The sequence below is a fragment of the Myxocyprinus asiaticus genome, chromosome 13 (genome assembly GCF_019703515.2).
Source record: "Myxocyprinus asiaticus isolate MX2 ecotype Aquarium Trade chromosome 13, UBuf_Myxa_2, whole genome shotgun sequence".
Taxonomy (NCBI): Eukaryota; Metazoa; Chordata; class Actinopteri; order Cypriniformes; family Catostomidae; genus Myxocyprinus; species Myxocyprinus asiaticus.
The window spans coordinates 36,717,049-36,858,677 of NC_059356.1; the positions used below are offsets into that span (position 1 = coordinate 36,717,049).

A 141,629-nucleotide genomic window follows, 5' to 3' on the forward strand; every position below is an offset into this window, starting at 1 on the left:
GTGACAAGTAAGAGCAATGGCATGTGTGAACATGTTACTCTAAGCTAAGGCATACCATTAGATAATTTAAAATGTAATGCACATCTAAGATGGTACTGTGTGTATTAAATTTTCAGTTACTGCCCAGAGCCAATTTGTCCACTTAGACCACAGTTACCACATGTACGTTTTTCTCAAGACATTTTTCAGGTTTTTGTCTCCAAATCTTGCTTGTTCATAGAACTACTTCCTTAAATCTTGCTTTAGTATCTTGCTCAGAAACAGTCCAAGCCAAACTTTGAAACAATTTGCAGGAAAGTGCTATGTTAGCAAACTCTGAACTACTTTAGGTGTGCAACTGATCAGCTTTGGAACATGTGTCGACTAGATTCATCAATAAAACAGTGCCATGGTATAACCATGTATAATATGCACTGGAATTTCATTGAAGTCTTCTGATACTGTTGTTGCCAGGGTAGTGATTGTAAATGAGGTTCTGTTGAGCCCTTTTTTATTTTATTTTTACAGTGCTGATGGAACTATAAGAATAATACATATTGTTAAACTGTATGTGTTTATAAAAAAACAATTATTGTCTTTAATATCTTAATGATTATATAGCATATGACAATGGTGATGCGGGACTGGTGTGACTTTTTTGCTTTTAAACTATTCTGTGCATTCCTGCACTAATTTCTTTTTGCGTTGCACTCCTGGTATTCATTAGCTGGTATTCATTTATTTTATTTTATTTGAGCAATTTTTAGATATTTTTTAAACTTTCTACTTTCCCAACTTATGCAAAGAAAAGTAATTGCAAGTAATTTGTAGGTTAATTCCCCTGTAATTACCATGGCTCTGTGTCGTTATCAAAGTACTATTCTGTTTTATTGAGCTTTCTGACCAAACACAGCAACACTGGCTGAACCAATGGCATGAACTTGAATTTTTGAGATAAGTGAACATGACTATGAAAAAGTTAGGGTTAGATTGAGAGTTGAAATTTGAAACTGACTTAAGTAAAAGTTAAAGTCGCTCATGAGAAAAATACTTAAGTAAAAAGTATTAATTAATATACAGTATACTGTATGTATAAGTGTGTGTGCATAAAAAGAAAAAGAAAAGAGCAGTGTGAATTTTCTCCAAGAGCAAAAGAAAAAATCCACTATTACGTTTGAATGACTTTCCAGAAGAGGAAGAAAATATAGAGCGGTGGATTAAGACAGTAAAATGGGAGAAGATGCCAAATTTACTGTCACTCTCTCAGCAGCTGTAATAGAAACCCCCTCACAACTGTGGTCATTCGTTTTTTAAAACTAATTCCAGGTTAATATAAAAATAAGAATAATGTTATAAATTTACACTCAGTATTTAAAAAATGTATAATATAAAAACAATTGCGAGATTTACGCTGCTAAATAAGGCAGAAATGCGCCATCACAGTCTGTGAAAAAGGTCTATTGTATTTTCATTTTAGGAGTGAACTATACCATTAATATTTCAACATGGATGAAAAGAAAAATACTTCCCAGAATGTACTACCACCTTGTGTAAAAGATGGGCAGTGCATCTTGTCAGCAGGAAATGTATTTCAGATTGTGCTGATGCCTTAATATACTGTATATGTTAAAAACATGGGTAATGTGTTTTGTCACCGTGAGATACTCAAATAAAAAGCAGAAACAGATGCAGTCTCTCTCTCTCTCTCTCTCTCTCTCTCTCTCCCTCTCTTTCACAGAGGCAGGAATTGCTAAGGAGAGAGAGAAGCCAAACTCCTGCCTTGTTCAGACAGGTGGTGAGAAAAAGCATTTTAAAAATAAATCACAAATTACATATTGTGCAACTCAAACCAGCAGCTCGCAATTACAAAGAGACTACTTTATTGAGGACCCACAACTATTCCTACACTGAGCTGATTATGCAGCAGTAGTTTTGTCAGAACTGGTTACCAAAACATTTTGGTAGCTATGACTTTGTTCTTCATGCAGGTGGAGTTCAGCGTCAATTTGATGACATTTAAACACAGTGGAATTGAATTACATTAAAGTCAAGTGTTTTTCATTTCAAGTGTGTAACTTTTTCTGTGTTAAAATACTTTCTCTTATTCCAGCTTAATATAGTTAATTTTATCGAAAACTGTAAACATTGTGTCTCTGTGGCGCTATAAAAATTCCTCAGTTTTTAGCGACCCGTCCATACCAACACAACAACACTGACTCAGCCACTGGTGCGAGTTGGGGGTGGGACTATCTGTTTGTTTGATCAACTGAAAATGGGGGGTGTATTCAGAAAGCGGTTTGAAAACAGTTTATTTTCGCTATTCCGTTTATTGCCGTTAGTGGCACAGAAATTACTTAAACTTTAAAGATGCATTTAGTCATTTTTTATGCATATCATCTTGAACTTACACTGACACCTAGGGGCATGGATGCAGCATCATATAAACTCAATAGTTACCAATGCCATTGTAAAAATTCACTATTCACAGTCATTCATGATTACTTCAATCCATGAGTAAAAGTGTCCAAAAACAGGGCGGTTACTGATATTAAGCGAGTAGTATTTGACTGGTCATGCGTTCCTAACATGGCAGTCCCTGTGAGGGGACGCACTCCATGTAGAATAAAACAGCATTTATTACTGATTTGACCTGAGTCTTCATTTCATGTGAGTGCTTATGATTTTATACATATATTTGAAAATTACAATTAATTTCTTAAAGAGTACAACTTTTTGGAAGAAAATAATTAGTGAGTGCACCTTTAAAGTAAGATATATCTTTGCAGTCTTGTGGTTGAGATGCATAGAGGTCTTGATTTTTCAATTCGCTGGGTTTTGTATTACCCTATTTTTAATTCTTATTCAAAGTTCACAATATTCACAATTTTTTCATTCTTTTTAAGACAATGTATTTGTTTTATTATTATTTTTATATTGAACTCCTGCATGCAGAGACTGTAATTTATATGCTCTAAATTATTGAAATCTTTACAATAAAGTTGTTTCCAAATTTTGATTTCAAATCCCACAAATGATATTCACACAATTTATATATATATATATATATAATAATAATAATAATAATAAACTACATATTTTAAGTGTCATTAATTTAATTTGATTAAACATTACAATTGTAATATTGTACAATATAATTCAATATGATGAATTTTGTTATGAAATAGAAATGCGCAAAACTTAAAAGAAATAGGCTATAATATTTTTTTGAGTTTATTTTCAACAGTAAAGAATATACAGACATTCTCCTTCTCATATTTACACACCCCATTTTAATGCTTGTACTTTTTAGGTTATCTAACTTTAATGGAATGAGAGAAAACATTGCCAGTTAAGGAAATTCAGACATGTTTGTCTGCCACCTTCCAATATTTTATAACCAATAAAATATGAGAATCATTTCAGGGGTACAAATCCCCTGAAAATCCATTCACTTAATTGTTAAAAATCCAGGTAAGAAAAAGTGGTGGGAGTAAGGGAAGAGTGAAACAGGTTGTCAAATGTTACTCAGAGTCACTCTGCAAATAACCCCAGAGGTACTGTATGTACCTAGCTGACAGTCATTGGGAGGAACAATATGTCCAGAAGAGATTCATGACTGCCATGAATATGCCAAGTTTGAAGAGAAGATGTGGGAGTTGTCATAGTCCAGTCACGCACAGCTAATGATCACATCAACAACATTCCATGTCTCTACCCATCACGTCTGTTTTCATTAATGAATCAAAAGGAAAGATTGTTTTAATAGGAATGATGTTCAGCTTGACGTGACAAAAGACAATGACATTCCAAAATCAGAACGGGGTGTGAAGCATTACATCAAATAATATAAACGCTCCTCTGTGCTTCCAGGCTGAGTTTGACACATTTGTGCAACTATAGTTCTGTCTCTGTAATTTTAATTGCCATAGATAGATGCTCTTGTTTCTGGAATTTCACTGAACTCTTCTGGAACTGTTGTTTCCATGGCAGCAATAGCACCATACATTCTCTGGTGTTGTTTTAAATTTTATTATTAGCTATACAGAAAAATAACATATGTGTTGATTGACAAAATATACAGTAATTGTAGCTTTTAATATCATGCCATGCAGTAGTGAACAAAACCATATTCTTGGTAATGGAACAATGAATGTGTATGGATGTGAAATGTGAGGTTTTTGTTTGTTTGTTTGTTTGTTTGTTTGTTTTTGTCCCTACTCATTAAAAACAAAGCTATTGTATGGCTTAAGAAGACTCAGAAAGCAGTGCACAAGTCATATGATATTTCTTTCATTGTGGTTTTTGTCCTGTTTGGAGCTTGGCAGCCATGCCCTGCTTTAAAAATAGCTTAAACCGTCCTAAGCTGATTTGCTGGTCTTAGCAGGTCTCCAGGCCTGGTCAGGGTGGTCTGTTTTGCTGGTTTTAGAGGAATTTTGACACTTATCGGCTAGTCAGGTTTGGACACCAGCTGGCCGACCAGCTACCAACTGAAGACCAGACCAGATAGCACACATACATCTCTGAGATGTCTGTTTAAGAGCATTTCATCTGGAAAGCATTGCGTTCTAATTAAAAACTGATAAACATCTTTAAAAGAGCAGATTTACATTTATTCTTATTTATTTTACATTACTTTCATTATTAGAGGAAACGTCTTATAGATGTATTGCAGATGGGCAAACATTCTAAAACAATACGTCTTCCTGATGTAAAAACACACCGAATAGAAATCTGTCAGGCATGTGCAGAGGGGGTGGCTCTAGGCGCTCGAGCCCCTGCCCTTATGCCGAGGTACACTTCCGAGCTGTTCCAGAGTGTGCAAATGCCACCCAAATTGAAAGCTTTTACACCCTAATGATGAATTGTTTTACGCTTAATAATAGTATATAGGGGTGTAAAACTGCATCAATATTATACTGAAACTCAGATGTATACTTACAGTATAATGACTCTAATAATACCCAATGTGTTACAGAGGCCGTCTCAGATTACACGCAACGTGACTGACAAAACAAATGCGCACTTTAAATCAAGAAAGTTTAGTTTGGATTTCTGCCTCATTGTTCATAATTGTGCTCATATCTATATAATCAAAATAAGTTAACTGTTGTTCTTTTCTTCCCCAATTATGATATACTGTAAATACTACCTATTGTGGAATTTTTGGAGAATACACTTGGAAAGGTAGATGATACTGTACTGCACCTTTAACGTGTTACACGCTATTATGTTTTTAATTCTGTGAGCCTGCTTGGTTTAAAGTTCAGACTTACATGCCTGTCTAGATTACAGATATATATTTACATATATATTTTAATTATTATTGGTTCAGTAAATTTTCCCATGCAGTCTACTTACCATCTGTTTGAATTAGTTCGCATAAAGTGAGACATAATATTACCCTTGATTCATATTGGCTCAATAATTAATGTAACAACAGTATTATTTTTCTTTTTTTTACTATGAACCAAACTTCCCTGTACTCCATAAATACGGAGAATGTTCAGAAAAGATTTTCCTAAACTCCTAAACCCAGGTGTTTTGTGTGTGTGTGTGTGTGTGTGTGTGTGTTTTCCTGTAAAGTGCACATTGTGCCACCATTTCTTTTTATATTTATATTCATAATTTATTTATCACACATGCACGCACCCATCCGGTCTGATGGAGATCATACAACCCCGCCCCCCACCCCCCATTTTTGAAGCGACTGCCCCTCAAAAAGGTTTAGAGCTCCTGCCCCTCAAAATGACTGTGCAAGTCTGTATGTGTGGGTGATGTATGTGTGCTATCAGGGAGCTAAGCCAGGCTGAGAGCAGCAAGGCCAGCTTAAACCAGCTACATTTTTCCTCCAAAAAATTCTTCCTTTGTATTCCAGCATATGGGTTTAAAACGACATTAAAGTGAGTAAATAATGACAGAATTTTCATTTGTGGGTGAACTGTTCCTTTAAAAAATGTCTCACGTCGGACAGATCTCTATTAGAACAGTCGACAGGTGGCGATATTTCCTGGTAAAAAACTAAACTGAGGTGAACGGCCATGTGTATCCGGTTCGTGTGCCCATGGCTGCTACTGTTGCTGTAGCTGAGCCTTCCACCGGAGAAAATATGCCAGAAACTGTAAATGGACCCACAGAGAATTCAACTGAGGACCAGAAACGACCGCAGTTCGGCACTTGCTTCCTCACAGACCCGCAGGTGTTTTAGCACAACGCGTGGTAAGATCAGAATCAGAATCAGAATCGGCTTTATTGCCAAGTATGCTTACACATACAAGGAATTTGTCTTGGTGACAGGAGCTTCCAGTACACATCAATACAAAAACAGCAACAAGACTTTTAAAAAAGAATTAAAATTGAATAAAAAATATGAATATGTATACATACATACACATATGTAGTGCAAATCTAAATACAAATCGGTTTTGTACAGTGCAAGGGAATGTAATGGCAGAAGAGGTTGGATGTGTTGGATAATATAAAAAGACTAAGCTGTGTATTGCACATTAATTATTGCTCAAAGGGGCAGTTTTAACTGTTCATGAGAAGGATAGCCTGGGGGAAAAAACTGTTCCTGTGCCGTCGGCCAGAAGGCAACAGTTCAAAAAGGTAGTGGGCAGGGTGAGTGGGGTCCAGAGTGATTTTTCCAGCCTTTTTCCTCACTCTGGAAGTGTATAGTTCTTGAAGTGGAGGGCAGGGGGCAACCAATAATCCTCTCAGCAGTCCAAACTGTCCTTTGTAGTCTTCTGATATCCGATTTTGTAGCTGAACCAAACCAGACAGTTATTGAAGTGCAGAGGACAGACTCAATGATTGCTGAGTAAAACTGTATCAGCAGCGCCTGTGGCAGGTTGAACGTCCTCAGCTGACGAAGGAAGTACAACCTCTGCTGGGCCTTTTTCGCAATGGAGTCAATGTGGGTCTCCCACTTCAGGTCCTGTGAGATGGTAGTGCCCAGGAACCTGAATGACTCCACTGCTGCCACAGTGCTGTTTAGAATGGTTAGGGGGGACAGTGTTGGGGGGTTCCTCCTAAAGTCCACAATCATTTACACCGTTTTGAGCGTGTTCAGCTCAAGGTTGTTTTGAATGCACCATACAGCCAGCTGTTCAACCTCCCTTCTGTATGCAGACTCATTGTCATCTCGGATGAGGCCGATGACAGTGGTGTCGTCTGCAAACTTCAGGAGCTTGACAGAGGGGTCCTTGGCGATGCAGTTGTTGGTGTAGAGGGAGAAGAGTTGTGGGGAGAGCACACATCCCTGTGGGGCACCAGTGCTGATTGTACAGGTGCTGGAAGTGAGTTTCCCCTGTCTCACAAGCTGCTGCCTGTCTAGGAATAGCTGGGATGATGGTGGTGATGAAAGCCAAACTGAAGTCCACAAAAAGGATCCTTGCATATGTCCCTGGTCTGTCCAGATGTTGCAGGATATGATGCAATCCCATGTTGACTGCATCATCCACAGACCTGTTTGCTCGATAAGCAAATTGAAGGGGATCTAGAAAGGGTCCAGTGATGTCCTTCAGGTGGGCCAACACCAGTTTCTCAAATGAATTCATGACCACAGACATCAGGGCGACAGGTCTGTAGTCATTAAGTCCTGTGATTTTTGGTTTCTTTGGGATGGGGATGATAGTGGAACTTTTGAAGCAGCATGGGACTTCACACTGCTCCAGTGATCTATTGAAGATCTGTGTGAAGATGGGGGCCAGCTGGTTAGCAATAGATGTACAGTTTCTCTCATTCACACACTCCAGCCCAGACTGCAAGTACACCGCAATGAGTTTGTCATTCATTCTTACGGACTTTAAGACCAGAACATTAGAATTGATCTCAGTAGAAGACAGGTAGCTCAAAGCTAAATTCAACATGTCGGGTATTCAATTCGAGAAAGAGTTAGATCTGTGTTTGTGATGATCCAAAATAGACTCATACACCCTTGCTGGGAAATAAATAAAAATGTTAAACAATTAAAACCAGTCTAAGCAGGTCTTACCTCAGCTGGTTTGGGCACCAGCTGGCCTCACTGCTAAACCACCTGAGCACCAGTTTTGCCAGGCTGGGAGGCCAGCTTAAAGGGATAGTTCACCCAAAAATGAAAATTATCTCATCGTTTACTCACCCTCATGCCATCCCAGATGTGTGTCTATCTTTCCTCTGCAGAACACAAAGGAAGATTTTTAGAAAAATGTCTGCACTTGTTTGGCTGTTCAGTTCAAGTGAATGGTGGCCAGAACTTTGAAGCTCCAAAAATGAAATAAAGGCAGCATAAAAGTAATCCATAAGACTCAGGTGGTTAAATCCACGTCTTCTGAAGCGATATGTTAGGTGTGGGTGAGAAACCGATCAACATTTATGTCCTTTTTTACTATAAATACTTCTCCCTGGTGGTGATATGCACGAAGAATACGAATCTCCAAAAACAAAATAATAAAGTGAAAGTAAAAGTAGAGATTTATCGTATTAAAAAAAAAAAAAGGACTTAAATATTGATCTGTTTCTCACCCACACCTATCATATTTTTTCTGAAGACAAGGATTAACCACTGGAGTCGTATGGATTACTTTTATGCTGCCTTTATGTGCTCTTTGGAGCTTCAGTTTTCTGATCACTATTTACTTGCATTGTATGGACCTACGGAGCTGAGAAATTCTTCCAAAAAAATCTTAATTTGAAGAAAGAAGAATGAAAGTTATACACATCTAAGATGGCATAAGTGTGAGTAAATGATGAGAGAATTTTCATTTTTGGGTTAACTATCCCTTTAAACCCACAAAGATCAACCAACCAGTTTAGGCTGGTTTAATCTGTTTATTTGTGCAAAGATGGTTCCCACGGATATGGAAAACCTGGGAACATAACAGAAGTTTAGATTTGTGATTTTTATGCCTTGAAGAATCATGGAACCCCAGTTTGCTTGTTTTTTCACTCACTCTGAAATCTTCTGGTTTTCATCTCTTGAAGGGATAGTGTGGAGTGGTCAGCAGAGCAGGAGGCTGCCGCCAGAAAAAAAGTTCAGGAAAACAGTCAACCTCTCCCAGCAGAAAAACAAGGTATGAATACATCAGGATCATGGCTTTTTTATTTTTCAAATAAGATTTATTTTGGTACCAAATAGAATAGAGTGACCTTTATCTCAATGATTTATAGCAGTTTTAATATGCATTGGTAAAACATAAGTTGATCTTCACTGTAAAACCCAACATAGCTCTACATTTAACCTCCTTCTGGCTTGCAGGGTTTTTTTTGCTAAATCTAGTATTTGTTTGTATTTTTCCCCATCAGAAGAGTTTGACAGTAGGGCCAATGAGTACTGGAACGATTTCTACACCATTCATGAGAACCGCTTCAAGGATCGCCACTGGCTTTATACAGAGTTTCCTGAGCTGGCCCCTCAACAGAAGGCTCCACAGGACACTGGAGAGAAGGAAACCACAGATCAAGAACAGAAACATTTGTTAAATGGTGGAGATGCTCCCTTGTCTAACATAGATTCAGAATTTCCAGGAGCATCTGCATCCTGTCGTATCCTAGAGGTGTGTTGTTTAATGCAAGATGTGATTAAAAGCATTTTATAAATTAAAGCCCTGTAGACAGAAAGCCCCAACATTTGGCTTTGTGTGTGTGTGTGTGTGTTTTTTTGTTTTGTTTTTTTTGTTTTTTTAAGGTAGGCTGTGGAGTAGGCAATACAGTCTTTCCCATCTTGAAACCAACAAGTCAGTCAGGTATGTGTTTGTGTCTCTCACACAGATGAAATAGCATATTCATTTGCTGTTTTACAGTGACCCAGGTCTCTGTTTACTGTTGCGATTTCTCCAGCACAGCTGTTGAACATGTCAAAGTAAGGGAGAGAAAAAGACAAATGGCTTCTTTATTAATTAATAAATCCAGATTCCGCATTCATATTGGGTGTTGATTTATGATGGTTTCTGTTTTATATTTTGGCAGTCTAATCCAGAGTATGACCTGTCTCGTTGTCACGCCTTCGTCCACGATATGAGTGACGTGTCTGCAGAGTATCCGATGCCAGACCAGAGCCTGGATGTCATTGTCCTCATATTCGTGCTCTCTGCTCTGCATCCTCAAAAGTGAGTGTTAAGGCCAAAGTTTACTTAGGCTATCTGCATTGCTGATCAACACGCACAGTATGCGTGGTCTTCTGCTGTTGTAGCCCATCCGCCTCAAGGTTCGACATGTGCATTCTGAGAAGCTATTATGCTCACTACAGTTGTACAGAGTGGTTATCTGAGTTATGAGAAAATCCCAGGAGATCAGAAACAGGAGTACAGAAATACTCAAACCAGCCCGACTGACACCAACAATCATGCCACAGTCGAAATCACTGATCACATTTTTTCCCCTTTCTGATGGTTGATGTGAATATTAACTGAAGCTCCTGACCTGTATTTGCATGATTTTATTCTGTTACCCTGGCATTAAAAAACGAGTTAAATTTACTAGTAAATTTAAAATAACTGGTACAGTTGCTGAGGAAGTGACAGTAAATTTGGCATCTTTCTCTTATACGAAAGCCGTAATCAACCATGCTCATTTTTATCTCTTATGGAAAGTTGTGAAAGCATAATAGTCGATTTTTTCTTTTACTTTTGCCGCAAATGGGAATGCAAAAATAATATTTGCCATGGTCTCCCATTCTCTGCAATAGACGTTTACCCTGCAGTAGTTTACTTTTGCATTCCAAACCAGGAAATGTGAAGTGGGTCCATTGAATTTGTCAGTCTGTCCAAGATAGATTTATTATAAGGGTTCGTCTAAGGACTCATCAATGTACACATGCGACAGATGGACACTTTTGGAGTCTCGCATGTCACTGTGTCAAGTTAAACAGAGTTTAAGACTTAGCAAAACATGTCTCGAGATCCCTGCATTAGGAATTTTCCCTCCGTCCAGCTTTGTTTGAATGCAAGAACACGTCGTCCTCTTGTGTTGTTGCTAGTGTCAAGCAAGTAGTGTCTTTTTGAACTTATTTTTTTAAGTGAACGAATCGTTCTCGTTCACCTCCATACACTGACTCTTTCTCATTCACTGACGTCTCAACCTTTTGAAGCCAGTGAGCTCTAGTTTGAATCGCGAGACTGCTTTGGTGGCTTTTCATGCCTGTAAAGATTAACTATAGCACAACCCAATAGCATTTGAGTGCAGGCTATGAAGGAGCATTTTGTTGGTTTCACCCTCTGAACAAATATGCCCTTTTACTGAACCGGTCGTTTGAGTCTGAATGAGATAAAACGTCTTGTTCATGAACGAACTGAATGTACTGGTAAACTCGTTCGTGAATGAAATGAATGACTCTGTCATCTCGTTCAGGAATGAAGATCTACTGACCAGCTGAACGAGAGGAGGAGTTACATGTCGTTCGTTCAGTTCATCAATCTTGTTCAACAAGAAAAGGGGCCAGATGAATAAAAGTGATAGATTACCACACTCATAATAATTTTTTAGGTTGGCGCTGTCTTTTTTTTTGTATAGCTTGATAAAAATTCCTGCTCAGCAGTTTATAATATGATAGATATGCTTTGTTGTCATATATGGGGAAACATTTGTGATGCTTTAAAAATCGGAAGTGCTGAAGTCTCTAAGTAGAAATGTAGACATGCAAATTTTAATAAAGGATAATTAGACTTGTTTCAGTTGTGAAAGACTCCATGCAGTTTACTTTTTCAAAACGTAAAGGTGGACGTTTGGCGGCATCTTCTGGCGCAAATGCGTAATTTGAAGAAATGGTCAATGAACGAATCTGAACAAATCTTTTTGGTGAACGGATTCAAAAGACTCGAGTCACTGAAATGAATCAAAATCACCAACCCCTACAAGCAAGCCTGAGTTTGGTTTGTTCTCTGCACAGCAGCTGCGCATTGCCTATACAATTGGAGTTTTGCTTACTGCCCACTGCTGAAAACAGGCGTTACTTCATGCTTGAATTGCTCCAGTGGTTGGAATATTCCTTATTACAGTTTGGGTACAGACTTATTGTCCCCGAATTGCTGTTAAATTAACAGTACCATTTGTTTCATGACACTCTGGAATATTTTAGTACATATATATCCGCTAAACTGTATAATTGACCATTGTCCCAGACAAACCTGTGGTAGAGTGATGCAAGAGACATGAACTTCTTTCTCGCATAATAAAATTGCGTTTCATGTCTATTCATGTATTTGTAAAGTAGCCATGTAATAAGTGATGTAATGTATGGTTAGCCGGTCATTATCACTTAAATAAACACTCGCAGGATGATCAGAACCCTAATACAGAGCATCTGACTGTACATTATACTTTACATATTCATTGCCATTATATTATTGTCCATCGTCCAACCTGCTGTCCATACAATATATTGGATATGTTGATGTGTCTTTCGACCACCATCAATACATTAACTCATTCTCTTTCAGAATGCAGAGCTCTATTTATGGATTAGCACGATTGCTGAAACCCGGAGGACTGCTTTTATTGAGAGACTATGGCCGCTACGACATGGCAAAGCTTAGTTTCACAAAATGTAGATGTTGTGTCATTGTGGAAAGTCTATACATGATTTAAAACCTATGGATTTTTTTTTATTTTTTTTATTTATTTGTGTGTGTCTGTGTGTTTGCTCACAATTTAGAGGATCAGTAAATCATGTCTGTCATGGAGATAGTTGACTTGCTGGTTTAGCTGTGTCTGACTGCAATGTGAGTTTGCACATATAATTGCTAGCTCTTTACTCAATCAGGGAGGTGCTTGTCTGAAAATTTTTACGTTAGAGGGGATGGAACACGTGTGTACTTTTTCACTCAAGGTAAATGCACGTTCTGACTTGAATGTAGCAAAATACTCTTACATCATAAAAAAAAACCTCTCTGTTAGTGAATAAAACAAGGTTGCCCAATAAATCATGACAAAATGATTACCAAACATGGATACAATAAGATCCCACTCCTTATTTGCTGGGATTTTTGACTGATTTATTTTGTCTTTGCATTTGTCATCTTCCATTCTTCATTCCTTCCTCCAGATGAGCTGCATGATCTGTTCTCCAGTGCTGGCCTGGAGAAGGCACAGAACATAGTGGACCGGAGCATACAGGTGAACAGAGGAAAGCAGCTGACTATGTACAGAGTTTGGGTACAATGCAATATCGCAAAGCCCTTGCACCCCCTTAGAATCAAGGCTACTTGGTTGGAGAGATCGAGAACATCTGAGCTGATCCGTGAGAATGTTACGTTTTCGTAATGTGACTCCAGAATGATGAGCCATTTTAAGGATGATGGACAGGTTGCAACAGCTTAGAGGATTGCAGTGCTATATGATATGATATGGAAGGATGACCATGCTGAACGCACTGACGCTTATGCAATCTGCTGGGAAATGTCGATGGAGGACTTCAGGTCCCATGATGCAGCAGTGGACTCCAACCTGCCGTCCATCACTCTCAGTGATGTTTTTTAAGACTTTTATTTTAATCTTATTAATAAACTACACAATGGTGTTAAATGCCAAAGCGTCTCTCTGACTATCAGCCTATCAGTTTAGAGGCAACTGAGGGCACTTTACATCTCTAGTTTTTTTTCCTTTAACCATCAGTTACTGGCTGTCGATTACTACTAGGGTTTAATGAATTATTCTTGTTATTTTTGGTGTCAATAAGAACTTGAATTGATGTTTAATTGCTGTTGACTTTTCACTTGCCTTTAGCATTCAACAATTACTAGACAAATAGGACCCATCAAGAAATATTAGTGTTACTGTTAGCTATAAATTACAATGGTATTGTCATCAATATACATCCTTTTGATACAAGCACAATCATTTAAGGACAGCATTTTACTCAGCCTTCAGTATTATCTTTGCTGTTTCCAATCGTCAGTAACTTGTAGTGATGTAATGACATGTTTTAATGTCTAGGACACATACCTGAGTAATTTTAATTAAATTCTGTTCAAATGTACCATAATGCATCTACAGTGTATATCCCAAAAGCAAAAAGCTGAAAAAGATCAAGTGCATGTAAGGATCTGTTCACATATAGAGACAGTATGCTGTCATAGTATTGTATCTTATATGTGATAAAGTACTTAAGTGTCAACACTTATTAGTTGTGAAGTGGGGGTCACTTGACTATGACCTTTCTCTCACTGCCACATATTTTGCAAGTATACAGAGACTCTTGAGTGTTGCACATTTATTGTGGTAATGTCATGATTTTTTTGGACATACTGTATACCATGGTACATAAATATGGTTACTGTTAGATATCAAAGTATGGTATTACCATCTGATACCACCATAGTACTTCTTAAGGGGAATGACAGGCTAGAAGTGGACTTTTACAATAGCAGGCAATGTACAAACTTATAGTACAGTTGACATTTGCTCTTTTTAATAATGCTGCTTGCACTGCTTAAAACAGAAATTCACTGAAAATAGATAAGTCTTTTATTGATAAGTGTTTGACAGTGGAAATGGGCGTGGCCGAAAGGTAGAAAAGTCTTGCACAATCTCACGAGATAATTTGAGATTCACCGATTATTGTTTACTTTGCCAATTTTTTTTAGAACCGAACCTAATCGATTGTGATTTCGTGGATCTGATTGGAATAAGGATCCATTTCGTCTACATCAATCGAGCTCTCTATATGTTTAGGCGAAACGGAATTTAAAGAGCTGATTTATCATTCCAGGACTCGATCCCGGTTCGGTGCTGACCCGGAGCAGCGAAGACAAACGAGAAACAAAATATCTCGGAACAGCGTTAAGATACATGAGTTTCGAATCGATTTGAATCATTTTGGAGGTGGAATCGTTTGTTGTGAGTATCCTGCGTGGTGCCACATGCCTTAAATCTGGTAGAATATAGGTATTGTAGAAGGCCAGCGGAGAAAGGCGGGTTCGGGAGATCAAGCCCCACGTTAAGGCCTATGAGGTCTCGCGTACTCGGCCCACAATAGGACGTAGAACTGGCGTCCCCTAACGACACAGCAGGCACCGAGCGCAGGCGAGGGTCGGGGATTCGGCTGAGGCCTAGCGCAGAGATGTCAGGCTGAGACGGAAGGGCGAGACGGGAGACCACAGGAGGTGAACGGTCGAGGAAAAGAGATCAAATAAAACGTCAGGAGGAAGAAAAGACACCGATAGCACAGGTACAAATGCAGATGTGGAGTTAAGGAGGTTAAGAGAGGAAATTGCAGGGTTGTGAAGGAACATCAGACAATGGAAGCAAAACCCAGGGGTAAAGAGATTTAGACATTATTCCTTGTGTTTAGATAATTGATGACTCTGCTTATGTTACATTTATTTCAGTTGGCTTTCTTGAAAAGTTAGCGATTATTTTAGGCAATTTTAGTCACATCTGACGATGCAGGTAGAATGCTGGCTTACTAGCCACGCTAATTCATCATCAAATCCTTTAAAATGTGTATATATATAAACTGAGACATTATACGGTGAAATGGTAACTTATTATTGGGCTTTCTTGTGAAAGTGGTGGTTTACTACATGTTGGACGTGCAATTGATGTAATGTAACCATAAAATGACTAAAATACCATGGTGGTGTTCTAATAGTTTAGCTGGCTAGTTAAGAAGTGAACATGTTAGGTATTTGAATTGTAAGTGGTATTTTTGTTGTTTCTTTTGTCCTCATTCTGTTCCACTGATCATTATAAATTATATTGTCGATGTTGCACTGATAGCATTTGTTTTCTGGTTAAAATGAACAGGCCAAACAAGAAACAAACAGTGTTGTTTGTTTAAATGAACTGTAGATTACATGTTGTAAGTAGGTTGCACATAGACTTGAATGTGTCTGTGCCCAGAGATTTTGCCATGATCATGAGGATCAATAGGATATGGCTTTGGGTGGGAGTGAGTGAGCTAATGAGTGGTGGTGGGGAGGGACTGAGTCATGAAATCTCAGAATGGTCTCGAAAACATGCATTGGGGACACATGATTCAACATGTCACACACATTACTGTCCTATCAATTCGTCAGCATCACTATGGCTACATAATGCAATGCAAACTCCATCTCTCTCTCTCTCTTGCAGCCATGATGGAGGAATTGCACAGCTTGGATCCTCGCAGGCAGGAGCTGCTGGAGGCCCGTTTCACAGGAGTCGGAGTTGCCAAGGTCTGTCCAGTCTCGTGCTGAAATATTTCTGCCCAATCACCCCCATCTCTGTTTGTTTATGATAATCACTTATTCCTGTACATATCCCACACACATCAGAAATCCTTCATCTGTAGGTCTGCTGCTCTATAACCTTTCCTTTATTTAATCCAGCACACACTTGTGTGTTTGTCTAGGCCCTGGGCCTGTCTGATTTCATGCTTGAAGTTGTGTGCTAAATGTATTTTTTCCTCTTTTTGACCTCATTGCTCTTGGCCAACTGTCTGAATAAACCTTTTTGTTTTGTCATTTTCCGTAAAAGCTCATGTGTCATTTAAATGTACCATTAGTCAAAAAAAGGTTGGGTTTAGAGCAGTGTCCCACTAGTCAGCTCAAAACAACTCAATTTTGGTAGGGGGATGTCCCACCGATTGACCATTTTTGCTGAAATCTTTCCCTCCTCTGTCAGAGGTCTATCACACTAGCCAGTTAAGAATAGAAGAGGTGTGACTGACTTAAATAACAGCCTCTGAAATTTCTCTCAGATTTTCTGACACCTATTGACTGAATTTGCATTCAGTTCATGGGGAAACTTTGCCATGTGAATGTGTGTGCATTTGTCTCTTCAGGGCTTGCACTTGAGCATTTATCACTTTGTTGTTGGATTGTGGAGGGTTTTAGCCTGACCTGACCAGAATGACCAGCATCTTTCACTCTTTCTCTCAGTTTCCCATTGCGAGTTTAGCTCAGAACAAGAAGGCTTTATTTACGCAAGCGTATTTGAGTTCCCAAAAGTGCATTAATAACACACATGAAACCCATATAGTGGTTCAAAAGTTCAGATAATTTATTTACCTGTAGGCCAACTAACAATGAAGAACCAGAATTAGACTCAGAATTGGGAGGGAATCGGTTGTTGAAAGAAAAATCAGAGAGAAAGTTCATTTACGATACTCGGGTTGGTCATGTTAAGCCCTCATGGAATCTGTGCGTTTTTCACATTTTCTGTGCTGAGTGTGGAGGAAATCTGGAATTCTGTGGAATGTATTTAGAAATGGAAAAGTAATATAACCTTTAGGCAGCACTGTATTGAAATTTCTTTTCTTTTGAATTCAGCCCAACCTCTTAAAGAAATAGTTCACCCAAAAATGAAGATTCTCTCATTTACTCACCCTCATGCCATCCCAGATGTATATGACTTTCTTTCCTCTGCTGAACACAAATTAAGACTTTTAGGAGAATATATCAGCTCTGTAGGTCCATACAATGCAAATGAATGGTGACAAACTTTGAAGCTCCAAGAAGCACGTAAAGGCAGCTTAGAAGTAATCCATATGACTTCACTGGTTTTATTAATATCTTCTGATGCAATCCAATCTGTTTTGTGTGAGAACAGACCAAAACAACTCATTTTTCACTATAAATCTTGACATCAGCAGTCTCCTTGGCGATCATGATTTCTAGGTTGATTAAACTTCCTTGCGACATTAGCGCTTTGTGCATTCATCAAGCACTAGGAAGTGTAATCGAGCTTGAAATCATGGTCATGCCTGGAGACTGCAATGGCAAGATGGACAGTGAGAAAGTAGTTACATTTTAGTCTGTGCTTACCCCAAATCATTTCAATCACTACAGAAGGCATGGATTAAACCACTGGAATCTTTTATGTGATTTTTGTAGCTACAAAGTTCTGGTCACCATTCACTTGCATTTTATGGACCAACAGAGCTGAGATATTCTTATAAAAATCTTCATTTGTGTTCAGCTGAAGAAAGTCATACACATCTGGGATGTTATGAGGGTGAGTAAATGATGAGAGAATTTTCATTTTTGGGTGAACTATTCCTTTTAATGTTACTCCATTTAAACTTCAATTTGTAGATCATTTGAGCATTATATTTGTTACATATATATTTTTTTGTTTCCTTTTATACTTTTCAAGAAATGTAACATTTAAGTTTTGCCATCTCCCTTTTACTTGCTTTGTTAAAATTGTAGGCAATCAAAGCATAACCGACAATGATATTAGTGTCATTGCAATATTTGCATACTGAATCGTGAGTTTTGTGAATCGCAGTTTTGTCACTCTTGCACCTATTTAACCATCTACAACCACCTTTATGCTGCAAAGATCTTGTCACATAATGTGTTGGTTCTCATTTATAGCTCACAGAAAAAAAACCTGCTCAGTGTCATGACAACGGCAAAACAGCTCGGATGTGGCGTTTCATTTACACAGGACCAGAGCCTAAAACTTGAACGCTATTCTTTTGCTGCCTTGCAAGCACTGGTACTTCCTTCAGGAAATGCAAATCTAGTTATATGTTGTCTTTCTTTCGCAGGGTTCTGGACAGAACGAGTCATCTAACCAGAGCCTGTGCAGCGTGGGCTCTCTCAGTGACAAAGAGCTAGAGGTTAGTACAGAATTGCCGCTTGTGATGTGAAACAGTCAACAAGTCGATGATGGAATCTTCCTGGGCTGATTTACAAATCCAAAGTATTTCTGTGCTGTGTCGATCCTATATGATTCTAGACGAGAGTAAGTGACGTAATTGTCATCTGATATTTCATACTGACAGTCAGGGAGGTCAGACTCTTAAGTTTGATGTTCAAATGTTGTAGTTGTCACTGTATTTGCTGGAGAGAAGCTGACCTACTGATATATTTAAGAAGTGTATGGTTTAAAGGAATAGTTTCCATTAAAATTGAAAATTGTCATTTACTCGCCATCAAGTTGTTTCAAACCCACATCACTGACTGACTTCCAAGCATCACAGAAAGTTAGGTAATTTTGGTTTACAATGTTTAGTGGAAGCCTTCTGTTGGAAAACGGAGATGCATGCAGATGTTTTGTTTAATCTTGATGTTTCTGTTCAGTCTTTCACAATGTGTGAGCTAGTAGCCTGTATCATTTCAACAGAAACTTTTGGAATGAATGGGGTTGTGGCAAGAGGTGATGTCATGAATTCTTGTAATTAGCTGTTAATTTACAAAGTCTGTCTCACTTTACTCTCTCTTCCTACTCAGACCCCGGAGAAGAAATCCAATGACCAGAGAACACGTAAAAGGAAAGGAGACCCTTTTGACAACCAGGGTGAGTTGATTTGGGTATCGCTGTTTGCATGGTGACGGATGCAGAATGCACTGGTTGGACAAGTATTTCTGACCAGTTGCGGTTGATCTGTTATCAGGGTTTTATATTCCAAGCACATTTTAAGAGTAAAATAAACACGTTAAGTTTTTTTGTTTTTGTTTTTTACTGTGGCTCATTTTTTTCACAGGCAAAGGAGGAGGGAGGGGGCACAAAATTAGTGATTATTTCGAGGTAGGCTGGTGTGCATGCTCATTCATTGGTTATTAATAGCCACTTAATTCTCATTCTGGAGTTAACATTACACCAAATCTAACTTTTTTTATTTATCAGACCTCCACGCTCATTTTCTCTCTGATCTAAACTCTTAACTGGCTGTGTTTGTGTGTAGTTTGCAGGGGGTAGTGTTACTGGCACTAGTCCAGCACGTGGCATTCCTCCAGTGGTGCGTTCCTCTCCTCAGCACTCTCTCTCCAACCCTCCTGCTGCCGTGAGTCTCTTTTGTACTACCATGCCATGATATCAATCTCTTTTTTTTATTTTTTATTTTTTATTTTTTTTCTCTCCTCATTTGTTCAGTGGTAGATACAATATAGTGTTTTTATTGTCACAATATCAAATTTCAATCGTTGATACTGGAACCAGTGGAATTTGACTATTCTCCTCTAGGGTTGGGAACCGAGAACTGGTTCTTGTTCAGACCGGTTCCACTCTTTAAAAAAGAAAAATGCCGGAATTGGATGATCTTCGTGACTTTCGGTTCTGTTAACGGTTCTCCTGCGTGCAATTGTTCGCCGATGTGGCTGGAACAGTGTTCTGAAATTGTGTGACAGTGTTTCCAGCGGCGCATCTCTACAGCAGCGCTGCCCTCTACTGACTCTACAGCATAAAAACACACAGTTCTACCAGTGTATTTAATTCCCGATTGAACGAGTCTCGAGCTGACTCTTTTTACAGCGTGAAACATATGCGCGTCCAGTACAGTTCGATTCCGAAAATAATCATTCTAATGAGCCGGTTCTTTTGAATCTCCTGCATGAAACATACAGTATACAAGTAATCTTATACTGATGTGCAAGTTATGAATGTTCAACTTGAAATTAAATAAGAACTGTTGAAGTCGCACAAGCCTGAAGTATAACAATAGACTACAAAACACAGTCTAAACTGTCTCTGGAACTGTTACTGTTTATTTAATGATGACCTGTGTCTCTATTAAATCAAGAAGTGCAGTTACTGACTGGTTGTTCATATGACAATGTATAATTCAAGATGCACAAGTTTTGTTGTAATAAGGGGAATTTTATAAAATAATAAATTAATTAATGAAATATGCCATCACATTTCATGTTGGTTGAAATTTGTTTATTTGAAAATAGAGTAAGGATCTATTATTGGATTGTATTTATGTCTCAATCTGCACACACACCTTTTACAAGAACTGTATTAAATGTATTTCTGATTTGTTATATCTGCTCTGTACAAATCTGAAATAATCTCATTATTTGGTAACAGACTGCAGAATTGCATTTCTCATTTCTATATAATTCTTAAAAAAAAAAAAAAAGTACTAAGAGAATTACTGTAATTGTTACTGGAACCATTAAGGAAGAGGAACCGGAATCGTAAAATTCCTTATGATTCCCAACCCTATTCACCTCCATACCAGTATTGATACCACAAAAAAAACCTGAAATGCCATTTAAAGGAATAGTTCTTCCAAAAATGACAATTCTGTCATTTATTTGCTCATTCTCATTTCATTCCAAACTTGTATGTGGTTATTTTCTCCATTGAAGACAAAAGGAGTTTTTAAGTATAGTCACGTTGCTTGTTTTTCTATACAGTGACCACGTTTACATGCACTTAAACGTTTTTTTCCAGGGTTTTTGCAGAAAGCGGCGTTCTAAAACGTCATGTTAACTAGAACGCTGATTTCCTTACGCCGTTGAAGGGAATAAGAGAAAGCGGTTTAACGTACCTAAGTTTCTCTCGGAGAACACGGCTTAATGTGGTCATGTAAATGCATAAGCTGTGTTCTGATGGGTGTTTGAGTGCATGTGCGTGGAACAGACCGGGATAACAAACGTCATAGGATGGAGCCCAACACCATGTCAACACAGCGCAAAGAATTCAACATTTCTGGTAGTACAGTGGGAAAACCACAAACTATATCCATTTATACACACCAATGTAAAATATCGACTGTCCCCCACGTTCGCGTATATGTGCTCTGGTGTATTGGGGAAATCCCGTAAGGGGGGAAACCCCACTATTGCAGCGCAATTCTGTTGCAGGTCATGATAGAAAGTGTAGGGAGCAAATGCAGTAACTCTGGAATATCTGGAAATAAAGTGAAGTAACAGAATAAAATAGCCAAGTCTTCCTCGGATCCCATGTTTGTTATTTACACAAGTGTTGCAGGGAAATCACATTGCTGTGGAGAAAGCTGCTTACTGACCGAGAGTAAAGAGTATGCCGATATATATATTTACAGTGCATGTAAACAGGAAAGCTATTTTCTCGCAGTCACCCGCTTTCTCGCAATAAACCGCTTTCTGGTGTCTATGTAAACGTAGTCAATGACCGTTTATAGTGACCACGGCTGTCATGCACCAAAAATAACAAAATATACTTCTTGCTCTTACCTTAACCATTACAGTATCGTAAAAGTAGTGCACCAGTCATGCACTATATTCCAAGTCTTCTGAAACCATATGATAGCTTTGTGAGGGGAACAGAAATGTAAGTAATTGTTCACTATTAAATCAAATCATTGATGCATCGATATCATCCTGTATTCGTTGAATACATCAGAAGTTGTCCCTGTATAGTGGTAGGTGACTCCCTTAGACTGTTTGTGTTGATGGAAATGTGTTTTTGATGGACAGGTGCAGCAAGGAAGCCCCTCCTCCATTAACTCAGCAAACACAGACCTCTCCCACTCCTCCTGTTCCCACAAGCCAGTCTCTACACCGGCTCAGCACCGAGCCACACAGGTAACACACCAGGATCAGAAATGAAGGGGGGCTCGGGGGGAAATATGCCCCCTAAATTCAAAATGTGGGGGGCAAAAAATGCCCTCAATGAATTCTTCTGTTGGTTTTTTTATTTTTATAACATCTGTAGTTCTAAATATTCTGTCAAAGTTCTACTTACCATGGCATAAAATGTTGTTGATTGAATTCTTGGGATAAGATTAATTCTTAATCTTGAGAATTTTCATGGATGAGACACAGTTTATGTTTTAAATGGCTGGGGGGGGGTGCCCTTTTAAATTGTAAAAAAAAATGCCTCTTTATGTTGAAGTTATTTTCTGACAATGTAACACATCCTACCAAAAACACATTCACTCCTACAGACACTTTCAAATCCTCTCTCTAACCAACACCTTTATTTGGTCTTTATCAGTCTGAGTTGACAATGGAGAAGTTAGCAGCACTGGAGAGCAGCAAAAGTTCAGATCTGGAGAAGAAAGAGGGACGAATTGATGATCTGCTCAGGGTATGCATAATCACATGCACACATTCCGTAAACTGTTACTTAAACGTCTTTCAGTGTTTTATATATACACCGATCAGCCACAACATTAAAACCACCTGCCTAATATTGGTTAGGTCCCCCTCGTGCCACTAAAACAGCGCCAACCCGCATCTCAGAATAGCATTCTGAGATGATATTCTTCTCACCACACTTGTACAGAGCAGTTCTTCTCGCAAAATTGTCACGGATTTGGTGTGAACATGCCTTACAAGGTGCTGTATAATATCCTATAAGTCTTACAGCCTTTAATGATACAGAGTCTATTAAGCCTAAAACGCATATGTTGGTCAAATGTCCCAGCGTTTTGTTTTTAGGACACTTTTTTTATGGTATTTTGAGTGGTATTTTGATCTGCACTCCAGGTATTTCTCAATTAAGTCTGTCATGTGAAGTGACTTTTTACATTAAGTTGAATATTTTTTTTTAATTATGAGAATTTGCATCACTACCCCTAGAATGCATATGACGTTCCTATATGACCCATATGTGTTTACTATGGTATTCAATGCATTTAACACTGGTATTATTTTTGTAATATTGATGAATTTTTTTTTTTCAGTTTCCATTTGTGTAAATGGAAACTGATGTAATTAAATACATGTTAAATACCATGTTTCATGTTCAGAAGTTACATATGCATTCTAGGGGTTAATGAAATCATGTGTGTTTGTGCACTGTAGGTGAACTGTGACCTGCGCAGACAGATCGATGAGCAGCAGAAGATGCTGGAACGATGTAAAGAACGTCTCAACAAATGTGTGACCATGAGCAAGAAACTGCTTATCGAAAAGGTAGGTTTGTGTGGACAGTGTGTACATAATGGCTAATGTGTTCGTGGAGTGCTTGCATAGATTGGAATTGTTTAGATGTTTATTTTATATTGTTATAATGATGATGGCCATGTTTGTTTATATGGCTGGTTGCTCTAGAGGTGCACTTAAAAAAAAAAAAAAAAAAAAATTTGTTTTTTGTATTAATTATTATTATTTTCCAATTGCTAAACTTTTAATTGGTAGGAAATAATGTGCTTAAAATTATGTACATGCCTTCTCAATAATCCCCTGTAATTAATCATTGCTGGTTGCTAATAGCACATTTTAATAAAGACATTGGTAATTGAGAACTTCTGTTTTTGCATGATGCTGCATCTATGTCTCAAAGTAAAACAAACACAAATCCCACTGTGTGCACCTTTAAAAGAGGTGCATGTTTGTGTAGGCAGATATATTGGGTTTGTTGCATGTTGCATATTTTTGGTAATTCCTTAATTGTGGGCATGTTTTCAGTCCAAGCAGGAGAAAATTGCATGCAGGGAAAAGAGCATGCAGGACCGGCTGCGTCTGGGCCATTTCACCACTGTGCGACACGGAGCATCGTTTACTGAGCAGTGGACAGACGGCTACGCCTTTCAGAACCTAGTCAAGTATGTTATGTGCCCTTCAAATGGAGTCGGAAATGTAGTAATTATGAGTTCCGAGCACACGAATGACCCCGCAAATTCGTATTAACGAGTGGGAAACTCGGTATTCTAGATGATACACAAGTTTTCGAGTTGGGACGTTGGAAGGGGTGTGTAAACATGAAAGATGAGTAATGATTTTCCAAAATTATTTCAACTTCTGTCATTTATTTCAATAAAATTAATTTGTTTTATATGACAGTCAACTAATGACTCACCCTTCATGGTTTGTTTTAAGCAAATTAATAATATGTTAAATACCATGCATTAATAAATCAAATATGTCATTTATAAGTGATGCAGGTTTATTCACTAATGTTTATTCACCGGTACAACAGAAAAAAATGCTTTTGCCAGCATTCATTTCATAATCGTTTAAGTTTGGCTTCATCCATATTTTGTTTCCCACTTGAATGCGTGACGTGTCGTAGTAACGAATGACTGACTTGGAGGTACGAGCTTCCTAGGTGCACTTGAAGACAGCTTTAGACACCCATGCACAAACTTAAGAGCCTGGTGAAGTTTTACACACACACACACACACACTTACAGAATATAGGTTTCACCTCACTTAAAGAAGTAGCCATGAAAGAGCCAATCAGGATTGTGTTCAGGTATGACGGTGAATGAATGTGCTCATACGCGCATGCACGCACACACACATTCATGGACCTTTGAAAGCCTCCTGACATGGACACCATACTGTCCTCTCAAAACCAGGTTGAGTGATGTGGTGTAAACATGTTCTATTCTTTGACCAAATATCCAATCCTCTGATGGATTAAGACTATATTTTTGACTTGGTGTTAAAGGAGAGTATAAACTAGGACTTGGTAAAAATATTGATTGTCCGATGCATAACGATCTTCATTTGAACGATATCGATTATTAAATCCCAAGATCAGTCTTTTGCTCTATGCACCACACTCTACTACAATGAGAGGTAATCACTCGCATTTGCAAAGAAATTTCGCACTATATGACGCAAAATGTCTATGATTAGCCTCTGCCTGGTAAATGTTCAGATTTCACTCAATAGTGATTGTGTAGTATAGTGGTGAAGTATTCGACAGCAAGATCCTGTGACTGCGTGTTGAGAGAAAGTTTGGTTTCAATCGTTCGCAATCCATTTGTCATTGAATAATGTCTCTTTTAATACCCTTTCTGTTCTCTACAGTCAGTTGTTTAAAAATTCTAATCACGCATAGCACGGGTGAGGTAAAACCATTCGAGTATCTCATGGTGAAATGCACGCATTTACAGTTGCTCTTTACAGAAATGCCGGTTTTCTTAAAGAAACAGTACTGGTCTTTAGCACGTGTTCAAATTAAATACTTTTTAAAAAGTACAAATTATACAATTAAACAAACATGTAACAAAATATAATATATGCTATACAGTATTATATTTATCGATTTAATACATGGATTTGTTCATTTTTAAAAAGCTAAATGTGACATGATGAAAAACTAATAAAATATAATTAGTAATTTAATATTTTCATAATGTACTTTGTTAGAAGGTCATCTGTATAATTAGCCGCATTAGCTGAGAGAGAATTTCTTTCATATGTAAGCAAAGTGGACATTATAACCCATATGAATCGATATCTAAACCGGAATCGAATTGAGAGCTTGTGAATCGTAATCAGGAAATCTTTATCAATACCCAGCCCTAGTATAAACCATATGTTTTTCATGCTAAAACCTTGTAATCGGAATTTAATCCAATACTTCTGTGTGTAGACAACAGGAGAGAGTGAATGGTCAGAGAGAGGACATTGAGAGGCAGAGGAAACTGCTGTTGAAGAAGAAACCGCCCAACGCCAGTCAGACTCCTCCCCCTAACATAGAACCCAACAAACGCAAGAGCAAGAGCAACGGCGCAGAGAATGAGATGTGAGCTTGGATTCTACTGTTTTGGAATTAGCCTTATTTGGATCTGTGTTGTTTATTGTTTAATTATTGTGCTCACAGGTTATCATTAGCAGAATACCACGAACAAGAAGAAATCTTCAAACTGAGACTCGGACACCTAAAGAAGGTATTCTTGTCATCCGATTCAAGTGCATGTGTGATAATTCTTGTTGACATGGAAACGGGTCATAACGTCTTTGTGCTGTATCTGTTTGACAGGAGGAAGCTGAGATTCAGGTGGAGTTGGAACGGTTGGAGCGTGTGCGTAATCTTCACATCCGAGAGCTCAAGAGAATTCACAATGAAGATAACTCCCAGTATGTTCTCAAGACGTTCTTTTCCCACACTGCTGCTCTAGCTTCACAGTATTCTGCTACGCTGAGCTCCTAAGTTTAAGTCCTATGAGGGTTTATTTTTAAAGGGCCATTGTACAGTTTTTCAGTGACTGAACATGTCTGCAGCTGACTTAAACCATTGTGTTTTTACGACTCTCAGGTTTAAAGATCATCCCACGCTAAACGATCGTTACCTACTCTTGCATCTGCTGGGTAGAGGAGGCTTCAGTGAGGTCTACAAGGTGAAAGGAGATCTGTGATTTAGATTTTTTTTATTTTTTTTTTATGTTCGATTCCAGTGACTAGTGGAGAGTGGGATGGCCAATGACCGATTTAATGCCAATAAATGTATGATAGGCTAAAGCAATTTAATTAATTGAGATAAATACTCAAATGTACTTACGAGTTGTGTAAATATTGTGTAAAAAATCTTTTATCCATTAAAATTATCCATCCATTAAGAATTAAGAAAGCTGTTCAGCCCTTTACATATCAAGTAAATCGCTCGCATATGCGACTAAATTTCGCGCTATGCGATATGAATTTTATTAGCCACTGGTGAGTAAAAAAATCTGATTTTGCTTGCCAGAGTTTGAGTTGTGCAGTGGCGAATAAAAACTTGAGCACTACAATCCTTTTACTGAACAAGAAGGCAGTGATTAGGAAGCTGGATTCAGCCTCGTCTTTTACAGTATGTTGTGTCTCGTGTGTGTGCGCTCCGAAGGAAATTGACCTTAATTGGCTGCAGTAGGTCAGGATGTGTCGTGATCGCGCTGTCTTCATTTTAGTTGAGCCTTGGAATGTCACTGACATTGTATTTAATGATGTCAACTCGATTTTGGTTAAACTGTTCCACGGACTGTTCATTCTCAACATTCTCTTTTTTTTAAAGCAAGCCTACAGACCAATTACAAGCCTGTTGGACTTCAGTTAGAAGGTAAAAATGTTGCAAAAACTCGAGCGCTTGTAGATTTGAATTTGAGCGTATACAATAAATATTTGTACAAGAAAGTCATACCCATTATACAAGTCAAAGTTTCCTTTTGCTTCGTTCCGTGTATTTTGTATCCAAAGACGAGATCCAGGCACCCCATTTTCATTTCATGTCTCTTTTAAAATCCTTTCTGTTATTTACAGTATGTTGGTGATCAAAAAGATAAAAAGAAACATTATTTCTAATCATACATTGCATGGATGAGGGAAAAAACAACTGTGCAACTTCTCTCGTTAATGTGCGCTGCGCTCACTTAACCGTAAACACTTCTTTTAAAGAGACCGTACCAATTTAAAGCTCGTTATAGATATCAATGTAAACTCAATGTAATTCGCACAAGTGCATACAAAAACATTCAACAACATGTAGTAATGTAGTAAGTGTAATGTGTAAATACTTGAATATTTAACATTACAATCATACATTATGAAATATTTTAACTTCAGAAAACACTAAATATGAAAGAATTTCACAAATACAAATCTTTAACAAATCTATGCAAGGGTTTGGTAAAATAATTTTTTTTTACATTGTAGTTTTGATGTAGTAGCATTTAAATTTATTATTTTTATAATTAATTATTAATTCTGTTTTCATTAGATTCCAACCTTTTTTCCAACCTTTCAATTTGTATGAAATTTCAAACAGTGAAAACAGATTGTATCATTAAAAATGCAAATTCATGACATCATATGAATTGATAGAATGTGAAATTTGTACACGTGCTAAAATGTAATTAAAAGGGTCAAAAGCGAAAAATGAAAATAAAATGTACAATCTTGCATACTATATTGCGTGAAATATACATGAACTATATATATATATATTAGGGCTGTCAGAAGATTAAAATTTTTAATCACGATTAATCTCAGATTTTAAAAGTAGTAAAATTTTACTCTACTTATTTCCTGTCATAATGCATTTGTTTGTTCTTTGGAAAGAATAACACATTAGAACATAACAATACAGTATGTAACTAAAATGCTTTATTAATTTCATTTTCCAAACTCCACTGTTAAAAGACAGAAATTCACTAAAATAGCTCCAATTCGAGTAACATTAAACATTTCCCAAAGTCTAAGTGGGATGTTGACTGATTAAAAAAAAACTAGTATTCATTGCAATGTGCATTAAACCCTCATTAATCAGTCGGCAGGCTGTCTTTTCCAGCGCTGCATTGAACTCCATACAAAGTGCGTCTTGTTCTGCTTTTAGCGATGGCACTTCCAATATAAAGATAATTCATCCAGACTGTCCGGTGATCATTAGCTGACTCTACAAAAGCGGGGCGGCAATGGGTACAAAGTTGAGATTATATGAAATTTGAACGTAACTTCAACAGGGAGAAAAACTAGCTGCACAGCGGGCTTGTAAAGAATTGACATGCTTATGTAATAAAATGCTGACTTGCAAAAGTTGCATGAAGGACTTCATTGAAGTTCCTTCAGCATTAGTTTTATAAGAGGTTCTTTCTCCAGCACTTGATTATTGGCACGGCCTCGCTTTTGTGTTTGTTTTTAGTGTGTATATGAATGTAATGCCCCCACTAAACACATCGCAAAGACCCCTCTCTCTAACAGTGTTTACAACTCACACGGAGCTGTATAAAATGTCAGAATCGAATGTCAAATTGGTAAATGCCTTAATCGTGATTAAGATGAATTGACGCATTAAACATTTTAAATTAATCGCACGCGTTAACGCTGACAGCACTAATATATAAATGTATATACATTTGAAGTCAGAAGTTTACATACACTTGGGTTGAAGTCATTAAAACTAATTTAACCACAAAACTATAGTTTTGGCAAGTTGTTTAGGACATCTACTTTGTCCTTGACACAAGTAATTTTTCTAACAATTGCTTACAGACAGATTGTTTCTCTTTTAATTGACTGTCACAATTCCAGTGTGTCAGAAATTTACATACACTAAGTTAACTCTGCTTTTAAACAGCTTGGCAAATTCCAGAAAATGATGTCAAGCCTTTAGACAATTAGCTTGTGATAGGAGGTGTACTGAATTGGAGGTGTACCTGAGGATGTAGTTTAAGGCCTACCTTTTAAACTCTGTGCCTCTTTCCTTGACATCATGGGAAAATCAAAAGAATCAGCCAAGACCTCAGAAAAAAATTGTGGAGATCCACAAGTCTGGTTCATCCTTGGGAGCAATTTCAAAATGCTTGAAGGTACCACATTCATCTGTACAAACAATAGTATGCAAGTATAAACACCATGGGGCCATGCAGCCATCATACCACTCAGGAAGGAGACGCATTCTGTCTCTTAGAGATGAACGTAGTTTGGCGCGAAAAGTGCAAATCAATCTCAGAACAACATCAAAGGACCTTGTGAAGATGCTGGAGGAAACAGGTAGACAAGTATCTATATCCACAGTTAAACAAGTCCTATATCGACATAACCTGAAAGGCTGCTCAGCAAAGAAGAAGCCACTGCTCCAAAACCACCATAAAAAAGCCAGACTACAGTTTGCAAGTGCACATGGGGATAATGATCTTACTTTTTGGAGAAATGTCCTCTGGTCTAATGAAACAAAAATTGAACTGTTTGGCCATAATGACCAGTGTTATGTTTAGAGGAAAAAGGGTGAGGCTTACAAGCCGAAGAACACCATACCAACTGTGAAGCAGGGGGGTGTCAGCATCATGTTGTGGGGGTGCTTTGCTGCAGGAGGGACTGGTGCACTTCACAAAATAGATGGAATCACGAGGAAAGAAAATAATGTGGATATATTGAAGCAACATCTCAGTACATCAGCCAGGAAGTTAAAGCTCGGTCGCAAATGGGTCTTCCAAATGGACGGTGACCCCAAGCATATCTTCAAAGTTGTGGCAAAATGGCTTAAGGACAACAGAGTCAAGGTATTGGAGTGGCCATCACAAAGACCTGACCTCAATCTGATAGAAAATTTGTGGGCAGAACTGAAAAAGCGTGTGCGAGCAAGGAGGCCTACAAACCTGACTCGGTTACACCAATTCTGTCTGGAGGAATGGGCCAACATTCCAGCACCTTATTGTGAGAAACTTATGGAAGGCTACCCAAAACGTTTTACCCAAGTTAGATAATTCTCTCTATATTATTCTGACATTTCACATTCTTAATATAAAGTAGTGATCCTAACTGACCTAAGACAGGGAATGTTTTCTACGATTAAATGTCAGGAATTGTGAAAAACTGAGTTTAAATGTATTTGGCTAAGGTGTATGTAAACTTCTGACTTCAACTATATATGATGATGCCCCCTTCTCGGTTTTTTTATATCTTTTTTTTGTTTTCAGTTGCATCACACTTACATTTTGTCAAAAGTCTGGCGAGTAAAAACAAAAATTTACTAGCCAGTGATGTTTAATTCTCCAACGTAGAGGGTTACTGTTGGTAGATTTTGGTACTGGCACAATCAGCCAAGCAACCACAGTTATCGGCCAAAGCAGATTATCTTAACTTCGGCAAATATCTGCCAATTTATCTGCCTGTCACTTGCAGTTTGGTAGTTGCTGCTGCTTTTGTTTCTGTAAAGTCTGTCTGACTTTATATCTGTTCTTTTCTCCTTAGGCCTTTGATTTGACTGAGCAGAGGTATGTGGCTGTGAAAATTCATCAGCTCAATAAGAACTGGAGAGATGAGAAGAAAGAAAACTATCACAAGTGAGTCAAATGCAAACACCTTATTTATCGCCATCCTTATTTAGTCAGTGTATTTTGTATGTGGTTTAGTAAGGAGCTTCTTGTTACTGAACAATGGCAATCTTAGACACATGGGTGTCCCAGAATGCATTCCTCTTTCTAAAACCAAACTGAGGATTTATGACCTCTGTGTTTAACTGTAATTTGAAAGGGACTGGGTGGAGGGTTTGGGCTTGACCTTCAGCATGATACAGGCAGTATTGCCCAAAAAATTAGATCTTGATTTTCCACTCTTTATGATACTCAGTATATCTCTATTGATGTGTTTGCTTCAAAAGGGTGATCCTTTCTTTTTCAATTAGAGGAATATTTTGACCAAAAACAGTCAAATGTATAAAGCAAGAACTGAAAAGCAGTAAAAAAAAAAAAAAAAAAAATGTTTTTCATTAAGCGATTACATGATACATACTATAGTAGGCCTAATACGCAGAATTATTAACTAGGAATGTGCAATTCTACCGATTTTCACAATCGACTAGTTGGTTGGTTGTTTGAATGACTAGTCTGTGTTAAAGATAATAATGTATAATCAGGCTCTTATGTTCACGTGACCACAATTAGATGCGTTTCAGAGGGATAAAAGGATGCTAACCACAGCACTTCAACATGGTATCTAACAGATATTAAACAAATAAACGGACTAAATAACTATAACATCTGTATTATCCAATACAGAGCGGCACAAAACCATTTGTAAGCATTCTGAACACAGTGACGTGCTTCAATGTAACTGTAGTGCTTCATGGTGATCCTTCTTGCACATATAAAAGCACAGAACTGCAAAATAATATTGCGGATAAAAAAACTAGTTCATGACATCAAGCAGCTTAAACCATTTTTACTGGTACTGTATTTATTTAAGCAGTGTCATATATAGCAAAAGACTTTAATCTCTCACAACACCTCACAAATATGGGAACATTACTCACAGCAGAGGATTTAATGTCTGACAGTGATCATCTTGAAATGTATTGTTGATGTGGCATTTTGCTGTAAAAACTGCAGATAAAAAAGACTGAACCTAAAGCATTAAAGAGACTACATTTCTTGCAGAGGGTTTTACTGACTGTTATTCACTGTTTAGCACAGAAAGCTATAATCATGCAAAGACGCTCTCTTAGAAGTTTCAATTCATTTGAGGATTGCGTCTCCCATTAAAACCACCACCACTAAAAATTGTAATGTTAGAAGTTGACCCCTCTAATCGACAACTTGTTGGACAACTAGTCGATTAGTCGACCACCTTGGCTCAACCCTAATATTAACCTACAATATTTTTACTAAAACATTTTGAAACGTGAAAAATACCATGTGGGAATGAATCTTCTCCAATGCCATTTTGCTTCTGAAATTTAAATCTTTTTTTTTCCTTAAGAAGTTGTGCTGCTAATGAAATGAATTGTAATTTTGAATCATGACCACTCCAGTCATATCAGTATCCTTATCAAAGCTGGTGTATTCTACATGGAGAGGGTCTACTCATGGGGGCTGACAGGTTGAGATCACATGACCTGCTGAATGATACTCTCTTAATCTCAACCTGTTTTTGGACACTTTTACTCATGGACTAAATTAGTCATGGCTGACTGTGAATAGTGAATTTCTACAATGATATTGGTAAATAAAAGCTATTGCATTTGAATCTACTGCATCAATGCCCCTAAGTATCAGTGTTAGTCCAAGACGACATGAACAAATGTATACCTTTAATGCTCCGATATAGACCAGGGGCCTGATGTATAAACCTTGCGTATGCACAAAATGGGCATTGAAATGTGCATACACAATTTCTCCCACATCAGGATTTATAAAAAAATAAACTTGCCGTAAATATGTGCGCACTGCCTGCATGCTCTTGACTGTGCGTACGCACTCTTTTCTGGTTTGTGTGAATTGCTGACTCCAACTGGCCAAGTAATGAAATCAAACTGATTATGAACTCCACTTTTCATAGAATAACTCGCATTTAGTATAAAAAAAAGTATGGAGTTAAGCACTCGAATCAGAAGTACAGAAGTAATGTTATGTAGCCGATATTAGGCTATACTTTATGTAAGTAATTGAAAAGGCATAAAAATATAAGCTGTTGAAATTTATTCCACTAATTGGGATTTATAAAGGGGATTTGCACAGGTTCTGGCATGCGTATGGTTTTTTTTTTGCATCTTAAAGCTTTTGTGCTTTTAGGATGAAATCTACACCGTTTTATACATGAGGGATTTCTGACAAATCCGACTGCAAATGACGCTTTAACCAGTCACAAAGTTTAAAATGAAGATGTGAAATATTTTGAAGCTTGATGAAGAAAGTCAAGCAAATTTTGTTTTTATGACCTATCATTGCTGTCACTTCCAAGTACTCTGGTGCCCATTCCTAGTGAAAAGTTGACTAAACTATATATATATATATATATATTTTATTTATTTATTATTATTTTTTTTTTCAACTTCTTTTGATGTTGTTACAGGCACGCATGTCGAGAATATAGGATACATAAGGAGCTGGACCATCCCAGAATAGTCAAACTTTATGACTACTTCTCCCTGGATACCGACTCGTGAGTAACCTTGCTCTCATCTTGTTGACTTGGCTTTCTCTGATTTAAAGGGGTCATGACATGAGGAATCAAATTTTCCTTGATCTTTTGACATATAAGAGATTTTTGTACTATAAAAACATACTGTACGTTTTAGAACTGAAAACACCCTTCTTAATAGAAAAATAGCATTTATTTAAACCAGGCTCTAGAAATAGGCCGTTTGGAATTTGTGGAACTTGTGACATCACAAGGACCAAATACATCTGCCAGGGTTTGTACAGTCATGAAAATTCTGGAAAAGTCATGAAATTTAGAAATTGTGTTTTCCAGGCCTGGAAATGTCATGAAAAAACAAGTTAACATTGAATGTTTTGGAAAAGTCATGGAATTTTCTAACAAAATATTGTTCAGCAATACACGTGTGCTAAGAATGATTTAAGTTTGTCGTGATCGCAGAGTAACGCAGATTAACGCTACTCAGAGCCCACACATTGACAATTGTATGTGAAACTGATGCAAATGCAAATATAGGCTTATATAGTGCCTAAATAAACATTCTCGGCTGTTTGGATGTGAGGCACTAAAATACGGGACAAACTGCGTCCCGTATTGATTAAATATTAAATGCAATTCTGTTCCCATTAGTACTGAACGATTCCGCTTTATACGTGACGGTTTATATTTTGAAGAACAAACTATAGAAATGCCGTCAGGACGCGTTTTTGTTGAGTGTTTCTCACAGAATGCTCATTTGAAGAATTTCTTTCTCTGTGTCAGTGATCCGAAAAGAGTTTGAAAGAATTTTGTCTTATTTGTTGAGTGCTGCAAATAATCTCAGACCATCTCGGGAGATGTCCGCAGTTTAATTAACGTTAAACCCAGCGGTTAACATTTTAGTGTACATTCATAACCTACTGGTATATTTTCCATTATTTGTTTGAATAGGGGGAAAAAAAAGTGGGCATTAAAAAGCTGACAGTGATACATCCAAAAGATGTGGTGAGAGGACAAGGCAAAAACAATGTGTTCACAGCAAAAAACAAAATAACAGTTAATAAAACTTTCTTGAATTATTACAAAGCAAATGCTGTGTGTCATTGTGGTATTGTATAAGGTGTGTTTTGACTATATACACAATGCTGAATTTTATTTTTCACAAATGAGTAGAAACTAGGGCTGTCAATAGATTAACATTTTTAATCCCATTACATGATGTGGCTAGTAATTAATCGAATTAATCGCAATTGATCGCATACAAATATTTTCTGAGAGTCCCTCAAATAACTAATTCAATAATAACAATATATAATGATCAAATAATTATAGTTATATTTAAATACTTAAAATAATATATTTTATAAAAATAATTCAGATAATTAAAATGCATTACATTATTGTGGCAGATGGGTAAATGACAGAAAGTAGCTTTAGAAGGCAATGTATTTCAATCAAATCAAATCACTTTATTGTCACACAGCCATATACACAAGTGCAATGGTGTGTGAAATTCTTGGGTGCAGTTCCGATCAACATAGCAGTCGTGACAGTGATGAAACGGTACCAATTTACAATAACATCAAATTAACACAGCACAATTTAAACATCTGATATACACATAATTACACTCAACAATATACAAATAATAACATACACTGTACAGTATACAATACGCACTATATAGATACACATTATTCAATAAAAATAAAAAATAAAAATATATGAAGTATATATAGAATGTACAGTATTGTACTGTCTTGATATTCAGGCTGTCTGTTGATTAGTCAGTTGTTTAGAGAGAATATAATATAATTTATGACAGTCCAGTGTGAGATATAAGAGTAAGGGTAATAAAGTGCAGTGCTGATGAATTTTGATCGTGGGAGATCAAGAGTTCAGATATCTGATTGCTTGGGGGAAGAAGCTGTCATGAAGTCGGCTGGTGCGGGTCCTGATGCTGCGATACCGCCTACCTGATGGTAGCAGTGAGAACAGCCCATGGCTCGGGTGGCTGGAGTCTCTGATGATCCTCCGAGCTTTTTTCACACACCGCCTTGTATATATTTCCTGGAGGGAGGGAAGCTCGCCTCCGATGATGTGTCTGGCAGTTTGCACCACCCTTTGCAGTGCTTTGCAGTTGTGGGCTGTGCTATTGCCGTACCAGGCGGAGATGCAGCCAGTCAGGATGCTCTCTACAGTGCAGGTGTAGAACCGTGTGAGGATGTGGCGGTTCATTCCAAACTTCCTCAGCCGTCTCAGGAAGAAGAGGCGCTGATGAGCCTTCTTCACAACGACTTCAGTGTGGATGGACCATGTGAGAACTTGAAGCTGCTGACTCTCTCCACTGGTGCTCCATTGATGGTGATGGGACTGTGTTCTCTATCTTTTCTCCTGAAGTCCACCACAAGCTCCTTTGTCTTACTGACGTTGAGGGAGAGGTTGTGCTCCTGACACCAGTGTGTCAGAGTGTAACAAAAAATTTACTCTTAAGTCTTTTCTTTGTAACACCATGGTTTGTAATCATTATGTAGGATCACTGCAAAAACTTTGTGTGCGCTTGTAAAATTTATATTTTAAAAGCTCAGTATTACGGTTTAGTATTTCTCTGTAATGTAGAACAGTGTTAGCAATGTTACTTATAACATTCTTTCTCAGCCCTGGAACTCAAACCATTTTCTGATGCCCCTCAAAAAATATTTAACTTATTAAATTAATATCATAAACGTGCAACAACTAGTCGAGTCTCATTCAGCTGCTGCCACTGGCTGTAAGAAACAAATGCCGTTCTGTGTGTAAAACACGGAATATGTGAGATCTTGCTCCTGTGAAGACCAGCATCTCTGCTTGGCATGTTGAAGCCGGTTGAAGTACCCAACATCCCAATGAACTGTATTACATTTGCGTATTCTGAATATTTCAGCGTGGGTTGTATGCGTTTTTGGGCTCATTTCACGGACTGGTTGGGAACCAGTCACAATGTGATTCAAGCTTTGCAAAGGAACTTATTGAAAGATGAGGCAGTTAAACACTACCAGACTCTTGAGTAAAGAGTTTCATTCACAAATGTTTCAAATGTCATGACTGTTTGATTTAGGAGTGGGTAAAAATATTTTTCTGATTAATCGCGATCTTCAATTGAACAGTCACGATATCGATTCTTAAATCCCAAGAGCGATCTTTCACTCAATGCGCCCTCTACTACAATGAGAGGAAATCACTCGCATTTGCAACTAAATTTCGTGCTATGCGACTAGTGAATTTATTTGGCAACTGGCTGATCACCGGTAATTGTGTAGTCTTGTGTTCAGCAGCGAGATCCTTTCACAGCGTATTGAGAGTAAAAGTTGTTCCGTGTAATGTGTGTCCGAAGATGAGATCCACCCAACCCATTTGTCATTGAAAAATGTCTCTCTTAATAGCCTTTCTGTTCTTTACAGTCAGTTGTTGATCAAAAACAACTTACAAAAAACAAATCTTATCATACATCGCACAGATGAGGTAAAGCCATTCGAGTCCTCTCTAGTTAACATGCGCTCATTTAAAGGCGCTGTTCACAGAATTGTATTTTTTTTGTAGAGAGAGTATCGGTTTTGGCATGTATTCAACAAATCAATGTAAATACTTGTACAAATTATGCGATTTAAAAATAAATATGTAACAAAAATAATATATGCAATTTATTATCTTATTTATTGATTGAATACATTTATTTGTTCATTTTTAGAAGGCAAAATGTGACCAAAATGAAAAAATACTAAAATATTATTAGTACAAATAATATTTTCCTAATGTACCCAGTTAAAAGGTCCCCTGTATGATTCACAGCATTAGCTGGGAGAGAATTTCTTTATATGTAAGCAAAAGGGACATTATAACTGACATAAACCCATATGAATCGATATCGAATCAAGAGCTTGTGAATCTGAATCTAATTGACTCGGGGAAATCTGTATTAATACCCAGCCCTGGTTTGATAGTTGCTGTGCTTGATTGAAGATGAAATGTGTTGGCTGTATGTTGTGTAAACCCTGAAATGTAGTTTTACAATGTGAAGCTTGTTCATTTTCTTCGGATTACATTTCAAATATGTCTGTATTTGAGGGGCTGCATGAAGTTAGCCAATCAGAACAGTCTGCATTTACATTGAAGTCTTAAAGGGCCATGTAGCTTAAAGCCGAGTGTTTTCAGACAGAGGGCCAGAGACAGGGTAGAAAATTATTATATATTATTAAATTATGACTGTTCTGGTGCAAAAAAACATTACTAACATTATAAGTGGACCTTAGGGAAGATGATAAAGTTATATTATGATATAATTTATGAAATTCTAAAAGAGTATGTTATGACCACTTTAAAACCAAACTGTGCATCATTTGCACTTGTGCATTTATAAATAATACATTTTTCTCATGTGGGATTGTGTGTAGATTCTGCACTGTTCTTGAGTACTGTGAGGGGAACGATCTGGATTTCTACCTAAAGCAACACAAGCTGATGTCAGAGAAAGAGGCCCGATCTATCATTATGCAGGTTGTCAACGCTCTCAAGTACCTAAATGAGATCCGCCCACCGATCATCCATTATGACCTCAAACCCGGTACCCAGAGACTGCTTAATTCAGGCTATATGCTGTTGTACAGTATTTGACTTTCACTTAGCATACTGAGGTGTTCTATGCACTAGTCACTGTAGACGCATCTGAGCATTAACCTCTCTGATTGGCTAGGTAATATCCTGCTGGTGAATGGCACCGCATGCGGAGAGATAAAAATCACAGACTTCGGACTGTCCAAGATCATGGACGACGACAACTACGGGGTGGACGGCATGGAGCTGACGTCACAGGGGGCAGGGACATACTGGTGATTTGATTTCCACACATGCATATGTTTGAAGTTCATGGTGGATTTATAAATTCACTTGCCTAATCTGACCATCGGTAGACTGGGCAAGTGTTTGGGAAAGCTGTTTGAAAGCAGTCATAATTTTTGCAATTCCGTTTGGTGATGCTAGTGGTGCAGGAATTACACACTTAACCTTAGTGTTAGTTATCTAGTATAGTCTGAATTCTTTTGGAAAAGAAGTCCAAAATGGAAAACTCATCTTAGCATTTGCCTTCCTGTGCTTTAGGTATCTTCCCCCAGAATGTTTTGTGGTTGGAAAAGAGCCACCCAAGATCTCCAACAAAGTGGACGTTTGGTCTGTTGGAGTCATCTTCTACCAGTGCCTCTATGGGAAGAAGGTAAAAGACAAACACGGACACATTTTCTAATACTGGCTGCACACTCACTGTCCATTGAGATATATTCTCTCTTTCTTCTGTACACTCAATGTCCATTGAAATATTCTTGTTCTCCCTTCACACAGCCGTTTGGTCATAATCAGTCCCAGCAGGACATTCTCCAGGAGAACACCATTCTCAAAGCCACAGAGGTGCAGTTTCCACCCAAACCAGGAGTCTCGCCTGAGGCTAAGGTATCTCTACATAAACTTGTATTTTTGTGTAGTGTTCGCTCTCTCTGTCTTTTCTCTCTTTCATGGTGTGTTCCCAGAGCATCCTAAAAACAAGAGATGGCTCACAGAACTCCTTTTTTAGACCCGAATTGCCCCATGAAGGACCTCATTTACATCTGGTATTAATTTGCATCTCATGTGATCCGATCTCGTGGTCAGGCGAGACGCATCGCTGTTTACACCTGGTCACTTAAATGCATATCCTGTGACCACTTGTGTTCAGATTTCGAAGGGAGGGTCTCTGATCTTATGATGACATACATCAGTCACTATGTTACTGTGTTACTACATGATTTCAAAGTGCAACAAAGTTATAAAAGACAAATAAATTGGGGGGGAAACAATGGTGCGCTGTTTCTCCCAGATGCATCCTAAATTTAATCCAAGAACAAATGCAAAATTTCAAGCAGAATTATCTGTTATATTAGAGGATTACCTGCATTAAAGGAGCTTCAGATGTGTGTGCTTCTCATCTCTGTCACTGCATGTTGAAATCAGACACACCAAAAAAGATCTATCAAATTCTCGTTCTTGTGTATGTATCCGCTTTCTCAAATTTTCTAATCGGACAGTTATTTCCTTTTAAAGCCGCTCGTAACTGGCAAAGTTAAATTATTATAATTTTTTTTTTTAAAGTGTAGCGGTTGATTGACAGGACAGGGGGGTGGCATTTCGCTGCTGTCGCGGATGCATCAGGACGGGTTAGCGTTTACACCTCATATGCGATGTGCTCGCATGCATTTCTGACTACCTTTGAATGTGATTTTTGTGATCCGATCACAAAACGTCTTACATCAATGACAATGTTAAAGTGCCTTAATTTTGAGACACCAGGTGAGGTATCACACAGATATGGAATTTTTTCATTCCTGACTGTTATAGCACCACCAAGAGGCATAGGTATGCATTTTTTTTTCATGTGTCCTCAGAATTACCCCATATATAAGTGTCTCAAATTTTGTGAAAATATCTCATTCCGTTCAAGAGTTATAACTGTTTAAGTAAAAGTGGCCACGCCCACTGCTTACGTTTTGGTGTAGCTTTGTGACATTGAATCAAAAGTTATAACTTTTTTTGATAATTATTAATATTGGGACTTAATGGCGGCCATGTTTTTCAAGGTATGCGACTGTCCTCATAGACCTTGATGGCACCTTAGACACAGACACTGCATGCAAAATTACAAGTCGATCGGCCCAACCGTTCCATAGTTAGATCCATTTTTAAAGTTTTTTACTATTATAGCGCCACCAAGAGGTGGAGATGCAGAATTTTTTTATGTCCTTAGAATGACTCAGTGCATATGTGTACCAAATTTGGTGATGATATCTGATTCTGTTAAAGAGTAATAACCATTTAAGTCAGAGTGGCCACACCCATTACGAAAGTTTTGGTGTACTGTTTGACGATAAATTTAAAATTTCAAAATTAATTTAACTTCATTTTGGGACTCCAGAGGATCTTTCTTCACTGGTTTGGTTCCGATCGGGTGAATGGCCTAGGACTAGTTCGAAAAAGTAATCTTTCAAAATAATGTCAAGTATTTATTGAAAGTTTTGTTTCACACCAATGGTACTTGAGGCAAAGTTGTTCAGAATGAGGAGATCTAGAATATGGTATGAATAACATGTTTCTTTGTGAAGCACTGCGGTATAGACAATGATTTACATGCATGTAAAATGCGATATCACCTCCCGGTGGCCAATTTTTTTCAAATTTTGCATGGACCTCATGGGCCAAGAGACAAATAGGCCTACCAAGTTTAGTTCTGATCAGCCTTATTTAACCCTATATAAAAGCTGCTGAAAGCTGATTGTTCGATGGCGGCCATGTTTTTAAAGATATGCGACTGTCCTCATATACCTTGATGATAACTTGGACAAAGACACTGCATGCAAAATTTTAAGTCGATCGGACCAACGGTTCCATAGTTATTGCCATTTTTATTTTTTTAAATATTGCGCCACCAAGAGACAGAGGCGTACAATTTTGTTTGTCCTCAGAATGGCCCCATATATAAGTGTACTAAATTTGGCGATATCTCAATCCATTCAAAAGTTATAACCATTTTAGTAAAAGGGCCACACCCACTAAATACATTTTGGCATACCGCTTGACGATAAATCAAAATTTCAAAATTCCTTTAACTTTTCATTTTGGGAGTTTGCAAAAGGTAGGTTTTACAAATAATCGCAAATTCAGAAAAAAAAATTAATGACCAATAAAATCAGAGAGAGCAATTTTGTTCGCTGTGAGCCAATGAATCCAGTGATACAAGGCACATGAGTGTGTGACATACGGTTAAAAGGTTATGGGCATTTTTTTAAAATGTTGTTTTGATCACTGTAGCACCACCGTGTGGCCGATCGGGGCGAAATTGTGTGTCCACCATGTCAGCTGTGGTACTACCATCCCTGAAAGTTTCAGATCTGTAGGACTTAAGGTTTGGTCAGATCAATGAGTTTTAGGGCAGAAAAATAATAAATATAGCCGCAGGCTATGTGTTGGGGGCCAAGCACATATGGCGAGATGACCAAAACAAACAAATTTTGACAGGAAAGATGCTGTGGATAGCTATTTTTGTGTGGCATTTCACCTGCTTTGAGCACAGTTGCAAAAATAGGATTGTCTGAAGTTATAGCACTCCCTAGCATAAAAAATGAACAAAACATTTTATGTTACCTCAGAGTGTTCTTTTGTCCACGTGTACATATTTTGTTACGTTTGAAATCTGCACTCACAGGCTAATTAGTCATTACAGGCCACGCCCAAAACATATTTACTTATATCTTTGGAATGATTCAACGCATCAAAATTTTTAAATTTTTCTTAGGGTCTGTAGATGATATATACCAAGTTTTGTGAGAATTGAGCAAACGGCCTAGGACGAAGAAAAAGTAGGTTTTTCGAATAAATCAAATGTAAAAAAAGTTTCTTGTGGAAATGGAAATTCAAGTGACCATATCATTGTGGGGCACTGGTGGATTCAAAGAAGCTACAAATTTGTATTGTAGCCTAGACGTTCCGGAGTTATGAGCAAAAACATGAATTGGCTAATTATACAGCCACCATGTGGCCGATTGTCACAAAATTTGATATGCGGCTTCAAGTTGACACCCTGCTTGTGTATAGTAATTTCCATAACCCTCGGCCATTCCCAGTAGAGTTATAAGGTGCTGAAATTTGATTGGCTGGCGGCGTCCATTTTTTTTCATTTGTCAAATCGATTTTTTAAGAATATATTAGCATTTGAACTCAAACGGCTGCAAAGTTATGACCGTTTTTTTTTTTTTTTTAGTTGTAGCGCCCCCTAGGGGTTGTACGAAACTTTGTTGACATTCTAGTTTGGTTACATTTGGAGTTTGCGATTTGAGTAGATATTGATCAATTACTCAAATCTCATTAAACCGAAGGAATTGTATATTTAATAAATAGTTCCAAAGATGATGTATTGAAATTCTTTTGAAAACTTTTTGTCAGGAGGGTCTGTAGATGATGTATACCAAATTGCATGCCGATCATACTAACAGTCTAGGAGGAGTTCGAAAAGTAGGTTTTTCCAAAAATTCAAAATAGCCCTTACGGTTACAGAGATATGAGCCAAAACTTAAGTGTTTATTATAGCGCCACCTAGGGTCAGAGAGGGATTTGGGATCATCCTGCCAAGTTTGGTGTCTCTACGATTTACGGTCTCTTACGCCCAGACAGAAAAAAAGGGCAGAAAAAAAACGTGAAAAAGAAGAAAATCAGTACAATTACAATAGGGTCCCATCAGCTTTGCTGCTTGGCCCCCTTAATAATAATTAAAAAAAAATCCTAACAAAAACCATAGGTTTTCTATCCCTTCAGGCTTGAACCCCTAATAAATTATTTCTGTTCCATTTGGTTGACACGTATGTGCACATCTTTGCTATATGAAGTGTTTTATGCTTAATGGTGACTGACAAACTGTTTGGATAAGCTGTATTACAAAATGTAAATGCTTTTAACATTTACAGGTAAGAATAAATAAGTTATCCTCTGGGCGAAACCTTTTCAACAGCATTGAACAGAACATGCAATCTGTCAGAGCACCTGACATGTCATCCTGGCGACAAAAGTTTCAAAGAAAGTAATAAGCACACAGTTTTAAGTGCTTCCATGGCTTTTAACAACTTGGAGTTTTGGTTGTGGGATTATGTCATTTGTGCGGTTCTGTGTTGCTAGGAGACTTATCATAACAATGACTAGTCACTTAATGAATCAGATTGGCTTCTATTCATTCATGTCCCTGGAACACTAATCTTCATTTTGTTTTTTGTTTTTTATATATAACTGTGCTTCCTGTTTTTATTTTTTTATAACTATAAAAAAGGAATCCTTTTATATCATGGCTTTGTCATTCAATAATTAAGTGAACGGTTTCTAATTTCTCTCGTCTGTTCTAGGCCTTCATTCGCAGATGTCTGGTGTACCGTAAGGAGGACCGTATCGACGTTCACCAGCTGGCCAGTGATCCCTACCTCCTCCCACACATACGCAAGTCAGTGGCCGCCACTGGTAACAACAGCATGGCCATCGCCTCCACCTCCAGCTCCTCCAACAGCAGCGCCTCAAATTGAGAACCCCGCCTATCCTCGCTTGTTTTGATTGGAGCAGGGGGAGTAGGGCATTTGCCCCGCCCTTCTGCAGTGCACTGGAAGGGGAATCCAACCCCTACCTGCCAGGAGGAAGGGAGCAGGAGGAAGGGGACAGAGAGGGATGAAGACAAGACGCATCCCCCTCCACCCTTCTTCCCCTCCCAGGCATCTGGAGGCTTCTTTTTAATGATTTTTTTTTTTTTTTTTGAATGGATGGATGGGGAGTGAACGCACCCCCTAGAGTGGGTCAGAGGAAGCAAAGTTTAATATAAGAGGGTGTATTACCTGTGCGAGTGTAATGGCCAGAACTGCAACTGCTCGGACAGGTGGAACAGACTGGTATATGCCCTGAACCCCACAACACCAATACATGCATTCACACATATAGAGACACATTTATAACGAGGTCAGCTTATTTTATTTGTTAAAGGCAGCCCCTAGATGTTTTCGTTTGCTAGGACAAGCCCGCTCAGATGCATTCAAGTGTACGATATTCCTAAAGAATCTGGAGACGCCCTGCTGACAACGAATTCCATCCCTGCCTCTTTCTCCCTTTTCCTTCTGCCTCCGGAATGGATCCATGAACTTTTGGAAGCAATACCGTCAGTGGGTGCATTTCAACAATACTTAACTCCAGTTTTAATCTTTATCAAATCGAAACGTCTTTCTGAAATGTTTTCAGATTAAATTATAAATGCTGAGGCCGTATCAGCATTGCTGGACCTCTAGGTTAGCTAATCTTATGTGCTGGGAATCGAATATTTGTACTGTATGACAAATGTAAAGGACAGGTTGTCTGTTTCTGGAGACATTTGTCTTTGTGTCCTGTTCGTTCTCACCCCTCTTATTCTTATGACCAAAGCTGAGCTCCTGCCAGAAGGTGGTGCTGTTTGACTTGAGTGTTTTTTCTTTCTTTTCTTTTGTTGCTTTATGCTGTTATGAAAGCGCATTTTAAGGAAGTGTATCATTTTAGATTGTTTTAGCGACACTAACCAGTGGCCTCAAGTGTTGGAGAGAATCTAACGTTCAAAAATGTTAAGTTAGATTGGTTGTTCTTTAATTGATTTAAAAGTGTTTTGCCTCGCATAGAAACACAAAGACTCCAATGCATTCAAAAATATACACACTCATATGTTTAGGTCTGGTGAAATGGCTAATTGCCTGATCCTGTTTAACTTTTTGTGGGAAAGAACTGGCTAGAGGGGCAAAGCTAGTCCAGGGGTACAGGGCAGAACTGGGCGTGAGCATTAAATACTGTTGGTTATAAACTTTTGTGTTGTCTGGTTTATTTGTTGCAGATACTGGTCCCCCAAAATGTTGATGTTGCCTTTTTGATTTTTGATTATTAAAAGGTATTAAATGGTTTCATTCTGCTATATCAATCGATCCATCATTTTTAGATCTTAGTTTTGGCAGCTCTGGTTGATTTATCAGTTTGATCTCAAATGATAATTTATCGAAATGTTTTGAATTTGGTGTGTATTTCATTAAGCTTGCATAAAAAGCTTATGTTGGTTTGATGAAGCCAACATTGTTATTCTACAAATTATGTTTTGTGTTTAGACTTACAGTTTTCGCACAGCAGACGATCAAACATTTTTTTTAAAGTCCCATAGACGTACATTGATGGAATGTTCAAATGAGCCAACATAATGCTCATTAATTCTCCATCTGTCAAAAATTCAAATGTAAACAAGCCCAAAAAAGGTCTTTAATCTGCTTTAATTTCCTCTATGTTTAGGGTTAATTTGATGATCTAGCTAGCTAGCTAGCTATAGCTAGCTGGCTGGCCTTTGGTCTTGTCTGAATAACCATCAATCGTCAAAATTGTAAACTTAGTTTAAGCTTTCAGATAAGGCTTTGTCAAGCCATAATCAACAATTGTCTTGACAAAGACCTGTCTGGTTTAAAGTTAAAGGTGCTTATTTTAAAATATGCTTAATGTGGTTTTCTATATAATTGCATTTATTCTGTATGACAGGCCTTAAAATACAAAAACTGACCTTTGGCAAAGTCATGGTCCATGTTAAATTTCCACTTAAGCAGTTTTGAAAGGTCTTTTAGCACAAGTGCACGCTGCATAGTAGGAAGGTAAACTGCCGACTTTCACTAATGAATGGGAACAACACCCCTGGTTCTCTGCAAGAGGTTAAAATTATCCTTTAAGTGGTATAAATGTCATTTACATGACTGTTCCCATCACAAACTATAAAAATAAAAAAGTTAACTCTTTCAGTCTCTGCAGGACATAAACTTGCCATTTGGGAGTTGTTTTGGATAAACACCCAGGCTAGCAATAGCTTGAGCCTGTAGTAGATGATTGCTTTACCACACCAGGCATGTCTTGACTATTCTAACTCATTTACTCCACCCATTTACTTATCATGGCTATGGTGATGTCATGCATCAATACATTACAGAGTACACTGTCATGCAGTGCTATACAGCCCAAGGAGTACGAAGAACATTGCTAACTGAGTTAATTACAATATTCTTCTGTCACATCTTAGGTAAAGGCATAGAAAAGATATGTATAAGGAGTTAACATAAAAAGTCTGTCCAACCTGATTGTAGTATTCATTGTATTCTGGTAGTCATTAGGAAACTTGAATGCCAATAGCTCAGTAAATTGAAGCATTTCATTCGGCATGTGCATCCCTGTTTGAATCACTTGCCTGAGGTTTAAGAAATATTAAAGCTCTGAATGAGCCTGCATGCCTCATGTGATAGACTGATTGGCCTGCTCCATTTATAGGACGATATTTGGGCATTGTGCGATTATCGGCATTGACCGGATACTGTAATGAGCCTTGTCAATAGATGGTGTACAAATATTTTTCGTGAATTTTGGGGTTGAGTTCATAAAATATCCATCTTTTTCACTGTAGTACATAATTTACAGCTAAAAACACCTCACTAAATAACTCGTTTGGCACCTTCTATGAACAATTTAATCAAAAACTGGAGCTCACACCTGCCCATACGTTCAAAAACACTTCCTGCTTCGGCCACTGGGGGCAGTGGTCCGAATTTCAGTAAGCACAGACCGAATTTAGCTGAAGAACATTTGACCTACTGTAGGTGAATTCACAGTGAGATCAAACCTTTATAGATCAGATCGACCAGCCTCATGCCTCATTCTAACAACGTTAGAAGCTTTTTGTACACTTACATTTATTGTCACTTTTCTGTTCCTGTAATTGCAAAATCAGATTATTCTGAATGACGCTAGAAATCCGAACTACTGGAGAAATTATGGAATATTAATAGAAATTAGTGAATAAATGGTTTATAGACTAATTCATTATAACTTCAACATTAACAAACATTAAGAGTAGACTTCCAGGTGCACCTTTTCTTCCCTCAAGTAAAAGTGTGTTGAATGTGAGTCATTAGCGCTTAAGAGCAAATATAAATGAAACAATGAGTGATGCATTGATCCGTTTTCCTCAGAGCCAAGAGTTTCTAACTTCTGGTATATTCTCTTCCACTCTTATCCCGGTTGTCGGTAGTCATTCAGACTGATTTCTCCGCCTTCCTTCACTTGCACGGGACGGAGTGTGCGCGTGTGCGGTGAAAGTGAACATCACGCCGTTCATTCACTCTGAGCTCATCACAGTCCACGCACACAGCAACACACAGCCTGAAATCCGTCTCTCCTTGCCATTCCTGTTTTCTCTTTCAACAAGAAGGGGACAAATCAGCCGTGGTTCTCTCCGTTTCACCTTTCCGCGGGCATGCATCAACACGGCAACGGGCACCGGGAGGGCAACTGGAGACGCGCGTATATAACTGCTTGCAGATGCACTTTATATTTATTTTTGGTGTTAAGTCTGGAGTGGAGCACCGCGCACTCGGGTAGGAAACATTTGTAACGGTTCATTATGACTTTGTTCATTGGGTGTCTTCTTCAACTTGGGCAATTTCACGTTCCAGGGGTTGTTTTTAATATAAATAGATGTTTTATTATTATTATTATTATTTAATGAAGGCATATTAAAAGAGACTTAAAAAGGGAAACGTTTTACCAAGCCTTCATCGTTTATGTTGATATTTTTCAAATGTGTTTTAAGTAGCCCATAGTTTTACTGTTTTCACCGTAGACCCAGAGTTATACTATTAAACTATTAAAATCCACTATAAAATTACAAATTATTATTTCATTTTTTAAAAGTTTGATAATCTAAAGAAAGAGTGAAGTAAACCTTCATTTATGGTGTGAAAATTATTTTGATCAGTTTTTCAAAAATGTCGACTGTCCCACGTAGTTTTGGCGTCATTCCCACCGCACCAAACAAATTTGCCCCTAATAAAAGTTTTCAAAAGTTAGTGTATAGGCTACTTGTTAACCAAGTCGAAAGAGTCAGTAAATAGCATGCTTGAGATAAAATAAGATAAAGATAAAACAAGTGACGTTTGAAGAAAACAAATGAAAACCGAGGTAAATATGAGCTGAATATTTTATTGGGGTCATTTCCAATCAAGCTGTAATTTTACCAAACTATGCATAATGTGTGAAGTATTATTTAAATATGTGTATTAAAGATACATAATATTTTAGCTATTAAATTAGCCCAAGCAAGACAAAGGAGTCTGCCATTTTATTTTAAAAACATTCAAATATAATTTCCATCATCATCATTTCCAACACACGATTCTATTAAACACAATACAGAATGTGAGATGTGCTGGAAATGACACTGTGATGGGAATTTCCATGGCTTTCAGAAGAAGAAAAAAATGACATAAATCTATTGTGATGCATGTCACACTACATTGTTAGCAGACAAATGAAATCAACTAGTCAGGGTGTGAAAAACGTTTTAACTAGACTTTCTAGAAGCCCAAAATTGCCCTAAGTTGAAGAAACACCTCAGTATGACTTTGTCCAATTTCGGCCTTTTTATCTCACCGCTTTTTTGTTGTCATATGGTTATTGAAGAGTTTGTGATTTAAAAAAATAATACTAATAATGTGAGGGTTTGGTTTTATTTGGAGTGCTGTGGTGTTGTGTTGGCTCTGTGGCTGCACTGATGTGAAGGAATGCCACGAAAGTCCAAACTCTGAGTGGAACCAGATGTGAGAGGAGGGAGCAGGGGGAGGGGAGTGCGCTGCTTTTATGTTTTATAGCGCAACTTTTAGTGTGCGAATGGACATTTTTGTCGTTTATAAAAGTACAGTCGTAATGCTTGGTTGCAGAAGCACTGTTGGTTTCCCACTGCCTTCATGCCGCGAGCAGATGTGCCCAAAATATCCGGTTACACAATAATGAGCCGCAGCTGATTGCTGTCCTCCGTCTCGGTGGTCTTATGTCGATTTTAGTGCCTCTCTCTACTCTCTACAGTCCAGCAGAGACAGAAGAGACGTTTTTGCACCTCTGTGTCAGGGACTGTCACGGTCCTTCTAAACAAGGGGGGAAAGGCGTTTAGGAACACGTTAAAACACGTCATCTAGGACCTGACAGGGGAAAATTTGCTGTAGGCCTAGTTGCAAGCTAAGGCAATTCAGATTTTAAATTATGAAATTATTGCATTCAGATGAAGCAATTATGATGCTTTCACCCCATTTATTTTTGTTTCTGTGAGCAACTTTAACTTGGCAGGCTAGCGCACAGACCTTGATACCAACCATAATTATTTATTATGGAAAACCTTTTTTTCTTTTTTTTTTTTTTTTTTTGTGAAAGTGCAATTATTTTAAACATTCTAAATTTCCATTTATTTCACTTATTCATATTTTGTAGTTTTTATTTAAAGGGATAGTTCACCCCAAAATGAAAATTTTCTCATCATTTACTCACCCTCATGTCATCTCAAACTCGCATGAATTTCTTTGTTCCGAAGAACACAGAGATATTTTAATGGAGATATGTCTGTTTGTCCACACAATGCAAGTGAATGTTGATAAAAATTTCAAGCTCCAAAAAGCACAGAAAGGCAGCATAAAATTAATCCATAAGACTCTTATGTGCCTGCAATGGCCAGATTTATAGTGGATAAAGGAGTTATAGTTTGGTCTGTTCTCACCCAAAACCGATTGGATCGCTTCAGTAGACATGGAATTAACCAGTGGAGTCTTATGAATTACCTTTGTACTGCCTTTATGTGCTTTTTTGAGTTTGAAAATTTGATCACCATTCACTTGCATTGTGTGGATGAGCAGACATCATATCTCCATTAAAATATCTTCATTTGTGTTCTACGGAAGAAAGAAAGTCATATGAGTTTGAAACGACATAAGTGTGAGCAAATGATGAGCGCGGGGGTTGGTGATTGTAAATGAGAACGCTCCCAAAGTTGTTGACTGGGGGGTGGGGGATGTGTGTGCAGGGGTTGGTGATTGTAAATGAGAACGCTCCCAATGTTGTTGACCAGGTGGGGGGGGGGGGTTGACGTCCCCTCGTGCCGCCCCATCCCCCCCCCCCCCCCCCCGCAAGATGCCGCCCTGGGCAACTGCCCATGTCGCCCATGCCTAAATCCACCAGTGGTCGTAGCGACCGTGCTTTGAGTATGCATTTTGTCCCACTCTTTTTCCCATCCGATTTCCTGATTCCACTCTTAATATTTCATTTAATACTACTTAAAATAATAGATAAAAATGAATATAAATGTTGTCGCTGTGATTTGGTCACGGTGAATGTCGAGTATAGTAATATGTTTATATAGCAACCATGGTTAATTTGGTGGTTACTGTAAATTTACAACAACAAAAAAAAACATGGTTACTGTAGTAAAACCAAGGTTATTTTTTCTAAGGTACGGTTAAGGTTAGGCATAGGGGTAGGGGTTAATTTAGTGTGTCTGTAGGACTCTTAATAAGCACAATAAACACACTGCATTGATGCCTATACTGTATGTTAGTAATTAAATATGGGTGAAAATAGTTTCTGAAAATATTTGCACCAGGGTGCAATTAGTATCTACCATTATTTGCACCAGGGTTGGGGTGCAAATAATATCTGCCACTTTTTGCACTGGGGTGCAAATAGCATCTGCCTAACAGTAATTCCCAGATTTTCCATGGAACACGAGACCGGTGTGGCACGCAGGTGAAAGTCATTCGCCTCTTATCTTCCTGGCCTCGCTCTGCCCAGACGCTGTTCAGCCCTGCCCTGCTCACCACAACCATATACTAAACAAGCAGTGTAGGTTAGTGGGTTTATATCCAAACCTGTGAGTAAACACTCACATTAGACCCATTTTGAGTTGGATCTTAGGTCAGAGCACTGACTGAGTTGAGGGTGCATTTACAGGAGCAGACAAACAAACGGCGGCTGGAATTTCCTGTGTGTTGTTGGTCAATCTCGGTGTTTACAGACAAAAGATTATCTATACAATAACCCTGACCTCTTTCTGCACCCTTCCTTTTGCTCCTTTTCTTTCTCCTCCCTGTCTCCCAGCTGGCTTGTTACCTCACTACCCCCAACTCCATGTCTTTCTGTCTCTCTCTCATATTATTTCCCCACTCATGAAAAAGGGGGAGGAGAAATAAAAAAACATCTGTCATAATAATAAAAGTTTTGCTTTGGAAGCTTAGAATCAGGGTTCAAGAAAACTGCATACCACCACATGACTAAGCTCACGCACCCTTTCATGGACTTCTGGTCCCCCCTTCTGAGAGCTTGTTTATTATGTGTTTTCCATTTTGGTGGTCTGTTTTATTTCTATGGGATTTGCACCCAAATTCAGAATTGGCATCAAATGATTTTTAATATGTTGGCAAAAGTGAGCGGTGTTCTAGTTAGACATAAGAGATTTGAAGAATGTACATAAGTATAGTTCCATATGTTAAAGTATGGAGTAGCTGTTTCATAAAAATCAGTCTGTAAAATGAGTCTGTAAAATCAGCAAAACAGTCTACGATCAGTGACAAGACTCAAAATTGCTAAGGTAATGACATTCCTCCTCAGGCAATAACCGATCCGCTTCTGAAGTCCTAGTTAACCTGCTGCTCTGATTTAGTGATGTGCTGTACAGTGTTTATGTGCTAACTTGACTGTTTCAGATGGGAAGTCTTGCATCAGGCCCAATTTACCACTTTAGACCCTGGAATGAAAAACAATTAATCAGGAACATTCCACCCTGCAATGAGTTGTATCAGTTTCATAATGATCATTATGAAACCACAGTGATCTGAAAGAATTCATATGGCTGTGCAGCAGCATCCAAGATTATACCCCTACCATCTGGATGAGTGTGAAGGAGCATTCATGCCAAAACCACAGACTGATCAGAAGTTTCTTCCTGTAAGCTGTCAGACTACTCAATAGATATTATTCTGATGATGACGCGACTCTCAACAAGCGCCGTCGTGATATTGTGGGGAGACAGATCAAAACAGTTCATCTGGCAGTGAAGTGGGAGAAAGAGTATTACTAAACACCATTTAAAGTTTAGTTTAACTATCAAGTTTATATACTATATAAACGGAGCAGTTGTTTTGATTTTCAAATGGTAACCAATCGTGTTGTATAGTTGCTATAATCTGGCCAATGGGCGAAGAAACACAAAGGAGTGGAAATCAGAGCGCTTAGTAAGAAAAGAAGGGCTACATAGTTAGCCAGGATAAACAGGAAAAAAAAAACTTTCAGCTGAGTGTATTCTGATCATGTTTTTAAGGTAAATCTAGGAATATTAAGAATATCTTTCCCATTGTTACATACCGTGTGAGTGGAGTGATACAGATTGATGGCCAGGTAAAGTACTGTCTAATGGCATGCTTAAGTTTACCTGGCTGTTTCTTCTGTTTGTAAGGGTTTTTCTGTTGCTGTCTGGGCCCTTTAGTATAATATATTTTATCTATTGTCCACCTGTGTAAATGCTGAATGACAATAAATTGAATCTTGAACAACACTAGCACTCTGTACAACACTAGCACTCTGTACTTTGTTTACATAAAGCAGTCAGGACTCAAGACAGCTAGCATTAGCATGCAAGCTTGCATTCATATCTTGTGTGTAGGCTCTTTTTTATTGAATACTCTAAAATTATTAAGCGTTTGACCATGTCTCATTTGTTACATTTCATTTCAAGTAAACAATGTTACATTCAAGGTAATTCAAAACTTGGCTGGGTCTCATCTCTGAAGTTCGGTGTAAACAACCATCATTGGAAATGCAGCAGGTATCAGCAAGTCTAACAGAGCTAATGGGCTATGAATAAAGAGCAGAGACCCTTTTAGATTTATGAATATGATATGCTATGAATGCGTAATATGACAACAAATATAAAAGCAATAATTACACAAGAAGCTTGTTTAATTTTTTTAGTTCTCTTTTTTTTAACACGGTTATAAAAGTGAGCTAAGAAAGTGTACAGCAGAACTAAATCTATAATAAAACAGTTTACAGCTATGTTACAATGGAGGATTTTCCCACGGAAGGCGTTGAACCTGAGAAAGAGATAAAAGCGATATTTCAGAGAAATATTGTACCATTATTTTGAGCTCAATGACTTCAGGTTAAAAAAGGTCTTTATTTGTACAGAGTAGCAGTTGCGTATATACATTTGACCAACATCTTTAAGAAGAAACATTTAGCTGTATTATTTAGCACAAGCTAAAAATGAAAACTGAAACTGTAATATCTATAAAGTCTTAGAGTGATCATTGTGTTGTTTGATTAAATATGATTGTAAATTGTGTATAGAAATTAAATCATTAAATAATAATTGAATTTAGAACCCCTGTGAGCAAGCTGTTTCAAGGAACACAAAACTCCATAAGATGTTGGTAAATGGAAAAAAATAACCTTGGGAGAAACCAGGCTCACTGTGGGGGCCAGTTCCCCTCTGGCTAAATTAATATAATGCCAATATTAGTTATTTGTGTGCAGTGCAAGTCATGGTTTTAAATTTGTAAATTAAGTAAGTGTTAAGGTCCAGTGTTTAAAAAAAAAAAAATATCTTTGAAGTCCATCCTGGATTAACTGCAGAAGTTCACATAGATGCATTGCCCTTTGTTAGTTGGCTGATGAAGGATTTTGTTGGCAATTAAATTATAGTCTATGTATTCCATTTCAAGAGTGCAGTACATTAATAGACAAAGTTGATGCAGGCAGATATTAATGAGGTGCATCGCAGTTCAACCTGCAGGTCATTTCGGTGAGGTTCGGTGGGTCCATCCTAAGTCCAAGGTTCAGGCAGTGGCATATGAAGTATCCTATGTCTTACAGTTGGATTTGGCATTAGTTCATCCTCTGAAGTCAAACGACTGAAGTGATGTCTGGCTGGCACCGGCTGTAGTTTGTCGTCATCTCTCAGCGACACGAAGCAGTGGAGTCCGACACCAAGCAGGAACGGAGCTGGATCTGGCCGGCTCTGGTAACCTCGGGATATGAATCATGGAAAGACATGGAAACAAACAGAATAATATTAGCGTAGATGCCATTCAATTTTATGCAGAGTTATAGATCGTGATGGATGTTTCTGGTTCCGGCAGACCTAACTAAAGCAGCCTAATTATGAGTTGAAGGATAAATTAGGTGTATGCCAGGCAAAATAGATGAATCTTTAGTCTAGACTTAAACTGAGTGAGTGTGTCTGCATCCCGAACAGTGTTAGGGAGACTATTCCATAGTTTAGGAGCCAAGTATGAAAAGGATCTACCTTGTTTTTTGGATTTTGATATTCTTGAAATTATTAACAAGCCAGAATTTTGTGATCGGAATGAACGTGACAGAATATAACGTGTCAGAAGGTAACTTAAGTACTGTGGAGCTAGACAATTCAAAGCTTTGTATGTAGTTAACAAAATTTTTCAATTAATACAAAAATTAACAGGTAGCCAATGTAACGACGATAAAATTGGGCTAATATGATCATATTTATTTGTTCTATTCAGCACTTGCTGCATTTTGAACCAATTTAAGTTTATTTATTGAACTTGCCGGACATCCTCCCAGTAATGCATTACAATAATCTAGTCTTGAGGTCATGAACGCATGAATTAGTTTTTCAGTATCAGCAACAGAGAGCATGTGTCGTAATTTAGCAATATTTCTCAGGTGGAAGAATGCTTGTTCTACAAACATTGGAAATTTGATTTTCAAAGGACAGATTGGTATCAAATATAACACCTAATTTCTTTGCTGTAGAAGACGACGTAACAGTACATCCATCAAGAGTCAAATTATATTTTAGATGCTTATTTTTTAGAGGTTTTTGGTCCAATCATTAGTACCTCTGTTTTGCCGGAATTGAGCAGAAGGAAATTTCTGGCCATCCAATCTTTGATTTTATTGATACACTCTGCTAATTTGGAGAATTGTGAATTTTCATTGAGTTTAGAAGAAATGTAAAGTTGGGTATCGTCGACATAACAGTGGAAACTTATTCCATGATTCCTGATAATATCTCCCAGGGAAAGCATGTATAAGGAAAAAGCAGAGGTCCTAAAACTGATCCTTGTGGCACTCCATACTTAATTTTTGTTTGATTTGACAATTCCTCATTTACACATACAAAGTGGTAGCGGTCTGCTAAATAGGACCTAAACCATGCTAATGCAAGTCCACTAATGCCAACATAATTCACAAGCCTATTCAAGAGAATGTCGTGATCTATCGTGTGAGACTATGATCTAAAAGCACTAGAAGAGAAATGCAGCCGTGATCAGATGATAAGAGCAAGTCATTTGTTACTCTGAAAAGTGCAGTCTCTGTACTGTGATGGGCCTAAATCCTGACTGAAATTCTTCATATATTCCATTTTCCAGTTGAAATGAACATAGTTGGGAGGACACTAACTTTTCTAGTATTTTCGACATAAATGGTAGGTTTAAAATCGGTCTTTAATTAGCCAATTCTCTAGGATCAAGCTGTGGCTTCTTAATAAGCGGTTTGATGACTGCCATTTTAAAGTTTCTTGGGACATGTCCTAAGGATAGCGAGGAGTTAATAATATTAAGAAGAGGTTCTGAGATTACTGGGAATACCTCTTTTAAGAGCTTAGTTGGTATTGGATCTAATATACATGTTGTGGCTATGACAGCGAAGGATTGAAGTTGCTCATGAGCAAAATTATGAGACATTGTTTTCTGAGGTACTGTGACAGTTGATTGCATAGTTCCAATTTTATTTCTGATTATTTCAATTTTATCAGTAAATAAATTCATCAAGTCATTACTATTGTGCTGCAATGGAATATCTGGTTCAGTTGAGGCTTTATTCCTAACCAATTTAGCCACAGTACTGAATAAACACCTAGGACTGTTGTGGTTATTTTCTATGAGTTTGCTATAATATGCTGACCTGACAGCTTTTAGTGCCTGCCTGTAGCTACAGACACTATTCTTCCATGCACCGCAAAATACCTCTAATTTTGCATTCTTCCACTTGCACTCCATTTTCTGAGCTGCTCTCTTGAGAGCATGAGTGTGATCATTGTACCACGGTGCGAGGCTTTTTTCTTTAATTTTCTTTAATCAAAGGGGGGGGGTGATACTATCAAGAGTGCTAGAGAAGACTGTATTTATACTTTTTGTTATTACATCAAGTTCTTCTAGACTTTTTGGCTTACTGAGTATGTGAGACAATTCTGGAAGATTATTAGTGAAGCTATCTTTAGTGGTCAAAAGAATAGTTCTACTTGAATGATAGCGTGGTGTCGATTGAGTGACATTAGCTGATCGCAACAAACAAGAGACGAGGTAATGATCTGAGATGTCATTGCTCTGCAGTAGAATTTCTATAGTATCAACATCAAATCCATATGACAGAATTAAATCTAGCGTATTATTATGGCAATGAGTTGGTCCTGTCACATTTTGTCTGAGTCCAAGATAGTTGAGAATATTGATAAATGCTAATCCCATTGTATCATTTTCATTATCTATGTGAATGTTGAAGTCACCAACAATTAAAGCTCTATCTACATTAACTACTAGATCTGATAGAAAATGTGCAAATTCACCAAGGAAACCAGAGTAAGGCCCGGGTGATCTATATACTGTAGCAAGGGCAAAAGATGACAGAGATTTTTTATTTATATCTGATGGTGTCATATTAAGCATTATTAGTTCAAAAGATTTAAACTTATATCCTGTCCTCTGAGTAACACCAAAAACTTCACTGTAAATTGTAGCAACACCTCCTCCTCGACCCTCCAGATGGGGCTCATGTTTATAACAATAACCTGGGGGAGCTGATTTATTTAAACAAATATATTAGTCTGGTTTAAGACAGGTTTCAGCCAAACAGAGCACATCCAAACTATGATCCATAATAATTTCATTTACAATTAGTTTTTTGGTAGAAAGAGATCGAATGTTTAGTAGCCCTACCTTTATATGATGTTTATCTTCTTCTTTTTTTTTTTCTTTGTTTTTTTGTGTGACATCTTAGCACCATAGTTGTGGAAGTAAGAGGTCATTTAGGAGACATTTTTATCCATAGCATCTTACAGTACACTTATTACAGGGACAAAACCCCATGCAATACCCCACAATTATGATGATCTCTTGGCACACTCCTTGCAGGGATTGAACCAGCAACCTTCTGGTTATCAGGCTTATATTTTAACTACTATACCACACCATGTCAAGCCCCAGAAACACAATTACTTTCACTTGGCCTGCAGTGAGAAAAATAAGAATAAGCTTGACCTGACTTGAACACTTTGGTCTTGGATCACCTTACAAAGACACACCTCTGGCTGAAACTGAGCGCCATGCTCTGAGATAACCAACTCTTTTACAGAGCAGTCTCTGTGAAGGCTCAGTAAAAGGTTAGCAGTTGTTGGCTCTATACATGACCCAATCAAATGATAAATATACCTACTGCTTAGACTTCATCAGATAAGCATAGACAGAAGGTATTAGTACATGTAATAAATGTGTTATTACATATGTATAACATATTTCTTGTATTTTTGCTTTATTTATTTATTAATTTGGTAATTATAGAGCTCAGTATAACCCCTATTTATTTATTTATTTAATTATTTATATATTTATTGTCTTATTACTATGAAACATCATCATTAAAATGTACTTTTTATTTAGAAGTTCATAGCCAATCTCATTAATGCCCTGATTCTTTATAAAGACATTTAGAAGATACTCAGAAAAGGTCTTTGCTTATACCTAATGACTAATTTATGCTTTGCCCTTTATTTGTCAGATGTGGTTGGGGGAAAAAAACACTTTGATGTTTATGTGACCACACATTTCTGTACCACCTTTCCTTCTGAAATATATCTCCCCAGGGTCTTACCTCCACCAATCACATGGATCGCTCAGGTCACATGATGCCTCTTTTACTTTTTTGAGGGCAGAGAGAATCAGAAAAGCATAGACAGAATCCCAGTTTAATCCTGGTTTATAAAGTATTTCATGCCATTACATGGGATCTTAGCCTCATGGAAAGAGTTGTCCTAGTTTGATTTCTTCACTTTTTCAGCTCTTGTTATTACACATTTTGCAGGATTTTTACATAAGTGTTCTGTAGCCAAGGGCAACATCAAATTATCAAATTTGTTCTCCTATAAAATGTGCATTTAATGTGTGTATCATAGACATAAATACATACAGCATATTTATATATATTCAATAATATGGAAGTTAATTGGTAAATGATGTGCATGTAAACATGGTCATTGTTCCAACAGTTCCAACAGTTCCAAACATTTTCTAAAGCAATGCTTAATTGTGATGTATTTGAACATTGCTTGAGCAATTTTGAGTTCAGTGATATTTAAGCACTATACCATGCAGATGATGTTCTCAGAGCATCTAAGTGTCTCCGTCAACCTCTCTGGCAGTCTTTTGTTTTTAAAGTTCAATGAAGAAGATCCTGTTTGCTTTTTGAAAATCCAACCCCATGTCCCACTTTCTCCCCCTGCTTGGAAACACAGCTGTGTTTCTCTTGGGTTTCTCTCCAGGCTCTCTCTTTCTTTCTCTGCCTTGCTCTGATTCTATTTCACTCTGAATTTTGTGGTCATAACCTTGCATTCTACCCTGCATGAATGAGAGTATGCATGAGAAAGAGAGAGATTAAGAAAAAGAAGAGCAGAATAAAGCTATAAAAATTAACAAGACTGGCTTTTTGGGGAGTCTGGGTTGGTTCTCTTCTCTTCAAAAATGTGTTGCAGGTCTGGTCTTAACGGGCCTCAACAGCAGGGGAAACAATATTCTAAAATCGAACAGTAAAATACAACAAACCATATAATTGTGCACAGTTAAAATAGCACAATAAATAGGCTTATCAACTTTTAAAAAGCAGGAGTAAATGCTTTCCATATTTTTTTTGCTGGCGTCAAAGGCTGTGTGTCAATTTAGACTTTATGATTTTTTAGCGCAAATTCATCTGTCACTTGGTAAGAGATCTGGCAAATTAGGCAGATGTCGACATGGATAGGTTGCGTGAGAGGTTACATCCTCTAACAATGTCATTTTAAACGTTTATTTAAATGTTTGCTTTAAGGACATTTTTGTTTTATTTTGAATAAACAATTCTGATACTGTGTTGGGTCATCACATGCTGTCCAAAGTAAGATCTGGTTCTGAAGCAAAACCAGTTAAAGGGTTAGTTCACCCAAAAATCTAAATTCTCATGATTTACTTACCTGTAAGCCATCCCAGATGTGTATGACTTTCCTTCTTCAGCAGAACTGAAGTGAAGATTTTTATAAGCACATTTCAGCTCTGTTTATCTATACAATGCAAGTAAATGGGTGCCATCAGTCTGCTGGTTGTTTGACGGTCCAAAAGGCATATTTAGGCAGCATAAATGTAATCCATTTATGTCTTCTGAACCAAATCGATACATTTGTATAAAATATAAATCGATAATTAAAACTTTATTAACTTTTAAAAATTGCTTCCTGCCAGCAGTCGATGCATCACGTTACCGTTGCGTGATGTAAGCGCAATGGTGCATTCATGTAAGAAGTGTGAAGCACGCGCTTTGTATACAACAGAGGAAGAAACGTCACGTGAGAGTTAGATAATATCACACAGCAATCCAGCGCTGGCCGGAAGCAACGATTTAAAGTTAAAAACGATTTAATTATCAATTTGTTTCTTACACAAACCTTGTGTCGATTTGCTTCAGAAGACATTAATTGATTAACTGGAGTCATTTGGATTACTTTTATACTACCTAAATATGCTTTTTGGCCATCAAACAGCCAGCAGACTGATGGCACCTGTTACTTGCATTGTATGGAACAGAGCTATATAGGATTATTAAATTTTTCATTTCAGTTCTGCTGAAGAAGGAAAGTCATACACATTTGTGATGGCTTAAAGGTAAGTAAATCATGGGAGAATTTTCATTTTTGGGTGAACTATCCCTTTAATAACCACCACTGCTCTGAACAACACATACATGGTAATAATCCGATATGTGTTTACTGTTAATCCTTGCAGGGGTGCCGGTACTCTCCATTGTAATAAAACTGGGATAAATGTGTGCGCTCACACAAAAGAAGAATATTGCCAAATGTCACCACTGTCTTAGGGTTTTTCTTTTTTGTTTTCGTAAATTACTACTTATATTTTGCAGTCAGACATGATGTGTTCCAAAACCAAAGCATAAAGAGAAAAAAACAGATAAAAAGTAAAAGGACAAAGTATGAAACACTTCATTTGCAAATCATGGTATGCCATTGTAGATCACCCGTTATGGAAGCCAGAATGCAATAACCTGATACTCCAGATTTTCCTTAAACAGTTACTTTTCTCCTGAAGTAAATTAGTGTTTAGCAACCAAGGCAAGTCTATACACATAACTGCACATAGCACACATAAAAACATTCAGCAACAAAGGAACTGTGGGATTGCGTGTGCAGAATTTGTTCTTTGCTTGTGTTGGCTATGACATACTTTTTGCTGAACATGTGAGTGGGCGAAAAAGGGGTTTGCTTATCCTACTCCAGTAATGATATACAATGAAAATAGTTGTGGGACACAAATACACTGTTTTGTCTTATGAAATCGAAAACTGAGTCTGTAGGATCAGCCGTTTAGTCTAATGGTGTGTAAAACCATTAGAAACCTATGTAAATGTTTATGTTTGCCATCAAAACACCATCAGCACTAAATTGCACTAGTCTTTGTTTGACTTTGATAGGGTTTTGACGACCACCACCATCGCCATGGTTATTAATTGCATTCTTTATTCCACATTTGAAAGTGGGTTAAAGGAAAAAATGGAGTGGGTTAAAGGAAAAATTAAATTTCTGTAATTATTTACTTGTATGACTTTCTTTCCTCCGTTTAACACCAGACTGGTCATACTGTGAATTTTGCGGCAGTAGGTGGAAACTTCAGCTCGGTCTGTTTACCAAAATTGGAAGCACTGCCCCCAGTGGCTGAAGTTAGAAGTGTTGTTGAACATATCGGCACATGTGGGTTCAGTGTCTGGGTGAAATGTCCACAGACTGGCCTCAGAAGCGAGTTATATTTTTAGTTGTAAATGATGCAATACAGTCTACAAGAATGCATATTTTATTAGCTCCACCCCCTAACCCAAACCCCAACCCTAAAATAACCATTATTTTTATGGAGTAAAAATGTAATCTTAGAGCAAAAAGGCATCCTCCAAATCACGCTCACCATTGTTTGTGAACGTAATAACTAGCTGGTTTGCATAGGACCAAACCCCGTATTTTGGAGATTGCTCACACAACGTGCTATCAGTAGCGACGGAAAGGTGATCACAGTTGTATTGATACAAAAATGTCTGATGAGGAATGGCACTTGTCAGTAATTCAGCAGCATGGTTTGATTTCGGGGTATATGAACTTTGTAGTCTATACAACTTCTGTCGTCCATTCCAGTGCTTCGGGGGAGGGGAAGATCATCTATAAATAACAACTTAAATTTCCACACACTAAGCTATTGTATGGCTCCTCAAAATGTAATGTAATCTTTACTATTAATAATTCCTTTATTAAATGTTCTCTCTCTTCCTGTGTCTCTCTCTCTGCCGTAGCACATACAGATGGATCAGACACTTTTGCGTTTTTCCATGAGGGAGCTCTGGGCTGCTTGGGGGTACGAGATCACATGCTCTACCTCTTTCCTTCCTGCACGGGTGATGCCCAGCTTTGGAAATGGGTCTCCAGAGGACGGCTCTTCAACATTGGCTCCTCCCTCTGCCTGGGGATCACCGTGGGCAACGTGAGTTCATTGGTCGACAAATCTCCGTTGGGCATGTTTCGGTGTGACTATGAGCCTCCACGGGTCCGCTGGACCTGGAGCTGCAGCAAGTTCTTGGAGATGCTTGACACCTACTTGCCTTCTCCTAAATTACTCCTCAACGGTGGCAACGTCTCGGTCACCGCCTCCCCACCTGCAAGACCACCCCCTGAAAAGTTACTGTGGCGAGTCTATGATGATAATCAGGACCTTTGTGCCAAGTCTCACCAAGGTTAGCACATTCATTTTTCTTTCTCTTTCTTTCTTTCTTTCTTTCTTTCTTTTTTGAGTTATGAGAGTTATAAAGAATAGAGAAATTATATGTGAGATTTATGCAACATGATCACACAGGAAGTCAGTATGTTGTTTCCAAATGCTCCAGTATCGTATCTTCACATTGGCCCCATTATGCCAAGTTACTGACAAGCAGCATATCCAATCAGTCTTTTTTGCATCAGTTCATTTGTGTTTTGTTCTCCTGGTTCGTGTCCAGAAGCGTGTTGTGTGGGAGAAACCAGGAAGTTGTCGCATTTGCATAATCAGTGATGAGCTGGATTCAGAGGTTCCATTATTCCACTAAGAATACATTTTTACTCCACTGATGGTTTGGTTTTGGGTTTGGGGTTAGGTCTAGAGTTAATAAAATATGAATTTGTCTTCACTTTAAAATAATTTACAGCAAAAACAATTCACTTTACAGCTCACTTTTGCTGCCCCTCAGCGGGCATTTCAGTCAGAACTGGAGCTCACATTTTCTCTCAGACAGGGTTGGGAGGGTTACTTTTTTTATGTAATCCGTTACATATTACTGATTACTTACAGTAACGTAATCAGTAACATAATACAATTACAGCAATATGAAAGTAAGTCACTTTTTCCGCTAACATTACTTTTTTACTCCACTAATGGTTAAGGTAATGTTCGGGTTTGGGTTGGGGGATAGAATCTATAAATATATGCTCTTCTCTTCATTGTATAATGTCCTGTAAATCTGAAAACAACTTGCTTCACTACTAGCTTTTGGTGACCTCTCCTGGACATAAATGGAGCTCACATGTGCCCATATGCCCTACAACACCTACTGCTTTGGCCACTGGGGGCAGAGTTTCGAAATTTCAGTCAACGTATACTGATTTTGATGAAAGAAAAGTCGATCTACTCTTTCCAATTTCACTGTAAGATTAGGCTGTATTATATCTAAGGAAAAGAAACATGTACACTGCACCCTACCAAGAAAACAGAAAATGAGCTGTTAATGTAGAACAACTCAGTATTTTAAAGAAATCAGGTAAGTTCTCTGTCTGCTACAGAAAAAGAGAATTTCTCATAAAGCAAATATAATCAGAACAGATGCACTGAATTATGTCTTGGTTAACATTAAACTAAATCTGACAGGTTATACCTCAGTTTCAAAAACACTGTAAAGTGTAATTCTACCATGTTTTGCAGTTATTGTGTGTATAGGCAATTGTAATTTGCACTATTCATTAACTTCAGACTGTATTCAATTGGTAGATCACACGTTATCATCATCATCATCGTTATTATTGTCATAATTAAATGCTGTTATAATGTCTTTCCTCTGCTTGCTCATGATCCAAAGTCAAACATCATCAGCTAACAGTTTATGGCTGATTTCTATGTTTCTGTTTCTGTTTAAGGAGGATTTAAAAGGGGGGGGGAAAGTTTTGATTCCAAAAAGAAAAGAAATCTAGTTTTTAGATGTGTCTTTTCAATTACTTCTTCCTAATTACTGTAAGTGTTGAACATGTTACATTTGCCAGAATGTCTTCCTCACCCATACATTTGAATTGTTCTCAACAATAATTGATCAAAATCAGATAAATTCTTCACTGAACTTTCTTTCCTAAGAACTTAAAACACATTTTCAATTAATTTGGTATTTATGTGTACAATTTGGATTTGTTAATAATGATCAGGGATGCAAAATCATGAGAGGAGAAAAAGGAGAGAAAGTCATAGCAGGTTATCCAGGGTTATTGTTTCAGTTGATTTTTGTATTGTTGTTGTATTCAAAACTTTTTTTTCTTAAATGATTAAGGTTTAAGTACCGTTCACCTGGGGGAGGGGTAATTCTTTTCAGCTTCAGTATGGAACGGAACAACATACAGGACATCCTGACTAATATAGTACAGTTTGCATTTGCAACCATGCAAACTAGAGGATTTCAATGCTGTACCAGCAATGATGCACAAATCGTGTCAGCATTGGCAGCTATTCCTGCTCCCGCCAAATGATTAGGGCCACGGATTTCTTTGAGCACTAAGGCTAACTCATTTTAACACATTTTAATATTAACTAATTTTAGATAACCTAGCTAATGTGATTTCTGTGTGGCTCTTATTATCTTCAAATTCTCAAGTCCTTGGATAATGAGAGTATCTTCACAGCTAGAAGGCATAAATTCCACTGAACTTGAATGTTGTTTAGCTTTTCTCTATTAAAGAGCGAATAATGTTGAAATTTCCAAGAAAATAATGCATGTCCTTCTGTGGCCATTGCGATGAAGCAGCTGTTTGCCTTGAGAGCAGAGTGCTGATGTGAGACAGGTGTTTGTGCATGCGACAGTAGGAGGCACTTCTGACTCGTGTGTCATGAGAGAGAATCTGAAGGGAATGCGTATCTAAACCATCTCTCACTCTAAACAAACAGCTGTCTGTATCACTTTATGTCAGGGAAATTCACAATTTCTTTTGTCTGAAATTAAAACTTGTAATCCTGACAGTAATCCAAATTTTGGAAAATGTAACTGTAATCTGATTACAATGTTTTATGTAACTGTAATGGATTACAGTTACCTAATTTTTGTATCCTGATTACCTATCACCATTACAAGTAATCCGTTACTCCCCAAGCCTGCTCTCAGAATATTTCATCAATCATGAAGTGTGTCCCGTATTTCTGTTGTCAAATTAATAATTCTTTTGAGCTGGTCCTTTTCAGTGAATTGGCCAAACGGGCTTGCAAAACAGTCTGAATCAATTTGTGATTCAATACAATTCGTTTGGAGCACACTCTCACTGAATCATTTGGAATGGTTTCTCACACAGTTAAACGGTATTGGAATAATTACGAACACAGAACAAACCACGCTGGATAAAGTGGAAATTTTCCTACAATCAGCTGAAACAAAAGTAGTAACTTTGAGAAACCTCAGCTAGTGCCATTATGTGAACATCTTATAACCGAACATCTTTTTGCGTCCGCTCGCACTGTTTTTCGATCGTTTCCATGTAAACATTCGCTAGATGGATATCTTTTGAAAACTGCGTCGTTTCACTGAGTTTTTAGCATCTCTCACGGGAGCGCTGCATTTTTAGATGCCGTGTCAAGTTAAAAAGAACTTCTTCAACTGATAAAAACACATCTCGAAACACTTGGGTTCTTCTCTGTTCGTTGTGGTGCATTTTGCATTTTTAGCACGAGAACGCGTTTGTTCTGAACGGTTACTGGAAGAAATGCTTTAGCCAATAGTTACATGATAGTTACTACTGATACTTAAAAAAAAAAAATGCTTCTCTCAAGGTCACCAGAATTTAATTGTGCGTACCCTCAGATGTAATCCTGCAGGCACCCATGTGCAAACTTGCCCTTACGTTCAAAAACACTTTCAAATTCAGCCACTGGGGGCAGTGCTTCAAATTTTCCATAAGCATAAACTGAGTATAGCTCAAGAAAAGTCATCCTACGATTGTAATTTTAATGGGAAAAGAATGTGAAAGTGCTACTGTAAAAGTTATCTGACCATGTAGTGAACAATTCTATTTTATTTAACAAGACAATACATGTAATTTCACAATAAAATATTGTAAAAATATGTTTTTTAGAAGTAAAAGTATGTTTTACCATACATGTACTTTTATGGTAAATGATTGTTAAAATTATGGTGAAAAACTATAATTTGATTATATCATTCATTACATTTGATTATTAAATTATATGTTTTTTCTTATTTTTATATCAGTTATGTACATTGAGGTGTTTATGTGACATTTTATGTTGTTCAGTTAATGTTTGTTGTATTATTTTAGTATCACATGTGTTACCATGGTGTTGTTTTGATTTTGTGAGGGACACTTTGTATATTGTCTACTCTATACATATTCATTGTAGGTTGGTATATTAACATTATATCATTTAATGATATATGGTAGTGAACTTTAAATAATAATAAATAAATAAAATAAACAGGCAGCCAAATGCCTGAAACTATTTTTTTTTTTTTATCAGTTTGGTTGGCAACCACAGATTTTTTTTATTGTAGATTCAGCTTTTTTTTTCTTTTTTTTTATCAGTGTTGAGAATAGAGAATCAAAAGATTAATAATATGTACTAAAGAATAGATATATCATAGGTGAGGGAAAGAGGAAATGGGAAGGATATGGAGAAAGGAGGGATTTAACAAAGAAACAAGGGCAAAGAAATGGAGTCCGGACAGAGGAAAGGATGTCTAAACAAGTCCATATGTCTTCTGGACCTCAATAATATTTAGACTAGGATGTTCTCCATGTGGGGTTTTTTATTTTATTTTATTTATTTATTTATTTTTGCCAAGGGCAACTCTAAATCTGTACTGATTAGCTACCCACCAAAAAAAAAGAAAAAAAAGAAAAAAAGGCAATTAAAAGGCTGGCTTGTGTTTGTGTACATTGCTGAGGCCCAGTCGTCTCTCAGTCTGAATTCATCAGACAGTTTATCTCATAGTTTCTCATTTAGGTCTGAAATCACAGTCATTCATTATCCCACTATACTTAAATTCTGGTATGTGGTTTCACAATGATTGAGAACTTTTTCTAATGCTCTGGACTAGGGCTTCAACTAACGATTATTTTGATTGTCGACTAATCTAACAATTATTAGAATGATTATTCGAATATTCGAGCGATTATTACAACCATTAATTATTAGCCCTTAACTGATTATTCAGCTTGTGCCCGAAATAAAAGGTTATATTAAATGTGCTTACTAAAAATAAAAAGGACAAAATCATCTTTTAAAAATACCTCTAAATGACATTCACTGAATTAAAGGGAAAAAAAAAAATACTTTTTATTAAGTTTAATTCAGTAAAAAATAAGTGTTTTTTTTGTCTTGTTTTCCATTTAAAATTGTCTAAAAATCATTAAAACAAGATACATTTACTTGAGAAGTAACATATAAGATTTCAGACTTGCTTTAAGAGAATGTATCTTAAGTGTACTTGGTTGTACTTTTGCAAGTGCAGTAAAGAAGTATAACCAAGTGAAAAAATACACTTATTTTCAAAATATATTTATATTCAAGATCTATTCTCTAAAAGCAAGTCTAAATATCTTATATGCTGCTTCTCAGATGAATGCATCTTTTTTAAAGGATTTTTAGATATTTCAAAATATTTGCATTTTTTATATTATATTCAACATTCTCAGATAACAGTTTTTCTTCTGCAGTATAGCTGCTAAAGTAAATGTACAATGTTTTAAAGGCGTTTTAGATATTTATATTGGAAAACAAGCCAAAACAAACAAATCAAAAACGTATTTTGTTGCAGTGTATAATGGGGCGAAGACTACCCTCTCTCAGCTTTCTGTTCACTTTAATCCATCTTTAACTCACAAAAAAACTAACTCAGAATCAGTATGAGCTTTATTACCTTACACATACAATGAATATTTTTGGTGACAGAAGCTTCAAGTGCACAAACAATATAACAATAAGACAGAGATAATAATAATAAAACAAATAATAGTATAAAAATAAAAAGTTAATAGAAAATCTAAGTATATATTGAAATACACAATAAGACAGAATATATATATATATATATATATATATATATATATATATATATATATATATATATATATATATATATACCTATGTACAAATACAAATCTGTCATATACAGATAGTGCAAGGGAATGTAATGCAGAAAAGGTAGGATATGTTAAATAAATATAATTGACTAAGCTGTGTATTGCACGTAATTATTGCTCAAAAAATTAGATGCATAGCCTGAGGGGAAAAATTTTTCTTTTTATAACTGTCTCTTATTAATAAAGCTGTGTATTGCCAATTTTCTTCACGATAAGAAATGCACAGTGACACATATATTATGATTCCATAAGTCACGAGCCATCACGTTATAATCTAGCTGCATTAAGCGCGCACACTTGAGGGATGAGCGTCCCCGCGAAACTGTATCAGCCGGGTGCAGTTTCAATCTCCCCCCCTTAGATCGGGACATTCGTGCAACTCATAGAAGAGGCGCTGACCGCACAGAGAAACGCCAGTTTCAGAGTTTGTAGTTATTTCCATGACCTGCTTCCTTATTATTTGAACTTTAATAAAGCTATAATGCATAAATATAACTGCATTAAAGATGTAATGATGGGGTGTTTTCTTTAAAGACGTTCGACATGCAAGTTTTGCTTCAGCGGAGCGGCAGCTCCAGCCACTTATTCCACAACAAGAGTGCTTCTGTATTTACTTATTTTGTGATTTTGCTTTATAATTCCCTCATACTTTGCGATCTACATCACTTGAAGCTGTTTGGAAAGTTTAGAGTGCATCTGGACTGTGAGCTGTGTAATTCTTCCCCTTCTCAATCAGGCACAAGCTGCAGTGCTGATCTCGTACATCATCATTAGAGTTTAATGTGATCTAATGTTACATTAAATTAGATCAAAAGCCTGTTCGACAACAAAAAACATTTAGACTTGTCCCTCATTTAAAAAAATGCTACATTTGTGGTTACACTTACATTTGTAATGTTATATTCAATTTTACAACTTTGTTGTCATGACAACCAAACCCTGTAATCCCGGTACAAGGTTAGTACGTGATTTTATCAAACTGAAATCATGTTAAAGGTGCTATATATCATATTTTTTACTGTACTAAATCATAAAATGACCATAATATATCATTAGAGAATTAGGAAACATGCTAAGTTGAAATACTGGCTTCTCTGATAACAATGCTACAGCCAGTATATTCTACTTTGAAGTTTCCATTCCGGGCGGGAATTTCTGTTAATGTTTTGGCCTGTGTGATCCTGCCCACTGCCCGCTCACCAATAGTATTTCGACACTGCCGGGTTGCCAGATTTGAACAAGTGTGCAGGCAAGCAACAGTGCATGCTGCAGCCATGGAAGCCAGCAAACGAACTGGATCAGAGATTGATTCCACCCGACCTAAAAAGCCTCGCCATCCGTCTAAAAACCACCATGACCAGAGGCGTAGTAAAACAAGGATAAATACTGGAGATGCCTTTGGAAGATGGAGACAGCTTAAAGCCCAGAAATACTTTAAAACGGATGCTGAGTTGGCTAATTTGCATGTCCTCATTCCGGCAACCCGCATGAGCTTCAAGTCTGGGGCGAGGCAGACAACTCTCCAATAGTCTGAATTTGGACTGCAGTACCCATTTCAAACGCTTGTTGTCAGTCTTACATATAGCGCCTTTAACTTGTATAATGATTAGGTTTTGTGGCTACATTTTTGAAACAGTGTGTTTTACTGTTTATGGACTGGCCCCATTAATTTCAGTTGTAAGTGCCTAAATAAATGAGGAAAAAATAAATGATAAATAAATGAGGAGCGAGTCTTTTTTGTTTTTTTTTTGTTTTGTTTTTGGTAATCAACATAATGCCACAGATGCTGTTGGTTAAGCTTAACTCTAGTGAACCTGGAACATTCCTTTAAGAAACATGATTTTTTTTTTTTTTTTACCAAACATACCAAAATTATATTGTTTAGTATTTTTGGTTTGGAGCAAATAAATTCCAAACAATTCCCCTCCCTGTTCTTTATTATTTGCCGATCAGAGCTAGACATCCCTCTCCCACTTTTTTCTCACCTCTGTGTTTGCTGGTCTCATTGCTGTGGCAGAATGGTTCTGGAGTGTTCTTGACAAAGATTTGCCGCTGACTTTAAGCTAACACTGAGCTGTTTTTGTATGTAAGAATGATGAGAGTTACAGACAGACAGAGAGAGAGAGAGAAGTGTGTATCTGTTTTTATTGAGAGTGTCCTACTTTTCCACGGCTCTGAACTGCAGCAGCAGTAGAATAGTAACACAAGACACACTCTTTCTCACCCTTCCTCAGTCTGACATATCTTCTGTTTTTAGTTATCTTTTCTTTTTCTCTTAATTTAACTCGCCTCTCTCACTTCCTTCACACCCCTGTACTCTCTCTGTTTTGACTGAACTAATCTGTACAGTCAGACAGAATGCCCAGGGGTTTCTATAGTAACAGCTGCATTCCTACAGAGGGGTAACTGAGAGGAAGAAAGTGTGAAAATGCAAAGAGGGAAAGAGCAGAGTTAAGGAAGAGACACTGAATTTCCACTAAGACATGAACTGACTATGAAATAGCTGATATTTCACTGCAGTCGACTGCTTCACCATTGACTTATACCGCTTCTGTTGACAGTAAACACTCATTTTCTGTATTTTTTCTTCAACCCTTCCCTATCTATCTATCTATCTATCTATCTGTCTATCTGTCTGTCTGTCATCTATCTATCTGTCTGTCTGTCTATCTGTCTGTCTTTCTGTCTGTCTGTCCATCCATCCATCTTATTATCTGTCTGTCCCTCTGTCTGGCTGTCTGTTCATCCATCTTACTATCTGTCCATCCCTCTGTCTGTCTTATTGTCTATCTATCTATCTATCTATCTATCTATCTATCTATCTATCTATCTATCTATCTGTCTGTCTGTCTGTCGTCTGTCATCTATCTACCTGTCTGTCTGTCTATCTGTCTGTCTTTCCATCTGTCTGTCCATCCGTCCATCTTATTATCTGTCTGTCCCTCTGTCTGGCTGTCTGTTCATCCATCTTACTATCTGTCCATCCCTCTGTCTGTCTGTTTGTCTATCTATCTATCTATCTATCTATCTATCTATCTATCTATCTATCTGTCTGTCTGTCTGTCTGTCTGTCTGTCTGTCTGTCATCTATCTACCTGTCTGTCTGTCTATCTGTCTGTCCATCCGTCCATCTTATTATCTGTCTGTCCCTCTGTCTGGCTGTCTGTTCATCCATCTTACTATCTGTCCATCCCTCTGTCTGTCTGTCTGTCTGTCTGTCTATCTATCTATCTATCTATCTATCTATTTATCTATCTGTCTGTCTGTCTGTCCATCTGTCCATCTTACTATCTATCTGCCCCTCTGTCTGTCCTTCTGTCTCTCTGTCTGTCCATCCCTCTGTCTGGCTATCTGGCTGTCCGTCCCTCCGTCTTACTATCTGTCTGTCCCTCTGTCTGTCCATCCCTCTGTCTGGCTATCCATCTGTCCGTCCATCCATCCTTCTTACTATCTGTCTGTCCCTCTGTCTGGCTGGCTGTCTGTCCGTCTGTCTTACTATCTGTCTGACCCTCTGTCTGTCTGTCCATCCATCCATCCGTCTTACTATCTGTCCATCCCTCTCTCTGGCTGGCTGTCTGGCTGTTTACCTATTATCTAACCCAGTGTTGTCTTAGTACTGCATAGACATTAAAGAATTCAAAGTACACAATGCCTTTTCAAACTTCATCTTTTTAAAACTTTTTTAAATGTTCAGGCCTTTCAAGCTTTAAAGCCTTTGTCAAGGCAACATCAATGGTTTGAGCTTTCCTTTTCTAGTTCTTTCTATATAACTGCCTTTACACTACAAAGACGTGTTAGGTTATGCATGTAAATTTTTATACACAGCTGACAGAAAACAAGACAAGAGTGCCATAAGTCATCATGACAATAGCAAAACAGTTTTAAAACTATAACACATAATCTCAGATTTTTCTTGGGTAACATGAAAATATGCAATTTCGATTTTGATGATTTTAGGCCCTGTTATAAAATCTGGTGTCTGATTTGGTGAAAAGCATTTTTTTTTTTTTTATTGTTAACTGTATCATTCTGCTTACTGCCTGTACCACCAGTAGTCAGGTAACATTTGCATAGCAGCGAGTTATTAGTAGTCGTAGTATACTTTTTTGCTAAAGGGATTGTTGAATTTTTTAAAAATTTTTTTTTATTATGTTTGTGTTCTTTGATTTACAAATTTACTTTGCATACATATTATTGTATACATACTTTATATAAAAGCTAAGAACACTTAAGGCTTTTATACATTTTTCATGATAACACACTCCCTCTCCTGTTGTACATTTGCATTTATTCATTTGGCAGACACTTTTTTCCAAAGTGACTTACAGTGCATAAAAGGTATTCTCTGGGAATGAAGATAACAATATTGGGAATTCCCTGGGAATGACGAAAGAAATGTGTCTTCCTTGTTCTGTTCTTCATAAACCTTATTTCAGCAAAAAACTGAAACAGATGGAGAGACTACAACAAAGAATTGGAATTTTCTAAGTACAGTGCATTCTAGGAGTTAGAGTTTCCCTGTTTCTGCTTCTACATAGCAATCTATACCATCCAAGGCAACTCTCATGGCAGTCCCTGTTACTTTCCCTTCCTGTACGATGGCCAGTGGTTCCACAGCTGCACCAGTGTGGGCAGGGAGGATGGCTTTTTCTGGTGTGCCATTACCCATGATTACGGAAAGGACCAACGCTGGGGCTTCTGCCCAGTGAAGAGTGAGTGAATTCAGTTCAGAAATCTTTTGTTTTAGTTATCCCTCCTTCACTTTCTATCTATCTTTCTTCATTTCTTCCTCTATCTCCCTCTCTTTTTTAAGGTTCTGACTGTGAGACGTTCTGGGACATAAACCCTTTGATGGATAACTGTTACCAGTTTAACTTCCAGGCCACACTGTCCTGGAGGGAGGCACGAACTAGTTGCCAGCAGCAGGGAGCAGACCTGCTCAGCATCACTAAATTAGAGGAACAAATCTATATCAACGGTAACAGATGATCATGCAATTGCATTCATTACCAGTGTTGGGGAGTAGCTAACTACATGTAGTGACGCTACTAACTTAACTAAATTTTTCAGTAGCTTGACAGTAGCTCAGCTGCTTTTAAAACAGAGTAGCTTGACAGTAGCGAATTACTTTTTCCAGCAAGTAGCGGTGTAGCGTGACCAAATGCTACATCATGTTGGTCAGATTATAACTAATAGCCTTCCTTATTGCGTAGAAGCCAAACTTTTACCGGCAAAACGTCTGACGATCTGGCAGCATATTTCTGTCTGCTGATCAGAATCAGGCAATGTCCTCTTCTTCTTTTGTAATGTCAGAGATACAACAAAAATAGTGAATTACCGCCATCTACTGAGAGCTTATTACAGCTCACTTGGATAAGAAGAGATTGTCTGATGGTTATGTAAAGGGAGCAACCACAGTTTGTTTACCTTTACAAGACGTACAGGGCGTACACCATATTGTTCTTCTATGAAACAAAGAATGTTTCAGACACTTTGTTCTTAATAGATCACACAACAGCATATTTACCTTTACTATTTTAAATAAAATAATTCAAAAAGTTATTATTGCTTTTTGAGGGATTTTGTTTCTGTTCTAAATATGTTTATTTCGCTTCTCATCATCTGTGCGTTATTGGGAGCAGTGAGTGAATTATTATTATAATATTTATAAATATACAGTATATATTATTATAATAATTACTATCATGCAGAACTATTTGATTTCTCCCTTTCTTAGCATTTAATTAACTATTATTTTCATGTAAAATAAATAAAATGATTGGTAAAAGAAATCATTTATGGCGTGTATTATTATGCAACAATCTAGGATGAGCAACCGTCCACTTTTTTTGGAACTGAACAAAGCGAACAAATATTTGTAGAACAACCTCTGTATGTGACCTGTAAAGCTGGCACTTGCATGTTACGAAAAATGTCAGCCCAAGGAGAGTTTGTCATAAAAATTTGATCTTTAGGGAAGTAAGCTACACCTGGCCACAGCAGGACTGAAAAGTGTGAAGTATAGTATAAAAAATATTTTTTAATGGTGTTTTTGTTTTTATTTTATACTGTTGTATTTTATTTTATGGCCATGTATTAATGTTACTATTCATTAAATGTATTAAATACATTTAATATATGTAATTAAACACATTAAATGTATTTAATTAATGCATTAATTAATAAATGTCATTAGAGTAAATTTTGTTATTAATATTATTGGTTTGATAGCATCATTAAAAAAAAATTCCTCATTAAGTAGCTTCAATGTAGCTAGCTACTTTTTGATAGTAACTTTTTCAAAAGAGTAGCTTGACTGTAACTTAACTATTTAAAATTATAAGTAGCTTGTAGCTTGTCAAACTACAGTTTCAAAGTAGCTTCCCCAACACTGTTCATTACATTATTGCGATGTTTGGGCATTTAGATTCTGGAAAAGAATAAAGAAATGCTGAAAAAGAGGCAGCATACAGAAATAGCTGCTCTCATTTTGGTTTAAAACTCTGTGGAATGTGTTTATAAACTGTGTGTGTGTGTACTGTAGGTTTGCTTACTGGGTACAGTTCCACCCTGTGGATGGGTTTGAATGATGTAGACCTCAATGGTGGCTGGCAGTGGGCTGACTCCGCCCCTCTCAAATACCTAAACTGGGAAGCAGGTGAGGCCACACCCTTTAAAGACTCACCCTCCTAAAACCACACCCACTCTGACAGTCATAGCACAAACAACACACAATGAGTACTTTTGACAATATTCGACTAGCTTCATAGTATATTTTACTGGCTATTTTTTTAATTACTTATTATTAGCGGTGCTTGTTAAAGGGATAGTTCACCCAAAAAACATTTTCTCACCTTCATGCCATCCCAGATGTGTATGGCTTTCTTTCTTCTGCAGAACACAAACAAAGATTTTAAGAACAACATCTCAGTTCTGTAGGACCATACAATGCAAGTGAATGGGTGCCAAAATGTTGAAGCTCCAAAAAAAGGGCAACATAAAAGTACACCAGACTACTCTATTGGTTAAATCCATATCTTCTGAAGCAATATGATAGATGTGGGTGAGAAACAGATAACTATTTAAGTCCTTTTCCTTCACTTTAACTTTCTCTTTCTTCTGTTTTTGGTAATTCACATTCTTTGTCAATATCGCCCCCTACTGGGCAGAGTGGACAATTTATGATAAAAAATGACTTAAATATTGATCTGTTTCTCACCCACGCCTATCATATTGCTTTAGAAGTTATGGATTTAACCTCTGGAGTCATATGGATTACTTTTAAGCTCCCTTTGTGTGGATTTTGGAGCGTCAACATTTTGGCACCCATTCACTTGCATTGTATGGACCTACAGATCTTAAATATTCTTTTAAAAATCTTTGTGTTCTGCTGAAGAGAGAACACATCTGGGATGCCAGGAGAGTGAGTAGATGATGAGAGAATTTTAATTTTTGGTTGAACTATCCCTTTAAGGCACAGCCCATGAGTATAAATTAATGCTTCACATCAAGAACACTTGTTTTTTTTTCAGTCTGTTTTATGATTTGCATGATGTAAATAAACTTTAAAACAGTATTAATATTGCTATTGCTACTACTTAGGGGCCATTTCTAGGGACCAGAATTTCATAAAGAGTAGAGGGAGGATGTATTTTTATCTAGTGTGTGTGTGTGTTGTAGATATGCCGAGCTATGACGAGGAGGAGAACTGTGGAGTGATCAGCACTGATGCTCAGGGTCGCTGGCACAACCGAGACTGTTCAGTGGCTTTGCCCTACATCTGCAAGAAACGACCCAACGCAACTCTCGACCCCTTCACCACAGTTATGTTTCTCAGTGTGTGTATGAACATTAGTGGTGTGTGGTTCACTTATGAAAGTAATGTTTCTGCTGTTTACAGCTCTATTTTAAAATGATTAAATATGATGTGGTTTATTTCAGAGGTAAACCTTGTCTGGCCCAGTCATGTAATTTGGGTCAAGATATGTTGTTTGCATGCCGAGACTGTTCTTAGTTTGGATTATGCTGATTCACCTGAAAGTTTTCTTCGGCTTGGTGTAATTTACGGTGGAAAATTGCCACTTTTTGCCATGGCCAATTTTTTATGAAACGGCTTGCTTACTGCAGAGAAGTGTTTAAAACAGAGGCAACATCTCCAATAGACCTTATTTGGCATAGCGCAATATTTTAGGTTTTTGACATGAATGAAAGTGAGGCTTTAAGGGAAAGACTTACAGTCTACACAATGGCATGCACTCTTTTTAGTTTTATAAAGGTCCTAGATCACATCTCATTTCATTCAGGTGTGTTTTAATGATTTGAAATTCGGGATTTATCTTTTTAAATGTTTTGCTGAATTTCCTATCATTTTCAGAGTAATGAGGATATTATACCATAAGGTTAATTTAAATTTCATTGAAATTGGTCAGCAAGAATGATTGCTCCCTTAAGTCACTGTGTAATGAGAACTAAGTTTTATGTTGAAAATAGCAACTGAATATGTTATTGAAATGGTTGTTTACATGTATGAAGGAATGACAGACCTGATTTCCGGATCAAAAAAATCACACAGAATTATTATTATTATAATTTTTTTTAAATCAAAGCAGTCAAAGATCATGTTAAAGGGATAGTTTGCCCAAATCATTTATCAAATGTTGTTTCAAACCTGTATGAAAAGGAGTTGTTATGCAGAATGTTAGTCTCAGTCACCACTGACTTTCATTGAATGAAAAAAAAAACATTCAATCCAACTGAACATTCTGCCTGTTGTGTGTCTGTGTGTGTTTATGTATGTGCTTGTGTTGTTAACAGACTCCTGGGCGGATGATGGCCGGTACCAGTGTGATGTGGGCTGGCAGAACTTCCAGGTGGGCTGCTATAGGCTGAACTCAGAAAACCTGGACTGGAACTCCGCCCACAAAATGTGTCAGAAGATGGAGGCTAACCTTGTTAGCATACACACCCTACCAGAGCTTGAATTTATTACTAAGAATATGAAGAGAGGTATACATATGCAAATACACATTCATACATACCGAGGCGCAAAAAGGGATTTGCAACATCTGCAATGCATAGGGGTGACACTCAAAGGCGGGCACCAAAATTTTATTTAAAAAATATTTTTTAAATGCATGTCCTATAAAGCACCTAAATAACAAAAGCACAATTTTAAACAATAGAAAATGTTGTTTTTTTGTTTTGTTGTGTTTAAATGGTTTTAAATGGGATTTTATCATTCCTAAATTAGTTGCCTATGGGCAACCTAGTCTCATAGAATGAACGTTACTGTAACTACATTTTTGCAAACTGACATGTTCTACGTTTCGCCGCAGTTTCAGTGAAATTAACACTAGAGGCGTTACAACAACTGTGTGTTTTATTCATTTGAAAAACTATACATTTTAACACTTGTATTACAGACTCTCCTACATTTACACACTTATTCCAATGTGATTAGCTTCTGCGGTAGGTCACCTGATAGAGTGTTGGACTTTGGACTCTGAAGTATATGGTTTGAGCCCAGTCAATCACACAAGCTGACACGTGAGTGTCATAGAAGTGACACAAAATTATGTGGTTGCTTCAGAAAATGTGTTTTTCATTTCTCATTTTGTTTTTGGACATTATCGGTTAGGTTTAGGCGTTGTTTAAGGGTAAGGATGTCTGTTTTGAGTCTAACTCTCATTTTATTTTAGATCACTATTTGTTAGGTTTAGGTTAAATTTTTAGCATAGGAAGGTACGTTTTACTCACTAAAACCTCCATCTAATATTCACCTTGAAAACCTCAACTGAATACAACACTAATTCACTCACTTTTGGTGCCCCCGCTGGACATTTCACTGGGAAACTGCAGACAAATGTGTAATAAGGCACATAATTTTGTTTTGCAAAAATGTTGCCACGGTCACATAATGTTCCAATGACACCAGGCTGCCAGTGGGACTGTGCATAAATAAATAAATGCTATGTAACATTTGTTGCATACTCCTCAACAAATGGGCAATTTAGCCCTTGCACGCACAGGGTTGGGAGGGTTACTTTTGAAATGTATTCCACTACAGATTACAGAATACATGCTGTAAAATGTCATTTGTAACGTATTCCGTTAGATTACTCAAGGTCAGTAACGTATTCTAAATACTTTGGATTACTTCTTCAGCACTGGTAGATTTTTTTCACTTGTTTTGACTATAAAAGCTCTGCCAGTACAGTAAGACAAAATACACATGTTAAAAATACATTCTCTGAAAAACCTAAATATTTTATGCTGTGTTGTTTCTAAAACAAGATAGATCTAACTGATCTTGTTTTAAGGATTTTTAGATATTTTTACAGGAAAACAATACAAAAATTATCATCAAGAATAAAATGTTTGCCCTAATATCAAAGGTCTTACTAGAAAAAAATTAATTATGATCCAACGTGAATTTTCTTGATTAAAAAATATGATCGTGCCTGGTAACGTGCATGTAAAATGTCTAGAAATAGAATTTTAGCTTAGCATAAAGCTGACAATTTACCCAAGGTTTATTTCTATTTCTTCTGCTCCAAACTTACTTCTCTGTCTGCTCGTATGAATGTAACACATCATAAGAAAGTGTTTCACTGCTGTTCAAATGCACTTTGGATCGCATCATTTATATGTATAAATGTTTTCCATCTGAAAGGACTAAATATTAAATGAAACAAATGACAATAAAATGCAAAGTAATCTCTTCAGTAATCAAAATACTTTTTGAATGTAACTGTATTCTAATTACCAATTATTTAAATTGTAACTGTAGTGGAATACAGTTACTTATATTTTGTATTTATATCCCGTTACATGTATTCCGTTACTCCCCAACCCTGTGCACGCATATACAGTAGTGGCCAAAAATATTGGCACCCATGGTAAATATGAGCAAAGAAGGCTGTGAAAAATTTTGTGCATTGTTTATCCTTTTGATCTTTCATTTGAAAAATTTACAAAAATCTAACCTTTAATTGAAGTTAAACAATTGAAAGGGGGAAATATCTCATCATTAAATAAATATTTTTCTCCAAAATGCATTGGCCATAATTATTGGCACCCTTTTATTCAATACTTTTTGCAGCCTCCCTTTGCAAAGAAAACAGCTCTGAGTCATCTCTTATAATGCCTAATGAGGTTGGAGAACACCTGGCAAGGGATCTGAAACCATTCCTCCATACAGAATCTCTACAGATCCTTCAAATTCAGAGGTCCATGTTGGTGGACTCTCCTCTTCAGTTCACCCCACAAATTTTCTATGGGGTTCAGGTCAGGGGACTGGGATGGTCATGGCAGAACCTTGATTTTGTGGTCAGTGAACCATTTTTGTGTTGATTTTGATGTTTGTTTTGGATCATTGTCCTGCTGAAAGATCCAACCAGAGCCCATTGTAAGCTTTCTGGCAGAGGCAGCCAGGTTTTGATTTTTTATCTGTTGGTATTTGATAGAGTCCGTGATGCCATGTGTCCAAAAAAGATGTCCAGGACCTCTGGCAGAAAAACAGCCCCATAACATTTAAGATCCAGCACCACATTTAACCGTGGGCACTGGGTACTTTTTCTTCTCTTTGTGCTCCAAACCCATCTCTGGTGTTTGCTGCCAAAAAGCTATTTTTTTGTTTCATCTGACCATAGAACCCAGTTGCATTTGAAGTTCCAGTAGTGTCTGGCAAACTGAAGACGCCTGAGTTTGTTGTTGGGTGAGAGCAGAGGCTTTTTTTTTAAACCCTCCCAAACAACTTGTGGCGATGTAGGTGATGTCTGATATATATATATATATATATATATATATATATATATATATATATATATATATATATATATATTCTCAAGCTGTGTTCCTTGGAGATTCTTTGGCCACTTGAACCATCCTCCTCACTGTGCATGGAGACAATATAGACACATGTCCTTTTCCAGGCTGATTCTTAAGATCTCCAGTTGATTGGAACTTCTTAATTATTGCGCTGATGGCGGAAATGGGCATTTTCAATGCTTTGGTTGTTTCTTATAGCCACTTCCCATTTTGTGAAGCTCAACATCCTTTTGCCGCACATCAGAACTATATTCTTTAGTGTAACCCACTTTGATTGATGATTAAGGGAATTTTGGCCTGTGTGTTACCTCATATTATATTCATATTGTCATGGCTGAACAATTTAATGTTCCTAGTCACCCAGGTGCATGTTAAATATGAAGAAGAATATACTTCAGATATATTTTACTCATAAGAATTTCTAGGGGTGCTAATAATTGTGACCAGCGTGTTTTGGAGAAAAATATTTATTTATTTACCATGGGTGCCAATATTTTTGGCCACTGCTCTACTGGATATAGAAACAAGCAATTTTCATATCTGCCTTATAAGTGCACATAGCAAGAATGGTACAGTATATTCACACACACAATCTCCTTGCTGTATTCAGACTCTCTTTCTTCCTGTGTCTTAGATATAGAAGAGTTGTGGATTGGTCTGCATGATACAGCTATGCAGATGAACTTTGAATGGACAGATCGAACTCCAGTCATCTTCACCTACTGGCACCCATTTGAACCCAACAACTTTCGAAACGTCAATGAGGATTGTGTCACCATCTGGGGTCCTGTAAGTACTCCTCTGACCCTCTGAATACCCTCTACATTGAAAGGTCACTAAGGATTGGTTCTGCCAATAAGCCTTTTCTCACTCTTATGTCGTTCCGGATTTTTAAGAACCTTTATACAGCTCTTTTCACTTCAAGGACAGTTCTCAGTGGGGATATCTGATATATTTTCAGACATTTTTATAATTGATTTTCGTGGTAATTATCAATCAATTAATCGATTAATCACTAACGTTTATATTGCAAAACGCACATGGGGGACTTCAGATAATATGTGCATGTAGCTTACTGTTTAAATATAATTAAATTAATAAACTTAAGAAATGCAAGTATTGGCATTTTCCTCTTAAAATATTCTTAGTCCAGTGTGTTTTAATACATTTAGGCTATATTTAGTACAACTTTGTGAATTGTATTTGTGAATTGTTTAATTACTGTGAATGAATTACTGTTGATAATAACTTGTATATAAGATACATATTTGAGTTAATTAAAACTTCATGTTGTTGTTTGTTGGATATTTCAGACGTTTGGACTTTTTATTTCAAATTAAGTCAAATCAAAACACTGCGTAAATACAGTACATAAAATACCACTTTTCTGATGATGGTGAGATGCCAGCTGAATGTGCCGTTGTGCTTTCCTGGTGATCACTGAAGTAGTTTTAGGTTGGGATGAAACAAGGAGACTGGCAGATCAACTGTGCTTGTTTTCATGTTGTAGCCTACATTAACACACTATTACAGCGAATGCAAAAAACATAATGTTCCTTTATAGAGATATGCTCCAACACTGATTACATTGAGCCTTCTTCATCTTTTCAAGTGTGGAAGTGACAGATGCGCATCAGTGTGGTTTTTATTCTGTGTTTCGGACAAGATGTGAGATGCAGTAATTTGTGATGCAAGCAGCAGTGTGCCCTCTAGTGGCGGATGACTGTATAGACAGACTTTTCAACATCTGCTGGCATGATTACTGAACGCATTTGTTCTGAAATTAATTCACTGACAATTGATATGCTTAATCGATCAAATTATTAATGGCAATTAATCGATCACTGATTAATCATTAACATCCCTATTTCTCAGTGACCAGATCTGTCAAGCATCAAAAAAGACAAAAAAAGCACCATAAATGTTGTTCCATTTGACTTGTGTGCTATATTCTAAAGCCATATTGTAGCTTTGTGTGAGGAACAGCACAATATTTAAGTTAATGTTCACTAATAATCTTCAATCATTCACTGAAGCTCTGAAATCTCATTTGCATTCGCGCCAAGATTGAAAGATGGTGTGTTTACATGTCACAGCAGGTTTCATGTCATTGACGGCCAACGGAATTGATTCTCGCGTCTTATGTCACAATGAAAAAAAAAACTTGATGGCACTAAAATATGCTTTTCTTTAAGCAAAATATAATTTCTTATTTCTTTCATGATTTTGAGGTGAAATATGAGCAGGACGTGTTCTTGACAGGTTTTGTGAGAATCATCCCTAGTTTGTTGCAGTAAAAGGTACAGTGTATCAAAGCAGTTTGGGTTTTAGCAAACATTATCACTTTAGTACCTTTACCAATTTAAAAACATTATCACTTTTGAACTGTCAAACTGATTTAAATGACTATGAAAATATTTTTCTTTAAACTCACAATTCATTAAGACAGTGATATTTAAAGGCTACATTTATAGCAGTTCTGAGGCCATAGCTTCATAATGATAACCCCTCATTATGTGTGTGTGTGTGTGTGTGTGTGTGTGTGTGTGTGTGTGTGTTTGTGTGTGTGTGTGTTTGTAGGAGGGCCGCTGGAATGATAGCCCATGTAATTACTCTCTGCCTTCCATCTGTAAGAAAGCTGCACAGAAAGCTGATGACCGTGTACAGGACCATGGCTGCAAACAGGTAAATCACTCATTTCTTTTAATCTGTTTTCTTGTTTTTTCCATTTCTCATTTGTCTTTGCCATTCTTGCTTCTTTCATTTGTTTTAATCCTCTAATTATCCTTTCTCTTTTTGTTCTCTGTAGCTTCTATAGTGCTTTTTTTGTTAAGTAGTATTTAGCTGGATTTCTCCCCCACATACTTTCTGTCTCTCTCACTTTTAGTCTTTCTCTCTGCATAAAGGCTCTATTCACAGTCACTGCTGTGTCATGCTGTTAAAACTCCGGATGTGGTCAGTAGCCCCAGACCTGCCACAAGCATACAGTAAACACTGAAGTCTGACATGCTCACACTTTTCTTAACTATGTAAATGATGACTTACCATAGACTTCTATTGTTTTAATGCAAAGCTAATTTTACTATAGCCACACCCTAACTCTTCCCCTTAAAGAAACTTTTTTGGACTTTTAGAATTAAAAAAGTATAAACATTATTCAAAATATTTAATAGTTGCATACAGGAGCAAAAATTGTCTTTCAGTTCCTCCAGGTCTCCGCTAGGTTTTCAACAGTCCTCCACAAAACCTATCACTGTTCTTGATTCTTTGGGATGTATGAGTGTGTGCGTTATTGCTATTACCTTGCCATGACCCTGATAAAAGGCATCTGTTAAATTTGCATTTTCTCAAAGAGCCCTGACCCTAAATACCATGACATAGGTCAGAGTAGGTCAAAAGGTTACTTGTGGACATACCAAAGCTTTTAAACAGACCAAATTTTGGCCAAATTATACATAAAAAATATTAAATAAATGGATCCATCAACTTCATAATATAGTGCTTGGAATCATTGAAATTGCCTCTTCTTTGTGTTTGAAATGATATTCCACAAACATTCAAGTTAGGTTTTGTTCTGAACACAATAATAAACTGCTAAATTACTTAAAGGAATAGTTCATCCAAAAATGAAAATTCCCTCATCATTTACTCACCCTCATATCATTCCAGATGAAAATGAGTTTTTTTTCTGCAGAACTCCAAAAAAGAATTTTAGAAGAATATCTCAGCTCTGTAGGTCCTTATAATGCAAGTGAATGGTGACAAAAACTTTAAAGCTCCAAAAAGCACATAAAGACAGCATAAAAGTAGTCTATATGACTCCAGTTGTTTAATCCATGTCTTCTGAAGTAATCCAGTCGTTTTTCAATCAAAATACAACTCCTTTTTCACTATAAATCTTGACATCAACAGTCTCCTTGGCAATCATGATTTCAAGCTCAATTACACTTTTTAGTGCCATCTAGCACTCTGAGCATGCACCAAGCACTAGGAAGTGTAATTGAGCATGAAATCATGATCGTATCTGGAGACTGCAAATTCAAACTTTGTTTGACATCATTGTCTTATTTGCATACTCAATTGCAATTGGTCTTCTCTCTTACATCTTTTTGCATACTGAATTGTAACTTTTTATTTTTCTACATTGCAAATTACTCAATCTTTCTCTTCTTTTCTCTCTCTATCTGTATTTGTGTTTACAACCACTACAGATTATCATTTTACCTAAAAACTCTTTTGCTGCCCCACGAACACTGGTATTTTTCGTCTGAAATTCGAATCTAGTTTCAAGACTTTCATATTAATTTTTGAAATAGCCAGCTAAAAGTGGAGTCATAGTGAGTTCATATTTGTCAGACAATAAGAAAGCACATCTGTCCCTGCATGATGTCTTAAACAGTAGAGTAGACAGCCAGGAGACAGGTCAAGTTACTGCCTCTTGCCCAGTGCTGACGTGTAAAATTCATTCCTTTAAAATGTGGGTGTCAGTGTGTGTATGTGTTGTGTGTGCAAATTTTTTCATTTACTTGTCTTGCCAAAGGTCTTGGCACATACAGGCAAATTCCTCTTCTAAAAGAACAGCACAGATTTTTAATGCTCTCCAGACTGCTTTATGCTAATCAGTGGTGATTTGCTGCTGGTTCAGCTGGTGGACATTCAGTCAACAACATGGGGTTTCTAGTAACATTGCCTGACCAAGAAAGCCTTGTTGGCAAAGCAGTTGGCTCTTGGTGGTTAAACTTTTTAAGTTCCCTATCTGTCACTCACTCGACGTTGTGTCGATGTAGTGACACTAGGGGTCACTCCTGGGAGCCCGAGACACCTCTGGTCTTCGATAAAAGGCCAATGAAAATTGGCGAGTGGTATTTGCATGCCACTCCCCCGGACATACGGGTATAAAAGGAGCTGGTACGCAACCACTCATTCAGATTTTCTCTTCGGAGCGGAACGGTCATGCTCATTGAGCTGAATTTTACTGTTCATTCACCTCTGCTGGATCTGATGGCGCATTTCAGCGGCTTCTCCCTCCTCTGCACTGGTGCACTGCAGAGAATGCCCCTGGGCACTATGGCAGAAAACAAGAGAGTATATTTTCTGAAAGAGCTTTTTTCCTCTAAAAGAGTATATATTTCTCTAAAAGAGCGGCACACACGGTCTTTTTAAAGATGCCTTTCCGATTGTGTGTTATTCCTGGTTGCGGTCGTTATCTCTCAACTTCGGATGGTCATGATCGCTGTCTTTCGTGTCTGGGTGCAACCCACACGGAGGCAGCATTTGTGGATGGTTCATGTTCTCATTGCGAGAACATGACCATGGCAACGTTGCGGTCGCGGCTTGTCAGCGGCTCCCCGCCTCGGTCCTTCTACCTACGGGTATGAGGCCAGCGCGGCTAGCACTGGGGGCGATTTGGGGACCCCAATGGGATCGCCTCTGCCGGGTATCCCCCCGTGGACCTCCCATTCCCCAGCATGCTCGTCTGCCCCAGTTGGGCTTCCAGATGAGTTCGCCGGCTCGTCTCATGGCGAGTCTGGCTTCTTGTTCGGAGCCCGCGAAGATGATGAGTTCTCGAGCGCAGCATCGGAGAGCAGGCTTGTCCAGTCGGACGCAGAAGCCTCAGCTGGGCTTCCCCCCTCTGAGATGATTGCCCAGTCACAGGCTGATGCCGAAATGACGGACATGCTTTCCCGGGTGGCCGTGAGGGTCGGGTTAGAGTGGAACCCTCTGCTCTCCCCTGAACCCTCGCGGCTTGATGATTGGTTCCTGGGCTCGCGGCGGCGCTCAAAGCAGCCAAGCCCCGCTCCAGTGCCATTCTTCCCAGAAGTGCACAAGGAGCTGACGAAATCGTGGGAGGGTCTCCAGCCCCGATTCCGCAGTTCCACCTCTCTCACTACCCACGATGGCGGGGTGGCCAGGGGCTATACGGCGATTCCCCCGGTGGATAAGGTGCTCACGGTGCACCTATGCCCGCAAAGCGCTGCCACCTGGCGCGGACGCCCTAAGCTTCCATCCAAGCCCTGTATTCTCACGTCGTCCCTGACGGCTAAAGCCTACAGCACTGCTGGACAAGCCGCCTCTGCCCTGCACGCCATGGCTCTCCTGCAGGTCCACCAAGCCAAGGCATTGAAAGAACTGCACGAGGGTAGTTCCGCCCCAGATTTGATGCAGGAACTGCGCTCAGCGACCGACCTCGCTCTCCGAGCAATGAATGTCACGGCGTGGACGATGGCCACACTAGTGGTCCAGGAGCACCACCTTTGACTCAACCTGGTCGAGATGGGTGAGGCCGACAAGACACGGTTTCTTGCTGCCCCCATTTCCCAGGCTGGCCTATTCGGCGACACCATCGAGGACTTTGCCCAGCAGTTCTTGGCGGTGAAGCAGCAGACGGAGGCGATCCGGCACATCCTGCCCCGGCGTGGCTCAAGATCCCACACCCCGTCTGCCTGTCGCCAAGGGCGTCCCCCTGTGGTGACTGCACCAGCTCTGCTGCAGCCTGCCCTTTCGGCCCGGCCCCGGCGTGGAGCCCACCGTAGGTAGCAGACACCACCCGTCTCACAGTCGGCGCCTAAGAACCCACGGAGGTCGTCAAAGCGCCCCTGAGACGGGTGACCCAAGGACGAAGGAACCCACTCACCTAGAGCTGGTAAGAAGACCACTCCATTCCCCGGTGGAAAGCCAGGTGGAAAATCTTTTGTTGCCTTTTTGTTTGATTTCGCCGCATGCCCAAGTGGCTGCGGTACCCAACAGTTCAGCAAAAGAGCGGTTTCCTCCCTCCCTGGGTCACATACCCGGTGTGCACGGTCATCAGAACGACTACCGTCCACGGGTTTTTTCTTGCAGAATTGGCACTCCAGTGGTGGTCTTTCCGCCCCTGAGCACCCAGCTGTGGCACACAGCCGCCCCTGATGTGGCAGTCTCCAAGAGTTATGAGGACAGGCCTCTTCCTCCCCCATCCCAGGCTGTTCCGGGGGTGGTCACAAGGAGCCAGGTAAGTGCTTCGATGTCCCTAGACTCAGCACGGCCACGACGAGATGTGGCACCTCGAGCTCCGCCCCGCCGCGAGGCCCCACCTGCTGGTACGTCCAATGACATTGTCCCCTTGGTCCCCTGTGGCTTGCGCTTTCCAGTCCTTCACGATGGCTGATCCGGACCGTCCGACACGGCTTCGTGATTCAGTTCGCCAGGTGCCCTCCCAGGTTCAGTGGTATTCACTTCACCTTGGTCAAGAATGAAAACGCTGCTACCTTGCACGTGGAGATTGCTCTCCTCCTACGGAATGGCGCGATATAACCTGTCCCTCCAGCCGAGATGAAGAAGGGGTTTTACAGCCCCTACTTCATCGTACCGAAAAAAGGCAGTGGGTTGCAGCCAATCTTGGACCTGTGAGTACTGAACCGGGCTTTACACAGAGTCCCGTTCCCATCTTTTCAGCCCTTGGACTGACCTTTCATTTCTACTCACAGGTGTTCCTCTAGAACTGGTCTCCAGGCATGTTGTGGTCACGACAGATGCCTCCAAAATGGGCTGGGGTGCTGTTTGCAATGGGCACGTAGCCGCCGGCCTGTGGACAGACCCGCGACTGCATTGGCACATCAACTGCCTCGAGTTGTTGGCAATTCTGCTCGCCCTGCGGAGGTTTCGGCCATTGATCCAGGGCAAGCACGTGTTAGTTTGGACAGACAACACGGCAACGGTAGCATATATCAACCGCCAAGGCGGTCTGCGCTCTCGTTGTATGTTACAACTCACCTGCCGTCTCCACGTCTGGAGTCAGCAGCATTTCAAGTCGCTGCGAGCCACTCACATCCCGGGCAACCTCAACACTACAGCGGACGCGCTGTCACAGCAGGGTACCCTCAGGGGAGAGTGGAGACTCCACCCTCAGGTGGTTCAGCTGATTTGGAGTCGATTCGGACGGGCACAGGTGGACCTGTGCGCCTCCCAAGAATCCTCCCACTGCCCGCTCTGGTACGCCCTCACCAAGGCTCCCCTCGGCATAGACGCGCTGGCACACAGCTGGCCCCCTGGCCTAAGCAAATATGTGTTTCCCCCAGTGAGCTTACTTGTACAGACCCTGTGCAAGGTCAGGGAGGACGAGGGGCAGGTCATCCTGGTAGCACCCTACTGTCCCACCCAGACGTGGTTCTCGGACCTCACGCTCCTCGCGACAAACCCCCTCCCCCCCGGCGAATTCCCCTGAGGAAGGACCTTCTTTCTCAGGGACGGGGCACCCGCGACCAGACCTCTGGAATCTCCATATCTGGCCCCTGGATGGGACGTGGTGGTAGACATGATCACTCTGGCTAGGGCCCCCTCTACGAGGCGCCTGTATGCCTTTAAGTGGCATCTGTTCGCTAAGTGGTGTTCTTCCCGACGGGAAGACCCCCAGAGATGCGCAGTCGGATCAGTGCTTTCCTTCCTGCAGGACAGGTTGGAAGGTGTATGTTGCCGTCATAGCAGCACACCACGACGCAGTCGACGGTAAGTCCTTAGGGAAGCACGACCTGATCATCAGGTTCCTAAGAGGCTCCAGGAGGCTGAATCCCTCCAGACCGCACCTCGTGCCCCCTTTGAGCCTTTACAGTCAGCCGAGCTTAAGGCACTCTCCTTGAAGACTGCCCTCCTGACTGCGCTCACTTCTATCAAGAGGGTAGGAGACCTGCAAGCGTTCTCTGTCAGCGAAACGTGCCTGGAGTTCAGTCCGGGTTACTCTCACGTGATCCTGAGTCCCCGACCGGGCTATGTGCCCAAGGTTCCCACCACCCCTTTTAGGGACCAGGTGGTAAACCTGCAAGCGCTGCCCCAGGAGGAGGCAGACCCAGCCCTGTCGTTGCTGTGTCCGGTGCGTGCTTTATGCATCTATTTGGATCGCACGCAGAGCTTTAGGATCTCTGAGCAGTTCTTTGTCTGCTTTGGTGCACAGTGGAGAGGAAGCGCTGTCTCCAAGCAGAGGATCGCCCACTGGCTCATTGACGCCATAACTATGGCATATCACGCCCAGGACATGCCGCCCCCGATAGGGCTACGAGCCCATTCTACCAGGGGTGTAGCGGCTTCCTGGGCCCTGGCCAGGGGTGCCTCTCTAACAGACATTTGCAGAGCAGCAGGCTGGGCAACACCCAACACCTTTGCAAGGTTCTACAACCTCTGGGTGGAACCGGTTTCGTCCCAGGTAGTGGCACGCAATACAAGCGGATAAGCCCGGGATAGCCGGCCGGGTGTCACCTCCTTTTGAGCTGAAGACGTGCGCCATTAATTCCCAGTAGTGTTCACAAGCTTTGTTCCCTGGTTGACTTCCTCCAAGCCCTGTGGCAGTCGAGTTTTCGGAGAGTCTCGCTGCCAGCCCAGTACATGTGCTAACTAAGAGACCTGTTCTGGGTTAGGTGCTCTGCATGTGGCGGTTCCCTGTAAGGCTAAACCCATACAATATATATCTTCCGCTAATTTGTTTCCCTGTTGGCAAACTGTGTCTTCCTTGGGCAGAGCCCCTCTGCCCCAGTCTCCATGTTTGTAGTAACTCCTTCCCCGTTGGGTAGGATCTACCTTGAAGACTCTCCACATGGTTGGAAAGACCATGTGACGTATTTTTCCATGTGACTTAAATATCCCCCCTCTCTTTGGGCGAGGTGTGGTCTCCGCGGTGTGTTCCCCTTGGCGGCCCAGTCGGATAATCCCCCTTCTTTTTTAGGGAGTGGAAAAAAGAGAAGGGGAAAAGAGACCATGACTGGGTTAAGCCTGTCTCTGTCTCTTGGGTAGTCGACTTGTCCCCAAAGGGCCGTTCGACACTCATAACTATGTTGGGGGAGGTTACATGTCGACCTGGTGTGCTGGCTATGAGGCATGCAGTAATCTGCCCACCACACCGCCAGTTCACGTAACACAGTTCAGCCAATTGTGCCGTTTCGTATAGGGACCCCTAGTGTCACTACATCGACACAACGTCGAGTGAGTGACAGATAGGGAACGTCATGGTTACTTGTGTAACCTCCGTTCCCTGATGGAGGGAACGAGACGTTGTGTCCCTCCTGCCACAACGCTGAACTACCCGCTGAAATGGCCGGACCTTATATCGGCTCTTCAGCATAAAACCTGAATGAGTTGTTGCATACCAGCTCCTTTTATACCCGTATGTCCGGGGGAGTGGCATGCAAATACCACTCGCCAATTTTTATTGGCCTTTTATCAAAGACCAGAGGTGTCTCGGGCTCCCAAGAGTGATCCCTAGTGTCACTACATCGACACAACGTCTCGTTCCCTCTATCAGGGAATGGAGGTTACACAAGTAACCATGACGATAGTCTTGTTGGTTAAGAAATATAAAAAGATGGAGGGGGAATTCACCACGAATGATTTGCACCCGATAAAATAGCCGGTCAGTTACATGTGCTGTCTGCACTAGTTTAGCGGCCAATTCACTAAAGGAATTATGCAGATCAGGCAATGGTGCACACGCCCAGAAAATCACATGAATCCAATTTGCACCCACAATTCTGATCTTGCGGGCCTGTTCTTACTGCTGCATAGCGAAAGATGCAGCAGACCACAGCGATCTGACGCACTCTGCCAGGACTGTACAGCATCACTCCACTTCTGTGATCCAGACATATGAATCATCTCTTAAACATGCCGAAAGTGTGCTTGACTACATCACACATCTGCATGCCAAGTTATTCTCCATCATTTGATCAATTTGATGAATTACTATTATGTGATCGACAGAAAATGTACACAAACATCTCTTTTAAATAAAATTAATTTTACTGCCAGATGAAAGCTTGTACCGGGGAATTTTTGTGAATGACGTGCAATCTATAATGAGCCTAATTTACCCAGAAAGGAGGCATTTTTGCATGGAAAGGAATGACAATGAGTCAATCAACATACTCAAGATGCAGGACAATTTCAACACTGATTGTGCCTGCTTAAAGTAGATTATGGGTTGCTAGTGAATAAGACCTACAATATGTTTTTGCGCTGAAATACCATGCACAAAAGTGGTGCAACTGTTTAGTGAATTTATCCTAGAGTGTGCAATTTCTGCACCACTAGCAGCACCTAATGGAATTGCAAAAATATGACAGTTTTCAAACTATTGATTGAGCCAGGAGTTGGCTTGTCAGACTGCTCAAACAAACAAGTGCTATTTTTTTCAAAACGCCACAGTCGGCCTACAATGGCATTCTTATATATTTGTGTCTGGGATATGAAAAAGTATTTCAACAATTACAAATGACACATCACATTTAAGCAAGCCAGTTGGGAACAAACCAGCATACCAGCCTTCAAAATACAACATATCTTCTCAGCATGCAGGGTCTACCAACGCATTACTTCTCAAACAAGTCTAATAATGCACCATAATGCATGAAACTTCTCATTCTCTTTTTGGTTAACCTCTTCAGGGCTGGAGATGGCACAGTCCTAACTGTTTCAAGGTTGGGGAAGAATCGTTAACCTTTAATGATGCAAAAGGAATGTGTGCTAGGAACAATGCTACACTCGTCATTATTAAAAACAGGTACTGGACACAAGCCTCAGAACTTGGACTGCTTGTATGCTTTCTGAAAGCTATTTCCCAAAACGAATGAAATATGAAGTAATAAATGAAGTGCATGTGTGTGTGTGTCCAGATTTGAGCAGGCCTTTGTGAGCAGTCTGGTGTTTGGCCGTTCTGATGATCAGTTCTGGCTCGGCCTGTATAATGAGAACAGCACTGGCCCGTTCCACTGGATCACAGGAGAGGAGCTCACATACACTAACTGGAACAGAGATGAGCCAGGTACAGAAACAGATCTTTTCATGCCTTATTGTACAAATTAAATTAATTTTGTTGTGCCTACTAGGTGCAATAAAAGTGAAAAGGACTGAAAGGGATTTGAACTGTGATCACGTGCACACATGAACCACCACACAACATATAATATGTGCACTGGCTTTCCACCACTGATGAAGTCAGTCTACTTTAACAGAGTACACATTGTAAATACATTTTAACAATTTTTTAATCTTTACCAAACACTGTCTATTTATAGCTTTTATTTCTGGCTTATAACAAGATATTACCATAATTTAATTTGGTAGAATTCTATATTAAACTACATGTATGGATGTTTTTAGATTAAAAAACACTCAAATCAATTCCCAATGTGTCTATATTAGAGGTAGACCGATATATATCGGTTTTACCGATGAATTGGTGCCGATAGTTGCTTTTTGGAACTATCGTTATCAGCAAATATCTATGGCGATAGTTGCTGCTAGTTTTTTCATCATTTTGTCATTTCAAAATAAGAGTCCCCGGTGTGTTTTGGGCATGTTTATACATAATGACTATACCAACATTATGCACAAAACCCATAACTATTTTTTCTGGTTATTTTGGGGATTTTGGTTGAACAATAAACTGCATCTGGGATTTTATTAATTTAGGACTCTTTGTCTGTGCCCGTCATAGTAAGGAAAGAACAAGACATTTTTTTAACATTCTATAAATGAATCTTAAAAACTATCAGCCGATTAATCAGTTATCTGCCTTTCCCACCTTAGTTATCGGTATCTGCAAAATCGACCTCTAGTCTGTATTGGTCTGCATCTGGATTTCTGTATGTCTGGTTATGGCCAACTAAAATGATTTATAATCCCAATGGCGAAATTTATAAAGAAAACTTCTATTTTGCTTATTTAAATTTATTGTACACAATTAAATTAAGCAGTGGCAAAATATTTAAGAATTTTGTTGCAGTGGCTCATTTTGATTGACTAAATAGAACAAGCATTCAAATTTTTATTATTTTTTTTGTCTCAACCAATCATATACTTTCTGAATAGTTTATGTCAGTGTGACATTTGGTTCTAAATCATAAAAAAGCTAATGATGGACCTGCTGATATCCTGTCCTCTGGTCTCGCAGCACAGGTAAAGGGAGGCTGTGTGGTGATGGTGGCAGGTCAGGCTATGGGCCTGTGGGAAGTGAAGGATTGTGCCAGCATCCGCTCAAAATACATTTGCAAACAGAACCTGGACTCCTCTTTCATCCCCAGCCCTCCTGTTCCTCAGCCTACACCCTCCCTGACGGGAGCTTGCCCTTCTGGATGGAAAAGCACTAACACACTCCGCCACTGCTACAAGGTAAACCTGTATTCCCACTTCTGTTGCAGAAAATGAAATTTTTGTTTACTCTCTCATGTTGTTCCATACTCATTTGACTTTCTATTTTCACAAAAGGAGATGTCAGGCAGAAATGCTAGTCTCAGCGACCAATCATTGTCATACAATATAAGTAAATGGTGACTAAGGCTGTCACTCCGCCTGGCATCTTCTTTTGTGAAGATAAGGAGTCATACAGGATTGGAATGAAATGAGGGTGAGTAAATAATGACAGAGTTTTCATTTTCTGGTAAACTAACTCTTTACATCATTGCTGTACTCTCGTAGGTCTTTCATGCAGGTGCTTTGGATAAGAGGTTGACTTGGATTCAAGCTCACAAGTTCTGCCAAAAGCATGGAGCTCAGCTCGCCAGCTTCAGCACACCGGAGGAAGAGGCTTTTGTCTTTCAGATCCTCCACGAGGCCTTTGGGTAAGTTTGTGTGATGTGCACAGCTCTCTTCCCAGGCTACGCAGACCATTTCTTGAAACTTGGTGGCAAAAACAGGTCATTCAGAAATCGCAATGTTATTATGTCACAACCATTAACATACTGTATGTCCACCCCCATTTACAAATCAACACTTATTTACATGTGGGAGTCTTAAAGATACAGTTGCAATGTATGACTGTTTTTGAAGTAAGAAACAGGGATAAAATAAAATGTGTCCTCTTTAATGCATTTGGTAGGACATTGTTATTGCTTTGACAATGTATATTTGTTCTTTGGTTAAGTGTTAAAGTTGCATTCAGTAATTTTTACTCCGAAAGAAATTAATAGTAGTTTTGAAACATATGTATAAAATCATGACCACTCATATAAGATGAAGACTGTAGTCATATCAGTAACCTTATAAAAGCTTTTTTATTCTACATGGAGAGGGTCACCTCATGGTGACTGCCATGTTGGGATCACATTACCAGCTGTATTTGACTCGTTTAATCTCAGTAACAGCCCTGTTATTGGACACTTTCACTCTTGGATTAAATTAATCATGGCTGACTGTGAATAGTGAATTTCTACAATGGCATCGATAACTGAAAACTACTGCATTTGAAAGATGCTGCATCCATGCCGCTTGGTGTCACTGTAAGTCCCAGTCCGCATACGGCATACGTATGCTTTGGCTAAATGGTTTCGCGTCTCTGATTTACATTAGTATCACTTAGTATTCAGTACGAATGTGTTCGTGTGCTAAAAAAACAAGATAGAGTGCAACAAATAGAACAGAATGTAGATGTCTTGAGATGTGTTTTTAGAAGTATACATTTTTTTAAACTTGACAGCATCTTAAAAACCCAGAGTGCCTGTGTGAGACGCTGAAAAAAAAACTGAGACGAGGCACAATGGTCAAAGATGTCCGTATAGCGCATGTTAAAATTATAAAAATAATTAAGCAGACAAATGCAAAATCATGTGAACAGCCCCTTATAGTGCAACCTTTCGATTGGCTCTGTGTGCAGGGAGGCGGAGGATCACGAGCAGCACTGGCTATGGATTGGAATTTCCCGCCGGAACAGTGACAGTTGGACATGGAGTGATGGATCAGCTGTGAGATGATTGATGTGCTGTTTTAGCACAGTATTTTAATGTACTAGAGGTCTATAAAAACAATAAAAGTTAACTAACAAAAAGTACTATGGTAATACCATATTTGGACATGTACCATGGTGTTACCATGGTATTCTTTGAAGTACCTTGGAGTACCATGTAAATATTATGATATATTAATATGGAAGTTTTTCAGTACCATAGTACAGTATACTGTATATCAGAGTACCATGATATTATTATCACTCTACAATGGTACCACGATAGTACTTTTTTGTATGATATACTAATATAATTCTAATTATTTAAAAAATCATAATAAAATCTAATGTAATGATAATATAATCTCTATTTTTCTGTTTCCTCTTTTTCAGGTGACCTATCAGAACTTTGGCAGGGGGAATTATGGCTCTGCTGAGTGTGGAGCAGCTAACATGGCTGATACCAACTGGCTGGTGTCACATTGCGACTCTGAGCTTGACTGGATCTGCAAAATACCAAAAGGTAGCCACAAACATGCATGCCTGCACATTTTAAATTACTCCTAAACAGCCTGTTAACTTTTATTTAATGTATTTTGCAGGGAAAGTGGAAGAGGAACCTGAGAGCCATGAAGGTCTGTTGCAATGCATGTCTAATATCTGACCTCTGGATTTTACTTACAATTGCCTTTAAAAATGTTCTCCTCCCCTTTTCACCTTTAGAAACATATAAGCCTGAAATATAGGTTATGGAAACAATTTAACATGTGTGGTTAACGTAATATTTCAATCTGTTCAGACACTGGTTTAGAGTGGGTTGACTTTGAGAAAGCTCAGTATAAACTGTTTGAGCACCGCTCCACATGGGACCAGGCTCTGAGGATCTGCTCCTGGTTTGACGCCTCCCTGGTCTCCATGCACTCTCCCAAAGAGAATCAGTTTTTGATTGGCATTTTACGCAAGGTACACACATTCATAGCAGGCATACAACAGTCTTCTAAGACTATGACACTAAATGTTCTTTGGCATAAACTGATCCAACAGGGCTAATTGTTTTTGCACATTTTTGTTTCACTGTATTTAGATGTCCCGCAAAGAAAATGATCTGTGGTGGGTGGGGCTACACACTTTTAAGAGCGATGGGAGATTTAGATGGTCTGATCACTCAGTGCTCAACTATGTGTCCTGGGGACTCGGACTGCCTCGACCAAACAGCAAAGAGCCCAAATGTGTCCAAATCTCAGCCTCCAAAGGTTTGACAACTCTCATAGACCTTTACACACTCATATAGAGACTTGTACAGAAATATGTGATGTTCACCTTGATTTGACACACAACAGGTTGGATGGCACATGTTTAAGCTTAAAAGTGATAGCAATTTCAGCCCTTTTTCCGAATTCTTTTAGACTTAGCCACTCAATTAGACCAACCCCATACATTCGATACCTTCAGAACCCTACCCTCCAAAGACATGTCAGCAAACCCGAGCACGTAAAAGGGAGAGACGGAGAGAATTTTCTGATTGGCTTAAAAAGTGCAGGCCACTCCTCCTACCGGTAGCAGAAAAAATTGCTTACAGCACCTTTAAGCATGCTTCTGTCAGGGGGTTCATAAATTTAAGGCAGTCTCGATGTTTATTTGAATTTAAACAATTCTCAAATGTCTATAGAAGATTATCTGGGGGAATAATATGTGACCTGTTTAAAGAGTGCTGAGTTCTGATTCTGCATGTGCTGCGTTACTGTAATCCTCTCTCAGGTGAATGGTCAGATCAGAGGTGTCATGTCGATCTTCCATACGTGTGTAAGAGGGTAAATGTGACAGGTACCACCCCTCCGACACCTTCTCCTCCTCTCAAACCCGCTGGCTGCCCCCAGGGCTGGAGCCCTTTCCTACATAAGGTGAAAACTTGAACTTAATTTTAGCTTGAACCACTTTACGACTCCATTCGAACTTTGTACAGTAGATACTTTTTAGTTTTTTTTTTTTAAACATAATACTTTTAAAGAAATGTAAGATTAAATTGTTATAATGGCAAAATTGTCATTCTCATATGTTATATCAGTATTTTGGTTTCTCATTCTTTTTCTCATTCTAACAGTGTTACAAGGTTTTTGGGGAGGAGGTGTCGCGCCGTAGTACGTGGGAGGCTGCTTCTAAGACGTGTCTGACACAAAGAGCCACATTAGTGGCAGTGCCAAATTATATAGTGCAGGGTAAAGCAAAAACATACAGATGTATCAACATGCATGTCTTGTTTTGTACTCAATGGAAACAGACTAACTTCTGAAATAAATCTATTTCTTTCTCTCTTCTTAGCATTCCTTGTAACTCTACTACCTAATAGCAGTTTTCATGTGTGGGTGGGGCTAACCTCAGAATCACAGGCTCAGTTCAGGTGGTTTGAAACTGGGTTGCTGAGCTACACTAACTGGGCCCCTGGAGAACCAGTGGACAACAGACATAATAAAAGCCCGGTACTAGATTGCTTTTTTATCCATCCATCCATCCATCCATTCTTCTATTCACTCACTTATCCATCCATTTATCCATTCAGCCACACACCCACTTATCCATCCATCTATACATTCACCCACCATCCATCCACCCACTCACCCATTTTTTATTCACTCTCCCAACCATCCATCCATCCATCCATCCATCAATCCATTCATTCTTCTATTCACTCATTTATCCATCCATCTATCCATCTAACCACGTACCCACTTATCCATGCATCATCATCCATCCATCCATCCATTCTTCTATATAGTCACTTATCTATTCATACACCCATTTTTTATTCTCTCTCCCATTCATCCATCCATCCACACACCCACCCATTTTTTATTCACTCTCCCATCCATCCATCCATCTATTATTCTATTCAGTCACTTATCCATCCACCCACCCATTTTATATTCACTCTCCCATCCATCCATCCATCCATCCATCCATTCTTCTATTCACTCATTTATCCATCCATCCATTCAACCACACACCCACTTATCCATCCATTCTTCTATATAGTCACTTATCCATTCATACACCCATTTTTTTATTCTCCCATCCATCCATACATCCATCCACCCACCCATTTTTACCCATTCTCCCATCCATCCATCCATTCTTATGTTCACTCACTTATCCATCCATTTATCCATCCAACCACACACCCACTTATCCATCCATACATTCACCCACCATCCATCCACTCACCCATTTGTATTCACTCTCCCATCCATCCAACCATTCTTCTATTCACTCATTTATCCATCCATCCATCCATCCATCTATCCATCCAACCACACACCCACTTATCCATCCAATCTTCTATATAGTCACTTATCCATCCACCCATCCATTTTTTATTCTCTCTCCCATCCATTCATCCATCCATCCATCAATCCATCCATTCTTCTATTCACTCACTTATCCAATCACACACCCACTTATCCATCCATTCTTCTATATAGTCACTTATCCATTCATACACCCATTTTTTATTCACTCTCCCATCCATCCATCCATCCATCCATTCTTCTATTCAGTCATTTATCCATCCACCCACCAATTTTTTATTCACTCTCCCATCCATCCATCCATCAATCAATCCATCCATTCTTCTGTTCACTCACTTATCCAACCACACACCCACTTATCCATCCATCCATACATTCACCCACCATCCATCCACTCACTCACCCATTTTTTATTTGCTCTCCCATCCATCCATCCATCCATCCACCCATTCATTTTTCTATTCACTCATTTATCCATCCATATATCCATCTAACCACACACCCATTTATCCATCCATCCATCCATCCATCAATCCATCCATTCTTCTATTCACTCACTTATCCAACCACACACCCAGTGATCCATTCATCCATATATTCACCTACCATCCATCCACTCACTCAACCATTTTTTTTTGCTCTCCCATCCATCCATCCATCCATCCATCCATCCATCCATCCATCCACCCATTCATTCTCCTATTCACTCATTTATCCATCCATATATCCATCTAACAATGCATCCACTTATCCATCCATCCATCAATTCTTCCATATAGTCACTTATCCATTCATACACCCATTTTTTTATTCTCTCTCCCATTCATCCATCCATCCATCCATCCATCCACCCATCCACCCTTTTTCTATTCACTCTCCTATCCATCCATCCATCCGTCATCAATCCATCCGTTCTTCTATTCAGTCACTTATCCATCCACCCACCCATTTTTATTCACTCTCCCTTCCATCCATCCATCCATCCATCCATCCATCCATCCATCCATTCTTTTATTCACTCATTTATCCATCCATCATCCATCCAACCACATATCCACTTATCTATCCTTTCTTCTGTATAGTCACTTATCCATTCATACACCCATCTTTTTATTCTCTCTCCCATCCATTCTTCTATTCAGTAATTTATCCATCCACCCACCCACCCATTTTTTATTTAATCTCCCATCCATCCATTCTTCTATTCACTCATTTATCCATCCATCTATCCATCCAACCACACACCCACTTATCCATCCATCCATCCATCCATCCATTCTTCTATGTAGTCACTTATCCATACACCCATTTTTTATTCTCTCTCCCATCCATCCATCCATTATTCTTTTCACTCACTTCCACCCATCCATCCATCCATTCTTATATTTACTCACTTATCCATCCATCCATCCATTCCTTTTTCTATTCACCCACTTATTATCCACCCACCATCCATCCATTCATTTTATTCACTCTCCCGTCCATCCACCCACTCATCCATTTATACATATAGCCATCCATTCATCAATCCTTCTTCTATTCAATCACTTATCCATCCACCCACAATCCATCCATCCATCCACCTATCCATTTTATTCACTCTCCCATCCATCCATCCATCCATCCATCCACCCACCCATATTTATTCACTCTCCCATCCATCCATCCATCCACCCACTATCCATCCATCCACCCACCCATCCAACCATCCATCCATACATATATCCATCCATTCATCAGTCCTTCTTCTATTCACTCACTTATCCATCCACCCACCATCCATCCATCCATCCGTCCATTTTTTATTCACTCTCCCATCCATCCATCCATCCATCCATCTATCCATCGCCAATTTTAAGACATTTCATTTGTCTGACTTCCCCACCCTTATGGTCAACATGTACTGTATGTGTGTGCCATTAGGGTAACTGTGTAGTACTCCTCCATGGTAGTCCTCACCGGAAGATGGGCATGTGGGCATCTCGCAAGTGCGATGCAGAGAAACACGGCTTCATCTGCATGAAGGACAAAGGTACAGGAACACCTCAAATCCACATATACACACTCCCAAACACACAAATATGCATTGCGTTATATTTTTTGGACCTCTGTGAATATACACTGTCTAGCAGTCAAACATTTTGGACACACTTACTGAATTTGTTTCTTATGATTTTGAAAACATGTTGATCTAAAGGCTTTTAATGTTTTAATGCTCAAAATATTTTTTTTTTAATCTGACAAATATAAATTGCGCCTATGTATGAATATCTTTACAAAACCAAAATTGTAATTAAAAATATTTTTTTAATGAATGAGTTGGTCCAGATAGTGAAGTAAAAGCAGCTAACAAATATCCAGCATACACAGGAACTCCTTTAGTACTGTTTAAAAAGCTTCCCTGGATGCACCTCATGTAACTGGTTGAGAGATGCAGAGGTTGAGAGTGTGCAGAGCTGTAATCTATTCTAGGCAAAGTGTGACTACTATGAAGAAGATAAAATATAAGATTGTTTTGATTTGTTAATCATTTGTTTAACATCACTACATAATTTTACACTTTTGTGTTATTTCATAGTTTTATTTACATAACTGTAATTCTAAAATGTAAAACATAGTGATAATAAAGAATAAGTATGTGTGTCCAAACTTTTTACTGGTAGTTTATGTGTTTTCAGACCCTGGCCTCCCCCCTGGCACAGACCCTCTTCCCCCAGTGTTAGATGGCCCATTAGAATTTGCTGGCATCCAGTACCGGATTCTGCAGAAGCGTCTTGATTGGCATTCAGCTTTGCAAGTTTGTGAATCCGTAAATGGAACACTTGCTGCAGTACGGGACCCTCGACAGCACGCCTACCTCACTCTCCTCCTCAACACACTCCGCAAACCTGCCTGGATTGCACTACACAATGACGGGGTGAGTGACACTGTGTTGTATGTTTATAAGCAATGTTTCTTACTTTGACATGGCAGAGCTTCAGCAAATGCTTGTTGTATTACTAGGGGCGGAGCTACACATGGTTGGGTGAGGAGGAGATCACTTTTACTGACTGGCAGGATGGAGAGCCCAATCACATGTATGGATGTGGTCACATGTCTGTTGAGGGCCAGTGGTCTGTGGCTGCTTGTAATACAAAATTAAACGCAGCCATCTGTGAAATTAATACAGGTAAATGTTATGGTATGTTCGGAATACATGGAATCTTACATTTCCAGTGTGATGAATGAACTGTAGGAAATTAATTTTAACATCTCTTTCTCCATTCATTATTCGATTGGATTGCAAAATGTTAGAGACACCATGAAATGAAGCATGGCTTTTAGTCCAGATGTCTTTTATTGGATCATTATTATTACTCTTTTAGCATTACATTACATTTATTTATTGTTGCATAATGTTTACTGTTTAACACACTTAAAAAAATAGTATGCAGTATACAGTATATACTGCACAGTATGCAGTAAGCAGTACGCTAGTACTGTATTCCAGACGCAGGCCGAGTTCAGAAGGACATAATGTACTACCATACTACTCTTCTACTATAGATATATATGGCAAAAGTAGTAAGAGTAGTATGGGTAGTATGCCATTTCCAAACTCAACCATAGCTATTAACTGTGTCTAGAATAACATGCTAACATACTACTCTTACTATTCCTGCAGTATAATGTACAGTATGTACACTGTGCTCGGTAGAAGAATTCTCAGTATGCATGGATGACCATTGAGGAGATGACTGTTTTGTTTACAAGATGATAATTGGATGCCACTTGTGGAATTAAACATGCACATAATGAGGTCATGTGACAAAAATAATGGCCAGTTCGGAGTGGCATACTACTATACTACTCTTACTATTTATGCCACATCTTGATATGGCAGAAATAGTAAGAGTACTATGGGTAGTATGCCATTCTGAACTTCACTATTGGCATGTGACAACAATGTACAGTAGTGTACTACTGCTTTTATGTGGGCGTGTTTCTAAAAATTAATGTTATTTGCACACAAATTTGAAGAAATCTCTAATAGTCCTTTCCTATTTCTGTCTCTGTCTGTCTGTCTGTCAGAGAGAATGATAGACCACAGGTGGATGTATCCAGGTTTTTGCCCACAGCCTGTTGGTAATTGGTCCTGGATTCCTTTTAGAAATCACTGCTACTCTTTCATCCTTCATGAGCTGCAATTTAAACACGAGGCCATACGCACCTGTAGCAAAGGTAATGTCCATACAAACACACACACTACACAAAAACTATATAAAAGTATATATTACATACAAAAAAAACTTTATAATCTTTATTTTCTTTCTCAGTGGGAGCAAAGCTGTTGTCAATATTAGATGAAAACGAGAATGGTTTTGTGTGGGAACACATGCAGAGTTTTCAAGAGCAGGCCCATGGCGCTTGGCTTGGAATGATCTTTAACTCCAAAGGCAAGAACTTTAACTAATGACATTTGCTTCCTCCATTGACCATCAATTTAGATCTAATTTATCTAGACCTCTGTGTGTAACGTGTGTGTGTGTGTGTGTGTGTGTGTGTGTGTGTGTGTGCGCGCGTGTGTGTGTGTGTGTGTGTATGTGTGTGTGTGTGTGTGTGTGTGTGTGTGTGTGTGTGTGTGTACAGAAGGCAATCTGGAGTGGTCTGACAGTGAGATGGTGGACTATAGTAACTGGGAGCAGCAGGATGCAAACCTAAGTATGCTCTCCGCCAACAGCTGCTTCTGGGTTCAGAGCAACACAGGCCTCTGGAGGCCTGGCTCCTGCAGAAATCGCACACATGGTGTCATCTGTAAACGGCCACGAGGTACGGGACATTACATGTATAAAAGCATATGATATTTTCACATACACATAAACTTGGTGTTTGTGAAAAATGGTCAGATCATGAGGAATCGAACTGTCCTTAATCGTTTGAGATACAAGAGCTTGATGTACAATGAAAACATACTATAACTTTTCAAAGAAGTCTCGTTTCGAACTTCAACACCCTTCTAACTTCAGTCAGACACCCGTATTTACACGTCACCGACTCCTATTCAGTGTTCAGCTATTAAAGATAAGAGTAAAATGTGGGAAATTCTGCCAAACCTTGTTTGCTCTGCCTGACTGGATGAAGCATCTACAGCTCTGCATATGCTTCAGAAGAATTGTATCTTTAGGAAAGATTGGTTAAAGTTTATTTTTACCAAGGTCCCTGATCAATTCAGTCAAAACTGGCCTGTTTAATTTAAATGGAATTAAACAAAAATTATGACAAGAAATGTGCTAGAAAGACTTGACAAACATTATAAGTGGACCACAGGGGAAAGAAATTATGATATGACCACATTAACCCTTGTGTTGTGTTCGTTTTGTGCTTACACATTTTGTGTTCCCGGTCAAAAATGACCAGCCCACTAAGATTGATTATAAATCTCTCATATTGGTGATATTACAAGATATTCACAATATATTGCATTAGATCTTTTTATCAACTTCTTTTTAGTAATTATGAAAGGTTTTGTAGTACTTTTTTGAATACATTTAAAAAAAAAAAAAAAAAATAATAATTCCACAATCCCTGCGGAAACAAAATAAATAAATAAATAAATAAAATTAAAAAATAATTATGTAATAAATTAATAACCACTTGCTTGATCTGAAAACAATAGGTGGACTTTATATTGCATTACATGTTAGAACTGTTTCATTCTAATCATTTGCAAATTTGATATCACAAGAATTATATTCAGAGTTGGTAAAACCATAAAATAGATGAGATAGTCATGGGTTATATATAGTTGGAAAGGTCTCAATTAGTAGAATGCAATGAGCAAATTGTTTAACTCAGAGGCCAAACTGCAGTGACTATTAGTGTATGAAATTCCCACAGACATACATAAATATAATAAACTAAAGTGTCTTTTTGTCACGTTTTTTCTTATTACTTCCTGAAACATACAAATAACATAGACAATGATGTATCGTCACTTACAGCAGACTATTCCGATTCAAATGAGCCCAAACACAACATAATATGATAATTAGATCTTGAAATATTCTTCAAAGAGTCTAAATGGAAAGGCAATGCACAAGACGATGTGTGTATTTGTGTGTGTGTGTGTGTGTGCACACGATCACGCATGTGTGTGTATGTGCGCACACGTCCGAGGACTTTGTGTGTGTAAACACACATCCACATATGCGCTCATCTAAAGGACTGGGATGCTCCTGTACACTTAATATTTCTGTATTTTGTAGTCTAATCCAATCATTTCCAATGGCCGTTCATTTTTGACCGGTAAAACATCAAGTGAATGAAAGTGAAATAAAACCATTAAAATGTAAAGAAAATGGTATATATATATATATATATATATATATATATATATTTATTTTTTTTTTTTCCAGAAAAAAAGAAATTGTTGTATGGGTCAAAATGAATGGAAGACAACATAAGTGTTAAAACAGAAATACTACTAATATTCTACATTCATTCACATTTTGCTTCAGACCAATTTTCATTTTTTGTTTAATTTTTCTTTTTCAACAGGACCCACAGCAGATCCTGTGATCCACTGTAAGTTCTTATCATAACACACCTCATAAATGGACATAAAACATGTTTACAAAGTTCAAATGAATCCATTGATTGGATATTGCATTATTTGAATATTACTAGATGGCTAAATTGTCTCTTTTATTCTCTGTTTTTCTCCAGCTGAGGTCGACCATTTCCATGTATTAATTCAGGTCCTGATTGCAGCAATTATTTTGATTGCTCTGGTGGTGGGCGGGATTTATCTGTATCGCAGGCGGAGCTTTGGCTCCACAGGTTCCTTCGAGAGTGCACGGTACAGCCGCACTAACTCCGCCCCCTCAGAAGAAATGGAAAAAAACATTCTTGTTTCAGACATGGAGTTGAATGAACAGGCAGAATAATGCTGGATGTGTTCGAACTTATTTGGAACATCTAGGAAAACAAATCTGCCAAGGCAGCAACTGACTGAGAGAATTTACATTAAAGAAAAGAAATATGTTGCTGGTTTGTTTTTTTTTGTTCTTTTTTTTTGAGACATTGAGAGAGCTGTGTAGAGCGCAGCATTTGACCATTCAGAATGAATAGAGGCAAACTCTTTTATCCGAAAGTACATCCATTCAGTATGGACAGACCACATCACATCTAAGCCTTTGTCAACCAATCAAATTCCACCATTCAGGTGGAGCTGTTTGGATTGGCTAATGTGTTAGAGATGCAAACATAATTGCAGTTTTTTTGTCTTTGTTTTGTCTTTATCTGGTTGGAGAAATGCAATTTGTAATCATATGTTTTCATGTTGTTTATGGCATACAATAGTTATGCTTTAGTGCCAAAAGGGAACAAACTTCCCCCCCAAAAAATCTAATTTACTTGAACTTCCAGAGTCAAGAGCACACAATCACACACATGTTTAGCTGTCTTAATGGGGACATACAGTAGACAAATGTAATTATAATTACTATAAACTCATTTTTTTTCTTTTTTTTTTAAACTGAAAAAGAAGTTTAAAAAAATATTTTCCAAATGAGGATGTTCCCAAATTATGCCAAAGGAAGGTTCCCAAACTATAGCTAAGTATGTACACACACATATACACTCCATAAGCACATACTTTTAACAAAAAGATAATGCCGCAACAGTGTTTTTTTTATTTTATTTTTTTTATTTCAGACTGTGACTTTCAAAGTTATTTGGTGTGACAATTATTATTATTATTTTTTTTTTAAATGTGTGCAGCTAATTTGCAATGTTCTCTAGGTCAGAATTCAGGTCCCTCACAACACTGTCTGAAAGTGATAATGACAGATCAAACAAAACTATGGCATGTTTGAAGTTTAGTGATGCAGAAAAGGAAGGAAGAAAGAAAGAAAGAAAAAAGCAAGCTTAGGAAAGAAATAGATAGATGAAAGGGCATACGAATGAGCCTGTCAAAAGCAGGACAGTATCTCTGTCTTTAATCATATTGTGAATGCAGGGCTACCCAATGGGAAGTCTGAATTCACCGTAACTGTTGGTTGATCTCAGCCTTTATAATGAGCTCATGTATAATCTGCATCAAATCATTTATCCAAGGATCTTTCCATTTTTCATCTTGTTCTACCATCTCTTCTTTCTCTCATTCTTTCCAATTCTTAACTTTCACTTATTTTCTTGCCCATCTTTTTCCCCACTTTCGACTCTTGGCAAGGCCTTGGGGTGAAAAGGTGCTGTGGCCAGCTGTGGAATGTCGAGTCAACGAGTGGAAGGTCTGGAACCAATCAGAACTCAGGAGCGAAGAGGGAAAGACAAGAAAGATAGAGAGAAATGAAGAGAGAGAGAGAGAGAGAGAGAGAGAGAGAGAGAGAGAGAGAGAGAGAGAGAGAAAGAGAGAGAGAATGGTGAAAGGATTGAATGGGGTTTTGAAAAAGGGTTGAGGGAGGAGAAGATGGAGAGCTGGACACAGTAAGAGGTGGGGCTTGGAAAAGAAAAAGATTTTAGGTGAACAGGAGTTACAGGAGGTGCCAGTGACTGACAGGAGATTACTTTACTGCTCCCTGCTGGATATTTGCACAAATAACTTTTCTAAGATAATTTCTGACTTGAAATCAAGTCCAAAAATTCCAAATGTATTGGTCCTATATTGTTCACAATGGTCCAGAAAGCAACCCTCCTGTGGTTGGCCCATTGATTACTGTTATTACACTGTTTAAATGTTGATTTCTCATGCTTTTAAGAAACAATATACAGCCTGAGCCTCTGCAGTTGGAAGGCCATTAGTCTTAGTGCAGCAATAAATTACAATATACATTTACATTTTCTGAAGAATTCAATAGTACTTGCCAGTGTAAAAGTCGCTGCAATGATGCTAGGGTGTTGTTGATGGTTGCCTAGGTGTTCTGAGTGTTTTAGTGCATTGCTATGTGGTTGCTGAGGTGTTCTGAGTGGTTGTTATGTGCTTGCTTACTGACCCAAGTCAAAAGAGCCCACTTCCAAGTCTCTATGATATTCTGGTTCGGATATAGCTCAGGTCCCTCCTTCAATGTAAGCCTATGGTGCTCGTTTTATCATTATAATTCTGGTCACTTACAAAATTAATAGCACAACTCTATGCAACAAGCCACATTTGATTTAGAACAAGCCCCTAACCACCACAAATAATGATGCTTGCCTCAGCAAGCACCACTTACTGTACATTAATCAGTAACCAGTGCTTCTACATATCAGTGCTGACTTTACTCATATCAGCTGCAAGGTTTTGGTATTTTGAGGGCAGATGCGGCACCGATTCAGAACTTATAGGCTGTTCTTTACACTTTGAACTTTTTGCTCACTGTAGAAACATCATTTTTTGCTTAGCATTGCAGTTATAACCATAACCATGACCTTTAATATCATTGTAAGACGGTGTAGACATGACTATGCATTTTATGTAAGCAGGAATACTTCATTCACATGTGCCAAAGGTATGTCACACATCATTTGAAATTGCAGTATGACATCACACTGAGCTCAGACAGTTGTTTCATCACATTAGAAAATTATGTGGCTAATGACCAAAGGAATTTGATGTCATGCACTGCAATCATGATATTGCACACAGTCATGTGATCATGCATAAATCATTCAAACTTTTTTTTTTTGTTCCGATTGAATTAGTCCTGAATGTTAAATGAACAGGTAAACACTTTTTGTTTGGAAGAAGGAAATTAATCATCTTCAGTCCCTGTGAAGACAATGCAACATTTTTATCTTTATCTTTGTCTGTTTTGAATAATTTGTTCAATGAATTTGTATAAAAAATGAATAAAGAATATGTTTGCTATGTGACTGCTGGAGAAATATTTGTCTTGACAGTAATCAAAGTTTTTATTTTTCCATAAAAAGGTGACAAATGAAACATTGCATTAGTTTTAAAGATCACTTGGAGCTTGAGTGAAAAAAAGAATAATAATCATGAGGTAGTCAAATGCGTTGCTAATTTTCTGGATGTGTTGGATTACTTCCCACCCTCCAGTCAATGATTTGTGATTTTTTTTTGTTTTTTGTTTTTTTGTCTACCATTTATTTTTGTTCTTGTTGACTTGTGATCATCCATCATTGATGACAAAAGAAAATAACATCATAGAAAAAATGTTCACACTCTCATTAGTTTATTTATTTATTTATTTATTTTATCTTCTGACAATGTCTAACTGTGTATTTGTATTATTATTTTAAGTAAACACAAATGGTACAAATACAAACTAAAACAATGAAATGAAAGGGCATCACAAGCATATATCAAATTAACTTAATGACAGTTTTCTGGTTTTCATTTTTATTATTATTATGAACTGAATAGACTCAAAATGGAAATGAGCAAAATTGGGTTTTAAATCACTCCACTTACTCTTATGAATATAATATTTTCCAAGTAACAAAAACAAATCAATTAAATATTTTTTTCTGTATGAAATGTCATTTTCATTTGAGTGAAGTAAAACTGTTGACATATTGTTAATGAAATTAATTTTCATTTTCAAACTCAGAAATACCAACATCTAATGCCAAAATGAAGTTGAATAGTGACATTCAAAAAATAAATGGACAATAGTTTCCTTTTCTCCATTACAAAAAGAACTATTGTAATACCCAGATGAAATCGAAATCGCTCTAGTGTTTCTTTCACCTTATTACACATTACACAATCGGTTATTGAACACACAGGTGAAGGAATCTAAACGAATCTCTTTGGTCTATTAGCCTTTTTCACACTTCTGCGTTTGTCGCAGGTGAGGTGAATTCGCAGGGTAAACTTACTTCCGGTAATAACAGCGGCCATTGAAATGTGAGCCAGATCTGCCGAATTCAAAGTCTTCATACAAATTAAATAGCATGTAAATGTTTGATCTGACTTTAAGCTTTGTTGCTGACTGTACATAGCTTTAATTAAGATCTTAATTAAGGGACAAGAACATTCTGACAACTTTAAGGTAGGCGTAATGCGACTGAATATTCACTGAGATAAATGAGCTGCTACTAGTCCCAGAATACACCGGTAATAAATAACTAGTGAATTTTCTGTCATCATTCTCCCGTGTCTGTTTGGGTCGGCTCTGTATTGTCGCAACTAAAACCAGCCTGTTGTCTTCAGAGAAAATCTTAATCTTCTTCCTCACACAGCTGTACAGCTCCAGAATGAGAAGTAGGGCTGGGAAAATCATGTCTGACCGCTCGCACCCTGGACAGTTTTATAAACTTAAACACTTCTGTCATCCCCCTCTCTGATATTTCATCTCATTCACATGCTCCTGTCATCATAAAACCGAGTGCGGTAATGTTTAACATTTGGGATCATTTTCATTAAAACTCGTGTATTTTAGATGAAGCCAAACCGACTCAAATACGTATCTTCAAGGGCGTAGATTTGGCTTGAGCTTTGGAGGGTTGCAACGTGAAGCATTTACATGTTTCCACTGATATTTGTATAAATATGGGCTGTACTTGCTTGTTTTGATTATTGGGGGGGTTACCTCTCCCCCATCCCCCCTGGAATCTACGCCCCTGCATATCTTTCTTTTATATGTTGTAATAAATCACTGCACAGTTCCTTATTGCTCTCTGGTGCTCTGTTAATTTAATATTATTGTTAATTTGATGTGCATTGTGTTTATGTACTGTATATCACTTATGAAAACATAAAATACATTTGAAAGGGGACATGACTTGGTATCATTACTTAATTTGATTACACATAGCATTTCATTTTTTAATTTAATTTAATTTAAGCTGATGAAGTAATCACCCTAGCGCTGCCTTTGAGCAAATAAACTCAAAGGAGACTGCAGCCTGAGAAGCCGAATCAGTTGGGAAAAGATTATCAGTAATTCCTGTGTAAAATGTATTATGACTCATTGTAAAACAGACCAGACAGAAGAGGTAAGAAGCGTTATTCGGCACAAATGTATAATGAAGTAATGGCCGCAAACCCATAGCGGAATGAATCAATACGGGACGCGATTTGTCCAGATCGCCAATTTAACACTGATATAAGCTGGAAAATGTGCCTACGTTGGGTAAGGGACCGTCTGAAAAGTCCACACATTGTGCTAAAACGTGCTACTACTGTGCAGGGTGTGGTAAGGGGCCGTCTGAAATAGGGTTGCCACCCGTCCAGTAAAATACGGGAACATCCCGTATTTAAAGATCAAATGATGTGGGGGTTTTTCTATATAAATGTTCAATAAGATCAAACAGGTGAAGAAAAAAACAAATAATAATAATTAAAAAAATATATGTATAAACCATCCAAAATGTATACATAAATAAGATAAAGAAGACAAATAATCGAAAAAATTTAAATAAATATATTTTTAACATATAAATGATGTATCTTTTTTTATTATTATTATTTTTTAAATAAATCATGGGTGAGGAAAGTTCTCATTTTAGCATATAAGAAATGATATATAATATTTTATTAATAACGCATATTAACTCATCACAACGCATTTATTTCTAAAACTGTGGAGGATGTGGTTAGGGGCTGTGATCCCCCCCATTGTCCCTTATTTTAAAACATCAAAAGTCGTTAATACCCGCTACAACGTTACATTCAAACGGATAATATATTTCAGAAATATTTCAATAAAGTCGTGTATCAAATATTTCCTGTCGTCTATTTGGAATCCGAACTAGCGACGCTTCGTGAATGAATTGTATCACTCTTTTGAATCGGTTCTTTTCAACAAATCGCTCAAACGCTCTGAATCGGTTCGCAATTCTTTTGAATCAATCGGATGGCTCACTCATGGACTGAATCGTTTGGGGCAGTCTCAGAACAGTATTCATATCCAGCTTAGTTTAGCTATATTTTTTTCTGTTGAGTAGATGAAGTAGCTACATTTTGCGCAGCTTGCCCAACAGTGGATGGATGCTACACGAATGCTTGTAAAATCTACATTTGAACAGTTGCACTAAACAGCATTTGCCGCTAGGGTGCAGACTAGACTTTTCAATATGTTAAGATCAAAACGTGTCATTGAATGTTTGTCTGAATGTACGGGTATTATGATTAAGGAGGGAACTTTAATGCAATTTATATTATATGTTGACTCCTCGTGCATGTGTGTGTGTGTGCACACTGTTGGTCATGTGAGAGAGCCACATCATCTCACCCGAGTGACATTTAATTTCAGATTTGTCTTCCTTGATGTGTGTGTCTGTGCTATATTCCCTGACCTCCAAACCAATCAGATGGAGGTGCATGTTTCAGCAATGTAGGTTCCCAGGAAAAGTGCTGAGCTTCCTTTATTTCTATTCATTTGGGAGATATTTTTCATTCAGTGTGTTATAGAATACCTTGAGTGCAGTGACGGTATCAGTGGAGCCTTTCTCAAGGGCACAGAAAAGAGCTAGTGGAAATAGAAATCTTCTTTATGGGTTGCCATTAGCTATGATCAAACATGTAACCTTTCAAAAAGCAGCCCTCATGCGTACTAATTAGCCTAACCACCCTATATTTCTCACCACCAAACAGAAAAACACACAATAGCCAAACACTCTTGTTTTTAGAATATTTTATGTAGATCGCTGACAAATAATGTTGTCCGAGGTGATAAAAATAAGAAAACGTTGGAAATTCTAGTTGAAAACACGTCAAGTTCGTATAAATGTAATCTTTGAGTCCATGTTGGTTTCACAGATTTTTGAAGAACATTTTAAGCATTTTTGTTTTATTTAATGATGTTAAAAAAGTAATCTGTAACCATCAAGTAAGCGGTATTTGTCTTCTAATTTGAATACATGAAAGTGTGTGCAACTTAATCATTTATAAAAAATAAAAAAATAAAAAAAATAAAAAAAGCCATTTCAAAAATGTTTTTAATGTTAAAACATATTTTTTATAAATATATTTTTGAGTCAAGAACATCAAGAAGTTTCCTCAGGGTTACTCGAAATTACCTGATATATATGTTTATATACAGGGTTGGGAGGGTTACTTTTGAAATGTATTCCACTACAGATTACAGAATGCATGCTGTAAAATGTAATTTGTAACGTATTCCGCTAGATTACTCGAGGTCAGTAACGTATTCTAAATACTTTGGATTACTTCTTCAGCACTGGTAGATTTTTTTCACTTGTTTTGACTATAAAAACTCTGCCAGTACAGTAAGACAAAATACACGTGTTAAAAATACATTCTCTGAAAAACCTAAATATCTTATGCAGAGTTGTTTCTAAAACAAGATAAATCAAATTGATCTTGTTTTAAGGATTTTTAGATATTTTTACAGGAAAACAATACAAAAATTATTATCAAGAATAAAATGTTTGCCCTAATATCAAAGGTCTTACTAGAAAAAAAGAAATTATGATCCAACGTGAATTTTCTTGATAAAAAAATATGATCGTGCCTGGTAACATGCAAGTAAAATGGCTAGAAATAGCATATTAGCTTAGCGTAAAGCTGACAATTTACACAAGGTTTATTTCTATTTCTTCTGCTCCAAACTTACTTCAAACTTACTTCTCTGTCTGCTCGTATGAATATAACACATCATAAGAAAGTGTTTCACCGCTGTTCAAATGCACTTTGGATCACATCATTTATATGTATAAATGTTTTCCATCTGAAAGGACTAAATATTAAATGAAACAAATGACAATAAAATGCAAAGTAATCTCTTCAGTAATCAAAATACTTTTTGAATGTAACTGTATTCTAAATACCAATGATTTAAATTGTAACTGTAGTGGAATACAGTTACTTATATTTTGTATTTTAAATACGTAATCCTGTTACATGTATTCCGTTACACCCCAACACTGAATATATATATATATATATATGTGTGTGTGTGTGTGTGTGTGTGTGTGTGTATGTATGTACTGTATATATAAGCGATTGTTTGTGTGAATTACATTTGTGATGAAAATTCTCTTGTCATGTACTCACCCTCATGCCATCCCAGATGTGTGTGACTTTATTTCTTCTGCAGAACACAAATGAAGATTTTTAGGAAAATATCCCAGCTCTGTAGGTCCATACAATGCAAGTGAATGGTGATAAGAACTTTGAAGTTCCAAAAGCACATAAAGGCAGCATAAACATAATCCATATGACTCCATGTCTTCAGAAGTGATTACAATAGGTGTGTACACTTTCACTTACACATTCTGGTGTGGAAGTGACTTTCATATTCAGCCACCTACTGGTCGGGGCTGGTCAAAGGTGGAGATTTATAGTAAAAAGGACTTAAATATTGATCTGTTTCTCACCCACACCTATCATTATCTCTTCAGAAGACATGGATTAAACCACTGGAGTCGTATGGATTACATTTATGCTGCCTTTGTCATTTTTGGACCTTTTGAGTTCTGGTCACCATTCACTTGCATTGTGAAGACCTACAGAGCTGAGATATCCTTCTAAAAATTTTTTGATTGTGTTCTGCAGAAGAAAGTAACTCATATACATCTGGGAAGACATAAGGGTGAGAAAATTATGAGATAATTTTCATTTTTGGGTAAACAATTACTTAAATAATTTCAAAGATCTGGAAAAATTAGTGTCATGACATTGACCCATATTACATTTTATGTTATTTGTAATTTAATATAATAAAAATGGTAATTTCTCCTGGAAACACAACTACTTTTGAAATTCAGGCAATAGAGAAAAACTGATTTTTGCCATCACAGAATGGTGTAGTTACGACATTTACTCACTGGATCATGCTAACCAGCAAAACCTTGACCTCTTGGTTAATTGTTCAAATGGCCACTGTTACAAGCCAAAGCCGATAACCTCAAATTGTCCAAATATTAACCGGTGATTAATAAGTCTGGCCGATATACTGTATATTGGTCTATTATTGGTATCACATCTCCTGTCTTTATCATTGCTATCCTATCTCCCTTTATTAAAGTTTCATATCTGATTGTTCTTTGTGAAGCAGGGATCTGTGTGTTTGGGGCTCTTTTACACCTATGATGAAAGGGGTTAGAGTTCGTTTACTGCAAACAAAGACAAGAGTGTGAGCATGAATAGGATAGATTATGTTAATTTCACTCTTCCCTGTGGTGGCCTCCAGGTGTGTGTGTGTGCGTGTGTGCCAGGGTATGGTGTCTGTTGTCTGTGCTCCAGAATGCTCATTAGCAGTCTATATTGGTATAATTACAAACTCCCATGTTCACCAACACACATCTACAGAGGCATGGAGAATGGTAAATGAGAGAGAGGGGATGTGGAGAGAAGATTGTTGAAAAGAAGTGAATAGAATTCATCAGGTAAAGTGGTGAACAACAGCCCAGCTGAGGGGTAACCCATATAAATAGAGAGACTTGTGTTGTTGAGAGGGATAAGGAGAGAGAGAGAGGGCCAAAAAATATGGGACAGTAAGTGCCTTGATCTGATGTATGTCTAACATCACTATTGCTCATCTTTATTACTTTTTTTATTATCAGTTATAAATGTTTTGCATTTAAAGTGCTTTAAGCGTGTATTTCTTTTACTTCTCTGCATAAAATAGTCCTATACTACATGACAGATATCTCTGAAATAGGTGTCCATGCTTTTTTATCCAATCAGAAACAGCCATTTCTCTGTCATAAATTTTACCTGTTAGGGTTTGCTTACATCTGGTTTTTTTAATGTCTTTAGAGGGTGGGGCTTTGGAGAGAGGGGCGGAAGTGTGAAAATAGAAGTGTGAAAACTGCTGAATTCACACCAAATTTCTATCTTTATTTTGTTATTAGGCCTATTTATTATTATTCTTTAATGTGAACTATTCTATCATTCTCAAAGAAAACAAATAATTAGATGTTATTTCCTTAGTAATAATTGATTAATTTATTTTCCACTTTTCAGTGTTTTCACCCTGGTCTCATAGAATCACGTCACGATACCTACATTTTTACAAAATGATTTTAACGTGGTTTGTTGAACATATCATAGCAGTTTCCTGTCTAAATGAGCACTAGCTTGGCTCTGCGCTTAATGTTGTGGCGTATTCTTGATCTGCAGCGTGAGAGCTTGTTTGGACATTTTATCTTTCCACTAGTGATGGGAAGATCGGATCATTTTACTAACTCTTTGAGTCTCGTTCAGCAAAATGAACAAATCTTTATTCAAGTAATTTTGTTCATTTCATTCATTTGAGCAGAATTAAATTAAAATGTAAAATTTTCAATAGCCAAAATCCCCCAACACATCTACTTACACAAACTTTGATTATAGTCCTATTAAGGAAAAACTGATAATGCAGCCAAGAACAAATTATGAGAAACAGAAAGACTAGTTCACCTCTGGAATCTTCTTGTCCGCGTCATTTGTTCTTTTGTCACGTGACAGCCGTATCGTTCCTTCTTTTGTCACGTGACAGCCGTATCGTTCCTTCTTTTGTCACGTGACAAAAGAACGAACAACTCAGACCAAAAGAGTTGAAAGGTGAACTAATCATTTCTGTTTCCTGTACAGCGCCTATGCGGTTTTCACGTAACAAACGAACGGAGGTTGCGCAATGCACATGCGCAACACAAAATGAATGAATCACTCTCTGAGACTACTCGTTCTTCTGAGTCACATAAAAGATTCGTTCAAAATGAACTTTCTGTTTGGACTGTCTGGTGAGTCACACTATACTGTTGACTTGCCTGTAGTAAGTTTTTTTTTTTTTTTAGATTATTTGGTTTGCTTTTTTTGTTTACATGCACTTTTATGTTTGAGTATTGGCCGAAAGCTCTATATAAAATAAAAATGTTGTTATTGATTGTAACGCGGTTCACACGATGGGCAAGGAGGAGGCGGGAACTGGCAGAGCAGTCAATGTAACGTAAATGACATAATCAACTTAAATCAACTTAAACAAACATAAACACACAGACACACACACAGTGTGTCTCTCTCTCTTGAACTGGCGCCTCCGGTTCCAACCCCTCCCGGCTGATTAGGACAATTCAGCACCGGGCGTGCATCCTCATTCAATTCAGGCCAGGGAAACGGCATGATGTACTCCCCTCCCTTCCTGGAGCGGAGGTGTTGCCCTTCCGGCCGTCCTTCTGCCGGCAGGTCTTCCCCGCCTCTCTGGAGCCCTGGGAGAGATGAGTGGAGGGAGAGGGGAAAGTGAAAGAGTGAAGGGGAGAGACAGAGAGAGAGGGAGAGAGGAGAGACAGAGAAAATCCTCGCTCGCCGGTCCCCAGACACGCCGTCGCCTGGTCTTCAGCCACTCCTCTGCCCTCTGGTGGACTATAGCCGCTCTTCCCCTGGTGGACGACAGCGAGTCCTCTGAACCCTGGCAGACGGTAACAGCTCCTCCACTTCCTGGCGGACAGCAGTGGTTCTTCTAACTCCAGGCGGCCGGCAGCGACTCCTCCGTCGAACAGCAGCGGCGAGGACTCCATGACAGCGCATCCCTCCTCCTTCACGGGTTTTGGCACCAGTGTAATGGGGTTCACAAGATGGGCAAGGAGGAGGCGGGAACCGGCAGAACAGTCAGCTTAACTTTAATGACATAAATCAACTTAAATGAACTTAAATAAACATAAATGCACAGACACACACACACAGCGGCCACGTGTTCTACCCCAGAGAGGGTAGAAATGTAATACAAAAAGATTATGTAGAATTTAATTACTTTTAGCCTGATATAAAAAGGTGGGAAATGGAACAAGAAAGAGAGTTGTTCAGTTTTTCTCAGTTTGATATTTTTTTGTCCCAAGGCAAATATTTGTGTACATTTATATTAAAGCAGTTGCTGCCCATTGACTGCAGTTGTGGGTGTCAACTCAACCCTATAAACCCTGCAGCACAATACTTCACACTGTATCTGTCTCTTTGTGTTTGTCTCAAGGGTGTGATCTAAAGCAAACAGAAATGAGCTTCTGTGATTGAATTAGAGCCTTGCACAGGGTAAATCTAATTGTGTGTGCAGGTTTGAAGAAGAGAGTTTGAGAGAGAGAGATTACTGCCTTAATGTACTTCGTTCACAGTATTATTATTATTTTATGTTCATAATGTCTTTTTAAATGCTTATTTTATTTTATATTGTATAGTGTATATTGTATTATAGTTTTTATTTTATTAATTACTTGGCACTTATTTTAATTCTGTTTTTATTGTTATTTGTTACTGTTTTATTATTATTATTTGTCTTGTCATTATCTGTTTTGTGTATTAATGCTTTGGCAATATTGTATGTAAACACAATCATGCTTATAAAGTACTTTAAATTGAACTGAATTGAGAGAGAGAGAGAGAGAGAGAGAGAGAGAGAGAGAGAGAGAGAGTGTGTGTGTGTGTGTGTGTGTGTGTGTGTGTGTACAGGTTTAACCTCCATTGTGGGTTAAACATTGGCTTAGTAAACATACTAAACAATGTTTTTTTTATTTTTTTTTATGTAAATATGCAAAAAGGTTTCTGTGAGGGTTAGGTTTAGGGGATAGAAATTATTATTAGATCTGTATAAAATCCGTAGAAGTCTATGGAAAGTCCCCATTATGATATAAAATGTGTTTTTATAAAGACAGTGATATGGATGATGATTTAGTCTGTGTTTAAGCATAGGTGTGAAGGCTGACTGATTCGCTTTAATTTCCCTGGTGTTTTGCTATACTTGTTTTTACTAGCAAAGGTGTGTGTGTGTGTGTGTGTGTATGTGTATTTGCAGACAGACAGAGGGGAGGTGAGAAAACAGCGTAGTAGAGTGAACACAGAGTAAGAGAAAAGGTCTGCTGTGTGAATGAGTGTTGTTTTTCTTTCGCTCTCAGAGGAACAGGACATATTGTAAAGCAGCAGGCGTTGTTCAATATGGGACCACGCCTGCACTCATGCTGTGTCAATCGCCTAGCAGGGGGCATTAGGTTGACTGGAAGCCAAGATGGGTGAGGCAAGGGCAGGCGTTCTGCCTAATTACAGTCAACCTGGTTTCAGACTCTGGCACAGAGCGGTCAGATATATGTGTGTGAGTGCATAATTGTGCATCACATTAAGGTGCTTTTAAAGAAATAATACAACCAAAAATAAAAATTCTGTCATCATTTACTCACCTTCATGTTGATCCAAACTTGTATGATTTGCTTTCTTCTGTGAAACACACAAGGAGATGCTTAGCAGATCTCCAGGCAGCTCTTTTTCATTAGTAAAGAGGTTTAGTTGGTCTTGAGATACATTAGAACCCATGACATTTTGCATCATTGACGACGTCAAACTTGGCACGATGTGTCTTCACTCAGCAAGTTTGAATGTGCACAATAACATCTTAAATTTTGGTCTGTTTCTAACACAAAGGTATCATATGGCTGCTGGAGACGTGTAAAACAGTGCACAAGTTAATTAATATTGTATGGAAAACAGCAGCCTGGGCATTCCGCTAAACATCTAATTTTTAATTCCTTGGAAGAAAGTAATGCAGGTATAAAGCAACATGAGGGCTAGTAAATTGCAAAATGTTAATTTTGAGGTAAACTAAATTTTTACCTTTAACATTTAAGCAAAAAAAAAACAAAACAAACAACAACAACAAAAATCCCTCCTGTTACTTTCAGGTCATTTTTTTTTACCTGTTCAAGAGTTAAAAACAGTGAAAAACGAATCCTAATCTTGTATTTGTTCAAAATGCTTCCTGATTCACCACAACAATGAATAAATGAAAAATGTCAGTGTTTTGGGGGACTAATAGGATGTTGCTAGGGTGTTGCCAGGTTGTTGTTAGGACATTTCTAAATGGTTGCAAGATGGTTGCTTACTGGCCCTAGTAAACAGAGACCATCCCCTAGTCTCTACGATATCCTGATTCCTAGATATGTTTGAGGACCCTTTTCAATGAATTTTTCGAAAAATTTTCATCCACCAGGTAAACGTTTATATACTGAAATAAAAACATTTTTGAAGAGAAGTCATGATTCTCTATTTGTTTCAAACAAATTTGCATTTATTTATTTTTCAGACGCTTCTAGCCAAAGCAACTTACAAAAAGAGGAAGAATACAACATAAGCAATTCATCTTACGTAGACATTAGTATGAAAAGTGCTGTATTACAAAGTTCCAATCACTTCAGAAAAATACTATTACTATTACTATATACTATTAGATTAGAGTGCAACAAGAATATACATGTATATATATATATATATATATATATATATATATATATATATATATATATATATATATACTGTATATACACACACTGGCGGCCATAAGTTTGGAATAATGTACAGATGGAACTTTGGAACTTATGCTTATTAAAAGATGGAAAGAAATTAGTACTTTTATTCACCAAAGTGGCATTCAACTGATCACAATATATAGTCAGGACATTAATAACGTGAAAAACGACTTCAAAGAGTTCTCATCAAAAAATCCTCCACGTGTGGCTATGAAAGCTTTGCAGATCCTTGGTATTCCAGTTGTCAGTTTATCCAGATACTCAGGTACCATTTCACTCCACACTTCCTGTAGCACTTGCCATAGATGTGGCTGTCTTGTCGGGCACTTCTCACACACCTTACAGTCTAGCTGATCCCACAAATGTTCAATGGGGTTAAGATCCATAACACTCTTTTCCAATTATCTGTTGTCCAATGTCTGTGTTTCTATGCCCACTCTAACCTTTTCTTTTTGTTTTTCTGTTTCAGTTCTTCCCATAAGGTCTGCACCCGTGAGTTTTATCTTTACTGTTGTACATGAAACTGGTATTGAGTTGGTAGAATGCAATGAAGCTGTCAGCTGAGGACATGTGAGGCATCTATTTCTCAAATTAGAGAGTCTGATGTGGCGTAGTGGGCTAAAGCACATAACTGGTAATCAGAAGGTTGTTGGTTCAATCCCCACAGCCACCATCGTTGTGTCCTTGAGCAAGGCACATAACTCCAGGTTGTTCCAGAGGAGTTGTCTCTGTAATAAGTGAACTGTAAGTCACTCTGGATAAAAGCATCTGCCAAATGCATAAATGTAAATGATGTACTTATCCTCTTGCTTAGTTGTACATCTGTCCTTGTTAGAGCCAGTTGTCCTTTGTCTTTGAAGACTGTAGTGTGCACCTTTGTATGAAATCTTCATTTTTTTGGCCATTTCAAGCATTGTATAGCCGTCATTCCTCAAAACAATGATTGACTGATGAGTTTCAAGAGAAAGCTGTTTCTTTTGTTTGTGTGCCATTTTTGTCCTAATATTGACCTTAAGACATGCCAGTCTATTGCATACTGTGGTAACTCAAAAACAAACACAAAGACAATGTTAAGCTTCATTTAACGAACCAAATAGCTTTCAACTGTGTTTGATATAATGGCAAGTGATTTTCTAGTACCAAATTAGCAATTTAGCATGATTACTCAAGGATAAGGTGTTGGAGTGATGGCGGCTGAAAATGGGGCCTGTCTAGATTTGATCTTAAATGACTTTTTTCAAATAGTGATGGTGCTGTTTTTTACATCAGTAATGTCCTGACTGTACTTTGTGATCAGTTGAATGCCACTTTGGTGAATTAAAGTACCAATTTCCTTTGAAACATTAAAATCTGTACATTATTCCAAACTTTTTGCTGCCAGTGTATATATATTTATACCATGGGTCTGTTGAATGCTTGATTCTGATTGGTTCATGGACATTCTAAGGTGTGCAAATATTTTTCAAGTAAATGCACAGGTATAAATTAGTTCCAGGTCTTGACCCCATAACGGTTCATAACACTTCGCCAAATTACAGTTATTTCAAAGAGCCCTACAGGCTACCACAACAAAATAACCAATTAAAACAAAGTCATTGGTTAAAGTAAATCAGTTAAGAACATCAAAACAATGTCTAAAATATCTTATATTTATTTCTATTTCAGTTAAAAAGAGCCCTCGTGCTCCATCGTCTCCCCCACACTTACACACGCTCACACACACACACACCCTTGTCACTCCAATGCCGAAAAGCAGCGCATCCTCCTTTGCTAGTTCTAACTTGATGTTTTCGAATTAGCAACGAAGGCTTGAGCTGTATCAAAGCTAGATACACTTGATCAATACAACAACAGTTTATATATTTACTGAAATATCTGTGTGAAAAACCCTTGCGCTCCCCCCTCACACACACACACCACACACACACTCATGGACACACAGTATACACATAACACACACACTTGAGGCCCAAACATACTCGTGAGAGAAAAACAGAGTCGTCATGTCAGCGCACTCCTGCATCTCAGAGGGGATGAAAAAAAGTTAAGGTTTACAATGAGAATATGGCAACACGCATTTTGGCGATTTTGAAGCAATGTTACTTCTGACGGGAGCTGCAACAAAAAAAGGTAATCCCAGAAGCAAGATTTTCTCTGTTTCTCTCTTTCGATCCCTCAAATACAAACTCACACACTAACACACACATGCACACACACATGCACAAACGCACTGCCTCATTACTCCAGTAAGTCCTCCAGTAAAGCAGCGCAAGCCTCGCTATCCTCCGTTGCTAGTTCTGAAGTGACTTTTTCGAATTAGCAAAGAAGGCTCGGACTGTATTAAAGCAGGATGCTGAATCTGTGGTGAAAGAAAGTAGTTCCTCTCATAAGAGCATTTTAGGGACAAAAACCAGAAAATGTCTTGAGATAAAACCCTGAAAGATGTCTTAAGGTGTGGTAAGCATGGAATAAGCGGAATAATTGACTTCGGCCCGTTAAATGTTTTAAAAATAATGCATGTTTTTATGTATTATTGTATTATTTATGTATTATTATGTATTAAATAATGTATTATTTTTAAACAATTCAACGGTCCATCATCAATTATTCCTTACATATATTATAATTATTATTATGATGGTCAAGTGCTCATGGAAAAAGGTTTTAGATCTTTAGATTTGTAATTCTAATTATCATCTTAATAGAAACAAATTAAACGGACACATCTCAAGACACATTTTAAAGGTTGAATTTCCTTTTAAAATATACATGGCATCTAAAAAACACAGTGCTCATGCACAAAAACCGTGAGACGCGATGCAGCGGTCAAAGTTGTAAAAACACATTCAGAGTGAATGAACGGCTTCTGAAGTGGAGTTTTTTGGTCGTTTTGTCTTGCTCTCTTAACAGTGTCTCCCTGAATTAGCCATGCATTTTAAAATGCTGCGTCAAGTTGTGAGGGTTCAATTTAGAAAAGCATCTCTCAAGATCACCACATTTTGTTCAGTTCTGTTGCACTCAGTCTAGCACACATTAGTTCAGAATATTTTCCAAAACAAAAGGATTAAACCTTCCTTTTGTAGGTTAAATAAGCATGTAAGTAAGGGATAATGTACAGTCAGCCGGGTTTTTATCGCAAAATGCACCCTGAAAGGGTGACCATGACAGGTCTTTTATCAGCTTGAAGGGGTTTATTTTGTGATAACAACAGGCTTACTGTTCATTATCCCACTTATTACATGGCTACTAACCAAATAAAGAAATACATGAACATAAAATATTGATTTACGTTGCAATTATGTAATTATGTGAGAAGAAATAAATAGCTGAACAGATGAAATCCACCTCTGGTATGCGTTCTGTTGGCGTTTATTTTGTAATTAATTAAACTGTTTGACTGCTCACTATATATCTTATTACAAGACTACTTGCCAAATAAATAAATACACAAGAAACATTGATTTGAGTTGAAGTTATTTTATTAGCTTACTTGTAGTGATCGCACAGTGATCCGAGAAGCAGGAACGATGGCTCCCAATACCCAGATAAGCTGTCTGATACGTGGATATTTTGTTGTTACTGAGCAATATCAGACTGCTAGATGGCACCATTGACCAATCCGAATTGAGTATTCCAGAGAGCCGTGAAATAATTAGTACTTACATTAGCATTGTTCCCCTAATAATTATAAAGTCAGTGTGTGCTGTGTGCAACATTTGTGTGATGTTCAGTCATGTCTCGGCTCCTGTACTTTTACTCATATTCTGTGTTTCATACCTGTGACACCCTCAGACAGAAGGATGTTAACCCTTGACTCTCTCCTAAACGGTCTCAGGAGCCAGACAGACTGGTGACAGACTCCATGCCTAAAGAAAAGAATTTCACTGAACCTTCACCTTTAACTATTCGTGCCTCTGAGATAGAGACAGCTAGAACATCTGTGTGGACCAATCAGCGCCGTGTTGAAAAGTACGTCTAAATATTTGCTTATGGATGTTGACAGTGTTCATGCAAGTCAAGTGTGTGTGTCACTCTTCAAAGACTTCATTTACATCTCTCTTTCTTTCTGTTGTCTGTTTTTTCTCTTTTCGTTTTGTCTCTTGCAACACCAGGTTTGGCCTCTTGCCTGGGCGACACCAATAAACCTTCTTTGCATACTAAAAAAACAGAAGCAGCAAAATGCATCTGGAAAATGCATTAACATTCTCATCCATCATTCAGCTTCTGAACTCCAATGTGAGGGCATGCACACATACACGCACAAATACGGACAGAAAGTTTCCAAGGCAACACCAAAGCAAGCGTTTCCCATCAGTATTTACTTCCCATTAGTATTTACACACTGTAAGTGAGTGTTTGTGTGGAGACATGCAGCCAAGTGTGCTTGAAGGCTCACTTAGATCACTCTAGTGTCAGTAAAGCTCCATCTGGATAATGAGTGTTCAAGGAGCACCCTCACAATGTTTCAAATGGCCAGTCAATCAACACACACAGACATTAACATGGGTAAGCGACATCAGTCATGAATGGAACTGTCACGAATCATGAGTAAACACACAAACACATGACAGTTGCTTAGTTCCAAGGCCTAGTGAGCTACCTATGGAGACACCATTTTAAAGACCCCATGAAATCGCTTTCTTTCCTGTGTTGGCATATGTCCTATAAAAATAGGAAGTTGAGGTGAGACATATCGAATGACTAGTCTAGGGCTGTGACGGTCGCCATGACAACCGCTCCACTGTGGTGGTGGAGTGCCACTGGTGGTAGTGTGCACGTCACATGCCATGTGAATGTTTTTGTTTGAGTGGACACTATGACATGTATAAAGTACAAAGTTTTGTATACAAGTGTAATAATAATAACAGTTGCTATAGTAATTTGTATTTATAGCCCACCATATAGCGGGACATTTCTTTTATTTATATGATTTTGTTAATATACAAATTACGTAATCGTAACCAAATGACGTACATGGTGTTGTCCGTTAGCTTGGCGGGTTTGAGCGCAGCTAAATCCAGTTAATTCTGCATTCAGCAAATTCATTTCGGGTTCAGCGATGGATCTTGTTGAGAAACCAAATGTTACATCACCGATCTGGGAACATTTTGGATTCGTTCCAAACGAGAGAGGTGAACCAATAAATTTAGATGAAGCCATATGTCGGCTTTGTGAAAAAAAATAACGAAATAAATGTTAAATGGGCAAACACTTCAAATCTCAAGAGCCATCTCCAGGCATGTCACCCAGCTGCGTTTGCACAAAAGATGTCTGTAAGGGGGTTCAGTGGAAAGGAGGAGGCGAGAACCGGCTTGACAACTTAAATAATAATTTAATAAACAACTTAAACAAAAACACACAACCATAAACACACAGTACAGCTGCCTGTAATTCTCTCTCTCTCGAACTGTCGTCCCCGGCCTCCTTTATCCCTCGCGCGCCCCATCAGGCTGATTGGGGACCGGGCGTGCGTCATTCCAGCCCAGCCCCGCCCTCCTCGGCTCTACACTCCTCCCGGCGTTGCCTCAGGCCGGGGAGCCCCCGGCATGACGTACATCCCCCCTTCCTCTCCGGGGGGGGCGTGCCTTGCGCCCCGACTGCCGGCGGGTCATCCCCGCCATCCTCGACCTGGGAGGAGACAGGAGGGGAAAAACAACAACAAAACAAAATAGGCGAGGGAAAGGCCAACACAGAGCGACAGAGAGAGAGAGAGGAGAGAGAGAAAAAGAAACTCACCGGTTCACTGATGCACCGTCGTGTGGTCCTCGATCACTCCTCCACCATCTCAGGCGGACGGCAGCCGCTCCTCCCCGGGCGGACCGGAGTCAGACCTCCGACCCCCAGCAGACAGAAGGCCCCTCCGCATTCCCGGCGTCCCGTGGGGACACTCCTCCGCCCCTGGCAGCGGCCCTACCACTCCAGGCGGTCGGGGAGTCGCTTCCCTCCTTCCCCCACGGACGGCGGTCTTCTCTCGACCCCTCCGCGTTCCCGGGGGACGGCAGGGCACTCCTCTGTCCCCGGCAGCGGCTCCCTCGCTCTAGGCGGTCGGGGAGTCCTGTCCCCACTCGCCTCGCGGACGGCGGCCGTTCCCCGCGTCCGGGTGGTCGGGCTACTCCGTCCCCCATCGGATGGCAGCGGCACTCCCCTGGGTGGACGGCAGTGTCGAGGACTCTGTGATGAGGACTCTTCCCGGGTTTCGGCACCAGTGTAAGGGGGTTCAGCGAGAACCGGCTCGACAACTTAAATAATAATTTAATAAACAACTTAAACAAAAACACACAGTACAGCTGCCTGTAATTCTCTCTCTCTCAAACTGTCATCCCCGGCCGCCTTGCACGCCCCATCAGACTGACTGGGGACCGGGCGTGCGTCCTTCCAGCCCGGCTCTGCCCTCCTCGGCTCTACAATGTCTTTAAGTGCCTGTGCACGCAAACGCCCAGCTGGACAGGTTGGTGTTGCAGAAGCTTTCTCCAAACTGGCCAAATACAAAAGAGACAGCGATAAATGGAAGATGCTAAAGAGAAATGTGACAAAATGTTTGGTGGTTGAGAACACGCCGCTCCGCACTGTGAAGAAATCTGCCTTCAGAAAAATGCTTCAGCCGTTTGAAAAAATAACAGTATGAATTGCCAAGCAAAAAATAATTTTCAAACACTGTCATTCCCCAGCTATTCAAGGAATCTAAGCAGAATATCTTCGCAGAACTGCAAGAAACTGATTTATTTTCTGCCACAACTGACATGTGGTCCAGCCTTAATATGACTCCATATATGAATCTGACCATGCATTAATAAATAAAGACTGGAAGCTGAAGAGCAGGTGCCTGGAGACTGTTTTCACACCTGAAAGCCACACGGCCGATAATTTATCGGAATCTCTCCGCTGTGCATTCAAGGAGTGGGGATTAAATGAAAAAAAGCTTGCCTGCATCACCACAGATAATGGGGCTAATATTGTGGCTGCTGTTAAGAAGTTAGGATGGCCATGGCTGAACTGTTTGGCCACACTCTAAACCTGGCCATCACAAATGCAATGTCAGCCGAAAAGGAGAGGACAGCCAGGGCCATGGGGTTGTGCCAAAATCTGGTGACTGCATTCCCCCACAGTTGGCAGAAAAAGAAAAAACTTTGTGAAGAGCAAGAGGCCCTAAACCTGTTAATGCACAGTTTGATACTGGTGAGTTGAATGAATTACAGGAAGCACGTTTCCAGTGTCACTTCCAGTTAGAGGTGGGCGAAATAAGCAAAAATGTATACATCAGCCGAGTGATAATCTTGAATTTGACATGGACCCCATTATAGCATAACATTTTTTTTTATCAAAAACTGATTGAAAATGACTGAAAAGTAACGAAAGTTTATATTTTATATTTATATATTATTTTATACAGTATTTTATTTACTTTTAGGCTATATTTATAATATGTTTAAAGTAGAACTTCATACATTTGAAAACCTTTTATTTTACTTAAACACTTGTTTACATTCCAATAAAACAACTTTATCAGTAAAGAACTATATATATATATATAAAATATTTTATCTATTGTACCTCTTTGGCTTATTTATAGTTTTTACATTATAAGCATTTGTTTTGATTCTAAAGCAATCCCGCTTTTTATGAAAACAGTGAAGGAATTCTAAATGCTGACCGTCATTTTGACAGAAAAAGAAAAGAAAGGAAAAGGGGGAAAGAAATTCATCTAAAAAGAAAGAAATTCATTTATGATGCATGAAAAAAACGCTTATCAGTTTTAATTTGCTTTATGGCATGGCAAATATTTGTATATTTGTATAGTCAAAGCGACTAAGCTCCATACACGCATGTAAAACAACAACAAAAAATGGTTTGTAATTTTGTATTCTCTTATTCCTTCACTTTGCCAACAGGAGTGTCCCACACGATGGGGAAGCAAACAAAAAATGATTCAGAGAGTTTTGGAGCAATCCCACACAATTAAAAGAGTGCTGGATGACTGACGCCAAAAACACCTTAACCTGACATGGCAGGACATTGCAGTGCTTGAGTCAATAAATGCAGCACTTAAGCCAGTTGCAGAATTTACCAATGTTTTATCGAATGAGAAAGTTGTCACTGCGTCATCTGTTAGACCTGTGAGACTGCTGACCAATGATCTCCTGGACCCTTCGCCAGAAGACAGTGACTTAACAAAAAACCTCAAAGCAAAGATGATTGCTGTCTTGGAGGGTAAATACAAAGCTTTAGAAGGACAAAAAATGCTACTGAAAGCAACTACTTTGGATCCTAGATACAGGAATAATTTTGAGGAGGAAGATGCCAAAGACGAACTCATCAAAGAGATTATGCAGATTACCAAAGATCTGCCAGAAAACACTGAAACTGAGGAGTCATTGGATGCAGGGGAAGGAACATGCGCAGCACCTGCTGTCAAGAAAATGAATCTCTGACAGCTGCTCGGGAAAAGAAAAACGAAGGCCACGAGTCCCATTCCAAAGAGTGCGTATGTTAACGCGCTATTTGCAAGAGGTGGCAATTGATACCAGCAATGACCCGCTTGCTTGGCGGCGGAACAATGAAGCAAGATACCCTCTCTTGGCCATGGTTGCGAAAAAGTATCTGTCTATTTGTGCTACAAGCACACCGTCTGAATGCGTATTCAGTGCAGCTGGAAACATCGTAACCTCAGTGAGGTCCTCTCTTAAACTGGACAATGTCAATATGTTAGTTTTTCTATCAAATAATTTAAAATCTGAATAGAAAAGCCAAGGTAGGCTTGAACCATTTAATTAATATCTTTAAAAGCTTTAAAAGTTGATGACGTTAAACGTTAGTACGCTGTTTTTTTTTCCAGCATGTGACTGAAGTTGTTACTGCAATGTAATGTTTTTTTTTCCCTTCCCTTTTTCTCCCCAATTTGGAATGACCAATTCCCAATGCACTCTACATCCTTGTGGTGGCTTAGTGACTCACCTCAATCCGGGTGGCAAAGGATGAATCTCAGTTGCCTCCACTTCTGAGACGTCAATCTGCGCATCTTATCATGTGGCTTGTTGAGCGTGTTACAGCGGATACATAGCGGGTATGGAGGCTTCATACTGTTCTCCGCGGCATCCACGCACAACTCACCACGCGCCCCACCGAGAGTGAACCACATTATAGCGACCACGAGGAGGTTACCCCATGTGACTCTAACCTCCCTAGCAACTGGGCCAATTTGGTTGCTTAGGAGACCTGGCTGGAGTAGCTTAGCGCACCCTGGATTCCAACTCGCGACTCCAGGGGTGGTAATCAGTGTCAATACTCTCTGAGCTACCCAGGCCCCCCATGTAATGTTTTCTTAATTTAATATTTAACTTTTGTTATATTATTTAGGTTACCATTATTTACTGATATTTATTTAAATTTGTATAGGTTGTATTGTGTTGTTTCACTGACGGTAGTGCTAAAATAAATAAAAACGGATGTTTGAGCCTCATTTATTTTTATTTTTTTATATTTAAATTGTATTTAATTTAGGCCTATATAATTTTGATATTGTACATATATATAATCCCCGCACCACCGCTGCCGGTAGTTTGTCATTTACCACCGCGGTGGTAAAAAACTGCCACCGTCACACCCCTAGACTCCTTTTTAAATAGCCAGTTGCTTTTAGTTTAAATCCCAGCCATGATCCATGATTCGCTACTTGTTGCTAGTTAGAAACAGACAGCCTGGTCCTATGAAATTTACGTGAGCATTGCAACATTTTTGCAAAACTGAAATTATGTGCTTCATTACACGTTTCACTGCAGCTTAAAGTGAAATATCCATCGGGAGGCGCCAAAACCGAGTGAAATGAGGTTGTAATCAGATGAAGTTTTTAAGGTGAATTTTAGATGGAGGTTTTAATAAGTTAAACGTACCTCCCTAACATAAAAATTTTCCCAAAACCTAACCAGTAGTGTCCGAAAAGATAAATGAGAGTTAAACAAAACAGACATCCTTACCCTTAACCAAAACCTAACCCTAACCGATAGTGTTTTAAAATGCAAAAATAAATAAATAAATAAATAAAAATACACATGAACTGAAGCAACCACGTCATGTTGTGTCACTTCTGTTCTACTTTCACTTATGTGCATCTTTGGCTGGAATTTAATCTCAGTCATCAATCTCAAAGTCCAACACTCTATCAGGTGAGCTACCAAGCAAGCTAATAATATAGGAATAAGTGTGTATATGTACGTTTTTATAAGATAAAAATCAGCAATTTACTTGTGATTTGTGTGACAATGATTATACCACACAGTTGTTTTAGTGCCTCTAGTGTTCATTTCACCAGGAGGCGAAACATAGAGAGTGGCATGTATAAGTCAGTTTGCAAAAATGTGTATAGAGTAACGTTCATTCTATGAGACCAGGTTGGAAACAGGTTGGGGTGGTATTTTGGTCCGTTTTCCTGGAAGAGAAAGATCAATGAAATATTGATGGCCTTAAAGCTAACAGACAAGGGCTAAAAATTCATGGAGTTTTAAAGGCTAAGATAAACTTTGTTTTTCCATGTGCCGTAAAATCTCATGCAAAGTCAAGCTCTCTAGCCTTTCAAAGTATACTCTTTTGATTGCGAGCCCATACTCATGTGTTTGACACACGGGCAACTTAGGGTACTGGAACCGTATGATTTTCATTACTTCTGGTTCTGTTGATGGTTCCCGCACATGCAATTTTCCGCGGATGCAAAATTGTACTAAAAGACTCTAACAGAGTTTCCTGCTGAGCTATAACGTGGCAACACTGCCCCGTTACTGAATCTACAGTGCGAAACAAAGTGTGTCCAGTGTATCTAATTTTTTTAATTAATTACTCTTAGGAGTTGGTTCTTTTGAATCAACGCGTGAAATACAGTGTGATCATAGTAGTCTGATTCTTGAATAAATTACTGTTGTTGGAAAAAAAATATGAATGAATAATACAATAAAAAAATCTGTGGAAACACACCGTTTGCAAGAATCTGTTCTGTTAATATATAGATGGCCTTATGGCTAACAAACATGGACTAAAAGGCACATTCTCAGTTTTGATAACGTGGGGATTTGTAAGGCATTATAGATACTACAAGGCTTTTCCAAAGGTAGACTTCTTAATTATTCTGCTTCCTAAGATTTTGCCAAATTTACGCAGCATCACATTTTTCCTCAGCAAATAAATCCATCCACGATCATTCATTTCCAAAAAGTATTGATAAAAAAATACTTAATTGTAATAAAAAAAAAAAAAATACACAATTTTACTCAATATTTGTGTGTACTTTGTATTTTTATCTTATTAGAGTATCACACCATTAGCTTAGCAACTTGCAAACAACAAACTGTTTAGGGTGACCATATGTTCTCTTTTCCCCGGACATGTCCTCTTTTTTTGGACCTGAAAAAGTGCCGGCCGGGATTTCAGAATTGGCTATAAATGTCTGGGATTTATCTTTCTTCATATTGATGTGCAGTTAGGACTGTCATATATTCTGTGTAGTTGATACTCTGACCAGTTTTCGTGTTCACTTGTCCTTACGTGATTATTCTGACAGAGAGCGGCAGACTAAGGGTACTTCTCAATCGGAAGGCTGCAGCCTCTTGAGGCTGGATATCTCGGCTGCCACGTCATCAAGCACCATCAAAGGCCGTCTCAATTGTGAGGACACTTGGAAGGCAGCCTTGTTTCGCAGCCCTCTTTGCCATATTTTGGAGGATGCATCGGGTGTATCCTAGTGATATCCAGTTCATGAACGAATAGTTTTTTTTGAACTGGGTCTTTTTAGTGAATGAGTCGAACTAGTTCACCAAATCAGACTGAATCGTTTGAAACAGTTTGCCTCTCGAGTCAACACTGATCCACAAGTTACTCTATCTTAACCTGTCTCTCGGATGTGTCTGACACTCCGAATCTAAATGAGCCCATAACCGGGAGTAATATGATGCCAACTCTTCTTTGCAATTAACCGCTCCAACTAGTTCACAAATCGGACTGAACGCTCGGGTCGCAACAGTTCTCGAGTCAACTGTACAACAAGTTGCTCGTAACAGTTCTCGAGTCAACAGTTCACTGAACTGAGAATCGCCTCTTTCGGAGGTGTCTGACATACTGAGAACCGATGAGCTGCTGACATTGAGCATGTGTGTGATTAAGGGGTGAAATGTATGTTTCAGGTGTATTTTGCTGAACAGTGTGTAACAAATAAAACATACTGGAAATATGTTTATGACTTGATTGTATTACTGTTTTATCAACGTATGATGATCCAGTCTACAGCTCTCGAGTCAACAGTATATTGAGTCGTTCGCAGCAGTTCTCGAGTCAACAGTGCACTGATCCGTGGACAGCAGCTCTTGCGTCTAGAGTACATTGAGTCGATCACAGCAGTTCTCGAGTCAACAGTACACTGATCTGAGCACAGCAGTTCTCATGTCAACAGTACATTGAGTCGATCACAGCAGTTCTCGAGTCAAAAATACACCGATCCAAGGACAGCAGTTCTTGAGTCAACAGTACATTGGGTCGATCACAGCAGTTCTCGAGTCAACAGTACACTGATCTGAGGACAGCAGCTCTTGATTCAACAGTACAGTTAGTTGTTCGCAGCAGTTCTCGAGTCAACAGTACACTGATCCGAGGACAGCAGCTCTTGATTCAACAGTACAGTGATTCGTTCGCAGCAGTTCTTGACTCAAAACTACACCGATCCAAGGACAGCAGCTCTTGCGTCAACAGTACATTGAGTCGATCACAGCAGTTCTCGAGTCAACAGTACATTGATCTGAGCATAGCAGCTCTCATGTCAGCTGTACATTGAGTCGATTACAGCAGTTCTAGAGTCAACAGTACACTGATCTGAGCATAGCAGCTCTCATGTCAGCAGTACATTGAGTCGATCACAGCAGTTCTCGAGTCAATAGTACACTGATCTGAGGACAGCAACTCTTGAGTCAACAGTACATTGAGTCGATCACAGCAGTTCTCGAGTCAACAGTACACTGATCCAAGGACAGCAGCTCTTGAGTCAACAGTACAGTGAGTCGTTCGCAGAAGTTCTCGTGTCAGCAGTACACTGATCCGAGGACAGCAGCTCTGGCGTCAGCAGTACTTTGAGTCGAGCAGCTGATGAACATGCGTTAACTGAGGACTTGAATGAGGGGGCGAAACGTTTCAGTCGAGAGATGTGAACAAATTTTACTATTGAGTATTGTGCATGCAGATTATATCTGAAGTTGTGATGAGCTGGAACATGGTTTCTGTAAAAAAAGGGTGAGTTGATTAAGACTAGTTTAATCACTTTTTATGCTTTAAACATGTGTAGAACATCCACATTTGTATATCAGTGTCAGTATTGGGTGCTTTAAGTGCACTGTAGATGTACTGTAAGATCACTGAATGAAACACTGATGACAATAAACACCCTTATTATTATAACTTAATTAAATAAAATATTATAATCAGCAATATGCGCTTATATATGGCTTTATTGAATGTGTTTGTGCATGTATTCTACGACGCCGGCATATTAGCATTATATACCACTGAGGAGAAGCACTAAATTTCGTTGTACAGTTGTGCAATGACAATAAAGGTATTCTAATTCTAATATAGTGACATCATTAAGTGATGACATAAATTAACTGGTGAATCGGTTTTTTGAATCAGTTCATTGAAACGAACTGTCCGAAAGAACCGGTTCGCAGAAAAGAATCAGACTTCCCATCACTAGTGTATCCTTTGTGGCCTTCAGTCACCCACGATCCTTTGCACATGTCCCAAATTATTTTAAAAAAAGGGTGGAAAACAAGTTGCGTGACCACAGAGGCGGAAAACTTTATGACACTGCTTACTTTTTTCTTTTTCTCTTCAAGTTTTTATTCACATTTGCACAAAGACAATGTGTAGAAAAATTAAATATGCTAGTAGTTTAGACAATACAAAAAATTAGAAGATACAAAGCATAAATAAATAAATAAATAAAATTAATAAAAGGCCATTTACATGAATTTGAAAAGCTTTAAAAGTTTTATAGTTTTTACAATCTAGGGTTTTTTTTTTTTCATATTTGAAAGGGTTAAAATATAAATTCTAAGATCAGTGTTGCAAAATGTATTATATAAAGGCTTTTTTGAGTGACTAGCTTTGTGAATAAAATATTTTGCTAAAACAATTAAGGGATTAAGGACATATTTCTCATTTTCTGAAGTATATGGGTTCCCTATCTGTCACTCACTCGACGTTGGTGTCAATGTAGTGACACTAGGGGTCACTCTTGGGAGCCCGAGACACCTCTGGTCTTTGATAAAAGGCCAATGAAAATTGGCGAGTGGTATTTGCATGCCACTCCCCTGGACATACGGGTATAAAAGGAGCTGGTATGCAACCACTCATTCAGATTTTCTCTTCGGAGCCGAACGGTCATGCTCATTGAGCTGAATACTACGGTTCATTCACCTCTGCTGGATCTGACGGCGCATTTCAGCGGCTTCTACCCCCTCTGCACTGGTGCACTGCAGAGAACGCCCCTGGGCGCCTCGGCAGAAAAACTAGAGAGTATATTTTCTGAAAGAGCATTTTTCCCCTCTAAAAGAGTATATATTTCTCTAAAAAAGCGCACACACGGAACGTCTTTTTAAAGATGCTTTTCCGATTGTGTGTTATTCCTGATTGTGCTCATTATCTCTCGCCTTCTAATGGTCACGATCACTGTCTTTCGTGTCTGGGCACTGCTTACGCGGAGACAGCGTTCGTGGATGGTCATGTTCTCATTGCGAGAATATGTCCATGGCAACGTTGCAGTCGCGGCTCGCCTTCGTAAGAAAGCGAGCCACCCCAGAGGCTCCCGCCTCGGTCCTTTTACCCACGGGCATGAGGCCAGCGCGGCTAACACTGGGGGTGATTTGGGGACCCCAATGGGACCGCCTCCGCCGGGTATCCCCCCGCGGACCTCCCATTCCCCAGCACGCTCGTCTGCCCCGATCAGGCTTCTGGGTGAGTCTGCCGGCTCGTCTCATGGCGAGTTCGACCTCTTATTCGGAGCCCGCGAAAGTGATGAGCTCTCGAGCGCAGCATCGGAGAGCGGGCTCGTCCAGTCGGAAGCCTCAGCTGGGCTCCTCCCTTCGGGGTCGATTGCCCAGTCACAGGCTGACACGGAGATGATGACATGCTTTCCCGGGCAGCCGCGAGCGTCGGTTAGAGTGGATTTCACCGCTCTTCCCTGAACCCTCGCGGCTCGGTGATTGGTTCCTGGGCTCGCGGCGCCGCTCAAAGCCACGCCCCGCCCCCGTTCCTTTCTTCCCGGAAGTGCATGAAGAGCTGACAAGGTCGCGGGAGGCACTTTTTACTGCCCGGTCCCGATCTTTTTAGCTTCCCCGCTCTCACTACCCTCGATGGTGGGGCTGCCAAAGGCTATTCGGCAATCCCCCGGTGGATAAAGGCGCTCGTGGTGCACCTATGCCCGCAGAGTGCTGCAACCTGGTGCGGGTGCCCAAAGCCCCCGTCCAAGGCCTGTAGGTTTACGTCGTCTCTGACAGCCAAGGCCTACGGTGCCGCTGGACAAGCCGCCTCCGCCCTGCACACCATGGCTCTCCTGCAAGTCCGCCAAGGCGCTAAAGGAACTGCACGAGGGTAGTTCCGCCCCGGGATTGATGCAGGAACTGCGCTCGGCGACCGACCTCGCTCTCCGAGCGACGGAGGTCACGGCGCAGTCTCTCGGGTGGACGATGGCCACACTAGTGGTCCAGGAGCGCCACCTTTGGCTCAACCTGGTCGAGATGGGTGAGGCCGACAAGACACGATTCCTTGCTGCCCCCATTTCCCAGGCGGGCCTATTCGGCGACATCGTCAAGGACTTTGCCCAGCAGTTCTCGATGGTAGAACAGTAGATGGATGCTAGCCGGCATATCCTGCCCCGGCGCGGCTCAAGATCCTGCACCCCATCTACTCATCGCCAAGGGCGTCCCCCTGCGGTGACTGCACCAGCTCCGCCGCAGCCAACCCCTTCGACCCGGCCCCGGCGTTTTTTCAGCCCCTACTTCATCGTACCGAAAAAAAGCGGTGGGTTGAGGCCAATCTTGGACCTGTAAGTTCTGAACTAGGCTTTACACAGACTCCCTTTCAAGATGCTGACGCAAAAACACATTTTGGCAAGCGTCTGGCATCAAGATTGGTTTGTGGTGGTAGACCTGAAGGATGCGTACTTCCATGCCTCGATCCTTCCTCGACACAGACCCTTCCTGCGGTTCGCGTTCGAGGGTCAGACGTATCAGAACAAAGTCCTCCCTTTCGGCCTGTCCCTGTCTCCTCGCGTCTTTACGAAGGTCGCCGAGGCTGCCTTTGCCCCGTTAAGGGAGGTGGGCATTCGCATTCTCAACCATCTCGATGACTGGCTAATCCTAGCTCACTCTCGATACGTGTTGTGCACACACAGGGACCTGGTGCTCTCACACCTCAGCCGACTAGGGCTTCGGGTCAACTGGGAAAAGAGAAAGCTCCTCTCGGTTCAGAGCATCTCTTTTCTCAGTTTGGAGTTGGACTCAGTCTCCTTGATGGCGCGCCTTACGAACGAGTGCGCCCAGTTGGTGTTGGCCTGTTTGAAGGCGTTCAAACAGGGAACAGCGGTTCCACTGAAACTCCCTCAGAGGCTCCTGGGGCATATGGCATCCTCGGCGGTGGCCACCCCGCTCGGGTTGATGCATATGAGGCCGCTTCAGCACTGGCTCCAGACTCGAGTCCCGAGATGGCCATGGCGCCACGGGACACACTGCGTGGCCATCACGTTGGTCTGTCACCGTCTTTTCAGCCCTTGGACCGACCTCTCGTTCCTACGGGCAGGTGTTCCTCTAGAACTGGTCCCCAGGCGCGTTGTGGTCACGACAGACGCCTCCAAAACGGGCTGGGGCACCGTTTGCAACGGGCACGCAGCCGCCGGCCTCTGGATGGGTCCACGACTGCATAGGCACATCAACTGCCTCGAGTTGTTGGCAATTCTGCTTGCCCTGTGGAGGTTTCAGCCGTTGATCCAGGGCAAGCACGTGTTACTTCGGACAGACAACACGACAACGGTAGCATATGTCAACCGCCAAGGTGGTTTGCACTCTCATTGTATGTCACAACTCGTCCGCTGTCTCCTCCTCTGGTGTCAGTAGCACCTCAAGTCGCTGCAAGCCACTCAAGTTGCTGCAAGCCACTCACATCCCGGGCAACCTCAACATGACGGCGGATGCACCGTCACAACAGGTTACCTTCAGGGGAGAGTGGAGACTCCACCTTCAGGTGGTCCAGCTGATTTGGAGTTGATTCGACAGGCACAGTCGATTCACGCTCCTCGCGACAGCTCCCCCCGGCAAATTCCCCTGAGGAAGGACCTTTCTCAGGGAAGGGGCACCATCCGGCATCCGCGCCCAGGCCTCTGGAATCTCCATATCTGGCCCCTGGACGGGATGCGGAAGACCTAAGCTGTCTCCCACCTGCGATGGTAGACACGATCACTCAGGCTAGGGCTTCCTCTACGAGGCACCTGTATGCCTTTTAAGTGTTGTCTGTTCGCTAAGTGGTGTTCTTCCCGTCGGGAAGACCCCCAGAGATGCGCAGTCAGATCAGTGCTTTCCTTCCTGCAAGAGAGGTTGGAAGGGAGGCTGTCTCCTTCCACCTTGAAGGTGTATGTTGCTGCCATAGCAGCACACCACGACGCAGTCGACAGTAAGTCCTTAGGGAAGCACGACCTGATCATCAGGTTCCTAAGAGGCGCCAGGAGGCTGAATCCCTCCAGGCCGCACCTCGTTCCCTCATCGGACCTCTGTAGTTCTTCAGGGTCTACAGAGAGCCCCCTTTGAGCCTTTGCAGTCAGCCGAGCTTAAGGCACTCTCCTTGAAGACTGCCCTCCTGACTGCGCTCACTTCCATCAAGAGGGTAGGTGACCTGCAAACGTTCTCTGTCAGCGAAATGTGCCTGGAGTTTGGTCCAGGTTACTCTCACGTGATCCTGAGACCCTGACCGGGCTATGTGCCCAAGGTTCCCACCACCCCTTTAGGGACCAGGTGGTGAACCTGCAAGTGCTGCCCCAGGAGGAGGCAGGCCCAGCCCTGTCGTCGCTGTGTCCGGTGCACGCTTTACACATCTATTTGGATCGTGCGAAGAGTTTTAGAATCTCTGGGCAGCTCTTTGTCTGATTTTGGTGCACAGCGGAAAGGAAGCGCTGTCTCCAAGCAGAGGATCGCCCACTGGCTCGTTGATGCCATAACTATGGCATATCTCGCCCAAAACATGCCGCCCCCGGTAGGGCTACGAGCCCATTCTACCCGTGGTGTAGCAGCTTCTTGGGCCTTGGCCAGAGGTGCCTCTCTAACAGACATTTGCAGAGCAGCGGGCTGGGCAACACCCAACACCTTTGCAAGGTTCTACAACCTCCGGGTGGAACCGGTTTCATCCCAGGTAGTGGCACGCAACACAAGCGGATAAGCCTGGGATAGCCGGCCGGGTGTATCGCTTGCACATAGCGCCTTCCACCTCCTTTTGAGCTGAAGACATGCACCGTTAATTCCCAGTAGTGTTCACAATATTTGTTCCCTGGTTGACTTCCTCCGAGCCCTGTGGCAGTCGAGTTTTCAGAGAGACTCGCTGCCGGCCCAGTACACGCGCTAACTAAGAGCCCTGTTCTGGGGTAGGTGCTCCGCATGTGGCGGTTCCCTGTAAGGCTAACCCCATGCGATCTATATCTTCCACTAATTTGTTTCCCTGCTGGCAAACTGCATCTTCCTTGGGCAGAGCCCCTCTGCCCCAGTCTCCATGTTTGTAGTAACTCCTCCCCCATTGGGCAGGATCTACCTTGAAGGCTCTCCACATGGTTGGAAAGACCATGTGATGTATTCTTCCACTTAAATATCCCCCCCTCTCTTGGGGCGAGGTGTGGTCTCCGCGGTGTCCTCCCCTTGGGAGGGACACCCCCCGACTAGACCTGGAGGCCCAGTCGGATAATCCCCCTTCTTTTTTAGGGATTGGAAAAAGAGAAGGGTAAAAGAGGCCACGACTGGGTTAAGCCTGTCTCTATCTTTGGGTAGTCGACTTGTCCCCAGAAAGGGCTGTTCGACACTCATAACTGTGTTGGGGGAGGTTACGTGTCGACCTGGTGTGCTGGCTATGAGGCACACAGCAAGTCTGCCCACCACACACCGCCAGTTCACGCAACACAGTTCAGCCTTGTGGCGTTTTGTATAGGGACCCCTAGTGTCACTACATCGACACCAACGTCGAGTGAGTGACAGATAGGGAACGTCATGGTTACAACGCTGAACTACCCGCTGAAATGGCCGGACCTTATATCGGCTCCTCAGTGTAAAACCTGAATGAGTGGTTGCATACCAGCTCCTTTTATACCCGTATGTCCGGGGGAGTTGCATTCAAATACCACTCGCCAATTTTCATTGGCCTTTTATCAAAGACCAGAGGTGTCTCGGGCTTCCAAGAGTGACCCCTAGTGTCACTACATCGACACCAACGTCTCGTTCCCTCCATCAGGGAACGGAGGTTACACCAGTAACCATGACGTTTTCTAAACAAAGCAAAATATCACATGTTTATGGTTCACCATGCACACTTACTAGACTGTCTCATTCTAGCATTGAGTGCTGAGGAGGTGTCTAGCCTCAAAAGGACTGGTCTAGGAAGGACACAACCTTACTAGGCTGCAGTCTTCCTTTGAGAAGCACCCTAATTGTGCAGTTAAAAAATATATATAAATCTTATCTCTCTCTCTTGTCCGCCTGCTTGCTTTATAAAAAAAAAATCAGAAAATACAAAAACAAAACACAGATCAGGCCGTGTGAGGGGTGAAACAAGCATCTACATAACTTTTTTTAATTAATTTTTTTAAGATTTAAACATTTCAAATGTATAAAAATATTATACATTTTTAAATATAAACTGTACATGTTACAATAAATGTAATTTGTTAAACATATTAAACACAATGCATTAAATAATGCAGAATACTAATGCCAATGCTTACTCACTCTTGTCATCAGTTCTTTTGGTTTCCTTTAGATAAAAAGGCATTTTGCCATTCAACACGATCTGCCTGCCAAGAACACACACATGCTCTCAAAAACATACCCTAGAGACATACTTGATCAGCCATGACTTCAAAAAATTTTGTTTGTGTGTGTTTACATGCTCCTGAGTTTCGTTCCTTTTTTTGCTTGGGAAATTAGTAATTTCACATTCTACAGTCAAAACACTGGTTAGGACTTTGAAGGGAAGAATGTGTCTTTGAATATTCAGAGAGCACATGATGACTAACTGTCACACACTCAGACACATTGACTAATCCTCTTACTCTCAGGCTGAGCTGTAGGGCTCAGTTGGTCATGACTGTCGCTGACAGACTCATCTACCTGCCATGCCACATGTTTCTGTGTGTGTGTGTTTGTGACATGACATGAGACCACATTTGAACATGTTTGCATACAATTTTGATAATATAGAACACGTTAAAATGAGTGTTTAAAGGGACAATTCACCCAAAAATTAAAATTCTGGGTTTGGAACAACTTGAGGGTGAGTAAATTAATTTTATTTATTTTTTTATCCTAAAAGCTGTCACTCAACACTATAAACAGGGTTGAATGTATGCCCTCCATTTGTGTGTGTGTATGCATGTGTGTTCAAATGTATTTTTCTCTTTGTGCAAATAAATTGACTTCTTTGTCAAGCCTTCAGAAACCACAGCAACAGCATTCCACTCACACTACATTTGTGATGTCACAAAGGCAGTACACAGTTGCCTTGACAATGACTGCGTATTTCTGATGAACGAAGCCCTGGTGGTTTTTTGTGCATCTAACTGACTCCAAGAGAATTTACATATAGAAATAACCACAGTTTGTTGTAACCAGCACATTGTAATGCTGCTCAAAGCTGGATTTTGAGCTGGAGTTGCTTATCTTTGAGGTTGTATTATGGTTGTATTCCAAATATGAATAGATGTAAAAAGCAACATATTAAATAAGTGCTTGAACAATCACCTCGTTCATTCTATTCAAGTTATTGAATCAAAATCATAATTTTACACTGTAAACATTCATAAAGTCCATGTGGATCATTTGTTCATTTTCCATTTAAACAGTACTTTGCGAATAGTTATGTTGTGTCCCTTTCAGGTATCTTAGCCAATTTCGTCTTGTAATAATTTGTATGATAATGCATGACTTGACTTTTTTCCCCATCCCAGTCAACAAACAGAATTTCAAATCGATACAATACAGGCATTAAAATTTTATCTAGCCTCCTATTTTCAACACTTTATTTTAAGAAAGGAAACGTCAGTGAACAAATTTGGTTACTCTGACTTTGCCATGTTTTTAGTGACAATAGAGTGAGCATCAGCAGACAGTTCTCTACACCACATACCCACAACTGCTCTCTTCCCACATCTCATCCTCTATTTTCCTCTTTCTCTTCTCTCTCTGAGACTGAGATCTCTAAAGTGCTTCTTTCTAACCACCATACCACCTGTCCCTTTGACCCTATACCTTCCCATCTTCTGCAAGCTGCCACTTCATCATATTTCCTGCACTCACACACATCATTAACACAGCTCTTACAACTGGAAATTTTCCCAACACATTCAAGCAGGCTCGAGTAACCCCACGGCTCAAAAAACCAACATACCGTATAACCCCACAGTTGTTGATAATTACAGACCGGTCTCTCTCCTACCTTTCCTAGCGAAAAATCTTGAGAGGGTTGTTTTTAACCAGTTAAAATCTGCTTTTTATCTGCTTTTCTTTCACAAAATAACCTACTCGACAGACATCAGTCTGGCTTTAAAAAAGGACACTCATCGGAGACTGCCCTCTTGTCAGTAGCTGAAACCCTGTGACTAGTGAGAACTAACTTCAGATCATCTGTCCTCATCCTCATTGACTTGTCTGCTGCTTTCGACACAGTGAGCTACCAGATTCTCTTGTCCACTCTCTCTGATCTGGGCATCACAGGAACTGCACTTAGATGACTGTGACAAGGAGGAGGGCATGGCCGGGCCGTGATGGAGGATGGCCAGTGCTGAATCAGCTGATCAGCGGGAGAGCGAGATAAAGGGCAGCTGGAGACGCCAGTTCGAGAGAGAGAGAGACACACGCGGCTGCGTTGCATATGTGTCTGTGTTTGTTACGTTCTCATAAAAACTTTGTTTACTGTTCAGCCGGTTCCCGCCTCCTCCTTGCCTGTCCTTTAAACTGTTACACTGGTGCCAAAACCGGGGAAAGAGGAAGGATGCGCCATCAAGGAGTCCTTGCTGCTGATTCAGCGCTGGCCATGCTCCATCATGACCTAGCCCTAAACATCCTCCTCCTCGTCACAGAGTCATACCTCACTGGCAGAACTTTCAAGGTTTCCTGGAGAGGAGAGGTGTCCTAGAGACACCAGCTGACCACTGGTGTTGCTCAGGGACCAGTGCTTGGACCCTCTCTTCTTGATCTACATTACATCTCTCAGACATATCATTAAGGCACATGGCTTCTCCTACCACTACTACACAGATGATACGCAGCTCTACCTGTGGTTCCAGGCTGACAACCCCACTGTCTCAGCTCATATCTCTGCCTGCCTCTTGGAGATCTCGGCCTGGATGAAGGAACGTCATCTACAGCTCAACCTTGCCAAGACAGAACTTTTTGTGATCTCAGCCAACCCATCTGTTGACCACAACCTCTCTATTCATCTTGGTTCAACTATGACAATGCCAACTATGACAGCCCAGAACTTGGGAGTGGTGGTGGATGACCAGCTTAACTTCACTGCCAACGTCTCAACAACCGCCCTGTCTTACAGGTTCACACTTTACAACATCAGGAAAATTAGATGTT

At 39.2% G+C, this 141,629-nt stretch overlaps 2 protein-coding genes and 1 pseudogene across 3 annotated transcripts; all 3 read left to right on the top strand.

Annotated features, from left to right (window-relative positions):
* The first annotated feature begins 6,003 nt into the window (after window positions 1–6,003).
* On the top strand, window positions 6,004–13,476 carry LOC127450480 (tRNA N(3)-methylcytidine methyltransferase METTL2-like; annotated as a pseudogene).
* A 453-nt stretch (window positions 13,477–13,929) lies between these two features.
* On the top strand, window positions 13,930–45,066 carry LOC127450479 (serine/threonine-protein kinase tousled-like 2). The gene is made up of 21 exons (XM_051714623.1): window positions 13,930–15,210; window positions 16,027–16,109; window positions 18,431–18,502; window positions 19,116–19,182; window positions 19,370–19,413; window positions 19,571–19,669; window positions 22,071–22,178; window positions 22,591–22,683; window positions 23,403–23,513; window positions 24,009–24,145; window positions 25,927–26,079; window positions 26,158–26,224; window positions 26,317–26,414; window positions 26,593–26,674; window positions 30,999–31,090; window positions 33,597–33,686; window positions 38,093–38,262; window positions 38,392–38,527; window positions 38,796–38,907; window positions 39,033–39,140; window positions 43,607–45,066. Exons 1-21 carry the CDS (start codon window positions 15,192–15,194, stop codon window positions 43,778–43,780), a joined length of 2,115 nt encoding a protein of 704 aa, XP_051570583.1. The 5' UTR covers window positions 13,930–15,191; the 3' UTR covers window positions 43,781–45,066.
* A 2,355-nt stretch (window positions 45,067–47,421) lies between these two features.
* LOC127450709 (C-type mannose receptor 2-like) lies at window positions 47,422–107,454 on the top strand. 2 transcript variants are annotated; one of them, XM_051714999.1, is made up of 29 exons: window positions 47,422–47,656; window positions 61,731–62,168; window positions 72,351–72,524; window positions 72,626–72,790; window positions 74,357–74,470; window positions 75,493–75,632; window positions 76,623–76,818; window positions 80,276–80,430; window positions 82,222–82,326; window positions 91,044–91,159; window positions 91,272–91,420; window positions 92,552–92,769; window positions 93,076–93,218; window positions 94,250–94,337; window positions 94,712–94,841; window positions 94,921–94,953; window positions 95,118–95,281; window positions 95,403–95,571; window positions 96,077–96,219; window positions 96,420–96,534; window positions 96,638–96,795; window positions 99,544–99,652; window positions 100,299–100,537; window positions 100,624–100,789; window positions 101,692–101,841; window positions 101,937–102,056; window positions 102,250–102,429; window positions 104,158–104,184; window positions 104,326–107,454. In XM_051714999.1, the coding sequence occupies exons 1-29, from the start codon at window positions 47,536–47,538 to the stop codon at window positions 104,544–104,546; spliced, it is 4,446 nt and encodes a 1,481-aa protein (XP_051570959.1). In that variant the 5' UTR covers window positions 47,422–47,535; the 3' UTR covers window positions 104,547–107,454. The 2 variants fall into 2 exon arrangements, with proteins under 2 accessions (XP_051570959.1, XP_051570960.1); XM_051715000.1 differs by having other exon boundaries at window positions 102,253–102,429.
* The last annotated feature ends 34,175 nt before the right edge of the window (window positions 107,455–141,629 follow it).

Excerpts from the sequence above, each read along its gene's own strand:
- LOC127450709 (XM_051714999.1), top strand. The coding sequence starts at position 47,536 with ATGCATCAACACGGCAACGGGCACCGGGAGGGCAACTGGAGACGCGCG. Across the intron at positions 76,819-80,275 it reads TACTAAGAATATGAAGAGAG|ATATAGAAGAGTTGTGGATT; the intron begins GTATACATATGC and ends CCTGTGTCTTAG. Across the intron at positions 102,057-102,249 it reads AATGATCTTTAACTCCAAAG|AAGGCAATCTGGAGTGGTCT; the intron begins GCAAGAACTTTA and ends GTGTGTGTACAG.
- LOC127450479 (XM_051714623.1), top strand. Across the intron at positions 19,183-19,369 it reads AGACCCTTTTGACAACCAGG|GCAAAGGAGGAGGGAGGGGG; the intron begins GTGAGTTGATTT and ends TTTTTTTCACAG. Across the intron at positions 19,414-19,570 it reads AAATTAGTGATTATTTCGAG|TTTGCAGGGGGTAGTGTTAC; the intron begins GTAGGCTGGTGT and ends GTTTGTGTGTAG.